Raw genomic sequence first — 144,179 nt, 5'->3', positions numbered from 1 at the left:
TATGCCTGTTCCTTTTAGTTAAAAAAAATGGCTTTTCCATGAGTTCTTTAGCATTCTCACTCTGTAATCATTAATAATATGTAGGCCCAAACACTCTGTTACAGACTGATATAGACAGTGCTATTGGGTGCTGATCATGTGGGAGTCCTCACAGGAAGAGACGTATGACACGTGGGATTCCACAAGATGAGAGGGACTTATTTTGCATTCAGCACGCAGTCAGGTTGCTTAATGTCCAGCAAGTGGCATCAAAGGAACATTTATGATCCCCGTTGGTACCAGGACCTTAAAACTGTTGAACTTTTTACCTTCCTCATCTTTCCTCCTTCCGATAATCTTCAGTCCTTTAATAAACAAATGCGGCATCATCTAACCACTACTTTCTGATTTGCCTTCTCTTGTCTCCTAAACATAAGCCACGTCTTGCAGCTATGTCCATCAGGACTCAGCCAGCTCGGTCAGTGATGGTACTCCTAACCCACTCTTGGTGGTGGACATTGAAGTGCCCCCACCCAAAGTACATTCTGCACCCTTACTTCCTCAACATGATGTTCAACATGGAGAAGTATCAATTTGCTACTTTGGGTGGGGGGGGGGGGGTAGCAGCTGCAGAAGGTGATGTTCAGCAGGAGGTTTCCTTGATCTTGTTTGATATGAAGCCATGAGACTTTCTGGGGCTCAGAGTCAATGTTGAGGATTCCCAGGACCACCCCCACCTGACTTTATACCACTGTGCTCCCACCTCTGCTGGGTGGGACAGGACATACATACCCAGGGATGGTGATGGAGGAGTCTGGGATGTTGACTGATAGGTATAATTCTGTGAACATGACTACATCAAGCTTGACTAGTCTGTGGAACAGCTCTCCCAACTTTGTCACCAGCCCCCAGATGTTAGTAATGAGGACTTTGCTGGGTCGATGAGGCTGGGATTGTCATAGTCTTAACCCTGGTAAGATGCCTGGGTCGCTGCCAATAGGTCCATCCAATTTTCTTATTATTATTGATCTTGGTAATGATTGTTTACAACTGGATGGCTTGCTTGGCCACTTTAGAGTGCATTAAGAGTCAGCCATGTAGTTTGGGATTGGAGACACATGTCAATGAGACTGAGAAGGGGTGGCAGGTTCCCTTCCCTGAAGGAAATTAGTGAAACAATTAGGTTTTTACGACAAACTGGTAAGTTCTATGGGTCACTCTTCTGGTGCTAGCTCACAAATTACCAGATTTATTCAATTAATTTTCACAACTTGCCATGGTGGCCTTTGAAGTCAGGACCTCTGGGGTGCTGGTCCAGTACCATAACGACCATCATTTCGATTAAATGGTTACAAGGAGTTACTGAGTTGAACAACTATAATAGAACTGCAGTCACTTCAACACAGATTCAATCACTGACTCTGTGCTTCAGTGGAGATCAATTCAGTACCCTCCTGCTGTTGGACTTGTAACTTGTTCCAGCCAATTTCAAATTATATCAAATATATTATATCACTTGCCAAACAACAGCAACCTCAGCTTCTGCACAAATCAAATAAAAATATTCTTATGAAAAAAAGGAAAGAAGAAACAAAAGATTCGCTCCACGCCACTTTTCTTCAGGTAACCCTGCTGCAGATGGTGACCAGACCTCATGATAGTCCTCTAGTATTTTTCCCCAGAGTGGTCACTCTTCATGTAGGAAATTGGTCAGTGAATGTCAGCTCTTTGACTGTGGGAACCATCACTCATACATTTCTTTACCCAGCATTCGCTATTCCATTGTTGACCCAGGGAGCTCGAGACTAGTTAAAGCAACTCTACCACTCTAGCTGAGATGAAGTAACTCAACACAATCCAGATATTAGACCAAGAATCTTCTTAGTCTGCAGAATTCAGTGCCACACTATGTGATGCATTTACCTGCTGTGCTATTAGGGGCTCTAATCCATAAAGTTAATTATAACTCCTTGTAACTATTCCAAGAGCAAGGCTCCACCTTTCAATACCGAGGCTTGGTTGTAAAGTTGGAATGAAGCAGAACAACATTTTGAAATAATATTGAAGAGAAAGTCACAAACATTTATAAATAAATTGTTGAAAACAACATTAATTATCATTAACTTTTTTTTCTTGAACAAATTTGTTGATAGTGAGTCCTGAAGTAAACAGGGACCTGGACGACAGGACGCCCTGAGCCACACTCTATGGGGGAGCTCAGTTAGCATGTACTATAGAAATGACCTGATTGTTGAAGCTCCCTGGGTTGATAATGATCATCTTCTACAAACTGTTGGGTTCAGTCATTATTCCCAGCAAATTTCCCTCAAGTTACAAATTTATAAAGAGAAAAAAACAAAGAGGTGAGCTTACACTTTACCAGCGGGCGGAAATGACCAGTAGTGGAACGGCTGCCCACTTTAGACACTGCCCAATTTTCCTTTTCATTGACTTCAATTGGGCAGGGTGTAAACCATCCGGACGGTCCACTACAACCCATTTCTCCACCATCCCCACCTCCCCCCCGTCCCTCAGTGGTAAAAGTGAAAATTCACCCCAAAGTGGGGTAAATTTTCATCTTCACCACAGGGGCGATAATTTGGCAGAGTGCATCTCCCGACCGTTATAGAACCCAGCTATAAGAATATGGTTTAAAACTAGGAACAGTCATGTATTCCATCTCGTATAACTCGCATAGCGTTCCAGACATTTAGCAAGAGGATGATGTTGAGGGGGCGCGAGGTTTAGCATCTCTGTGAAAACAAGTTCTGCTGTGTAAGCTGTCCATCAGGGAGGATGAGGCCAATATTCCATAGAATAGATAACAGTGATGTCAGAAGGTGGTCTACACCAAAACAAGTAACCAAGGACCTATGCATTCCTCAGAGGAACAAACAGCTTGTAAACAGAGATGAAGGTTGAGGTCATTAGTTACATTATCTTGAGTTGCTAACATGGCGTCAGCATGGTGGGATGACTTATGACTAGAAGATAAGGCCAGGGATGCTTACGTACAGAACATAGCAGCCAAATAATATAAAGATAGGCATGCTCCCTCCCAAAGGTTAGAGCTCTCGAGAGGACAGTTGGCAGTCCATAGCCAAAGGCAGCCTACACAGGCCAAGTCTGGTTGTCTTGGGTCTGCAGGAACCAGGTTATATTACTTGCTTGTCATTTAATGTAATTTAAAGACAGTTGTATTACAATTATAATACTGCTGTGAGTCAACCTACATTTAAGTTTGTTGTTTAATAACGCAACAGTAACGGAACAATCCAAGAACGCCATTGCCTCAATACCTCTTGGTTAGCCATCATTATTTTTAACTAGTTTTAAACAGAGTATCAATGGTGAAACTCACTCAAGCAAATGCCACAGTGCTTATGCTTTTGGATTGAAAAGGTAAATCCAGAGCACTACTGCAAGGTAAGACATGACAATGCAACTTAAGCTAAAACTGGTGAGAAATTAATTTAGAACTAAAGTCAAGAAGAACCTTTTCATGAAGAGTAATCAGCACTTTCAGATAGGGTAATGGATGTTTAACCTAATATTTGTACAAAACAAATTATATATCAGGTGGACTGAATGTTTTTTCCTTGATGGATGAGCTAAGATAGGCCAAATGACCTCTCATTTGTATTTATCTTGTGATTGTAATTGGCTTTGACTAAAATTGAAGAGAAGCCATTGTTTTTACAAGATTGCAGTCTATCTATTCCTGTTCAGATCAGTATTTCAGCAGCCATGTTCTTGGCTGTTGATGCTTTACCTCTCAGCCAGGAACTTACAAATTAAATAATTACGTTATCGCTAATACTATACTCCCTGTGATGGATTCATAAGCAATTACAATAATATAGTTTTAAACACTACAGGGATTAATGAGTGCAGAGTGGATAATTCAGGTCTTTTATTTGCTGGCTATTTATTCCAAGTTTTGCTGCAGACTCAGCTAGTGCCCAATGTGGAAACAAAAGATCTTCGGTTCAATCGCCAGTCTGTGCTGACTTTGCAGATCTTAGGCAGGGCAGTAGGAGGGATTGTCCAGTTAGCACCAGGGCCAGGAAAGGTGAAAAACATTCAGCTGGGATTCATGCTTTCCAATTGCAATCCAGCAACTCCTGCTGGAAAATTCACAAGTGTGGATCCTGGGTGAGAACAGGATTAGACTTGACTGTGAAGCTCCACTGAAAATAGCCCACTGACACTCATTGCAGAGGTTCACATATAAAGTATGGCTTCTTGATGAGGCATCAGAATGTATCATTACCCATGGAACTGTACCCAGCCTTTGGAGGGTGGGCAAATAGAAACATTACAACTGTGACTACACTTCAAAAGTACTTCAGTGGCTGTAAAACGCTTTGGGATGTCCTGAGGTTGTGAAAGGCGCTATATAAATACAATCTTTCTTTCTTTATAACAAATAAGCTTTGAAGGCAGTTTGAAAGTGTAAGACTAAAAGCACAAACTCCACCCCCCCCCCTTAATGCTGCTTTAGGAAATTTAGAGAGAGAGAGAGAGAGAGCTTGAAGGAAAGCTTGACCGTTAACAAAGTGCAGTAAAAGTACCATCAGGAGAACTGACTGAGAGGAGTTACTGAGCCACACTGTGTGTGAGAGCTGAATTAACATGTACTATAGAAATAACTAAGACTGCTGAAGCTCTCTGGGTTAATCACCATCTCCACTGATGATATAATGATCATCTCTTTCAAATTGCTGGGTTCTGTAACTCTTCCCAGTAGATTTCCCTCGATAATGTTATTAGTACTTATTGCTGAATATTTATGCTTCAAGAAATCAAAAATAAACTGAGAAGTAACAAATCATCTTTTGGTTGGCCATCATTCTTTTTAATTGTTTTTAAATGGGTACTAATGGTGAAACTCCGTCTTTAAGCAAGTTCAACAGGGATTGTAAATGGATTGATAAAATTGAACAAAACCCAAACTGCTGTACTCGGTCAGATGGTCTATAGGCCTCAGCCTGCTACATAACTGCAATACTTTGTCCCAAACAGTTTCAGTGCTACAAATGATAGGCTGGGCAAGTTCTTCACAATGGAACAAATCTCACATGGATACAAATCAAACATTTTATTAACTAGCATTATTGCAGGTATGTAAAATGTGTCTTTCTCACCTGTAAGTAGAGTTAGATTAATGGCTGTTGGTGAAGAGATAAAATGGGGGTCTTGTGATCATAACTCATGAGTGGCTCACAGATTTAAATTATTGTTGGTTGCATTGATGTAAATAGCAGAAATTCCAGTGAGCTGAATGTCTTGATTTTACCCAAAGTTCGTAGGAGCTGATCCTATAATTAATTTTCCTTTCTCTAACTTGAGGATGCTGGGACTAATTATACTGCTCCCACTATTATTGTCCTAATTGAAATTGGACAACTCAGCACAAATCAGTGCTCAAACCTGGGATCTCCTGGTCTGTATGGCTCAGTTACTCACTGGCTCAATCAGATGAGCATCAGGGAAGCTCAAAGATCTCTCGTTCTTGAGCTGAGCACTTTCTGCATGTAAAGCATGTGCTGTCTCTGTAAAACGGCAAGCTGGATTTCTGAAATTAGATTGTGACCCAATGCTTGTGTGCACCAGGTATAGAGATTACAGGAGAATTTGATACAATAATATTTAAATAATGGGCTAATAACATGAATGACCCAGTTGTGTGCCATTTGTGTCATTCTTCACTCTTCTTATGCTGTATTTTGAATACTTGCAATTATTTTTTAAAGTGTGTTTTGTTTTGTTTCGTTTCATGAGACGGGGTGTGTGAGGCACTTTGTTTTCTTGGAACCACGGCTACTGGTAGGACAATGATGGAAAACCTCTGGCAGGATATTGGCATTGTGCCTGCGCATTGCATTTAAAATGGCACCATGCCAATTCTTCCCTATATCAGGCACCGAAAATGGCAGCGTGCCCATGCTTCACTCAGGCAGATGCTGTAAATGGCATTATGCCCACTGACCACTCTGGCAGACACTGAAACTGGCACTGTGCATGCCCAAAGGTATATTGTATAGCTCCGCACATCAATGTTATCAAACCTGAATTAACCTGCATTGGCCCAAATTCATTTATTTGAAAGCAAATCTAAAATGATCCAAATCAAGTGCCTTCAAGTGTAAAATTCAATTTGGTTTCATCCATAGCAATAGAAAAGAAATGTCATGTTCATTGTCATTGCACAGGTTTTACTCAATCAATAGAACAAACTAGGAACAAAGGAATTAATGAACAAAACAGAAAACTGGTACAAAACAGTTGGGTTTAAAATTCAAATACTTAAAACCCGAGCTTTTTAGATGAAACTTTTAATGTTTGCATATACTCAAATGGTACTCTGACCTTAAAATGTTAATGATAATTAACATTTATCTTGTAGAGGGTACAGAGGAGATTTTTCTTGAATGGTCCCAAGGATGAGGGACTTCAGTTATGTGGAGAGACTGGAGAAGCTGGGATTGTTCTCCTTTGATCAGAGAAGGTTAAGGGGAGATTTAATAGAGGTGTTCAAAATTATGAGGGGTTTTGATAGAGTAAATAAGAAGAAATTGTTTCCAGTGGCAGAAGGGTCGGTAACCACAGTACACAGATTTAAGATAATTGTCAAAAGAACCAGAGGGACGATGAAGAGAATTTTTTTTTTTACGCAGCGAGTTGTTATGATCTGGAATGCTCCGCCTGAAAGGATGGTAGAATCTGTTATTAAGGACAGAGTGACTGAGCATTTGGACAAATGTGAGTTGATCAGAGAGAGCCAGCATGGATTTGTAAAGGGTAAATCATGTCTAACGAACCTAGTTGAATTTGTTTGAGGATCTATGGATGTTATTTATATGGACTTCCAGAAGGCATTCGACAAGGTTCCACAAATGATATTGTTAACAAAAATGAGAGCACATGAAATTGGAGCCAACCTATTGGCTCGGATAGGGAATTGGTTAAGAGGTAGGAGACGGAGATTAGGCATAATGGGGTATGTTTTAACCTCCAAGAACGGGTGGGTTGGGGGCAGGTGGGGAGTAAAAATACTCAGTTTTCAGAGCGGGACCACATCCCGGCTCCAACACACCTACTTCTGAGTTTAATCCAGGCAGGTTTGTCTACGTGTGGAGAGCAGACACCAGGAAGTCCCGCCCCCACTTAAAGCCGGCGGGCCGATACTTAAAAGGGCAATGTACCTCATTGAGACATTTGAGGTACTTAATATTTGTGTATTGAAATAATAAAATAAATTTAACCTTGCCTATTCGGATTTCCCATCGCTTTCCATTCACGTCAGGTGAAAGCAGGCAGAAAGGCTGGATCAATGAGGTGAGTGCCTTTATTGAATTGCTTCTGGGCCCAGAGGAGCAGGAGTGCTTCATCCAAGCCCAACAAGCTCGCCTGACAGACAGGATCCCTGTGATATCAGCCGACTCACCCACCCCTCATCAATGATGCCACCCTCTGCCCCCCCCCCCCCCCATAACAGACCCCCACCTACCTCCGACTCTTCATTCGACCTCCAACGTGACCTCTGATCTTCTTCTCAGCCCCCCGATCTCTTCCTCAGGCCCCGCCCCGATTTTCTCCCCGCCCCTCCAGCCCGATCTTCTCCCCGGCCTATTATCCCTCCCTCTGATCCTCGGCTGCGGCCTGCTACAGCAGGCCTTCCTGCCCAACTGCCAGCCAGCCTGTCAATCAGGCTGTTTGCTGGGTGCAAAACCCCAAAGTGCATTTGATGGGCCTCAATAAGGTCATGATCGGCGATTGTGACCCGCCCACTTACCTTCTGTGTTTCGCACCCGGAAATTGTCCCCCCCCTCCCCCCTGCTGCCTTCCGGGCTGGAATTAAAATTTACCCCAATGGGTATGTACTCAAATTGGCAGGGTGTGACTAGTGGTGTACCCCAGGGATCTATACTGGGGCCTCAGCTTTACACTATACTTATAAATGACTTGGATGAAGGAATAGAGAGCGGCATATCCAAATGTGCTAATGACACCAAGTTAGGTGGCACAGTAAATAGTGTAGATGGGAGTAGAAAATTGCAAAGGGACATTGCTAGATTAAGTGAGTGGGCAAAGATGGAGTTCAATGTGGGAAAGTGTGAGGTCATCCACGTTGGATCGAAGATAGGTCAGAGAATTTTTTAAATGGCAAGAAGTTAGGATATGTGGAGGAGCAGAGAGATTTAGGGATCCAAGTACAGAAACCTCTAAAAGCTAGTGGACAGGTACAAAAAAGAATTAAAAAGGCTAATGGAATGTTGGCCTTTATCTCAAGAGGGCTGGAATATGAAGGGTTGGAAGTTATGTTACAGCTGTACAGTTATGTTACAGCTCTGGTTAGACACCATCTGGAATATTGAACTCAGTTCTGGACACCACACCTCAGGAAGGATATATTGGCCTTGGAGGGAATGCAGTGCAGATTCACCAAAATGATACCGGGGCAAAAAGGGTTAAATTATGAGGACAGGTTGCATAGACTAGGCTTGTATTCCTTTGAATATAGAAGCTTAAGGGGTGATTTAAGATGATTAAAGGAGTTCATGGGGTAGATAGAGAGAAATTATTTCCTCTGGTGGGGGTGTCCAGAACAAGAGGGCATAATCTTAAAATTAGAGCTAGACCGTTCAAGGGTGATGTCAAAAAGCACTTCACACAAAGGGCAGTGGAAATCTGGAACTCTCTTCCCCCAAAAAGGCTGTTGAGGCTCGGTCAATTGAAAATTTCAAAACTGAGATTGATAGATCTTTGTTAGGCAAGGTTATTAAGGATTATAGAACCAAAGCGGGTAAATAGAGTTAAGATTCAGATCAGCCATGATCTAAATTGAATGGCAGAACAGGCTCGAGGAGCTGAAAGGCCTACTCCAGTTCCTATGTTCCTAGAAGCAGATTCAATAGTAACTTCAAAGGGGAAATGGGTATGTACTTGAAAAGGAAAATTGCAAGACCATGGGGAAAGAGCAGGTGGGTGAGACTATTTGGATAGCTCTTTCAAAGAGCTGGCACAGGCACCATGGGCTGAATGGGCTCCTTCAGTGCTGTATGATTCTATGATGATGCCTTGGGGACATTTACTACATAAATGCACGATAAAAATGCAAGTTGTTATTATAATATTCAATGTGTAACTGTATAGATCTCCTGTTTATTCAGCAGAATAGGATCTCACTTATTGAGCTATCTGAATAGTATGTGTGTTGATCCAGCAGGGTATGAGCTAAGAAGTCAATCACAGTGTTAGTTATATGCAGTGCATGGAATTCCTGTTTATTGAGCAGTGAACAAGGGATATTGTACATGCTTGTGGAGCACTGACAGTGCTGAAGAATGGAACATCTGCAGTCAGTCTAATACTGAACAGATTAAGATGCTCACTTCACAATGATAGAGTGCCATTTTACAGACCGCACTACTGAATCTGTAAGCCACACTTATCGGTTCTTTGCTAGCCTGCTGCTCCCTTCTCCAAAAGAGGATAAACCCAGCAACTATAGGCCAGTCAGTTGAACCTCAGCGGTGGGAAAACTTTTAGAAACGATAATCCGGGACAGAATTAACAGTCACTTGGATGAGTGTGGATTGATTAGAGAAAACCAGCATGGATTTGTTAAAGGCAAATCATGTTTAACTAACCTGATAGAGTTTTTTGATGAGGTAACAGAGAGGGTAGATGAAGGCAATGCAGTTTATGTGGTGTATATGGACTTTCAAAAGGCGTTTGATAAAGTGCCGTATGGTAGACTTATCATCAAGATTGTGGCCCATGGAATAAAGGGGGCAGTAGCAACATGGATACAGAATTGGCTAAGGGACAGGAAGCAGAGAGTAGTGGTGAACGGTTGTTTTTCGGACTGGAGGGAGGTATACAGTGGTGTTCCCCAGGGGTCGGTGCTGGGACCACTACTTTTCTTGATATATATTAATGACTCAGACTTGGGTGTACAGGGCACAATTTCAAAATTTGCAGATGATACAAAACTTGGAAGGGTAGTAAACAGTGAGAAGGATAGTGATAGACTGCAAGAGGATATAGATAGGTTGGTGGCATGGCGGATAATGTGGCAGATGAAATTTAATGCAGAAAAATGAGAAGTAATACATTTCGGTAGGAAGAACAAGGAGAGGCAATATAAACTAGAGGGCACAACTCTAAAAGGGGTACAGGAACAGACAGATCTGGGGGTATATGTGCACAAATCATTGAAGGTGGCAGGGCAGGTTGAGAAAGCAGTTAAATAAAGCATAAGGGATCCTGGACTTTATAAATAGAGGCATAGATTATAAAAGTATGGAAGTCATGATGAACCTTTATAAAACACTGCTTCGGCCACAACTGGAGTATTGTGTCCAATTCTGGGCACCACACTTCAGGAAAGATGTGAAGGCCTTAGAGAGGGTGCAGAAGAGATTTACTAGAATGATTCCAGGGATGAGAGACTTTAGTTACGTGGATAGACTGGAGAAGCTGTGATTGTTCTCCTTAGAACAGAGACGGTTGTGAGGAGATTTGATAGAGGTATTCAAAATCATGAAGGGTCTAGACAGAGTAGATAGAGAGAAACTCTTCCCATTGGCAGAAGGGACAAGAACCAGAGGACATAGATTTGAGGTAATTGGCAAAAGAACCAAAGGTGATATGAGGAAAAAAAATTTTTACACAGCGAGTGGTTAGGATCTGGAATGCACTGCCCGAGGGGGTGGTGGAGGCAGATTCAATCATGGCCTTCAAAAGGGAACTGGATAAGTACTTGAAAGGAAAAAATTTGCAGGGCTATGGGGATAGGGCGGGGAAGTGGGACTGGCTGGATTGCTCTTGCGTAAAGCCAGCACGGACTCGATGAGCCGAATGGCCTTCTTCTGTGCTGTAACCTTTCTATGATTCAAATGTTCAACAACATCTGGAGGTTCTCCTGAGGCACAGGGGAGGGAAATAGAGCTTTGTGCACTCACCAATCTACCTGCTGACCGAGTGACCCGAAGGATCTTTTTATATGTTGAGATGCTGCACTTTTGATTCCTGCAGGATGCTCCTACCTCACAGAAAGATCAAATTGAAAATGTTGAAGCGGGCAGAGGGCTGAGAAACGAAACTGAATTTAATAATCTAAGTTGTAAAAGTGCAATGCTCAATCATATTTGACTACATACAGCACAGAGCTAGAGGCTGTAGACACCATTCCCATGAAGTATTTATATCATTTGTCATCGTAACCTCACACTGGAAATGTTAGCCAGGAAGCCAATAATGCATTGGCCCAGAAATTGCTCCGAGTGGTGAACCAACAATGCTCCATAGATTTAGACTAACCCACCAACTTACTGCGTGCACTTCCTCCAATAGGAAGCGGAGAAGAGCCCAGCGGTAGATCCAGAGAAGCTAGGACCCATGTGAGAAGCGAGAGGATCACACTCTCCCCTCGACCAATCAGATTGCAGTATTTTTGACACGCTGCACACAGTTTCTGCGAGCTGGAACGTAAAATCCAGGAAGCGAAAGGCACAAAGTAATTTGTAAAAACAGTTATAGACAGCGAAGAAGAGAGGGTAAGAAATAATCAAATAAAAAAAGGCAGAAGGAAAAAGTAAAAAAAAATGTTTTTTAATATTTTAATTTTGAAAGAAAACATTTTTAATGACCAGAAACTATTAAAATAAGAAGTAATGAGACTCCGCATTTTTAAAAGTTAATTTTTAGTTGTTTGACAGTCATTAACGCTTACCGCGTTGTTAAAATTTAGTTTAGACCTGTTATTTTTAAGCGTACCTGTTTTGTGGCGTAATTGGCTACTTTCCAGCTGGGCAGAAGAGCAAGTTGGCGCTTGTCCATTGTTTCCACTGATTCCAGTCGGCAATATCCCTTTTAATTCGAGCTGTCATGTCGCCAGCGAACCAGGAGGAACATGTTCCGGATTTCCACATTTGACTGCACATGTGTGAACGCCGGAATTTGCTCCTCAATTTCGCCACTAACAATGCTGTTGAGCTCACCGTTACTTTTTGAGCAATTTCCAGCCCTTCGTGATTTCCACAAAGAAATCTTTACCAGGCACCAATTTGAATAAAGCACTATGCAAATTCTTCACGTACAGCAGCACTGATCAGAAACCACAGACAGCAGTTAACATTGTCCCCACTGGCTGGACCTCAGAGAGAGTATAGGATTGCAAACTGGTGTCCATATAGAGTAATTAGTGAATATCCCTCTCATTGCACCTTATTCAGAATAAAAGGGAATAGTATGGGATCAAGCTAAGTGAGTCGCTTCACTTCCTTCTGAAATACAGAACCCTACTATCATGAGAACTGAGGCAACTGAAATATGCTGCCATCTTGCTTGGAGGCAAGCACTCTTCTATCTGCCCAACTTGGTCACTTTAAAGCCATTTGGAATTCTATGGCCTACTTATTGCATATCCAACTAAAACAGGGTAGAAAGTTGGGAAAAAAAACTGGTCGTAATGGTTGAGGGATGAATTTTGGCCAGGACAATGGGAAAACTTCCTGCTCTTCTTTGAATGGGATTGGTGCCATGGGATCTTTTGTGTCCACCTGAACAGGTAAACAGGGCCATGATTTAATGTGGTTAGGTCGAAGAGTTTGTGTAGTGGAACTGCATACAGGGCATCAAGCCATGTACTGTACCAATGTGTTATTAGCACTTAATATGCCTGGAGAGTTCTTACATATGTTCTCAGAGTTGTTTCTTAAACCTGTTTTAACTGAAGTAACAGGATGAGTTTTTATGTAGTCTGTGCTGAATTCTCCATATAGTTACACTCTCTGCTGCAGCAGAGACTTCTGTAATATGGATTGATATTAATTTTGAACAGTGCTGCATGAAAACACATATCTATGCAGTGGAGTCATTATATCAACCAGCACACCATTGTGTCCTCCTCTGTGTATAAACGTGGCAAATTGCCTTCCTGTACTGCCCGTTTAAAGGAACATTCAGTTCTAGCCTAGTCTCCAGCTCACTTGCTTTGATCTTTGTCCCAGACATTCATCCGTTCCTAATGGCCTGACAATCTAAACTCAATCTCTAAAGGGCAATGCTAACTGTCATTTCCGGTGGCTATATTCCACAGGTCAGGCTGCCAAATTGGAGGCACGTTTGTGCACAGGATTTATGTTCCCTAAATTGAAGCTGCCAAAGGTTCCATACGGATAATATAAAGAGGCAAAAAGGCTTCAAAATATGGAGGGAGTATCATCCAAGTAGTTGCAATAAAGAAATTGTTTGAATTTTCTGATCCAAATCTTCAAAGCTCTGTTCAAAAGGTTTAGTTTTCTGAATGAAAATAAGCCCAGCAGTGCTTATTGTTTCATCAGTCTAAAATTTTGTAGCTTGTTCCTAATGTGACCTTATTTCTTCTGATGAATGATTCTACCCAAAATGTTAATTGATCTTTCTCTTTGAGACACCAACTAACCTGCTTTGTATTTCCAGAATTATCTGTTTGATCTATTTTAGATTTTCAGCATGCACCTTCTTTCTCTTTGGTCTTTCTTACTCTCTATAGGATTTCAGTCAAAGACTTAACGAGCATCTCCCTCTCCCTCTCTCCCTCTCTCTCTCTCTCTATCGTTCGCAGTCTAGAGCTGTAAAAGTCCCTGTCATGTTCATTAGCAGACAGTGGCTTAGGGAACTGTTGCCTTCTAGGTACAGGCTGACCTTTGTGGCTCAGCTGTCCCTTGTTATGCAAAGGAGGATAAAACAACTCGCATACCTTTTTAGCTATTCTATGGAAATTTAGGGACCCGCTGTCCAAAATTATAAAACATGGGCACTTAAACTACAAAAGGGCAATCTTATTGTCTGTGGTTTTCTGACGGCTTTTCTGACTTTTGTTTCAATACAAATCAAATTTTTTTTTGAAATATTCATTAATGAGTTTGGTCGAAGGATAAAACTTTAACCCACTTTGTTCTCTTTCAGGTGCTGGCTGACCTGCTGTGTATTTCCAGCATTTTCCACTTACAAAGAATTTTCATTATTGAGAATAAGGAACCAATGAATAATTGTGATAAGTATACAAAAATCTTTCATATTCTGGAAGAATTCTCAGCCTTTTATCGTTCAAATGTCAGTCTGTAACTTTTTTCCCCTTCAAAATATTTTTGGAAGCACAGTAGCTGTCCAATCAGCACAACAGAATGAAAAACACAAAGAATAAATACACAGCACACAAAAATAAAAACACTGAGGCTTTGAAATTATGCTGCAAATATTATTATACAAATGAAGTTTGAGTGCAATTACACTTTCCTTTTAATGGGGTGCAGACATTGATGCATTTATCTTAAATGGGTTAGTAATTTCATAAAAACAGTGGACATTCCATATCAAAGCATTAATCTTTGGTGCATGAATATTCACACAACATAATTTTAAGGCCCATGTGCTCACCACAGAATATTGTTACCTATCTGGATGATCCAGAGATTTATAAAAGTCAATTTTTCCACTTACTTTTGAATCTGATAACGTGGAAGCATTAATCATTGAAGTTCAAAAGGTTTTTTGATGATTTTGATCTCTAGACAAGCAATCAATAAAACTCAAATCATGATTCCACCGCCTGCTCAGTCCCTAATCGGGCTCTTCTATCCAAATGTAAAGTGGGCAAATGACGGTATTCTTACTGGTACTTCATTATAGTAAGTAGTTAATATAAAACAAAATCTTAAAGGACATGTCCACCAGTAGCTATGGCAACTAAAGCTGTCTAAGAAAAGATTGAATTTTCTTGTACATTTGATTCTTCTGAGGCACAGCAGATTTCCCTTCTTGTGACAATCTTCATGTTTAGTGAAGGTGCAAATAAATGATTTTCAACCTCAGGCTTGTCGTTTACTATAGTATAAATGGACTGATCTTTCAGCTAAACAAGCCAAAGCAACCAAAGTATTGGGAAATAAATTATTAGTGAAGTGAAGTATTCTTCAGTCATACCCATAATGTTGTGAGCACTGTTAAATTAATTTCTACATTTAGTTTTTGTAACATAAATCTGCTTCTGTGTTTCTTGGAGTAACTATCATAGTTATCATAGTATGTTACAGCACAAAAGGACGTCATTCAGCCCATCGTGCCTGTGCCGGCTCTTTGAAAGATCTATCCAGTTAGTCCCACTCCCGTGCTCTTTTCCCATAGGCCTGTAAATTTTTTCCCTTCATGTATTCGTCCAATTATCTTTTGAAAGTTACTATTGAATCTGCTTCCACCACCCTTTCAGGCAGTGCATTCCAGATCATAACAACTCACTGCATAAAGACATGTTTCCTCATGTCACCTCTGGTTCTTTTGCAGATTACCTTAAATCTGTGCCCTTTGGTTATTGACCCTTCTGCCACTGGAAATAGTTTCTCCTTATTTACTCTGTCAAAACCATTCATGATTTTGAACACCTCTATCAAATCTCCCCTTAACCTTCTCTGCTCTACGGCGAACAACCCCAGCTTCTCCAGTCTCTCCATATAACTGAAGTCCCTTATCCTTGGTACCATTATGATCAATGAATAGCTGAACAGGGCAGAAGGTCAAGGTGAATCTTTAGTCTGTGCTGAGTTAGTCAGGCTGTCAGCGGGGGTGCATAGACTCTAACTGTCAATGTTTTGAGCTAACACTCACTCCAGGTAATTTTAATTTTCGGCGATGGTGTAAAACGGGTGATATCGGATCAGTCGCCCGTTGTACAAGTGCCTAATTTTCCTTTTCATTGAAGTTTGGAGGCAATCTGCTCTGACCTCAGCAGCGTGAGGCCTGGGACATTTTAACTCTTGAGCCTCATCTGCATGCCCCCAGCCAGTTTCCCGCCCAAAACACGTATTCCTCTGACCCCCGTATGAAAAGTCAAAAAGCGTAAAGAGGCTTACCTCTTTGGGTGTCTTCTGGCTCGGACTCCTCTTCCCGCTAGGTGGACCTGGAGGGAGAACAACAACAACAACTTGCATTTATATAGCACCATTCATGTAGTAATGCATCTCAAGGCACTTCACAGGAGAGTTATCAGACAAAAATTGACACCGAACCAAAGAAGGAGATATTATAACAAGTAACTAAAAGCTTGGTCAAAGAGGTAAATTTTAAGGAGAGTCGTAGAGGAGGAGAAAGAGGTGGAGAGGCAGAGAGATTTAGGGAGGGAATTCCAGAGCTTAAGGCCTAGACAGCTGAAGGCACAGCCGCCCAATGGTGGGGCAAAGGAAGTGGTGGAAGCACAAGAGTTTGAGGAACTCAGACTTCTCGGAGAGTCGTAGTGCTGGAAGAGGTTACAGAGATAGGGAGGGCGAGGCCATGGAAGGATCTGAGCACAAGGATGAGAATTTTAAAATAGAGATGTTGGTGGACCAGGAGCCAATGTACAAGCACAGGAACGACTTCTCCGCTCAGGCCCACAGTTAAAACAGCAATCGGACCCCTATGACATCATCAGAGCCTGATCTACTTATTTAAAGAAGGACCCCGCCTGTTTCTGGCTGATATCTCTCTCACCTGCTCAGAAGAAGATTCAAATCGTAGCCTGCAGGGTTGGTGTGGGACGCCAGCGGGTGAGTCTCACGGGAGACTTTAATTGCCTGCCCACCTGGTTTCCGCCGAGCGGGCAGGGTTAAAATCATCCCTTGAGTATCTGCAGTTTAGTCAATCATGGGGACATCCTAGCGGAATTTGGTTATGTCCTCACCCAATATCCACACATGCACTTTCCAGCAGGAGTTACTGGATAGAGTCAGGAATGAGAATCCTCGCTGATTTTTATCTCTCCCTAGCCCAGGAGAATTGAAGGCAACTACAACATTCCAACTGATCCCCTGGCAGATATCAGCTATCTCAAATCCGATTGGGGATCGAACCTGGGACCTTCTGGTTTTTGTAGCTCACCAGTACAACAAGCAGTGATTTACCCATGACTAAGCCATTGTGGGAGCTAACTTATCTCTTTTTAAGTCTTTTAAATACTGGTAAGCTCCTTATACACTGACACAAGTTATAAGCAGATGTTTTACTGTTGTTACATCAAAGGTATGTCTAAGACAAGTAATTGCTTTTAGAGTGGTACAAGATGATAGGGCCATGTAACTTGGTGCTGCTTGTCCCTCACTCTAGTCAGGAGAAAGTAGAGCCATACTCAGAGATCTGCTGACCTGTGTGGGTCCTAAGGTGGATTTCCAATAGTGAACACAATAGTGTAAATGTTGTGAGGCCCCCCATTTTCCATGGCTTCTTATGATCTGTGCTGTCTGAATGCAGGACCCCATCGGTGACTTGAAGCCTCAAACAATTTACATGAATATTCCAAATGAGGTCTGATCCTGCACTCTTTATGACTTTAATAGTGTTTCTTTGCTTTTGTAATCTATACCTCGTGAGGAAGCCCAGCATCAAATTAGCCTTTTTGATCACTTTTTGCACTTGTGTGCTAGCTTTTAATGACTGAAATACTTGAAGCCCCTAAATCCCTTTGTTTACCTAACCCACCTCCCCATCTGTGTTTCCTCACTTAGGCCCAGCCATTGGGGGAGATTATCTCATTTCTGATATTAGAAATCTAAAGGTTGAGTTATTTAATTTTGAATTTGGCTTTACTCTGGGAACTGGTGGGGGACTGAAATGCTGTGTGACTGCCCCCCTGGAAGTGGTCCCACACCTGATGCCAAATGCTGAATTGAGATCAGCTCAGTTAAAATGCAATGCCTACATTGTTGTGAAGCAAAAGCCACTTACAGTGCCACAAAATGTGCAGCATTTACAGTAAATATTTTTTATGCCTCATCATTTTCTCTTTTCCGAAGTCTTTCTCCTCTTTGCTCTTGAGAAAACTTCAAACTGCACCAAACCATTAATGCTCTTCTGTGTGCTGACCAGCAGGAGGCATGTGGTAACTATAATAAAGTTTTAAATGGTGTAACATTACCAGTTCAACAACTATTGACTGAGTGGTGACTGTAATGTCATTGTCAATGGGCCAGAATTTGCTGTCAGAATAATGATGAGGCTAACGGTGCTCACCGTTATTTATGCATAAATGGCACAGCAACTTCAGGCGAGGAGCAGATACCTGGTTAAATACGAATATCTAAAAGTTGCTGTCCGAGTTGTGCCACTCCTCCATTAGCGTCACAGAAAAGGCATTTTGCTGTCTCCCTCACCATTGATACACGTCGAATGTCACGAAGTTGCTGTATTTGCGCGGTAGATACAAACTAAATCCGCCGCAGATATTTAGAGCCAGTAATTAGTAGCGCAAGTACTCTTTCAACGATGTGATCATTGTTAATTGCTACCAATCAACCTCTCTGACACTGAAAATTAACTATGACACGCATGGAGTCTCATTCCTTCACGTTTTGAATTTTTCGGTGAGATTTTAAAAATGTCAAATTTTCTATTTTAATTTTTCTTTTGCTTTTCATTTCTGTCTCTTAATCCAATCTCTCTTTCCCTCTTTTTGATTCTTTCTCTGTACCTGATTTGACATTGAATTCACCCCCTTTAATTCACCCTCCTTCTCAGTCCTTCCACTGTTTATTTCCCAATCCTTAAATCTCATTGGTTAAGGAGATACCATGTTGGCTGTTCTGTTCACTCAGCTCCCAGATGTCCTGTTACCCTCACTGCACCGATATCAGCTCACACTTTCAGCAACTTTGTGGACAAAAGATGTTTTGAGCTGAAGGGAGCCATGGCACATCTAACTAATGGCAGACACTGTTAGATGCCCTGCTATAGCAAAATCTGGCCCCTTGTTTTTAACTTTCTATCTTCTACCTCCTTTGAACTAAAAAATATGTTTTTGTTCCTTCTTTTCTTATTCTCATCAATTTTCTCTCCTCCAGAAGGTGTTGATTCTTTGCTGGTGTACAGTTCTGCAGACACCACTTGCCTTCTGGTCCTTCACCCAAGTGGGCATTACTCGTGTGTAACACTTGTCACTGTATCATCAGCCGATATCTACATTTCCAATAGCAGACTTCTGGACCCTCTCTCTCTCTCTCTCTCTCTCCCCCCACTTAGAATCATAGAATGGTTACAGCATGGAAGGAGGCCATTTGGCCCGTCGAGTCCATGCCCGATTTCTGCAAGAGCAATCCAACTAGTTCCACTCCCCCGCCTTATCCCCGTAACCTTGCAAATTTTTTCCCTTCAACTACTTATCCAATTCCCTTTTGAAAAGTTCTCTCATCTCCTGTGCCAGCTCTGGAACCGGAAAGATAGAATTCATTTTACCATTGTGACCTGTTGAATGTTCTCTTTCCATTTCCATATTCCACAGCCTTCCAGCCAAATTCAACCAGCCAAAAATGCATAGTTAAAATCATGATGATAAAATATATTTGTCATATAGTATATACATGAAGATAGCACTGTGCCAAATTATTAACATGAATCATTTCTAAAGCTGTGAATGTGATTATTTAAGACACTGCAGGCTTGGATCAGACTTGTCCCAACTATAGTAACTGAATAAATTAACCAAATAAGAAAGGGTAGGGTCATACTAATTTATTAGATAATTTGGCCTTAGAACTACACTGTGTTACTGTCCTGTGCCTACACCTTTAAGATAGAATATTCTGAGGATGGGTGTGTAGCTTACGAAAGCAAATATAAGGTGGCAGACAGTTTTTCTGGAGCAAACTGCTTTCCCTCCACCTAGCTAGAACAATGTTCAATTTTTTAGCATTTACTTTTATTGTACATTTTTACAAGGCAATTATTATACTTTTTTGTTATCAAGCCATTTTGCACTTTGTAAAATGTGTACTACTGGGATCTTATTGTTAAGAAAGTTACCGTGAGGTAGAATTCAAGTAGTTTCTATTTCTGTATTATCGTGACCCTTTGGGCCCAAGTGCATTTTCAGACCCTTTAATCTACTGTTGCTCAGAGAGGCAAAAAAGTAACAGCCGTGCGAGGATTAGCTTAACATGTTTGTGTGAAATTCTTTGTTATTTTAACAAGGGGTTAATGCCGCCATTAAAATAGCAAATCAAAGAATTTCATACAGGTGTATTGAATGTTCATACACGAATCTTCAACCAGCATAGTGTCAATGCCTTTTTGTATATCCTAACATTTTAGAAAGAATGAGATGTCATTCATACTACAGAGGCATCTTCCACAAGTGACTTTGTATATTCAAACTTTGGCCTGATGCAGTTAAAACTACCCCATTTGTAATGTTGGCGGGGACGGTATTACCACCAGGTGGCCGAGGCCTACCCTCTCTACCCCTTCCTCATACTGATAGTGTGGTTATTATTCTTCTCAGTACTGCTACCGTGCTGATTCAGCAACAGGAGAAATCAGGGAGGGAAAGCTTTTTACCATTTTAAATAAAAGAAAACTGTATGTGCTGTAACATATTGCATGGGGTGGATGGACCTCAGCTAGTATTACAACAACCACTTGCATTTGTATAGCATTCCTAATGTAAAATAAACTTCTCAGAGCATTTACCAAGACAGAAAGGTAAACATTGGCCAGGAAATTAAAAATAAATTAGGGAGAATACTGAAGGTATCAAAGGGAATGTATTTTTGTTTAAGGAGTCCTTTGAAGATAGGGAGAGAAATACAGGTGTAGTTGCTTTGGGAGAAAGTTTCTGATAGCACGAGGCATGGAACTGTAAGTGGACCAAATTGAAAATTACAGATCTGGGGGTGGACCCATCTGCACATTTAGTACTTTTAATACATGAATTTAAGCCTGCCTTTGCCCCACCTCTCTCCCGCTGCCAAAATCCTCATCTAAGTCTTCATCACCTCAAGGTTGGACTTCTTCAACACCCTCTTCGTTGGCTCTCCACCTGTCTACAAGGCTTTAACTCATCCAAAAAATCATAGCCTGTGCTAAGTCTCATGCTCCCATCAGCCAGTCCCCACCAAGCTACTGGCTCCCCATATCCCAGCATTTCGAGATCAGAATTCTTATTTTTGTTTCTGAATCTCTCCATGGCCTCAGCCCGCCATACCTTAGTGATCTCCTCCTGACTTGCACTCTGATACACGCACTCTGCCCCTCTAACAATGGACTTCTCCTCACCCCTCACTTCCACGGTCCCACCACTCTGATACACGCACTCTGCTCCTCTAACAATGGACTTCTCCTCACCCCTCACTTCCACGGTCCCACCACTCTGATACACACACTCTGCCCCTCTAACAATGGACTTCTCCTCACCCCTCACTTCCATGGTCCCACCACTCTGATACACACACTCTGCCCCTCTAACAATGGACTTCTCCTCACCCCTCACTTCCATGGTCCCACCACTCTGATACACGCACTCTGCCCCTCTAACAATGGACTTCTCCTCACCCCTCACTTCCACGGTCCCACCACTCTGATACACGCACTCTGCCCCTCTAACAATGGACTTCTCCTCACCCCTCACTTCCACGGTCCCACCACTCTGATACACGCACTCTGCTCCTCTAACAATGGACTTCTCCTCACCCCTCACTTCCACGGTCCCACCACTCTGATACACGCACTCTGCCCCTCTAACAATGGACTTCTCCTCACCCCTCACTTCCACGGTCCCACCACTCTGATACACACACTCTGCCCCTCTAACAATGGACTTCTCCTCACCCCTCACTTCCACGGTCCCACCACTCTGATACACGCACTCTGCTCCTCTAACAATGGACTTCTCCTCACCCCTCACTTCCACGGTCCCACCACTCTGATACACGCACTCTGCCCCTCTAACAATGGACTTCTCCTCACCCCTCACTTCCACGGTCCCACCACTCTGATACACACACTCTGCCCCTCTAACAATGGACTTCTCCTCACCCCTCACTTCCATGGTCCCACCACTCTGATACACACACTCTGCCCCTCTAACAATGGACTTCTCCTCACCCCTCACTTCCATGGTCCCACCACTCTGATACACGCACTCTGCCCCTCTAACAATGGACTTCTCCTCACCCCTCACTTCCATGGTCCCACCACTCTGATACACACACTCTGCCCCTCTAACAATGGACTTCTCCTCACCCCTCACTTCCATGGTCCCACCACTCTGATACACGCACTCTGCCCCTCTAACAATGGACTTCTCCTCACCCCTCACTTCCATGGTCCCACCACTTGTCCGGCCACTATGCTCCTGCACTCTGGGATTCTCCACCTTGCCAACTCCCCCGTGCTTTCAAAAACCTCCCCTTCAACTATGTCATCACATTCCTCACCCTAGCCTCTCCCCTTTTCCCCCTGATTGATGTCCACCAAACCCTTTTATTCCCTATTGTGAAGTACTCTGAGACATCTTCCTGCATGAGGAGTGCTATACAAATGTAAGTTGCTGATGGAGAAGCAGACTTTTACAGTCCATTTTTTAAACTACCCATACAAAAATTACTGGTTAACCACCACCAAATGCAAATGAGTGGCCATTCCTGCTTCAGCCAATCAGGCAGCATTGACCTTATTTTATAGCTACTGTTGCTACTAACTTTTGCTTCACATTTCCAGCTCTGATTTGAGTAAAGCTGCCAAAAAAAGGACTATTTAATTTGGTAAATCTAAAAATGATAAAGAATGTATTAATAGTGAAGATTGACTCTTGACAAGTTGCAGTAAACACACCAGCAGTGGCAGTGTTAAGACCACTGTCTGGTGTTCCATGTAAAAACTGACAAATTCTCTGTTACAACCTATAAATTAGTTGATTACACAAAGCCCCTCCAATAATCAAAACACTGGAATGGCAAGTGATGTAGTCAGGCCATTATTCACAAAGCATTCATTGATCTGTTTATTGAAGAACTAGCCATGCTGAAGGGGCCCAGAAGGCTGACACCAGAGGGTGAGCCAACCTTTTTGCACACAAGTGCCACTCTTTATTTAAAAGAAATACACTTTTTCTCTCCTATTAAGTTTCTGCCAGTATCACATGGGAATGGTCTGCTTTCTGATTTTACCTCTCCCTACCTGTATAGAGGTTATTTGACTGTCATTTCTGTATTACCCTTGATGTTCCAGACCAGACGGGAAGCCCACCACGTGGAGTACGTAGGTACAAGCACCCCACCGCACAGGGTGTTGCTACTTCTGGAACTCACTTCCGTGCCACATTTAAAAGTTGTTGTACTACTTTCAGAACACTGGTGGAGATTTCCAATGAAGCAGATCAGCAAAAGCTTTATGAAGAGAGGTCCTCAAACTTGCAAACAGCACTAGCGAGAGCATTGCTCTGCAGCTGTGCTACATGTGCCGTTAGTCTCCTGCTGGGGTGGGGGGTGGGGGGGTGCAAGCTTGCCTCCTGTAAGGAAGGAGATGTTCAGGTGTAGCTGTGATAGCAGCAGATCTTCCTCATGCCTCATACAATACAATATCTGCATTATGTCTTTTTAAAAATAGATCTTTAAGATAAATATGTGATTTAAAATTGATTGTAATTAACTGTATTCTTGAAATAAAATCTTGTAAGAACATAAGAAATAGGAGCAGGAGTAGGCCAGACAGCCCCCTGAGCCTGCTCTGCCCATTTAATCAGATCATGGCTGATCTTCGACCTCAACTCCACTTTCCCACCCGATCCCCATATCCCTGGATTCCCTTAGAGTCCAAAAATCTATCTATCTCAGCCTTGAATATACTCAATGACTCAGCATCCACAGGCCTCTAGGGTAGAGAATTCCAAAGATTCACAGCCCTCTGAGTGAAGAAATTCCTCCTCATCTCAGTCCTAAATGGCCTTATCCTGAGACTACGCTACCTAATTCTAGACTCTCTAGCCAGGGGAAACACCCTCACAGCATCTACCCTGTCAAGCCCTCTCAGAATCTTATATGTATCAATGAGATCACCTCTCATTCTTCTAAACTCCAGAGAGTATAGGCCCATTCTGCTCCATCTCTTCGCATAGGACAACCCTCTCATCCCAGGGATCAATTTAGTGAACCTTTGTTGCACCATCTCTAAGACAAGTATATCCTTCCTTATGTAAGGAGACCAAAACTGTACACAGTACTCCAGGTGTGGTCTCATCAAAGCCCTGTACAATTGTAGTAAGACTTCCTTACTCTTGTACTCCAACCCCCTTGCAATAAAGGCCAACATACCATTTCCTTCCTTATTGCTTGCTGTACCTGCATGTTTATTTTTTGTGTTTTATGTACGAGGACACCCAAATTTCTCTGACCACCAACATTTAATAGCTTCTCACCATTTAAAAAATATTCTGTTTTTCTATTCTTCCTACCAAAATGAATAACCTCACATTTCCCCACATCATACTGCATCTGCCACCTTCTTGCCCACTCACTTAAATTGTCCATATCCCTTTGCTGAATCTTTGTGTCCCCCTCACAGCTTACTTTCCCACCTAGCTTTGTATCATCAGCAAACTTGGATACATTACACTCGGTCCCTTCATCTAAGTCATTGATATAGATTGTAAATAGCTGAGGCCCAAGCACCGGACCCTGCAGCACCCCACTAGTACAGCCTATCAACCTGAAAATGACCCGTTTAGTCCTACTCTCTGTTTTCTGTCCGTTAACCAATCCTCTATCCATGCTAATATATTACCCTTAACCCCCATGAGCCCTAATCTTGTGTAACAACCTTATCAAATGCCTTTTGAAAATCCAAATATCCTACATCCACCTTACTTGAGTAGCAGTATTCCATTTGCTACCTTCCAATCCACTGGGACTGTTCTAGAATCTAAGGGATTTTGGAAAATCACAACCAATGCATCCACTATCTCTGCAGCCACCTCTTTTAAAACCCGAGGATGTAGGCCATCAGATCGAGGGGATTTGTTGGCTTTTAGTCCCATTAATTTCTCCAGTACTTTTTCTTTAATAATATTAATTATTTTATGTTCCGCACTATCTTATGTTTCGCCCTTGGATCCCCCCTATTTCTGGTATGTTTCTTGCGTCCCCTACTGTGAAGACAGATACAAAATATTTGTTTAATGTCGCTGCCATTTCCTTATTCCCCATTATAATTTCTCCTGTCTCTGCCTCTAAGGGACCCACATTTACTTTCACTACTCACTTCATTTTTACATACTTATAGAGGTTCTTACAATCTGTTTCTTTATTTCTTGCTAGTTTACTCTCATATTCTACTTTCTCCCTCTTTATCATTTTTTTGGTCATCTTTTGTAGGTTTCTAAAACATTCCGAATCCTCAGGCTTACTACTCATCTTGGCAACATTATAGGCCTCTTTTAATCTAATACTATCCTTAACTTCTTTAGTTAACCATGGATGGATCACCATGGAGTTTTTATTCCCCTATGGAATGTATATTCGTTGAGAATTATGAAATATTTCTTTAAAATGTTTGCCATTGCTTATCTACCATCACATCTTTTAATCTAATTTCCCAATCAACCTTAGCCATCTCGCCCCTCGTACATATGTATTTAACTCTAGTTTCAGTCTTAAGTACGTCATTCTCGAACTCAATGTGAAATTCTATCATATTATGATCACTGTTTCCCAGAGGATCCCTTACTATGAGATTACTAATTAACCCTGTCTCATAACACAAGACAAAATCTAAAATAGCCTAAAATGGTGAGCTTTATGAGGCAGTAAGTTGGTGCACAAATCCAACTAGAGATAGCTATTGGCTTCAGGTGAAAGTTGCAAGGCAGTTTCCCATAGTATTGATTTCCTATACCTAAAGTTAATTGTCTAACAACTATCTTAGGTCTTTGTAGACTCTGTTGGACACTTTAAGGCTCTTCAACCTGACAAAATTGATTAATAACATAATTGCCTAGTGGGCAAAAACTCCTTTGATCTTATATTTGGTATATCTGGGTCCTTGGAGACCCAAAGGAATGGTATAAGTGTTGGTTCATCAGTTCAGTCACTGTTGACTCTAAATTGACTTCTGAACTCAGTGTGAGGAGTAGGGATATCACCTAACCCATTTACAAATATCTTTATTTGCAAAAGTCCAGTTTCTCCATAAATCATGCCGATTATGGGACTGTTTAGGAAAAACATTCTGAAGAAGATATTTAAACTCTTACGGACTGATTCAACATTTATTGTTTTCTAAACATTTGTACTGTTAAGTCTCTCACTACCTTCTTTCGTTTCTTGTGTAATTATAATTTCTTATTAATAAATGAGTACTGTTTAAGTCAGGGTTACTAACCAAGCCACATATTAATTGGCAAAGGGATAAGTAGATCAGGAAGGTGAATGCGTGACTGAAAGAGTGGTGGGGGAAGGAAGGGTTCCATTTCATGGGACACTGGCACCAGTACTGGGACAGGAAGGAGCTGAACTGCTGGGATGCACTCCACCTAAACCAGAGTGGGATCGGAGTCACCGGTGGAAAGGCAAAATAGGATGGTGGATAAGGCTTTAAACTAGCAAGATGGGGGGAGGGATCTGGTAGCAATAACAAGAGCCTAAAGATAAAAGATACAGGAGATGAGAGTAAAGGTCAGACCAGGGCAAGGAATAAAGATAACATAAACAGTCAAGGAACAAATACAGTTATAAAACAGAAGTATAAAAGGACTGTTAAAAATAAAGTAAAGGGAACAACTATTAAAGTCAAAATAAACTGCCTGTACAGCAATGAACACAGCGTCCAAAATAAAATGGGGAAACTTGAGGCAATAATCAGATATAATAGGAATAACTGAAACATGGCTAGATAAATAACCGGACTGGCAACTCAATATTGCAGGTTACAACTTAATCAGAAAGAATAGGGAAGGAAGAAGGGGGTGGAGTAGCTGTACTAATTAGAGATAACATAATGGCAGTGGAAAAAAGGGACATAACTATCAGAAGGATAGAAACAGAATCCATATGGATTGAAATAAAAGATAAGAAGGGATCGATCGCACTAGTTTTTCGGCTATGCCCCCTAGTCATAAACTCCCCAACCAGCGGAAATAGTTTCTCTCTATCTACCCTATCAGTTCCCCTTAATATCTTGAAAATGTTGATCAAATCACCCATTTAATCTTCTAAATTCTGGGGACTACAACCCTGGTTTGTGTAATATCTCCTCCTAATTTAACCCTTGGAGTCCAGGTACCATTCTAGTAAATCTACGCTGCACTCGCTCCAAGGCCTATATATCCCTCCGAAGGTGCGGTGCCCAGAACTGAACGCAACACTCCAGGTGTGGTCCAACCAGGGCTTTGTATAACTGTAACATAACTTCTATCCTCTTGTATTCTAGTCCTCCAGATACAAAGACCATTCCATTAGCCTTTTTGATTATTTTCTGTACCTGTCCATGACATTTTAATGATCTATGTACATGGACCCCTAAGTCTCTTTGGACCTCGACTATTTTGAGCTTTTCACCATTTGGAAAGTATTCTGATCTATCTTTTTTAAGTCCAAAGTGGATGACCGCACACTTGCCTACATTGAAATCTATTTGCCACAGTTTTGCCCATTCACTTAATCTATTAATATCTCTCTGTAATTTTATGCTTCCATCTACACTGCTTACGTGCTACCTATCTTTGTGTCATTGGCTAACTTGGATAGGTGGCTCTCTATCCTGCCATCTAAGCTATTAATAAATACAGTGAATTGTTGAGTCCCCAACACAGATCCCTGTGAGACACCACTAGTCACATGCTGCCAATTTGAGTACCTGCCTATTATCCCGACTCTCTGTCTCCTGCCGCTCAGCCAAATTCCTAACCAAGTCAATAATTTGCCCTCAATTCCATGAGCTTCAACTTTAGCTAACAGTCTCTTATGAGGGACTTTATCGAATGCCTTCTGAAAGTCCATATAAACAACACACATAGACATTCCCCTGTCCACTACTTTAGTCACCTCTTCAAAAAATTCAATCCGGTTTGTCAGGCATGATCTATTTTATACAAATCCAATGCTGGCTCTCTCTGGTCAGCTGAAAATTTTCAAGGTGTTCAGTCACTCTAGCCTTAACTATAGACTCTAGTAATTTCCCGACAACAGATCTTAGAATGACAAAAGGGAATACGAAAAGATTAGGAAAGATGTAAAAAAAATTTAGGAAGGCAGAGAGAAACAACAAAATTAAATTATTAAGAAATATAAAAAGAGATTGTAAAGTATTCTACAGACACATAAATAACAAAAGAAAAATCAGAATAGGGATAGGGATATGGATAGGGATAGGATATACATGATAAACCCACAGGTAATGACAGCGAAATGGCAGAAATATTAAATAATTACTTTGGCTCAGTATTTACTTGGGAGACTAACATGGTGGGCATGACTTTAGAAGAGGAGATCAAAAAAGATATAAAGACATTTAAAATAGAAAGGGGGGAGATAATTGATAAACTAATCAAACTTAGAGAAGATGGATTACGTCCACGCATATTAAAAGAAGTTAGGCAAAAGATAGCAGAGGCACTATTACATATATATAAATATTAATTAGAAAAGGGAATAGTGCCAGGAGAATGGCAGACAGCTAATGTGATTCCTATATTTAAAAAAGGAGCTAGAACAAGTCCAGGGAACTATAGACCAATTGGCTTAACGTCAGTGGTAGGAAAGATAATGGAATCCTTACTCAAAGATGTAATAGAAAAACATCTGGAAACCAAAAACATGATAAGGAATAGTCAGCACGGATTTCAAAAGGGAAGGTCATGATTGACCAACCTTATTGAATTCTTTGAAGTAGTAACAGAAAGGGTGGACGAGGATAATGTAGTAGATGTAATATAGTCGGATTTTCAAAAGGCCTTCGATAAGGTACCGCATTGTAGACTCATGACTAAGGTCAGAGCATGTACAGTCAGGGGACTGGTAGCGGATTGGATAGCAAGCTGGTTACAAAACAGAAAACACAGAGTAGGGGTTAAAGGTAGCTACTCAGACTGGCAAAAGTTGGGAAGTGGTGTTCCACAAGGATCGGTGCTGGGACAACTGTTGTTCAAAATTTACTTAAACGATTTGGACTCGGGAACTGGAAGTGCAATTTCAAAATTTGCGGTCGACACCAAAGTGGGGGGTATAGTTAATACCGAGGAGGATTGTGACAAAATATAGGAAGATATTAATAAACTTGCAGAACGGGTGTGTAATTAGCAAATGAATTTCAATATAGACAAGTGTGAGATGGTACATTTTGGTAGGAAAAATAAGGAGGCCACGTACTGCTTGGAAAATAAGAATCTAAATGGGTACAGGAGCAGGGGGATCTGGGAATACAGACACACAATGCACTAAAAGTAGCGATGGAGGTTAATAAGGCCATAAAAAAAAGCATTGGGGTTCATTTCTAGAGGGACAGAATTGAAAAGCAGAGAAATCATGCTAAACTTGTATAGAACCTTGATTAGACCACACTTGGAAGACTGTGAACAGTCCTGGTCTCCAAATTATAAAAAGGATGTGGAGGCACTGGAGAAGGTGTGAAAAAGATTTACTAGGATGATACCAGAGCTGAGAGGTTATACCCATCAGGAAAGATTGAAAAGACTGGGGCTCTTTTCTCTGGAAAGAGAAGACTGGGGTGGTGGGGAGGGGTGGGGGATGACCTGATAGAGATCTTTAAGATTATGAAATGTTTTGATAGGGTAGACATAGAGAAGATGTTTTCACTTGCAGGGGAGACCAGATCTAGGGGCCATAAATATAAGATAGTCACTAATAAATCCAATAGGGAATTCAGGAGAAACTTCTTTACCCAGAGAGTGGCTGGAATGTGGAACTCGCTACCACAAGGAATAGTTGAGGTGAATAGCATTTAAGGGGAAGCTAGATAAACCCATGAGGCAGAAAGGAATAGTAGGATATTTTGATGGGGTTAGATGAAGAAGGGTGGGAGGAGGCTCATGTGGACCATAAACGCCGGACCTGTTGGGCCAAATGGCCTGTTTCTGTGCTGTACATTCTATGTAATTCTATATAAGTCTGAACAAAACAATCTGACAGTATCGTATTTTCCATCTTTTGGAGTGGGGGGAGGGTGTGGTTTGAAATCTAGGTGGTTTCCTGGCATTTAACATGGTGGAAAAAAAAGGACAACAACCATTCCCAGCGTGCACAAAGGAGTACATTTAGATTATAACACAGAGCTGCTTAAGAAACTATCTTATGCTGTGAACATGAGAGTTGGGAAAGAGATTGAATTGTAACAGTAACTTTTGACCCTCATAAATATGCCATGTTTCATTTTCAAACATTTACATGCCAAGCAACGAGTTTGGTGCAATCCAGCCAACTGAACCCTGAGAGTTATGGTTTAATAAATTTACCTGCTTCTGCTGATGAGGCCATTGATCTTTCAAAGTATATTCATCCTCTTGTCAGCATCAAGACTCAAACTGACTGTTGGTGCAGTATAAAGCAGCAGCGTTGAACTGAAAGTTCTTTTTGTTGTATGTGTACATCCAGCATGATTAAAAATATAAAAAATGTATGTCTTTCCAATTTGAATATTCAGCCTCTGCATACCCCAGTGTTGGATGTGCTGGAAGCATGAATCAATTCATGTGGGATGTTGCTTCCAGCTGTCCTGATGTTCTTCAATACTTCATTTAAACTGATAACTGATTTGTATAGATGTGCCTGTCCTTCACTTAGGCTTTTAATTAAGCTTCATTATTGATTTTCATTTGTTTTCACTCTCTCCAATATCCCAGCCCTGCCTTTTTCACAGTAGTGTGAAAATGTTTCATGCCAAATTAGCTCCTTTTCAATCTCGATCTAAACAGTTCCCATTGCAGAACCTCTGATCCCTTGTGGTCTGGTGGAGATATCTGATTCCTGGTAGTCTAATGGAGATTTTTGATCTCTGGTGTCTCAGAAGTATCCATCTAATGGCCTCTTTATCATTTTATAAGTTGTAATCTGCATTCTATTTTTGAACTTGATCTTTTAGCTGCAGTCGTCTGGTTGACGGGTGTTTTTTATGGGTCCAAGTGTTCTTTCATGTACAGAGGAGTGGGGAGGTGTTGCATTCCTGGTTGTTAATGGGATCGGGTTTCACTTTGCAAGTAACTCAATTTTATTGGATAAATACTTGAAGGGAAAAAATTACAGGGCTATGGGGAAAGAGCAGGGGAATGGGACTAATTGGAGCTCTTTCAAAGAGCTGGCACAGGTACAATGGGCCAAATGGCCTTCTCCTGTGCTGTACATACTATGATACTATAACAGTTACCAGTTATTTTAATTAATGCCCAAGAAGAGCCAACATCTTTGTCCATGCCTTTGTGCTGCTCAAAGGTATTTCTGGTATTGTGCCACTGATGTAAAATGTTAGTGTTTCACTGTATGTGACTTTGTGTTGTGTTATTTTAGGTAATAAGTTCGTAGAGTTCCAGAGAGCTGCTCATTGCCATTTTAAGAGTTCTATTCCCAAGATTGCCCTCCATCACTTTGATGAGACACACTAAAGGAAAATAAATGCTTTCATGGGAAATGATGAAATTCATTGAGTCCAAAGTGTGACTTGAAAAAGCAAGAGGTAGCACACACACTTTGTAATTGCTATCAATTGCCTGTGTGTGTTTAATGTCTTGCAGCTGGAGTTTCAAAAGCAAAGCATATCAACATCCTTTTAATCGCATTTAGCAATCTTGGTCATCAGAACACTGGTGTATCTGGGTCATATTAATATCTAATGTTATATACGGATAAAAATAATAAAGTGGTTTGTATACTTTTGGGGTACTGACTGCTGCAGTGGGTTAAAACAGTGTCCTTTCATCTCTGGGACTTGAGTTTGAATTCCGTCCAGCCTGGTAGCATGCTGGCTATAGGAAATTCAGTGCAGTTCACAATACGCGTTGGTTCATAGCACGAAATTCATCGCTAATTCGTGAATTGATGAATGATAACTGTCAACAAACCAATGTTAACAATATTTTTTATCAAGGCACCTAGGTGAAGAACAAAGGCGCATAGTGTTGAATACCACCGAGATTACAAAGAGTAGGGAGAAGAAGAGATAAATCAAGTAGTAATAAGGTGACGCCAAGCTTGGAATTTAAAAGCCCGCAAATAGTAGAAGAAGCCCCAAGGGACTCACAGATTTCAGAAGGGTTATTAGGACGATAAATGCATGGTCACACACACAGAGTAAAGTTATCTCACCCTTCATTTGGTGGCACTCATTACACATTATTCTTTGCACATGAACAACCAGCACCAGTGGCAGAGGTCTTAGGGTTCAGGAGATCATGATGCTCCAATCATTTTGAGGTCAGCCAATGCAGCATTGGAGGACTCCCTCTGTTTCGTTCCCAGGAATCTTTGTCGCTTGTCGTCCGCCTCCAGGTTCGGCCTGCAAGTCTGTGTGGTTCCTGGCTGGGCTTTCAGGTTACGTGAATCAGCATTCCCCAGTCCTCAGCTCGGTCGCCTTCCTGCAGCACACCCTGCTGGGCACTCAGTCTCCTGGTGCTCCACGCCTTGTCTCTGGCCCTTAGCACTAGTGAGTTATATCCCCTTAGAAACAGAGGCACGGTTATGTTGGGGTGAGGAGGCACCGCTTATAGGCTAAGTTGGCCAAATCTGGAGGGGCAAATCGGCCATATCTGGAGTTCAACCCCCCCCAATCCTTCATTCCCAGATCTGCCATTGCCCATCATAGACACAGAGGCATGTAAACATCAAACCTGTTCTATAAACATCAAAGGATAACAGTACATGCTCACATTGATGAGTTACAGGTAATATGCAGGGCAACAGTGGTCTAGCATATAGATGCTAAAACAAGACAAATATCCCTGTGCAGGTGCATGAGTTGTGCAGAGTTACAGTTGAACATATAAACTCATATCTCCAAGCAGCCATTCCCTTTAAAGAGTTCAGTGACACTGGATTACCATCAGATGTATGATTACTTCCAGAGAAATGGACAATAACATGCATTTGGAATTGCAGGTGCTGCTCCATACCAAAATCAATTTGCTGATGGGTGTAGATCAACATTAGTCACTATGGCTCTAGAACCTTACCTCTTTGATGTCCCCTGTTGGTCCTGGAAGCTACCATTGGCATAAAAATTGAGAGCAACCATTACCTTAACTGCCACATGAGGCACAATGGCAATTGAAGACTGTCCTTCCAGCACATCATTCTTGAAGTGACACAGGTCAGTAATCAACTCTCTAGACAGCCCCATGCACTGCCCCTTGTACTTCTTCTATGAAACCTTTGTCCTTGTTTTCTCCTCTGTCTTCTGTGGTGATGCAACACAGTAAATATTGCAGCTGTAATGCACACCAACATGTTAACCCATCTCGGAGATATAACAAATTTCTAGTCAGTTTAACCCCAAAACGGGGTGAAAACACACAGTGATTGGGGTGGAGAACCCTCATACCAGTTTTTTACCCATTTAACCCATGCAAGCTTCCACCACCAATTCCCTCTGGTGTGGTGGCTCCTGCCACTTTGAAGTTGATATTGAAATGATGACTTTTTGTAGCAGGATTATACAACTGAGTGGCTTGCTAGGCCATTTCAGAGGGCAGTTAAAAATCAATCACATTGCTGTGGGGTCTGGAGTTATATATTGGCCAGACTGGGTTAGAACAGCAGGTTTCCTTCCATAAAGGGCATTAGTGAATCAGATGGGTTTTTACAACAATCCAGTAGTTTCATGGTTACCATTACTGATACTAGCTTTTATTCAATTAACTGAATTTAAATTCCCTAGCTACTGTGGTGGAATTTGAACTCATGACTCTGGATTACTAGTCCAGTAACATAACCACAATGCTAGCATACTGATCCACCTATTTACACAGTTAAATTTGTGTCTAGGGTTGTTAGGGCCTGAGTTTTTGACAGAAGTGTTTTTACATTTCCCTGCCTGAAAATTGCAATGAGAATTTCCTCCTCACTTGTTAACTTTTCTTGTTTCTTTTTTGTTTGCACTTGTCACTTAACTGTTGGGCTACTGCCATTTTATGTCCCAGCCTCATTAATAGTCCCACAATGGGTTTCTCCATGGGAATCCCCCTGTACTTGTGTTTTTTGTGGGGGAAGACAAGGCTGGTCAGACTGCATCAGAGGCTCTGTGCGTTCACTATTACCCTCACAGGCCCATCAACAAACCAAGGCCTACATACCTCGATGTTTCAGAAGAGCTATCCTTGCACAGACTACAAATCACAAGGGAGGCTGTGATGAATTTGTGTTACATTCTGAAAAGTGACCCTACAACGACACTGCCAATGGCTGTGGAGAAAATAACAGCCTTTAAATTTTATGCTTCCAGATGATTCCAATGTACCACTGGCGATATCAAACATGTTACTCAATCCACTACAACATAAAGCAAATGACAGATGTCTTGTTTGCTTGAACAATTTCAAATGCTTCTCCATGGACAACCAGCAACCAGCAGCAGCAAGAGAGGGACGTACAATTTTACACATTGGTAGGGCTTGAATGTCCAGCGGATATAGATTTCACTTATGTAGCCCTACAAGCTCCATTGCGCCATGGCACCTCCTACATGAATTCCACTCCTTGAAGGTTCAGCCCATTTACAATGATAGAATAGAATCATAGAATCATAGAAAAGTTACAACACGGAAGGAGACCATTTGGCCCATCGAGTCCATGCTGGCTCTATGCAAGAGCAATCCAGTTAGTCCCACTCCCCGTAGCACTGCAAATTTTTTCCTTTCAACTACTTATCCAGTTCCCTTTTGAAGGCCATGATTGAATCTGCCTCCACCACCCCCTCGGGCAGTGCATTCCTGATTCTAACCACTCGCTGTGTAAAAAAATGTTTCCTCATGTCACCTTTGGTTCTCTTGCCGATCACCTTAAATCTATACCCTCTGGTTCTTGACCCTTCCACCAATGGGATCAGTTTCACTCTATCTACTCTGTCTAGACCCTTCATGATTTTGAATACCTCGATCAAATCTCGTCACAACCTTTTCTGTTCCAAGAGGAACAACCCCAGCTTCTCCAGTCTACCCACATAACTAAAATACCTCATCCATGGAATCATTCTAGTAAATCTCTTCTGCACCCTCTCTAAGGCCTTCACATCTTTCCTAAAGTGCGGTGCCCAGAACTGGACACAATACTCCAGTTGTGGTTGAACCAGTGTTTTATAAAAGTTCATCATGACTTCCTTGCCTTTGTACACTATGCCTCTATTTATAAAGCCCAGGATTCCGTATGCTTTTCTAACCACTTTCTCAACCTGCCCTGCCACCTTCGACGATTTGTGCATATATACCCCCAGATCCCTCTGTTCCTGTACCCCTTTTAGAGTTGTGCCCTATAGTTTATATTGCCTCTCCTCGTTCTTCCTGCCGAAATGTATCACTTCTCATTTTTCTCCGTTAAATTTCACCTGCCACGTGTCCGCCCATGCCACCAGCCTGTCTATATCCTCTTGAAGTCTATCACTATCCTCCTCACTGTTTACTACCCTTCCAAGTTTTGTGTCATCTGCAAATTATGAAATTGTGCCCTGTACATCCAAGACCAAGTCATTAATATATATCAAGAAAAGCAGTGGCCCCAGCACCGACCCCTGGGGAACACCACTGTACACCTCCCTCCAGTCCGAAAAACAACCGTTCACCACTACTCTCTGTTTCCTGTCCCTTAGCCAATTCTGTATCCATGTTGTTACTGCCCCCTTTATTCCATGGGCTGCAATATTGATGATAAGCCTACCAGGCAGAACTTTAATCAAACTCCTTTTGAAAGTCCATATACACCACATCAACTGCATTGCCCTCATCTACCTTCTCTGTTACCTCATCAAAAAACTCTATCAAGTTAGTTAAACATGATTTGCCTTTAACAAATCCATGCTGGCTTTCCCTAATCAATTCACATTCGTCCAAGTGACTGATACTTCTGTCCCGGATTATCGTTTCTAAAAGTTTCCCCACCACTGAGGTTAAACTGACTGGCCTATAGTTGCTGGGTTTATCCTTACACCCTTTTTTGAACAAGGGTGTAATATTATAATTCTCCAGTCCTCTGGCACCATCCCCGTACCTACGGATGTTTGGAAGATTATGGCCTGTACCTCCGAAATTCCCACCCTTACTTCCCTCAATAACCTAGGATGCATTCCATCCAGACCGGGTAACTGGTCTACTTTAAGTACAGCTAGCCATTCCAGTACCTCTTCTTTACCAATTTTTAGCTTATCCAGTATCTTAACTATATCTTCCTTTACTGAGACTCTGGCAGCATCTTCTTCCTTATTAAAGACAGATGCAAAGTATTCATTTAGTACCTCGGCCAGCCCCTCTGCCTCCATGAGTAGATCTCCTTTATGGTCCCTAATCAGCCCCACACCTCCTCTTACTACTCGTTTACCGTTTACATGCCTGTAGAAGACTTTTGAATTCCCTTTTATGTTGTCTTCCAGTCTATTCTCAGACTCTCTCTTTGCCCCTCTAATTTCCTTTTTCACTTCCCCTCTGAGCTTTTTATATTCTGCCTGGTTCTCACTTGTGTTATCAACCTGACATCTGTCATAGGCCTCTTTTTTCCGTTTCATCTTACTCACTATCTCTTTTGTCATCCAGGGAGCTCTGGCTTTAGCACATAACCATTATCACATGATTGTACAAGTTAATGCTTGCTTCCCAGGCAGCTGTCACAATGCATTTATTTTAAGGCAATCTGATGTCTCAGCAATATTTGACCCACAAAGAGGGTAAGGGTGGCCCTTGGGTGATCAAGGCCAACCTCTGCAATCATGGCTCATGACATCTTTGTAGCAGCCAAGAACAGAAGCTGAAAACAGATATATGAGGTGCATGCTTCTACCAGAATAATCATAGAGCCACCACTGATATGTTGAAGTAGTGTTTCAAGTACGTAGACCGTCAGCAAAAGTGTCAAGGATTGTGGTAATGGGCCTCATGCTGGACAACTTCACTCTGCAAAAAAGCATCATCATGGAAGCACTGGAGGAGAAAGACACCCCACTGCAGCAAGGGGACCAGCCGAAGGAGCAGAAGGCTGAAGAGGCTGCGAAAGGAACATATGTCTTCATAAACCTACTCTGGTTTTTAATCTAAGTACTACCTCAAGGCAGGAGCATGTAAGGATGTTGGCTGCTGTATGTGCATAAGAAACATTGTTGATTGAGATGGTCCTTGACCCATGGTAGCTCTGAGATGGATTATATTCTCTACTTTGTTACTGCATGGATGGCCTGGCTTTGCACCCTTTTGAAGTCATGCCAGGGTAATAATCAGCCAGCAAAGCCTACCATAATGCCGTCAGCCATACTAGCAGGCATTGTCTCACCTACGTGAGAACAATTGTAGGAACTATATTCCGAGGGTCTTCAGAATTGAGTTTGTGGGAGGATCTGGATGTGCTGCCATTCCGAGAGATAATACCATCATCTATATTCTCCCTCACTACTACCACTGATCAGTGTGATAGCAGAACCTAATTGTAACAATGAGATTACTAAGGCCCTGCCTTATGATTCTCTCTGAGTGATCACCAGCCGTACTGACCAGGAGCACTTTGGAGCCCCAGGCTTCTATTACAGGATAACAGGGCAGCGCAGCACCCACTGTTTGAGGGCTGCTGAAGTACAAGTGGTGCCGCATGAGGTGGCTGCAAGGATTGTGGTCCTCTGTGTTACTCCATGGCACCACCCCCATAGGTCAGCATTTCAGACTGCCTGAAAGGAGATGGATTCAAGCCCTATGCTTCATGGTACCTGCAGGTATCCTTACAGCATATGTAATGACTCTGTATCTGCCTCTGCTGTCCTAGACCCTCGGAATACAGTTCCTACAATTGTTCTCACGTAGGTGAGACAATGCCTGCTGGTATGGCTGATGGCATCTTGGTAGGCTTTGCTGGCTGATAATTACCCTGGCATGACTTCTTTCATGTAGTACACATAGAGCATGACATGCTGTGATTAGGGTGCTTCTGAAGAACCATACAGCATACCAGTTAGCCTTTTGCACATAACTGTGCCATCATTACTGTACTGTCATTACTACCCTCAGAGATGCAGTCCCCACATATAATAATCATCTGTCAAAGTGTGATATATTCACCTTGGTCTGTGCAGAGGCTGGCAGATGGGCACAGACCATCTCTCATGCAGCCTGACCTGCCTGCCATTCTCTCATTGGTTCTTCTCTTCTTCCATATACCTCAGATAGTGGGATCCCTCTGGGGAAACACATTGATGGCAGTAATGGTGCTGGTGGCAAAAAAAATGAAATCAATTGGCACAAATGCTCCCGAGAAGCTAAGTACCCACCCAAAAAACAAAAACTGAAGTTAAGAAAATGGGGCGTAAATGGCCTCAGAACTATCAACCAAATCTTCTTACTGGTTCTTTAAACTGTCTTTGATAACCTCAGTGCCAAACAACCCTGGATGCCCATTTATAGAACTGGTAATTAGAAGTGGCAGCATGCAGTATAAAGCTACAAAAATGACATGGAAGCCATATTGCATCACTTTGGTTGTCATTATCTTATCATTTGCCTGGTTCCATTCTTATCTATCCAGTCATAGCCAGTGAATCACCTGCAATGGCTTCTCTTCCCGCTCCCGCACCGTTACCTCTGGAGTCCCCCATGGATCTATCCTTGGACCACTCCTATTTCTCATCTACATGCTGCCCCTCGGCAACATCATCCAAAAACATGTCAGATTCCATATGTACGCTGATGACACCCAGATCTACCTTACAACTATCTCCCTCGACCTCTCTGTGGTCTCTCATTTGTCCGACTGGATGGGCAAAAATTTCCTCCAACTAAATATTGGAAAGACCGCAGCCATTGTCTTTGGTCCCCGCTGCAAACTCCGTTCCCTAGCCACCGACTCCATCCCTCTCCCTGGCCACTGTCTGAGGCTGAACCAGACCATTCGCAACCTTGGCGTCCTATTTGAACCTGAGATAAGCTCGCGACCACATATCTGCTCCATCACCAAGACCGGCTACTTCCATCTCCATAACATCACCCGTCTCCGCCCCGCCTCAGCTCATCTGCTGCTGAAACCCTCATCCATGCCTTTGTTACCTCCAGACTGGACTATTGCAATGGTGTCCTGGCTGGCCTCCCATCTTCCACCCTCCATAAACTTGAGCTCATCCAAAACTTTGCTGCCCTTATCCTAACTCGCACCAAGTCGTGTTCTCCCATCACCTCTATTCTCGTTGACCTACATTGGCTCTCGGTCTGGCCATGCCTCGATTTTAAAATTCTTATCCTTGTTTTCGAATCCCTTCCTTGCCCCTCCCTATCTCTGCAACCTCCTCCAGCCCTACAACCCTCTGAGATTTCTGCACTCCTCCGATTCTTGCCTCTTGCACATCCCCAATTTTAATCACTCCACCATTGGTGGCCGCACCTTCAGCTGCCTAGGCCCTAAGCTCTGGAACTCCCTCCCTAAACCTCTCTGCCTCTCTACCTCTCTCTCCTCCTTTAAGGTGCTCCTTAAAACTTACCTCTTTGGCCAAGCTTTTGATCATCTGTCCTAATACATCCTTATCTGGTTCAGTGTGAAATTTTGTTTGATAACGCTCTTGTGAAGCACCTTGTTAAAGGCGCTATATAAATGCAAGTTGTTGTTGTTATTGCCTGTGTCAGGTAGGATTTCCTATATTCGTCATTTGCCTGTTGGACAGACACAAAACAAGAACAAGCACTCAAGCATTTCTTTGCCCTTGCCTTTACACTCCAAGAATTGGTGCACCAGAGTGGTAATGTCAAGAAAAATCAGCCCCTGTGTCTTCAAGAGAGGAGGGGAGAAAACTGAAAAATAAACAAAAAAATAATGGTTCACACTTGAATGTGAACAACTGTTAGAGAGCTGACTCTCGGGGGTCGATATTGAGCGCCCTCGCCAGGCGTTAGCGGGGCGTTAATGGCCTCAAGATGGGGTTGGTAGCCTGAACCCCGTTAACACCGGTGATGCGGCCGGTTCCATTTTGAAAGGGGCCTGCCGCCGGGTGTCCAGAGTGCTCGCCTGTGTCAAATGATAGGCCCCTTTTAGGTAGGAACTGGTCAAACCTGCGCAGTGCACAGGTGATGGAATCAAAGAGGCCTTCCTCCACCCCACCCCCACCCACACTGCAATGCGACTTACCTTGCCACCCCTTAGTGTATCAGTGGCATTTGCACTAATTTTCATGTCTGTGAATTAATGTACAAAACCAACAAAACGCTAGAGGTGAAAGGTCACTATCTAACCCCGTCCCTCCAGTACAATGTTCTTACAGTGCGGGAACATATTTCCTGAAGCCCAGAATTGCCAAGCAGCATTTGAAGATAACACCAAACCAGCAGGTTCTTTGAATCCTTGCCAACATTATTTTACTGTCCCCTGCCATTTGCACTCCCCTCTGCTAGCACAAACACGCTGCACATATTTATAAACTGATTTGTATGTGATTTGCACAGAAATGCTGTAATATCAAATCGCTCCTGCCTCTGCCATCAAAAATCAGACTTGATATGGATTTCATCCAAGTCCATCTGTATTGGGAATTGATTCAGATTGCAAACTGGATTCATCCCTTTTAGTAACATGAGGCACAAGGGCAGTTAGGTTATTGTTTATTGTTAATAGAATACATTCCCTCAGCTTCGCATGATATATTCACATCTGTGTCTAGAACATAGAAATTATTTTAACAGCATTTTTCCTATCTTTTAATAGGATTTGCCAAGTAAAGGTAGTCTGTGTGAACTGAAGAGGAAAATTGCCACCTGTTTCCATTCAGCTGTCTGGCTCTGAGATCTTAGAAAGTTCTTTGTTAGCGTAGCACATCATAATCAGTTTGGCTTAATCTCTACATCGTTCTCAGTTCCCTAGCTGTAAAAAAAAACATGCAGCTCTATCAAATTCTGCATGTCGTTTTTACAACATACAATGTCTTTTTTGTGTTCTGTTTACAAAAGAACCCCACCTTGGGACATTTTTTTGTTGTTGAACTGTGTAGTATTAAAACGTACGCAATTCCCCTACAAGATACAATAACGCACAAGCTGACATCACTGAAATTCAGAGTACGATATCAATGCAGTTCCAACTGCATGATTTGATCGCTGGTGTCAACCATCTGTCGCTGTCTGCCATGACACCTGCTGTCGACCAGAAATGTACAGTCTGAAAATAGAACACAACTAGTTCCACAAACCCCTGTTTGCATTATACAGAGTAACAGGCTGCAGTGCGTTTCAAGGACAGAGCCTATCTCAAAGATGATTTTGATAAACCACTTCAGTTATGTTATTCTGATTTATGATGCTATCTGGACCTCTAAATGTGTTTCACTCCAGCACTTCAGCTTGTGGTGTTATCTTGTATGAAATACACTCCAGTTTTACATTATCCTGTATGAAATATGTTCCAGTCTATATGCTATACAGTATGTAACATGTTCCAGTCTATTTAGTTTACTGTATATAACACATTCCAGTCTATATGGTGTACTGTATGTAACACATTCCAGTCTATATAGTATACTGTTTGTAACATGTTCCAGTCTATATGTTATATGGTATGTAGCATGTTCCAATCTATGTGTTATACTGTATGTAACACATGTGTTATTGCTACAATTTCAGGGATTTACCCTAGAAAATATTCCGATTTGTCTTTCTTGGATCCAAAGTGACCTCACACTTCCCCACATTGAACTCCATTTGCCACAGTTTTGCAGACTCACTTTGCCTGTTTATGTCCCTTTGTAACTTCCTGCTACCATCCACACAACTTACTGTTCCCCCTAACTTAGTGTCATCTGCAAACTTGGTTGCAGAACTCTCTATTCCTTCATCTAAGTCATTAATATATATAGTGAAAAGCGAAGGCCCCAATATGGATCCCTGGGGAACACCACTTGTCACATCCTGCCAATTAGAGTACACTCCCTTTATCCGTACTATCTGACTCCTACCTCCCAACTAAATATCAACCCATTTCACAAGGTTACCTCCAATTCCGTTCAGTTTCTTGTGCGGTACTTTTTCGAATGCCTTCTGGAAGTCGATATAGACAGTCCCCTGTCCTGCTTATTAGTGACCTCCTCAAAAATGGCAACTGGATTCATCAGACATGATCTACCCTTCTCAAATCCATCGCATACTTGTTCAAGTGCTCAGTCACACTGTCCCTGATAATAAATTCCAGTAACTTCCCTACAACTGATGTTAAACTGACAGGTCTGCCATTTCCTGGTTTCTCCCTCCCTCCTTTCTTAAATATTTTAACAATGAAAAGGTACAATTCCTTAATCTAGACAACTTTGGAAAATTATGACTAACACATCTGCAATTTCCCCACTTGTTTATTTTAATATCATCAGGTGGAAACCATCAGGTCCTGGAGATTTGTCTAGCTTAAGTCCCATTATTTTCTCGATTACCATTGTTTTACCGACATTAAATCCACTTAGTTCCTCCACTTGACTTATTTTTAGGTTCTCTTGTACCACTGGTATTTTGTCCTCTTCTTCTACTGTGAAAACAGATACAAAATATTCATCAAGTCTGCCATTTCCTTATTATCCTTTATAGTCTCGCTTGCATCCAGGCTTTAATGGGCCCACATTGCCCTTTACCACTATCTTTCTATTAATATATTTATAAAAACTTTTACTATTAGGTTTGATGAGGGTTAAATTCAATAACCCCCGAATCCGGGTGCGGGGGTCACGGTGCACGATTAACTCGTGCCCGGTAATTGCGATGCAGGCAGCTCGTGAAATTTGTGCTGCCTGGCTGTGCTGTTGAGTGGCTTCTCACCAGTACGGGGACCCGATATCGCATGAGTGGCTTGCACCTCTTAAAGGCAGCCTGCATCTCTTAAAGGCAGCCTGCACCTCTTATTTGAAAATACAAGATACAGGTCCGCACAGAGTCTGAACGGAGATCAGACATCGCACACGTAAAACACAGATGCAGGTCCCGTCCTTACATTTACAAACTTTTGAGTTATGTTAAAACATTGAATAAAGGTTGCGCACTACTAAATCCCACATCCTCCAATCTGCACACCAGACCTCACCAATCTGCCGATCTGAGTTTGTAGCAGGCCTACAAGAGAGAGCATGCACCAAGGTTCTCAGCTGATGCACTGGAGGCCTTGGTGCAAGAGGTGGACAGAAGGAGGGGCATCCTATATCCGCAGGGGGGCAAGAGGCCCTCCGGACATATGCTCAAGAGGCAGTGGGAGGCAGTAGGGCATTAAGTCAATGCCAGGCCAACAGCACCACGAAGTTGGATGCAGTGCAGGAAGAAGTTCAACGCTTTGACACGAGTGGTCAAGCTGAGTGAGGTCAACTGTCAAGTGGTGCCTCCTACCACCTGCACCACAAGCCGCATCCACTGCTCCACACACTACACCCTCCATCACCCACATACTATCAAATTCTTTTAATCAGTACTCAACTCTTCCAATCAGATGCAAGCCGCACACCCATGTCATGTTTGAATAGTTGCCAGTGTGTGTGACCTGTGGATTGTGAGTGTTGGTGCATTTGTACCTGTTTTGAAGGTCTCCTATACTTGAATACTAGGACTAGGGGGTCTGAGCTACAAAAAGAGAGTATGAAAAGAAACTCGCAAGGGATATCAAAACCAATACGAAGAACTTTTATAGTTATATTAGGAAAAAGAGGGTGGTCAGGAGCAGTGTTGGCCCCTTAAAAACTGAAAGTGGGGATATTGTCATTGACAATGGGGAAATGGCGGACATGTTGAACAATTACTTTACGTCATTCTTTACTGTCGATAAAGAGGATAGCATGCCGGAAATCCCAAGAAAACTAATATTGAATCAGGGACAGGGAATCGATAAAATTAACATAAGTAAAGCAACAGTAATGAAGAAAATAATAGCACTAAAGAGTGACAAATCCCCAGGACCAGATGGTTTCCAACACAGGGTTTTAAAGGAAGTAAGTGAGCACATTGTGGATGCCCTAACTATAATCTTTCAAAGTTCTCTAGCTTCAGAAACAGTCCCTCTAGATTGGAAAATTGCACATGTCACTCCGCTTTTTAAGAAAGGAGAGAGAGGGAAACCGGGGAATTATAGACCAGTTAGCCTAACATCTGTTGTGGGGAAAATGCTGGAGTCTATAATTAAGGATAGGGTGACGGAACACCTCGAGAATTTTCAGTTAATCAGAGAGAGCCAGCATGGATTTGTGAAAGGTAGGTCGTGCCTGACAAACCTGATGGAATTTTTTGAAGAGGTGACTAAAGTAGTGGACAGGGGAATGTCAATGGATGTTATTTATATGGACTTCCAGAAGGCATTTGATAAGGTCCCACATAAGAGACTGTTGGCTAAGGTAGAAGCCCATGGAATCGAGGGAAATGTACGGACTTGGTTAGGAAGTTGGCTGAGCAAAAGGCGACAGAGAGTAGGGATAATGGGTAGGTACTCACATTGGCAGGATGTGACTAGTGGAGTCCCGCAGGGATCTGTCTTGGGGCCTCAATTATTCACAATATTTATTAACAACTTAGATGAAGGCATAGAAAGTCTCATATCTAAGTTTGCCGATGACACAAAGATTGGTGGCATTGTAAGCAGTGTAGATGAAAACATAAAATTACAAAGCAATATTGATAGATTAGGTGAATGGGCAAAACTGTGGCAAATGGAATTCAATGTAGACAAATGTGAGATCATCCACTTTGAATCAAAAAAGGATAGAACAGGGTACTTTCTAAATGGTAAAAAGTTAAAAACAGTGGATGTCCAAAGGGACTTAGGGGTTCAGGTACATAGATCATTGAAGCGTCATGAACAGGTGCAGAAAATAATCAAGAAGGCAAATGGAATGCTGGCCTTTATATCTAGAGGACTAGAGTACAAAGGGGCAGAAGTTATGCTGCAGCTATACAAAACCCTGGTTAGACTGCACCTGGAGTACTTTGAGCAGTTCTGGGCACCGCACCTTCGGAAGGACATATTGGCCTTGGAGGGAGTGCAGCGTAGGTTTACTAGAATGATACCCGGACTTCAAGGGTTAAGTTACGAGGAGAGATTGGGGTTGTATTCTCGAGAGTTTTGAAGGTTAAGGGGTGATCTGATCGAAGTTTATAAGATATTAAGGGGAACAGATAGGGTGGATAGACAGAAACTATTTCCGCTGGTTGGGGATTTTAGGAGTAGGGGGCACAGTCTAAAAATTAGAGCCAGATCTTTCAGGAGCGAGATTAGAAAACATTTCGACACACAAAGGGTTGTAGAAGTTTGGAACTCTCTTCCGCAAACGGCAATTGATACCAGCTCAATTGCTAAATTTAAATCTGAGATAGATAGCTTTTTGGCAACCAAAGGTATTAAGAGATACGGGCCAAAGGCGGGTATATGGAGTTAGATCACAGATCAGCCATGATCTTATCAAATGGCGGAGCAGGCACGAGGGGCTGAATGGCCTACTCCTGTTCCTAAGTTCCGATGTTCCTGTAGCCCAAAAATTAGAGCTGGGACTTGCAGAAGTGAAGTTAGGAAACGCTTCTATACTCAAAGAATGGTAGAAGTTTGGAATGCTCTTCTGCAAACGGCAGTTGATGCTAGTTCAATTGTTAATTTTAAATCTGAGATTGATAGATTTTTGTTAACCAAAGGTATTAAGGGATATGGGGCTAAGGCGGATGTATGGAATTAGGTTATGGAATATATGGAGTTAGGTCACAGCTTTTGACTTTTTGTACGTACTGGTTTTCTATTGCATCAAAAACTTATTTGAATTGGATGGCCCGACTAGAGAGGGGGCAAAACTTGACCTCCTCTTGGGAAATAAGGAAGGGCAGGTGACAGAAGTGTTAGTGAGGGATCACTTTGGGACCAGTGATCATAATTCCATTAGTTTTTAGATAGCTATGGAGAAGGATAGGTCTGGCCCAAAAGTTAAAATTCTAAATTGGGGAAAGGCCAATTTTGATGGTATTAGACAGGAACTTTCAGAAGTTGATTGGGAGAGTCTGTTGGCAGGCAAAGGGACGTCTGGTAAGTGGGAGTCCTTCAAAAATGTGTTAACCAGGGTTCAGGGTAAGCACATTCCTTATAAAGTAAAGGGCAAGGCTGGTAGAAGTAGGGAACCTTGGATGACTCGGGAGATTGAGGCCCTAGTCAGAAAGAAGAAGGAGGCATATGACATGCATAGGCAGCTGCGATCAAGTGGATCCCTTGAAGAGTATAGAGATTGCCGGAGTAGAGTTAAGAGAGAAATCAGGAGGGCAAAAAGGGGACATGAGATTGCTTTGGCAGATAAGGCAAAGGTGAATCCAAAGAGCTTCTACAAATACATAAAGGGCAAAAGAGTAACTAGGGAGAAAGTAGGGCCTCTGAAGGATCAACAAGGTCATCTATGTGCGGAACCACAAGAGATGGGTGAGATCCTAAATGAATATTTCGCATCGGTATTTACGGTTGAGAAAGGCATGGATGTTAGGGAACTTGGGGAAATAAATAGTGATGTCTTGAGGAGTGTACATATTACAGAGAGGGAGGTGCTGGAAGTCTTAAAGCGCATCAAGGTAGATAAATCTCCGGGACCTGATGAAATGTATCCCAGGACGTTATGGGAGGTTAGGGAGGAAATTGCGGGTCCCCTAGCAGAGATATTTGAATCATCCACCGCTACAGGTGAGGTGCCTGAAGATTGGAGGGTAGCAAATGTTGTGCCTTTGTTTAAGACGGGCGGCAGGGAAAAGCCTGGGAACTACAGACCAGTGAGCCTGACATCTGTAGTGGGTAAGTTGTTAGAGGGTATTCTGAGAGACAGGATCTACGGGCATTTGGAGAGGCAGGGACTGATTAGGAACAGTCAGCATGGTTTTGTGAGAGGAAAATCATGTCTCACGAATTTGATTGAGTTTTTTGAAGGGGTAACCAAGAAGATAGATGAGGGCTGTGCAGTAGACGTGGTCTACATGGACTTTAGCAAAGCCTTTGACAAGGTACCGCATGGTAGGTTGTTACATAAGGTTAAATCTCACGGGATCCAAGGTGAGGTAGCCAATTGGATACAACATTGGCTTGACGACAGAAGACAGAGGGTGGGTGTAGAGGGTTGTTTTTCAAATTGGAGATCTGTGACCAGCGGTGTGCCTCAGGGATCGGTGCTGGGTCCGCTGTTATTTGTTATTTATATTAATGATTTGGATGAGAATTTAGGAGGCATGGTTAGTAAGTTTGCAGATGACACCAAGATTGTGGCATCGTGGACAGTGAAGAAGGTTATCTAGGATTGCAACGGGATCTTGATAAATTGGGCCAGTGGGCCGATGAATGGCAGATGGAGTTTAATTTAGATAAATGTGAGGTGATGCATTTTGGGAGATCGAATCGGGCCAGGACCTACTCCGTTAATGGTAGGGCATTGGGGAGAGTTATAGAACAAAGAGATCTAGGAGTACAGGTTCATAGATCCTTGAAAGTGGAGTCACAGGTGGATAGGGTGGTGAAGAAGGCATTCAGCTTGCTTGGTTTCATTGGTCAGAACATTGAATACAGGAGTTGGGATGTCTTGTTGAAGTTGTACAAGATATTAGTTAGGCCACACTTGGAATACTGTGTACAGTTCTGGTCACCCTATTATAGAAAGGATATTATTAAACTAGAAAGAGTGCAGAAAAGATTTACTAGGATGCTGCCGGGACTTGATGGTTTGACTTATAGGGAGAGGTTAGATAGACTGGGACTTTTTTCCCTGGAGAGTAGGAGGTTGAGGGGTGATCTTATAGAAGTCTATAAAATAATGAGGGGCATAGATAAGGTAGATAGTCAAAATCTTTTCCCAAAGGTAGGGGAGTCCATAACGAGGGGACATAGATTTAAGGTGAGAGGGGAGAGATAGAAAAGGGTCCAGAGGGGCAATTTTTTCACTCAAAGGGTGGTGAGTGTCTGGAACGAGCTGCCAGAGGCAGTAGTAGAGGCGGGTACAATTTTGTCTTTTAAAAAGCATTTGGACAGTTACATGGGTAAGATGGGTATAGAGGGATATGGGCCAAGTGCAGGCAATTGGGACTAGCTTAGTGGTATAAACTGGGTGACATGGACATGTTGGGCCGAAGGGCCTGTTTCCATGTTGTAAACTTCTATGATTCTATGATTCTATGAATACTCCTGTCGGTTTATCCATTAATAACTCGGACCAGTTTACTGTGGTCAATTTATTTCTCATCCCTTTGAAGTTTGCCATAAATTTAAAAGCTTGGTTTGTGGCTCTCTCTAAACAGCTAATATTGATTAATTTAAATCCTGTGTGTGCTGTGACCATCAAGAAGAATTGCAAGGAATAATCCATCAGACAAAATGCTTCATTTTTTTCACAGTTATCCTGTATGTAACACACTCCAGCTTGTGTGTTAATCCAGGGTACGTGTTAAATCATACACACAGGTATGTGTATGTGGATATAGGTCTCCAAAAGTAATGAAGCGCAGAGCCGAAATTAGCACAGGGACTAGCAGCCTGTGGGAAACAGTTAAAAAATACCTGATACAGAGGCAGCGGTAATTAAAGCTGAATTAGTTTGCTCTATATAAAGCTTGTACAGTGATGCGAGCAGCATATCAAAATAAAACAAAAGCACCAAGTATTTCTCATATAATTACAAAAACGATTCGTAAAATGATTCATAGTGAGGTTATTTCAACAGTTTATACTTATCTTAATGAGTATGTTAGTTATCACGCTCTACATTTAATTAAAGTTGGAATAATTACAGGAACATTTTTAATATTACTTTATAATACATCCAGGTATTTCATGGTCTAAATAACTTACTAATATTTCAGATCCTAGATGACAAAACTGGTGTCTCTTGAGATCCAGAGTGATGAAATACCATTGAAAATACAGCTGCTGTTATGAACTCATTTAACAGCAATCAGAAGACACAAACACACACTGCAAAGGCAAGAAAATGTATTTTACTTTGTGCTCAGTTAGCTGATCTCAGTCAATGTAGCAGATTGAGTGCTGCAATTGTTATCAGAGTCCTTGGACTTGGGAATGGAAAAATTAGTCAGGGTTTCTTCTCTTGATCATTGTCAAGTGAATACTGCTGGAAAGTGCAACTGTGTGGACTTCTGGTGAGGGCAGGATTGGGCTCGGCTGTGATACACCCCCTCCCCCCCCACCAACTAGTCAAAATGCCCCGTAGTGCTCACTGTCCACCAGAAAACTTCCAGTACCCATGGAACTATACCCTAGCTTAAGTGGTGGGTGGCATGGAGGTTGACTGAAAAGGGGAAGAGGAAGAAGTGAGATGGGGATGGGAGGAGAAAAGACAGGGAAACTACCTCAGTGGGCAAGGAATGTAGAAAACTCTCAGTGGGGATGGGAGAAATTTGCCATTGGTCCTACTGGTCTCCTGATCATGCAGCTTCTATGTGCTGGTGGGGCCCACATATACCTTTGTGGAGGCTGGTACACCTCCACTCACTCAGTGTACCAGCTACAACTATTATGCCAGGCCTGAGTAGTGGCAACTCCCGATTTAGGAATTCCCGCCCTGGCCATCATTTGCCTTGTGCTGCCCCTTAGAAGCCAAAGTAGAAACTCTTGGGAACAGCGGAGACCCAATAAAACTGGATCTTCACTGTTTTCATGGAGGCTCTGCTCATCTCCCACCAGAGTTACGGTTGTAAACAATTTTACAACACCAAGTTATAGTCCAGCAATTTTATTTTAAATTCACAAGCTTTCGGAGGCTACCTCCTTCCTCAGGTGAACGATGCACCTGAGGAAGGAGGTAGCCTCCGAAAGCTTGTGAATTTAAAATAAAATTGCTGGACTATAACTTGGTGTTGTAAAATTGTTTACAATTGTCAACCCCAGTCCATCACCGGCATCTCCACATCAGAGTTACGGTGTGAGACTGGTGGAACTCCCAAAGAATTTTGGCCCTTGTGTGAATCAAAAAGTGCTGAAGTCGCGGAAAATAATGGTTTACAATAGCAGGCAGCGTGACAAGTCTTGGTATCAACAAAATGAGGATGCGGGGAGGAGGAAGAGTGTGTAAGACATCATATTTGGAACTTTGGAGGAACAAAAGAGTAAAGTTCAGATGAGCATTAATCATTGTCATAACAATACAGTAGAAAAACAAAACAGATTCTGATGGAGACTAACTATGAGCAGGATCACCTATTAGGTAATTAGCTTTTTCTTGCAACCTGTCCAGGAGTGTGAGAGAGATGTTACAGGAGCTTCCCCAGGTATAGGGGCAGCATTTAAGTATTGGACGGACTTGGGCTTTTGCAAGAATTAAGAGTTGTTTAAGGGAAAGAAGTGTTTAACTAAAGAGGAAACCAAACTTTTTGACGAGAGATTTACAATAAACAATAGTTATTCTTGCATCTATATAGCACCTTTTCATGTTGAAATGACTCAATGTGCTGTACACTATTAATTATGCGATGAGAAGATGTGTTCACTCATTCTAAGGGATGTGTGGAGTAACAAGCAGAAGGAAGTCACTGTAGGCCTCTACTGGGGTCAGCACAGACCAGAGACAGCCTTCCTGTGCATGCATTCTCTTCAATGATATTTTTACAAATTGTTAACAAAGTGGTCACTGGGAATTAGCATCATCTTTTTAAGAAATAAAATGTGAATTTTTTGGAGACAACTGAAAAGCATGTTATTAAATTTCTGTTCTACAGTCAACCTTTTGTTGGAGCATAATGGAGACCCTTTCCCTTTAATTAACTTGAATTGATTTATGTGGGATAATTACTTGAACGTACACTATCAAACACGGCCAACTCCAATTAATTATGTATAATTATGCTGACATACAAATGATTATTTAAAAAAAGACTTGACATAAACTAAAATTTGACACCAGCAAATATGTACTGATGTGAGAGTTCAGGGCGACCTTCCCCTGTTCACATGTTAATGCGAGCATTTGTTTTGTTTCATTCTCGACACAATATGACAGCTCCTTAAACTGACAGCTGGCCTGCCTTTGCTCTTGATTGATTCTGTCACGATGTGATCAGCTGCTTTCACCTTCCCCCAGCTGTTTCATACACCCAGTTCCATCTACTCCTAAGATTAACGTCTGAGGCACTGTGCTGTGTGATACCATTGGCTTGTCATTTTGAAAAAAAGTGGTCCCTATACTGATGTATAAACCTTAATCTAAGTATAGAACAAACCCTTTCCCATTGCTTCTTAGTATACAGGGTTTCAATAGGACAAACCACTTCTTATTCACTCACATTGTATGAATACCAATCTCCCCAAACCCATTGCAACTCATTCCCATTGTATAAACCATTCTCATTCACTACCATTATATAGACTTCTAAGAACAACTAGTTCTTGGTGGCTCATTAATTAAACTAGATATACTGATTATTGTGTTATTGAGTACAGATCAAGAAGGCCCCAGGTTCCATCCTTGATATAGACTGCATTAGGTAGCCTTAATCAGGATGATGTAAATATACCACAATCAGCCTCAGTATCCAGGAGTTAGAAAAAGATTTGCATTTATATGGCGCCATTCACGACCTCAGGATGTCCCAAAACACTTTACAGCCAATTACGTACTTTTGAAGTGCAATAAAGTACAATGAGTTATGATGTGGAGATGCCGGTGATGGACTGGGGTTGACAATTGTAAACAATTTTACAACACCAAGTTATAGTCCAGCAATTTTATTTTAAATTCACAAGCTTTCGGAGGCTTCCTCCTTCGTCAGGTGAACGATGTGAAAATGAAATCCTCGAAATGAAATCGCATTTATAATTCACAGAACAATGCTTGGTGATTACAGACAGTTTTTTCAACTGCCCGTTGCCAAGGCAATCAGTGTGCAGACAGACAGGTGTTACCTGCCAGGTCTCACAGAATATACAAATCACCAAAAAAAAACAACAAACAAAAAAATAACAGAGATAGAGAGGTAGAAACATAGAAAAGACAGCAACTGACCCGTTATATTAAAAACAGATAACATTTGTTCGCTGGTGGGGTAACGTGTAGCGTGACATGAACCCAAGATCCCGGTTGAGGCCGTCCTCATGGGTGCGGAACTTGGCTATCAATTTCTGCTCGACGATTTTGCGTTGTCGTGTGTCTCGAAGGCCGCCTTGGAGTACGCTTACCCGAAGGTCGGTGGATGAATGTCCATGACTGCTGAAGTGTTCCCCGACTGGGAGGGAACCCTCCTGTTTGGCGATTGTTGCGCGGTGTCCGTTCATCCATTGTCGCAGCGTCTGCATGGTCTCGCCAATGTACCATGCTCTGGGGCATCCTTTCCTGCAACGTATGAGGTAGACAACGTTGGCCGAGTCACAGGAGTATGAACCATGCACCTGGTGGGTGGTGTCCTCTCGTGTGATGGTGGTATCTGTGTCGATGATCTGGCATGTCTTGCAGAGGTTACCGTGGCAGGGTTGTGTGGTTTCGTAGACGCTGTTCTCTTGAAAGCTAGGTAATTTGCTGCGAACGATGGTCTGTTTGAGGTTGGGTGGCTGTTTAAAGGCGAGTAGTGGAGGTGTGGGGATGGCCATAGCGAGGTGTTTGTCCTCATTGATGACATGTTGAAGGCTGCGGAGAACATGGCGTAGTTTCTCCGCTCCGGGGAAGTACTGGACGACAAAGGGTGCTCTGTTGGTTGCGTCCCGTGTTAGTCTCCTGAGGAGGTCTATGCGATTTTTTGCTGTGGCCCGTCGGAACTGTCGATCGATGAGTCGAGCGTCATATCCTGTTCTTACTAGGGCGTCTTTCAGCGTCTGTAGGTGTCCATCGCGTTCCTCCTCGTCTGAGCAGACCCTGTGTATTCGCAGGGCCTGTCCTGAGTTAGGGAGAGTGATGTTCCTGTTCTAAAATTGGTTAGACCACACTTGGAGTATTGTGCACAGATCTGGCCTCCGTATTATAGAACGGATAAAGAGGCATTGGAGAGGGTGCAAAAAAGATTCACAAGGATGATACTAAAACTGAGAGGATACCAGCAAAGCCTGAATGGGCTTGGACTTTTTTCTCTAGAAAAGAGAAGGCCGAGGGGGTGACCTGGTGGGGGTCTTTAAGATAATGATAGAGTTTGATAGGGTAGACGTGGAGAAATAAAAACAGAACAAAGGGTCTTCAACCTGAAACGTTAACTCTGTTTCTTTCTCCCCAGATGCTGCCTCACTTGCTGAGCTTTTCCAGCATTTTCTGTTTTTATTTCAGATTTCCAGCATCCACAGTGTTTTGCTTTAGACATAGAGAAAATGTTCCCACTTGTGGGAGAGTCCAAAACTAGAGGTCCTAAATATAAAATAGTCGCAAATAAATACAATATGGAATTCAGGAGAAACTTCTTTACCTAAAGAGTGGTAAGAATATGGAAAGCACTACCACAACGAATAGTTGAGACAAATAGCACAGATGAATTTAAGGGAAAGCTAGATAAACACATGAGGGAGAAAGGAATAGAAGGGTATCCTGATAGGGTTAGATGAAGTAGGGAGGGAGGAGCTCATATGGAGCATAAACGCCAGCATAGACCAGTTGGGCCGAATGGCTTGTTTCTGTGCTGTAGTTTCGATGTAACTCGATGAACTTGTTTTAGGGTTTCTCTAATTCAAGATTGAATGAAAAGGAGTAACTATATGAAGATTTTGCTCAATATGATATTGGAGATTCAGGAACTCTTAGTTGTTGCTAACAACCTACATGTATAGTCTTTCTGTCTGGTTCAGAATGCTTTAAACTTAATTAATACATTAATAACTCAAACTGATATGGATATTTACTCAAGTTTCTGTGACTGACGCGCATCAGAGAACGGCCTGGCGTAGGTTTCCAAATTATCATTTCAATTGGAGCCACACACTTCCAATTTGGACTAGCCGTCTGGAGGGCTGTTTGTAGATGTTATGGTGGCTTGGGGCATTGGGCTACCATCCTGCTGGCCTGAAACAAAGCAGGACCCCTATTGAAGTAACAAGCACCTATCAAATGATCATACTATATTAACAGCCTGTGTGCCAGCTGTTGTTCAAGGCCTTCGATAAGGTACCACATTGTAGACTTATGGCTAAGATCAGAGCATGTGGAGTCAGGGGACAGTTAGCAGAATGGATAGCAAGTTGGCTACAAAACAGAAAACAGAGAGTAGGAGTTAAGGGCTACTCAGACTGGCAAAAGGTGAGAAATGGTATTCTACAGGGATCGGTGCTGGACCACTGTTGTTTACAATTTACATTAACGATTTGGATTCGGGAATCAGAAATACAATTTCAAAATCTGCGGGCGACACCAAATTGGGGGGAGTAGTTAATATCTACTGGCCAACCATATACAGGGAGAATCAGAGGTTAGCTGCTAACTTCCTGTCTGGCTAGAGGACAAAAGAGCAGGGCAACACATGTATAGTTCATTTTGATGTGCGATCTGGTAAGGGAGACCAAGAGTGATCAGATTCTCCTATTTAAGATACAGTCGGTTAGATGCAGAGAAATGGGGTTGGCTGGAAAAAGGGATAGCGCAGCATATTTTATTAGTCTATTTGTCATGAGGAGAGATACAGAATCAAATCATGGTGTGTTAAGGTTTGCTATAAATGTTTCTCTGTTCACATAACAATTGCAAATTAAACTAATTTATTGATTTGCATTCAGCTTCGACCCCATAAAGTGTGAATCAGTCCACTTTTCGGAAAATTGGAGAAGTACACTTGTGGCATGAGTGAGTGTACAGTCTCCAGCTCACGTAACAAGGGGGTGTCATTGTTAGCTCCCCCAGGTCATGGTATTATATGACTAGATATAGGACAGTAGAAATAAACTTCTGATTTTAGTGGACATGGGATCTTCCTACAGAATAGACTAGTGATGCTGAACCCAAGAGAATATCTAAAGCAGAGCTGAAATTTGTAACAGAAATAGTATGTAGGCCAGTAACACAATGTTGTAGGTCTCAAGAATCAAACTGACAATAAAAGCAGCATGATTTCAGATGGGCTAAGACCTTGATTAAGAATGGATGGCCTCAACTGCCTATAGGGAGTTAAGAAGGATAAACTGTAGAGTCAGGCAGAGACTGCATTAGCTGACAAATAACTCATATAAAGGAAGACTGCAACATCTACAATAGTTTGCATTCATGCCTTTCAAGTCGATGCCCTCAGTGAAAAGTTAAGTCAAGTGCCAGATCTATAAGGTGGACATGATCTTCAGATTGATTTTCTTGGTTACTGTAAAAAGAACAGGTCCAATACCGCACTAATTGCTTACCACTAGATATGGCTAATACTTTGAAAACAGAATGCTGCAGACTATAGTACAGACAGCGTTACCTAGACATATGTTGTGGCTTCCTGGGATGAGCTGCTCAATATTTGTGAAAGGGGTATGGGGAGAGAGCAGGAATATGGTATTGAGATAGAGGATCAGCCATGATCATATTGAATGGCGGAGCAGGCTCGAAGGGCCGAATGGCCTACTCCTGCTCTTATTTTTCTATGTTTCTATGAAAGAAGAATACATACATTTGAATGCAAGTATTACCAGATTGAAATTATATTCTAATATTTCCATTTTAGATTAGATGTGATTTTATAAGGCCAAATATTAATAATTTGATACATTTGGAAGGCTGATCTCAATCTGAAGTTGATAACATTGACTTTATTAGGACTTGCATAATACTCTTTGTTAATTTTTTAAACCATCCTTCTGAATTCTTCTTCCTTTTTTCCTCTGCTTTGCTCTTCCCAAGCATTTGTTTCTTGATGTTATTCCAATAACTGCACAGTCGCTGATAAACTAAAACTAAGTGGAAAAAGGTACACGGTGGTTACAGAAAAGATCCAGACTTCAGATTCATATGTACCAGCATCATAATACATTTAAGGCTTCCCGCGTTTTAGTCCTCTTCATTTTATGGTGTTTTATTAAAATAAATGATTTGTTACGCTGATTCACCAGAAAAAAAATTGCTCCAAGCATAATATAATGGTCCCATTATTGGGATCAACTTAAGAGATGTTAATTACCTGGGCTTTCAGGGTTACTGACGTCACTTCATTTTCTTGGGCTTTGCGGTTATTAAACTATATTTTGCTGTAAAACTCCAGGTGAAGTCCTTGTTTCAATTCAGTTTCCTTCATTTAATCACATTCCTCTTCTCAGTTAACCTGAGGCACTTTCATATTATTTGTGTAGCCAGTGGTAGTTATGTGGATCTCCCTCCGTTGGCTACACCCCATGGTAAGAAAACCCCGATCTGTATGGAACTAACAGCATCATAAACCCAGGTATGAATTGGGTTAAGGGAGCCAGTTTCAATAAACTAAATGTGGGATCTGGTTCCTAAGTCTGCACTATATATAGCAATTGGGTCTTTGCATTACATTATGGAGCCCACTGTAAACTGCACTCAACTGCAAACTAAAAGGGGGAGAGCAACATATAGAGGTCACTATCCCTCGGCAGGAACAGGGAAGTGCAAAAGCACCTTTAGACCTGTCAACATTGAGGTGAGCAATAGTTTACTTCTCTAAAAATTGCTTTTGACCCTTTAGTTATCCAAGAGAGCCACTGTGATTGCATGTAGGTAGCTCAGCCAGTTAATGACCACTTCCAACCACAACAAGTTGAGCCACGGAGCTGTCACTTGATCTCGGGAAGTTGTAGGCCGATAAATTTAGCTGCGGAGCGGCAATTCTTCAGGCGCTAACTGGCCTACTAAGCCCCCAATATGGCGGGCAGGAGGTGTGCCGCACACCATGTTGGGAAAGGAGGTTGGGCTGGCGGCAGACGCGCAGGACGGCAACATTGAAAGTGAAGAGTCATTGATATAAATTATGATCGGCAGTTCTTGCAGGACTCATTGCAGATTTTCGACTGCCCCAGCATATCACTCGCCACCTGCTGAACTCGTACAGCACATCATGGCACCAACCGGCAGGAAGGCCCCCATACTTACCTGAATGTGGAGCCAGGAGGTGCAGGCGTGCTCCTCCCGACCCCACATTAACAGAACATGGGTCACTCGCTTCCCGCCCCCTGCCCAAGGCCACCGATCCCCCTGACCCGACTACCAATCGTCACTGCACACCCCCACCCCCCCCCACCCCGCCCCGGCCACTATTCCCACCGACACAGCCAACAATCACACAGCCCCTCCCCCGGCCATCCGATTGCCCCCTCCCCTCCCCATTCACTGTTCACCCACTCCCCTTCCCCGGCCACTCGATTGCCGCCCCCCACTCCCCCAGACACTCGATTTCCCCCCCCACTCCCCCGGCCATTCGATTGCCCCCCCCACTCCCCCAGCCACTCGATTGCCCCCCCCACTCCCCCAGCCACCTGATTTCCCCCTCTCCTGGCCACTCGATTGCCCCCCCCACTCCCCCAGCCACTCGATTGCCCCCTCCACTCCCCCAGCCACTCGATTGCCCCCCCCACTCCCCCAGCAACTCGATTGCCCCCCCCACTCCCCCAGCCACTCGATTGCCCCCCCCACTCCCCCAGCCACCTGATTTCCCCCTCTCCTGGCCACTCAATTGCCCCCCCCCATTCCCCCAGCCACTCGATTGCCCCCCCACTCCCCCAGCCACCTGATTGCCCCCTCCCCTGGCCACTCGATTGCCCCCCCCACTCCCCTGGCCACTCGATTTCCCCCCCCACTCCCCCAGCCACCTGATTGCCCCCTCCCCTGGCCACTCGATTGCCCCCCCCACTCCCCTGGCCACTTGATTGCCCCGTCCCCTGGCCACTCGATTGCCCCCCCCACACTCCCCCGGCCACCCGATTGCCCACCCTTCCTCAGTTACCTCAGGCTCACTATGATGCCAGCAGCAGCCCGATCTTCATTGACGATCCACTGGCAGCTCGCCGGCTCCATTGAAATGCAGCCCGAGGCCCAATATCGGGGGTGCCTCAGATATTTGAAATAAAAACAGAAAATGCAGGTCAGTCGACCTCTGTTATTTCAAATTTCCAACATTTGCAGTAAAGAGAAAAGACAGGTTATGATGTTTTGGGTGTGCACCCTTCATCAGACATTAACCGGTGCAGGTCCCATTCTGAGCCGAGTGAGGGCCCCATGAGTGCTCAATATAATGACAATCGATCACTGTCGAACATTGGCCATCCCAGTCCAATGACAGGTTTCTAAATATTTAAATTCAACTCATTCTTTGATCCAATCTGGGCCTCCGAGGTCTGCTGCATCCATGGGTCAGGTGCCTCTCTTGCACTCTATCGCTGGGATGTGATGTTAAGGCCAGTGGCAGGTCAAACAGCGGGTGGAAGTTTCCCCCCATCACACTTCTGCAGGAATAACGGCACCACGGAATTGGTATGTTGGGGTGCTTTACTTCATTTTATTACAGAGAGGTGTATAAACAATGTGTTGTGTATCAAAGAGTGTTATAGTGAGGGATGTGTGTGCTTACATGATTTTCCTATTCGAGAGGGAGTCCCATGGGGCTTGTTGTGTTTGACCCCCAACTAAAATGGCTATTAGCAGGTAGCAGCCCTGCTGATTGACCTGACTGAACCCCACAGACCAAGAACAAATTCCTTCAACTTTCAAGCTGACATTGCTCCCTGTGAAAGCACAGCCATGCCAAGAAACTTTAATGCATCAATGAGAGCCATGGCTCAGGGATGGCACTCTCACCTCTGAATCAGAAGGTTGAGGGTATAAGTCCCACTCCAGAGAACTGAGCACATAATCTAGACTGATACTTCAGTGCTGCACTACTTCAAAGAGCAGGGGAGTTTTCCCTGGTGTCCTGGCCAATATTTATTCCTCAACAAAAAAACTTATTTTCTGGTCATTATCACATTACTGTTTGGGGGACCTTGCTATGCCAAAATTGTCTGTCGCATTTCCTACATTACAACAGTGACTATACTTCAAAAGAACTTAATTAGCTGTAAATCACTGTCGAACATTGGCCATCCCAGTCCAATGATAGGTTTTTAAATATTTAAGTTCAACTCATTCTTTGATCCAATCTGGGCCTTCAAGGTCTTCTGCCTCTCTTGCACTCTATTGCTGGGATGTAATGTTAAGGCCAGTGGCAGGTCAAACAGTGGGTGGAAGATCCCACCCCCCTCACACTGTGCATGGCTGTGCTTTCACAGGGAGCAATGTCAGTTTGAAAGTTGAAGGAATTTGTTCTTGGTCTGTGGGGTTCAGTCAGGTCAGTCAGCAGGCCATTTTAGTTGGGAGTCAAAGACAACAAACCCCAGGGGTCTCCCTCTCTAATAGGAAAATCATGTAAGCACATCCCTCACTATAACACTCTTTGATAAACGACTGTAGGGGGTGGTGGTGTGTGTCAGCTTCACCTCTGACTTCTGAGCGGTTCGAATCGCTCCCACTCCCTTGGTTCTAGACCTTGGACTTATTTGGGGGTTGTGACAAAAGTGCAGCAGACAACTGGTTTTGGTACAAGAAACTTTGATTTTTATTCAAGAGAGAAAATACAACACAACAATCTTAACACTAATAAAATGGGGAACACTTCGGTACACAAGGGAAATTACAGTAGAAAGATACCTCACCCCTCCCAATCCCACTTTACTAGCTAAGTTGGGCTCTAAAGGACTAGAGATAATGCTCACCAAATGAATCCTTGACAGTTGGGCTGGTTCGTGATTTCAGGGTTCGCTGTATGTGTTGGTTGGTGTCTGCTGTACCCCGGACGCGGTAGAGGACTTCAACTGCGTAGCTGGTCAGTCTTCGCGAGTCCGCCGATACGGTAGGGTGCGTCTTGGATCTATCGGGTGAGCACCCACTTTTCTTCGTAAAGTGATAGAATTTAGAGTCTTTTGAGTAGAAAACTCACGCAGGGGTAAGTCAGGAATAGATTGTCGAGTGGAAACTTTGCGAATCTTTGGTTTTCTCCCGAGTTGGTTTTCTTTGGTCGCGGTGGCTCAATATTACCCAGTTGGTTGGTGGTAATATTCGTTTGGTTGTTTCGTAAGGCCCTTGTTGCCACGAGGTGTCCGATGCTCACTAGGGCTGCTGCTCTGGTTTCTTCTTGTGTGTCGGCCTGCTTCTAGAGCTGCTGACCTTCTCTGTTGAACTTCTTTCTGTTGCCCCCTCGCCTTGTTGAACTGTTGTCTCCCGAGCTGTCGAACTCCTGGCTGAACTGAACTTCTTGAGAAAATGGGCCTTCAATTATACTAATTGAAGCCTCCTTATCTGCGCGCCAAATCTGACCCGGTTTATTGTAAGATTTTGGCGGGCTCGTTAAGAGTAACTTGTTTATGAAATGTGTGAAGTGGTTTCGGGATGGTTTCATGAGTTGTTGAGCTCTTGCTTGATTGTAGTCATTATGCTCAGGTTTCGAGTTTCCTGACTGGGCCTGAGATTTCTATGGAGTGGGCTGATTGGATTTGTTTTATGCATGTTTTGGATGGCTCCTGTAATTTGGGTGGGGACTGCTCTGCCGTGGGTCTATTGTCTGAATGTAAATGTCTGGTAGGGGCTGAGTGAGGTCACGCAGTTCCCCAGACAGTTTGATTAACTCCAATACTCAAACCGTCTATTACAGAGGTTGATCCCAACTCCTGTTGAAGCCTTTTGTTTTTCCCTTTACAAGCCCAAACATGTCTTTTTAAAATAAAATCTTGGTTTTTGACCTTGAATCACCCTCTGTTGGGCTCAATATTTCATCACCCTGAAATGGTTAGAAAAGAGTCCAAAGTCCTTTTCTTTAGGGTTTTTCTCCGAGTTTTGGGGATCTGTGAATTTTGAGAATCTTACACAACACATTGTTCATTATTGGGACCGTGTAAGCAAAATGTACGACAGGTGCATAAAACGTGTACCTGAACATAAGGCCTTGAAAATTCAACGTGAAAGGATGTAGCCCACCAGAAATCACAGTATATCAGACAGCGTCACAGTGTCCATTGCCCATATTATAAACATGCAATATTCCTTTGTAGATGAACACTCAGGCAGACTACCAACTATAGAGTTATAAATGCAACACTCACATGATTGGGTCATGGGATTAAACCTCAAGATTGACTGATATTATCCTGAAACCTCATGTTTAATAAGGATCTTTGATTCTCGAAGTGTGGTGGGTGGTAGGGACACCAGATAGAGCTGCGATATGGCAACAGAATGTTTCACCTGGGGAAGAGGTAAGAATGGGAAGAGGGGAAGAGAAAAAGAAGCAAACAGCATCTCAAACCAGTAATTAACACACCTCAGGCTGGTGGGTCCTGAAGTTACAGTACCATTGAATTCATGGAGAAGGCTGGAGATCACTTCTGCATCCTAATCTTTTGTCACAAACTCCAGAAGCATATGAATCCAGAAATTACAGTGTGCGATATAAATGCTTAAAGGGGGTGAAATTGATCAACTCTAATAACGCAAAACGAATTCAATGGTAAAGGAAATTGGGCGCAGTTTAAAACGAGCTGCCAATTCGCTATCAGCCCGTTTTGCCCTGCTGACATTTCACCCCCAGTATGTTTCTCTGACAGTACTTTGTCCACTAAATTCATGGAGGTGTTTACCCGTTTATTTTAAATGGGTCAGCGGGGGAAAAAAAACGAATTCTTTCGGAGCTGTCAGATACGAGTGAGAGTGACTTAGTCTAAATGATAATGAGTGTATCTTGATAATCATTTGTGTGTGAAGAGTAATAAGAGGAACTGAAAGTGCTGGAATTCGCAAATTGGAGTGGCAGCCTGCTGACCCTACAATGAAAAGGGGGGAAAAAAGAACACTCAGAAATGTCATTACTCTGTCATTGTGAAGCAAGCTAAAAGCAGTTAAAAAAATTAGACTGGGACCAGATTGTAAATGTGGCACAGCTGCAATCCAGCTGTTGAAGTGAAGCTTAAATAAGTGCACAGGTCGTTAGCTGGTGAAAAAAAAGCCTGTGTCATCCTATTCCTTTATTGAAGCAGTGGTCTCACTTGCTATGGGTCTAAACAGAACATTTTGCACACAGAGTTCTTGCCACTGATTGCTAAACAAACCTTTACTCTGTGTTATCTATCCATAGATATTTTCCAACTCCTTTCCTAACAGGACTCTGGGAGAGCCGTCACCACTCGGACTGCAGCGGTTCAAGAAGGCGGCTCACCACCACCTTCTCAAGGGCAATTAGGGATGGGCAATAAATGCCGGCCTCGCCAGCGACGCCCACATCCCGTGAACGAATAAAAAAAAAACTTATTGTCATTCTCACCTCTAAACCAAATCTGTCTCCTCCAGCACTTATTCTGACAGATATTACAGTTATAGGCTCAATGATTGCATTAAATGTAGAGAACCATCAACTATTGATAGACGGAGCTGGAATATCGGAAGCATAGTTACATTAATGAGGCAATGTGTACTCTCAGCCTGTCCATAGCCCCATAATGCACAGAATGTGGCCGTCAGACCCTGATTCTGACCACGGGCCTGAACGATATCAGTTTCAGGACACAGCCTACGAGTCTGTTCAGCGTTGGTCCAGGACAAGGATCAGTTCAATCTTCAAACCGGATTTTTAACTCACCTCTTTGGTTGCCACTCGAAAGCTCCATTGGCTTCCACGCGAGCTCTGTTCAGCAACAGCAACGGACCTCTTTAAACCCTGAGAGACCCACGAGTGGTAGGTTGCTCTTCAGGTGGTGTTTAGAAGTCATGGCTGAATTTTTATCTGCATTAAAGAGCTTCCATGCCATAAAATAGCATGTTATACTTGAGACTGAGTTTTGTAAGAACACTGGAAAGCAAGTAATGAAAAAAAAAGGTGATTTGGCCCATCAAACTGCTATTTCCACAAGCCAAGTGCAATCTACCACTATCCCATCCAGTCTCCTCAGAGAATGTTCTGCATAAATATTTTCAGTTCTTCAATGGCTATTGAGAAGAAAAATAGGGAAACTTATCCTGGGCCAGCACATGGTATTAAAAGAAAATAGGATTCATGATAAATGGGTAATAAAGATTTCATAAACTGTAATTACATCTTTAATCTAAAGGCACAATTTCTGCTTCAGCTTGAAGAGATTACATTTATGAATATAAATATTGAGGGAGTAGAGCAGTCAATGTTCCTGGCCCAGATTATTAGCATGGCCTGGGCACCCTCCTGGTGCAGGCCTGTCCCCCGACAGGGCCTTTCACTGAGAGTTGGAAAGGTGGAACGAGGAATGTCTCAGCAGATGTGATCTTGGCTGCCTCAAGGCCTTCTCGCTGCTGCTGGGATAAAACAGCCGGAATCCCCCAAGACCCGAAGAATGTCCTGCAAACAGAAAAAGAGGTGTGGAAAAAATTTCACTTCCTGCCAAGCTCAGTCAATGTGGTGCACCTGGTTCTTCTGCAGGCTCTGTGGTCTGAGGAGAGTCCTGGCACAAGTCTCAGTGCCAGCTTTTTGGGGTGCCTTACGTTTTGGTGTCCCGCAGCAAGGCATTTTGGAAAGTGAGGCTGAAGGATTGAGAATGCCTTTTCACTTCACTTGCATCATGTGTTAAAGATGGAATGAAATCTAGTCCCAGTGAGATTTTGCTGCACCTGTCTATGGACCTCCCAAGGACTTGAGCACATACCTGCTATTGGAGCAGCTGAGTTTGGGCACATCGCCCATTCATGAACTGAATATGTTCTGAATTCCCTCTCTTTGCAGGAAACTAATTGGACCTGTAACCTTCTCCCATTCTCCCCATTAGACCAGTACAGGTTTGATGCATACTTCTTTCTCCTGAGACCAGTAGGGATTAGAAGCATACTCTATCTTTTCCCCAAGACCAGCAGCAATTAGACACTTTCATTCTTCCTCCCATTCCCATTAGACCAACAGAAATGCAGTAACTGAGAACTGGCCCAATACAAACACTGAGTAGCATTTTGTTCTGCTGCCTACGTAAGCTCAATTTTTATAAGGACCAGTTTCAAATTTGAAACATCAGATTTTGACAGTTTTACTTTTAAAATAAATCATAACCAGGCTGATGCCACTTTTGATTCTGCATTGGAGTGCAGCATTTGTCCCTAAGCATTGTTAATTCTATCCATATAATAAAAGTGCTGTGTCTGTATGAACGTAGAGTTCCTGTCAGGTTGCAAGATGAAAAACTGAACGCAGCCATAACAGTTACCAATCTATGCACCAGTAGGACACCACTTCCAAAGCATACTAACAATGACACAGGGTAAATAGCCTGACCTGACCTGGGAATGGAGCAGGAATCAGGATGCGTATGCTGAGCCTGTCCTTCCAGTGACACAGTGACAAACATGGCAAGCATAAAAAACCAACAACTCTTTCTCTCTACTTGCTGTGTGTTTTGTAGTGGCGTCTTTGCCCTCGGCCCTGTCAGTCACTGACCCATACTCGGCCTGTATGCACCATGCCCATTCTACCTATTGGCAAGATGATCTCGTGGCAGATCAACTATATTTCTTAAAATGCAAAGTGACAGTTTTCAATTATTCCTTATGAGCTGATGAAGAAAAATGGAATCCTTTGCCTGCAGCATATTTAATCTGCAAATTCACATTCCGAAGTTCATTAAGAAACAAATTTTACCTTCTGCATGTCCTATTGAGCCTGTAGTTCAAAACTGTCAGAAATCTAATTCTGTTAATATCTATTATTAATGCCCTCTAACCTTTTCAAAGTTTCACGCTGTTCTTGAGGAATTAGTACAATGGAAGCTGTGAGGCTCTCACAGGGTCTTCAGTAAAGACTGACTTGCATTTGTCTAGTGACTTTCATGACCTCAGGACAACCCAAAGTGCTTTACAGCCAATGAAGTAGTTTTGAGCTGTAGTCACTGTTGCAATGTAGGAAAGCTATTCTTTTCCATACTGTTGTGAATTTCCATGAGATCTATGCCATGGATTTCGATATATCTCCTATGCCTTTTATTGCTATGCAATACCTGATTGGTTATGAGAAAGATAATGCATGTTATATATTAACATGTGGTTATGGGATCGGCAGTTACGAGTTTAGATTTGGCAAGTTTCGAGGTGGATCAGAAATTAGGAGATTTATGTTTGAGCGAATACATTTAGGAGATTTTTTTGACCCCCACAGTGCAGTGAATCCATTCCCAGCAAAAGCAATGGACTCACAGCAAAAAGAAACAGATTCTGCTTGGCAGAAATGGTTCTGCTGGCAGAAAGTGGGCATGCGGGGTCCGGAACATTGGGATTTATCGATCTTGTCAAGTCCTCAATCACAACGCACACTTTGCTATCTTCTCCTATGCATTTCCCACTGCTGTTGTTTCAGTATATGTAGAAAAGGCACACAATTAAGGGCACTGTGATGCAGTCTGCAGATTTCCATGTTTCAGATCGATTTCCCACCCAGAGTTAAGCCCATCCATTGACAGTGTACAATAGAGACCAGCAACATTATCACCTGTCAAGAAAGGAGCTTTCATAAGCCATTTTTAAACTATCATATTTCAAAAGAGTCCTTATCACAGGTTTTCATGCTTGAGAACAAAGAAAACACAAGAGATAGATCTGACAGCATCTAAATTGCTGCATGTGCTACAAACCATGACTGTGGGCCTTTGCACATCTACCTGGCATGGGTAATGATCTTTACAAGTTCCAGGTTACCAGGAAGACCATTACAGAACTGTTCAATCTGTTGCGAGGAGACCTGTAGCTAACACTGCCAGTGGCAGTCAAAGTAGCTTCCTCCTTCAACTTTTCTGCTTCCATTTGCTTCCAGGCTTCGAATCATCAGCTAATTTTCTGCCCACAGTTGATGTGTTGTTCAGTATAGCTAGCATTTTCATTTCCTTCTCCACTAAGAGCAACACCAGCAAGTCTCAGCTATCCCTTTCACTGCACCATTTCATAAAGTGCAAGGGTCCTTAGTGGCAGCCATATGGCCATCCCACAGCACATCCTATATGTTATTAAAGGAGTTTAGAGACTCATATTACTTCTCATCAGTGGAGAGTCTCTAAAAGCTCACATAATGTATTTGCAGATTATGTCTTGTGATGCTGATGCATGAATTGAATTCAAAGCAAGCAGTTTCAGATCAAGTCTGATGTAAAAGTAACTTGTTCTGATTGGCTCAGCAATCACAAAGGCCAAATTACAGCCTAAAGTTAGACTAAGGAAATCTTATTTTTAGTTCTACTCTGTCCCGTTTCTTGCTGCCATATGCACCATTCCTTGATCAAGAGAGCAAGTAGGTAATCTGCTTTTAAACCTTAGTCACTATATTGTTTGAATCAATTTTTAGGTGTAACACACCAGTGATTCAACGATGACTCATAGTCGCTGCCCCCTTCTGCCCCCATGAGAAGTGCTAATCCTCTCTTTGGCATTTTCCTCAGGCAGCATGACCAAGTTTGGGAGTCCGCTCTGTGGGGAATTATAAATATGAACCCACATCTTTGGTAAACCAGGAATGATATGGAGGATCTTCTAGCATGATTAAGAATATGTGTTACATTAGTAAATTGCCTGTGGTATTGGCCATGATCAATTGATGAAAATGACCATGAACTTCCTCAGGGGTTCTGCTGAATTTTCACTGTAGCTTCAGTGGGAGTCTAATGGAACCCAATGGAATACAGCTGGGATCTGGATGTGCCCGGAGGGGGAAGACCAGCAGAACTCCTGAGGAATTTCAGGTCTTTCAATTCAACTTACTGAAAAGTGTGAGAGGCGCTCCACTGCCTCAGTTGCCTGGTAGAGTCAGTGGTACCTCAAGAGACGTGACATGTTTTCAAATTGTTAATACTAAATAAACACTTACGTGAAAAATTGTGTGAAAAAGGCAACAACCTGAATAAGAATAATGCAGCTGGCATAATCTCTGCTCATTGTGGGCACACCTGTTCCTTTAAACAGCTCATTTGGTACACGTCAGTTGCGAATCCAGCTTGCACACCCATCTGCTGGTTCACAGCAGTTGGAAGAGCAACTTGCAGAGATCTCTGTGATCTTGTGGCAGAACAACATTTAAACGTGTCGCAAATCCTGAAGTCATTCTGTTAGGACAAGCAGCTGATCAGCAACTCTTGACAAATGCATTACTCCATCTGAACTAAAGGTCAAGCAGAAACCCTGCAGGGATTTCAGCCGGTAAACCAATATACGTGGGTGATGACAAGTTTTGAATGTCAGAGGTCACCCTCTGTCTGAAAAGGATATGGTACAAGCTTTAACCTGCAAAAACAAACACAATTTCTACGTTAATCGCACAGTGACTGGCACTTTAACTCCTATCCCGTTGAGCAAGCAGGACCTCCATACAATTAGCATGATAAATATTATGATGGTGCCTTATCTTCAAACAAGCTTAATTAAACTTTGAATATAGTGTGTTCTGTTTCTTTAAATCAACAGACAGTAAAAGGAAGTAGATAAATCTGTTTGTTTCCCAGTAATTAAACCACATAACAAGAAATGGACTTTTTTGTATTTCCAGGAGATTACAGACAATCAGAAATTTGGAAGTAGCTGTCTGTAAAATGAGGAATGTGAGTAGCTGAAGAGCATAGAGCAGGACAAAGAAAGGCTATTTTGGCCATTGAAGCTATTTCTTCCACGGACCCTGTATATCGCACTCAATCGTAAACTCTACTGTTTGTCAGCTTGGATCAGTCGGTAGTCTTCTGACCTCTGGGTCAGAAAGTTGTGGAACTGAGCCTAGTTTCAGCTCATAGTCTAAGATGACACACCCATGCAATACTAAGGGAGCTCCATGTTGTTAAAAGTGCCACCCTTCAAATTAATCCTTATAGCAAAGCTGTGTCTGCTTGTTCCGGTGGTTCAGGTGAATGTTAAAGATCACTATTTCAAGACACACACAGGGGTAAATTTTAACCCCCAAGAACAGGTGGGTTGGGGATGGGTGGTAGGTTAAAATAACAGGTTTTTGGAGCGGGACCACATTCCGGCTCCAACTCGCCCACTTCGGGGTTTAATCGGGGCAGGTTTGTCTGCGTGTGGAGAGCAGACACCAGGAAGTCCCTCCCCCACTTAAAGCAGGCGGGCCGATAGTTAAAAGGGCGATGTACCTCATTGAGATGCTTGAGGTACTAAATATTTTGTGTGTTGGAACATTAAAATGAATTTAACCTTACCTGTTCGGGATTCCCAATACTTCCGAATCTCATCAGGCGACAGCAGGCGGGAAGGGCTGGATCAATGAGGTGAGTGCTTTTATTGCACTGCTTGTGAGTCCAGAAGAGCAGGAGTGCTTCATCCAGAATAAAACCGGACGGACCACCCGGCATCGGACCACTAGGCACCGGACACGACAACGGCAAAAAAACACCAAGCCCAGTCAACCCTGCAAGGTCCTCCTTACTAACATCTGGGGACTTGTGCCAAAATTGGGAGAGCTGTCCCACAGACTAGTCAAGCAACAGCCTGACATAGCCATACTCACAGAATCATATCTTTCAGCCAACGTCTCAGACTCTTCCATCACCATCCCTGGGTATGTCCTGTCCCACCGGCAGGACAGACCCACCAGAGGTGGCGGTACAGTGATATACAGTCAGGAGGGAGTGGCCCTGGGAGTCCTCAACATTGACTCTGGACCCCATGAAATCTCATGGCATCAGGTCAAACATGGGCAAGGAAACCTCCTGCTGATTACCACCTACCGTCCTCCCTCAGCTGATGAATCAGTCCTCCTCCATGTTGAACACCACTTGGAGGAAGCACTGAGGGTAGCAAGGGCACAAAATGTACTCTGGGTGGGGGACTTCAATGTCCATCACCAAGAGTGGCTCGGTAGCACCACTACTGACCGAGCTGGCCGAGTCCTGAAGGACATAACTGCTAGACTGGGCCTGCGGCAGGTGGTGAGCGAACCAACACGAGGGAAAAACTTACTTGACCTCGTCCTCACCAATCTACCTGTCGCAAATGCATCTGTCCATGACAGTATTGGTAGGAGTGACCACCGCACAGTCCTCGTGGAGATGAAATCCCGTCTTCGCACTGAGGACACCATCCAACGTGTTGTGTGGCACTACCACCGTGCTAAATGGGATAGATTCAGAACAGATCTAGCAGCTCAAAACTGGGCATCCATGAGGCGCTGTGGGCCATCAGCAGCAGCAGAATTGTATTCCAGCACAATCTGTAACCTCATGGCCCGGCATATTCCTCACTCTACCATTACCAACAAGCCAGGGGATCAACCCTGGTTCAATGAGGAGTGTAGAAGAGCATGCCAGGAGCAGCACCAGGCGTACCTAAAAATGAGGTGCCAACCTGGTGCAGCTACAACTCAGGACTACATGCATGCTAAACAGCGGAAGCAACATGCTATAGCCAGAGCTAAGCGATTCCACAACCAACGGATCAGATCAAAGCTCTGCAGTCCTGCCACATCCAGTCGTGAATGGTGGTGGATAATTAAACAACTAACGGGAGGAGGAGGCTCTGCAAACATCCCCATTCTCAATGATGGCGGAGTCCAGCACGTGAGTGCAAAAGACAAGGCTGAAGCGTTTGCAACCATCTTCAGCCAGAAGTGCCGAGTGGATAATCCATCTCAGCCTCCTCCCGATATCCCCACCATCACGGAAGCCAGTCTTCAGCCAATTCGATTCACTCCACGTGATATCAAGAAACGGCTGAGTGCACTGGATACAGCAAAGGCTATGGGCCCTGACAACATCCCAGCTGTAGTGCTGAAGACTTGTGCTCCAGAACTAGCTGCGCCTCTAGCCAAGCTGTTCCAGTACAGCTACAACACTGGCATCCACCCGACAATGTGGAAAATTGCCCAGGTATGTCCTGTCCACAAAAAGCAGGACAAATCCAATCCGGCCAATTACCGCCCCATCAGTCTACTCTCAATCATCAGCAAAGTGATGGAAGGTGTCGTTGACAGTGCTATCAAGCGGCACTTACTCACCAATAACCTGCTCACCGATGCTCAGTTTGGGTTCGGCCAGGACCACTCGGCTCCAGACCTCATTGCAGCCTTGGTCCAAACATGGACAAAAGAGCTGAATTCCAGAGGTGAGGTGAGAGTGACTGCCCTTGACATCAAGGCAGCATTTGACCGAGTGTGGCACCAAGGAGCCCTAGTAAAATTGAAGTCAATGGGAATCAGGGGGAAAACTCTCCAGTGGCTGGAGTCATACCTAGCACAAAGGAAGATGGTAGTGGTTGTTTGAGGCCAATCATCTCAGCCCCAGGGCATTGCTGCAGGAGTTCCTCAGGGCAGTGTCCTAGGCCCAACTATCTTCAGCTGCTTCATCAATGACCTTCCCTCCATCATATGGTCATAAATGGGGATGTTCGCTGATGACTGCACAGTGTTCAGTTCCATTCGCAACCCCTCAGATAATGAAGCAGTCCGAGCCTGCATGCAGCAAGACCTGGACAACATCCAGGCTTGGGCTGATAAGTGGCAAGTAACATTCGCGCCAGATAAGTGCCAGGCAATGACCATCTCCAACAAGAGAGAGTCTAACCACCTCCCCTTGACATTCAATGGCATTACCATCGCCGAATCCCCCACCATCAACATCCTGGGGGTCACCATTGACCAGAAACTTAACTGGACCAGCCATATAAATACTGTGGCTACGAGAGCAGGTCAGAGGCTGGGTATTCTGCGGCGAGTGACTCACCTCCTGACTCCCCAAAGCCTTTCCACCATCTACAAGGCACAAGTCAGGAGTGTGATGGAATACTCTCCACTTGCCTGGATGAGTGCAGCTCCAACAACACTCAAGAAGCTCGACACCATCCAAGATAAAGCAGCCCGCTTGATTGGCACCCCATCCACCACCCTAAACATTCACTCCCTTCACCACCGGCGCACTGTGGCTGCAGTGTGCACCATCCACAGGATGCACTGCAGCAACTCGCCAAGGCTTCTTCGACAGCACCTCCCAAACCCGCGACCTCTACCACCTAGAAGGACAAGGGCAGCAGGCGCATGGGAACAACACCACCTGCACGTTCCCCTCCAAGTCACACACCATCCCGACTTGGAAATATATCGCCGTTCTTTCATTGTCGCTGGGTCAAAATCCTGGAACTCCCTTCCTAACAGCACTGTGGGAGAACCGTCACCACACGGACTGCAACGGTTCAAGAAGGCGGCTCACCACCACCTTCTCGAGGGCAATTAGGGATGGGCAATAAATGCCGGCCTTGCCAGCGACGCCCACATCCCGTGAACGAATAAAAAAAAAAGGACCAACAAGCTCACCTGGCTGACAGGTACTCCACGATTTGTCAACCACCACCCCCCCCACCCTGATGGTATCCCTCCCGATGCTGGACCCTCCCTCCAATGTTGGACCCTGCCCCCAATGCTGGACCCCCCCCAACCCTGATCGCCATTGTTGGCTCGACCGCCCCGATGTCATCGCTGGCTGAACCTCCCCGCAACCGATCTCCGTTGCTGGCTGACCCCCACCCCACCCCTGACGTCCACGTTCCCCCCCAATTCTGATTTTTTTCCAAGCCCGATGGTCTCTCTCTCTCCGCCCCACCCCACTCTCTGATTTGCAGCTCCTTTCACTGCCGACAGGCAGCCATCGATTTGGCTGCCTGGACTTGGAAAGCCCGCAAGCTCAAATACTTACCTTCAGTTGAGTTGCGATCGTAGAATGCGACGCACTCAATTCGCTTCCGAGTTCCCCACGCGAAAAGCTGCGGACGTGTGGGGTACCGGGCTCAGAGTAAAAATCATCCCCAGAGAGTTCTCCTGTTGTCCTGGCCAACATTGCGTCTTCCACCAAGACCACAAATTAGCTGGTCATTCATCTCATTGCTCTTTGTGTGATGTTGCTGATACAGAATGCCTGCCATGCATACCTACAATACAATCACATCACATGAAAAGAAATTCATGGTGGAAACATTTTGATATGATATGGCGCTATATAAATATAAGGATTTTTATTATTACTCAACCCATTTACACTCGAGGAAAAGTTCTTCCTGCCCTCACAAGTAAATCAAGCTAACCACATGTCCTCCATTATTCATCCTTGACCAGTTGTTTTCCTTCACATGACATTCCCACGACCCATTAGCTCAGAAGCCACTATGTATCACATTGTATTTACTCACCTCCATTTGCGCATATTCTTACAACAATCAATTTTGTTCCTGCTAAATTCTCATCAAACACTTTCTCAAAGGTGATGACACACTAACATACTTATCACTCTGTGGGGAAAAAAATTCTTCCAATAACCAATCTTGCCAGGGCTTGGTTAATTTTATTTGGGGTGTGTCCTTCAATTCTATGCTAACAGTTAAGTTAATTAATCTGATTGGTTCTATACTCTGCATTCTTCAGTTTTAGAAAACTGCACAGTGTGACATATAACATATAAGCTTTGCCATGCAAGTGTTCTGAACAATCAAATTTAAAATTATTCCTGGCTGTTGTTTATCCTTTGAAAAGCCTATAGCTTTTAAGATCCTTGCTGTGCTGAAAAACGGGAGCTCTGTTCAGTTAGTCAGTAAGTAACCATTACCCTGCTAAAAGTGGCTGTGGGGGTGGGCAATTTTCCTGACCCCTGACCCTTACCCCTGGAAAAACCCATTCCCCAAGCAGGAAGGTAAGGAAAAGGTGGCAGACACCCGTTATGCCAGGTCGTCACCACCTTTACATTGCCCCAGGATCTCGAGGGCTTCCTGTGGGGAGGGGGGCAGAGCAGGGCCTACACCTCATCTTCCCAATCCTGCGGCTATAGGGTGATAAGACATAGGGGCATGGCATGAAGCTAGCTTTGGAAGTTTGAACGGGATCCTCCTTGATTCGTAGGGCTTGAGGTAGCCAAGCAGCAAACTGAAGAGGAACCCCTAAATAAGTTTTATTTTTTTTCACTGTCCCTGTTGATCTTTAGGCCTGGGGCCTTCTAGCTGCTGGTCTCCATGATAATGTGTTGGAACAGGAAATTAAGGCGCCCCTGGGCCAGGATAGGTGCAGCACACTTTGTGTGCACTGTTCATATTCAGCACCAGGGCAAAGGAAGGGTCAGGAATATTGACCCCAGTGTCTCTACATGAACGACCCTTACTCTGCTAAATAAATAGAAACATACAGTTAAAGAGTATGTGATCCATACTATGCTGATTAAACAAGAACTCTATACAGTCGGACTAATAGCTGCTGTGTTAATCACTCAAAAGGTTTAAGTACTTACACAGTCAACCAGCCCATTCAATTTAACTGTAGCATAGCCTTTTTGGATTATTTTCTGCCAGTCAGTGTCACATGACAACAACACACAATGTGTTCCATGAAACAGATGTTAAAACAACGGTTCGCTTTAGAAAAGTGAACTATTCACAAACTTAATTCACGTTCTTTCATTGTGAGGCTGGATTCTGAAACGTCTCGGCCATTATTACTTCATGTAATTAGTTAATCTGAATCATACCCTCTGAACCATCCTTTAAACTTCCAGATATAATGTTGCAATAGCGCTTTTCAATTAATGTAATTGGGCGGTTGGTTATTCATGAAGCCCATAAAATATATGCTGAATAGCTCTGCAAAAATTGCAAGAAAATTGGGTTGGCTAGAATAATGAAAAAGAGATCCTAAAATAACTATATTAATAGTTTCTCTGAAAGCCTTTTCCAGAATTTGAAACTGGTTGTGCGATTTATGGAGTGCATGGGATGTCACCTGTAGTGTTCTGTGCATGCTTGATTTTAATGTCAAATACAAGACCACGGCCCTGATATTTACAGGGAGGTGGGGAGGGTGTGGGCGAAGTGGAAAACAGCCAAAGAACCTGCAGAGGTCCCGCCAAACTTAACGGCAGGACCTCATTAACATTTTGTAGCCCCGTCTTCTGCCCGGCAGCCGGTCAAGTTGATAGCCTGGCCTGCGGGTGGGAGAAATCATCTGCGGCAGGAGGCTGCAGCCGGGGACCCTTGGGGAGAGTCCCTGGTAATCGGGAAGGGGGAGGTCAGCAATCGGGCCTGGGGGGTTGGTCGGTAATCAGGCCTGGGGGGGTGGTCGGTAATCAGGCCTGGGGGGAGGTCGGTAATCAGGTCTTGGGGGAGGTTGGCGATCAGGCCTGGGGGGAGGTCGGTAATCAGGCCTTGGGGGAGGTTGGCGATCAGGCCTGGGGGGAGGTCGGTAATCAGGCCTTGGGGGAGGTTGGCGATCAGGCCTGGGGGGAGGTCGGTAATCAGGCCTTGGGGGAGGTTGGCGATCAGGCCTGGGGGAACTCAGCAATCCGGCCTGGAAGGGGTGGTTGGTGATCAGGCCTGGGGGGAGGTCAATGATCGGACCTGGGGGGAGGTCAGCAATCTGGCCTGGGGGGGTGGTCGGTGATCAGGCCTGGGGGGAGGTCAATGATCAGGCTGGGGGGAGGTCGGTAATCGGGCCTGAGGGGAGGTCGTTAATCAGGCCTGGGGGGAGGTCGTTAATCAGGCCTGGGGGGAGGTCGGTAATCGGGCCTGGGGGGAGGTCAGTAATCAGGCCTTGGGGGAGGCCGGTAATCAGGCCTGGGGGGAGGTCGGTAATCAGGCCTGGGGGGAGGTCGGTAATCGGGCCTCGGGGGAGGTCGGTAATCAGGCCTGGGGGGAGGTCGGTAATCGGGCCTCGGGGGAGGTCGGCCATCGGGCCTTGGGGGGAGGTCGGTAATCAGGGTTTGTGAGGGGGAGGCTGGTGATCGGGGCTGGGGGAGGCCAAGGGCTTCCTTGAGAAGCCTGTGGGGAGCACTTCTGCTCCTGCTGGCCCAAAATGAGTGCTGAAAGAGGCACTCACCTTGGGGAGCCGGCAGTTCTGCCCAGGAATTCTTTCCCATCCAGCATAAGTTTCAGACTCCAACCCGGAGTGGTGGATGTGTCTTCTCCCTGTCCCAACTCTATCCCGGCAGTGGTTTGAAATTATGATTGAGGGGTTGTCCCAGGATCACCTGGGAACTCGGTGCATTGAGCCCCTCTTCCACCCAATGGTTTCCACAGCAACTGTGAGCAAGCATGGTTTCTGTTGTGCGCTTATAAACGTCTGAAGATGGATTGAACCTTCGAATACCTGGGGAAATGTTCCCTGCGGGAAATTAAAAGCAAAGAACATATTGCAAGCTTTGGCCGATGAGGGGCTAAGGAGCCCCCTCTTGGAGCGGCTGGATGCCATTCGAGATTCCAGCAGCATGGTGTGTCTTTACAGGTGTGGGTCACCCACTCTGATTATTCTAATGATCCTATCCCCACGATTTGGGGTCACGCCAAGGTGAAAGCACCAGGCCAAACTTCCGAACCTGTCGCACCTCTGCACCCTCAAGAGTCTTTGCAGGATTTTCAAGCTATTAGTCCTGAAATTTCATGGGGGTTCTCCCGATCATCTGTCATTTTCAACCATTTGCACTGTTTCTTTGGGAGTTCTGCTGATCTCCCTCTAAGTTACAAGATCAGGAGAACTCCATTATCTCCAATGGCTGGCCCACTGAAAATAATGTTATTGTCTAAATGTTGACTGGGTGTACATTCTGTTTGCATTAGCAATTAATGGGTAATGCAGACACGGGGTGGGGGGAATTTTAACCCCCAAGAACGGGTGGGTTGGGGACGAGTGGGTAGTGAAAATCCCTAGTTTTTGTAGTGCGACCTCAACCCGGCTCCAACATGTCCACATGGTTTAACGTGGGTGCGTTTAGATGCTCATACGCAGCTGAAACCCGGAAGTCACATCCCCAATTATTGCCGGCGGGCGTATCGTTAGTGGGGCAATTTGCCTACTTGAAATATTTGAGGTAGGCATTTTTTAATTGTTTCTTAAACAGAAACAAATTTTACTTCATCTACACGGGTTTCCCATGGCTTCTGAATCTCGCCAGTGAGGTTTCCCATGGCTTCTGAATCTCGCCAGTGAGGTTTCCCATGGCTTCTGAATCTCGCCAGTGAGGTTTCCCATGGCTTCTGAATCTCGCCAGTGAGGTTTCCCATGGCTTCTGAATCTCGCCAGTGAGGTTTCCTACGGATTCTGAATCTCGCCAGTGAAACAGAGGCGAGATTCATGCGAAAGTTGATTTGGCCCTTTAAAACTGTGATTGATACATCTCAATAAAAGCTCAGGCACAGCAGCTGGTCCCTCTGTTCTCTCAGGCAAACATTTGGCTGAGAGTTCTTTGTGTTGAGGTGGGTGTTTTAATAACATGTTGTCGTTCTTGAATATTCACCACATTCTCAAGTTCCTGGTGTGCTGTGAATGAGTTGAGAGGCACTAATGTTGCTGGTAAAGGCACCAACATGCTGTGCTCTCGCATCAATCAGCGTTCCATTACGAGGAATGTGCAGGTTACCTTCTATTTCATTGAACCAGTCATTCCAGTCATAAACAAATGGCTAAATTAACAAAATGAACTGGCAAGGCTGATCTACTTTACATTCCAGACAATTTTTCTTTAATGATCATTCATCGCAGACCCACAAGCATACCACGAGTGAACTATTTGATGCATTTGATTTGTTCAGTGTTTCTCCCCGTCTCTGTTCAGAATCCAGATGCTATTTCCCTCACTGGTTCCATGGCATCAGAATGTCTGCCATGTGACTTTCAGTTCAACTGTTCCTGGCACTGCTGAAATCTCACTCTCAGAAATGAGCTCCATCTCACACCTCTTTTTGAATCCGGGTTTGTGCTGCTCATCTTTTATGCCAACAGCCGTACTACATATCACACAACACATCACAAATGCAGTGCTGTCACACCAGACATAATCAGGTTTGTATTCCACACAATTCTGTGTCTCATGTCACTTTCAACTGATGAAGATTAGGAATAGAAGGATATGTTGATGGGGTTAGATGAAGAAGGGTGGGAGGAGGCTCAGGTGGAGCGTAAACGCCGGAATGGACCTGTGGGGTCGAATGGCCTGATACTGTGCTGTACATTCTTTGTAATTCTTTGTAAGATGATGGTCTGGAGCAGGGTCCATTTTTTTTCCTCTTTTGTTACTGGATTCAAAATCATCAGCCATTGTTACTGCAGGACTACAGACACAACATAGATTTCATGACATAAAAACAACTGCATGGTTCAGCAGCTCAAGATGGCTGGGTCTGGAGGTTTCGATGAGCCAGTTCATAACTTTAGTGAGAATTCAATACCAATGTTGGTTTTGATGAAAACAAACAAAACCTACTGAAGTACGAAGGATATAGCCTCAACTTTAATGTCTGTCCCATCAGAATTACCAAAACCTCTTTGCAAAATTATAATTTGATTATTAATACCTTTTCAATTTTCTCCCACCATCTCTCGTACGGGTTCCATGGGTCCCTGCACTCTTTGCTACCTTGTTCAAGTGGCCATTCTTCACGGGTGAGCTTAGAAAGCTATTTAAGCATGGGAGGCATCATAGCAATGCCCAATCCAATTCTCAATTGATGTAAACACGTGCTCACTTTCCAGCAGGGGTCACTTTATAACATACAGGAGCAATAACCACTGGTTGTTTTTACCCTCCTCAGACCAGGCATTGGTGCTAACTTAAGAGGAGCACGGGAGTAACTGATCCCCAGTGATAATACTGGGGATAGGTATCTACAGTTATATCTGCAGATTCAAATTTCCCACACTCCAGGAGGGTACACTATCATTCACAGCAAGAAGTTTGAACCTGCTGACAACTTTCTCACTGATCATGCACAGAACATTTCAGTTCTTTTCCCTTAACATTTCATACACGTCATTGCCTATGAAGTGAGGGACATTCACACCAACTGTAGAACCTCTACCGCCACCCCCAGCTTTGATTATCTAACTCAAGATAAATCAGGGATCGATGCTGAATGGTGCATTTGAGCCCAGGAGAACAAAACATTACTTCTGACTGTTGAATAGTTATTGCATTCATTTGAAGAGCAGCAATCAGTCCAGGTTCCTCTTTCCTCACTATCAGCCATACATGTCACCAAATATACAGGATAAAAGATCTGTGGGTGTTACAAGCTGTACTTTTTGATAAATGCAAATATGTTCTTTCTTTAACACAACTAAGTTGCCACAAATTCATAGGTGGTGATTTTTGTCCTTACCACTTGAGCAGTAAATCGGCGGGACAGATCAGCTGCCCATTATAGAAACTGCCTGATTTACATTTCCAATGGAAATAAATATCGGGCAGTTTCAATGGGTGGGCAATATACCCTGCTGGTTTACCGGCCAAGTGATGAAGACGAAAATCACGCCCATAGGCCTGAGTAGCTTTATAAAGTAATAAGATTCTGCCATTTGCTATGACACAATTCCACAAATATCACTGATAACTGAATAATCACTTCAACAACAAACATCAAAATGTCTTACCCTGAAACTATTATGGCTTAGATTTTTCGATCAGCGAGCTGTATTCTATTTATTTTAGATGGGTTAGCACTGGCATTAAAATAAAGCTGATCAGAAATTCTAAGCCATGTATCCTGGTGCTACCTATTGAATCCACTATTGTATATCTGTGACCATCATGTTGATGCAGTGACACAGTGACATCAGAAGATTGACATGGGTAAGGAAGGTTATTTGGTCCATCCTCCTCCCAGCCCGCGATCTTCTCCACGGCCTCCCCCTCCCCACCCCAATGTCCTCCACAGGTCACAATCTCTCCCTCCCTCCCTCCCCTCCGATCTCCAGCTGCTTTCCCTCGCGACAGGCAGCCAGCCTGTCAATCTGGCTGGTCGTCGCGCGGGAAACCCAGATCAAGAATAATTGCCTTCCCTTGAGTTGAGATCGCAGATTCTGATGCACTCACTTCACTTCTGCGTTTCCCATGCGAAAATCTACATTAAAAATAGCCATCTGGATGAGTTACCTTTGGGACTGTACCCCAGCAAAAGTCAGTACCTTTAGGAGAGGAGAAAAGGAGAGAAAATTGAAAAAAAGAGTTTCAGTGAAAATAAAAATGGTGAATGGCTTACAAATATCCCGAATTATTAGCTTACTGAGAGCAGTGCTAATGCAGTGGAGTGTTTCTACATAATGATTGTGCTTTACCCACTGACTGCATTTCTGTTTCTGTGTTTCAGGGGTTATTTCCTTATATCTCCTCAGATACAGATCCAACTGACATTGCATGAAGGAAAGCCGGGAAATAAACTGAGAAAAACATCATGGAAACCCGAGGAGTAAAGCACTGTATAGTGGAAAATTAAACTGTTCACACAAATTAGAACTTGATTTTCTCCCCCTCTCTTTGATTCTCAATTTCCCCTCAAATTTATCTTCTTTGTGTGGGTATTGTTCTTTTTATTTCTTTTTGGCCAAGAAGGTTTTGCTTTCTTCTTACTTCCCTTCATCTTTTTTGCTGTTTCCTCTCACTCTTTCTTCGGTGTACTGCTGTGCTCCAGTCATCGTTCACGTTATGTTGAGTTAGACTCTTGGTTGACACTTTAGAGAGCAGTAGAAGGACAATGATCATTACTTCAAGGTGGCCAACAAGAATCTTGGTCGCCATTTTGAAATTGGACAGTCAATGCAGCAGCTCAAACCCAGAAGATCATTGCACTTTGCTATTTGCCTTTCAATATTTGGATTTGAATGGAGGCGTTTACCATTAAATACAATAATCCCCATTTTGAAAAGCCTTAGGATTCAACACTGGAACATTTAATTGTCTGTGAACTCTGTCCTGACAACTACCCTGGTAGCTCCCTTACATGAGCTATACAGACAGGAAAGGTCCTAGATTTGATCCTTGGTCCATGCTGCATTAGGTGATCTCTGTTGGTGTGACAGTGTGGGCATTATAGCTGACCTCAGTGTCCTGGTTTAGGATAAAGTTTTTAAGAAGTCAAGGGTTTTCGTTCCTAATCACTATCACTACTGCAAAGCGTATGTGTGTGCCTGCCAGGTGACGACAGAATTAGGCTTGTCTGTAATGCCCCCCATGGTCAAATAGCCTGCTAATGCTCACTGTCTGGGCTTTCACGCAGAGAATGATCACTTTACTGAAAAAGCAAATGACTGATAATCCCATCGAATTGTAGCCCATGAGTCAGCATCTTCAAGGCAGGAAGGGGAAAAGTGATGGTGGTGGTTGGTTGGGAGGGGCAAAAGCAAAGCAACACTTCAAACACTGCTACACAGGCTCTGTAATGTTAATAAAGGAAATATTTAGTGATGTAGTCACTTTATGTTGGACTGTAAATGTCTGAACAGCTATTTTAGGGGAATTGTGTTCAATAAGGGAGGAAATGACCTTCGAGCTCATCCCTCTCTGTGTAGTTCTGTAAAGCTGTCCTTTGGGAATGTAATAATACCTGATCAGATAAAAGACCTTTCAGAATTTCAGAGACCAGCATTTAACACAGCAAATAAATTATGGGCCTCTGTGACATTATTGTATGCATCAAATCCATTTCTTCCTTCCAGATTTAGATTATATCAGAGATAATTGCACCAGTACTAATTTTATCAAAAGGTGATTGATTTCTGGTAAGATATTGTGATTTTTTTTCCAAATCTGGCTGAACTATTTTTAGATTACATGATCAATTTTCCTTTCAAGAGAAGCACTATGTCTTCCGCCCAGCTTCTGAAACAAGTGAGAGCTTTGAACCATTTGTACACACATACAAAAGCAAAAGGAGACATATAATGATCATCAGAGGTATGAAAAGCTGCATGATGAGTATCAACAATACATTTATATAACACTCCTCACATACAGAACATGTCAGGCTTTACAATATTCAGGATACCGAACATGGGGAAAGGGGAAGGCAATGGAGGAGTTGGATAATAAACTAAAGGCACAGCCAAAGAAGGGGATTTTGAGGAGGTTCGAGAAAGCAGGGAGGTGGCAAGGAGGAGGGTAAGAAAATTCCAGATGGCAGGCACGTAGTGACTGAATGAGTGGCCAACATTGGGAGGGGGTTTTGAGAAAGTGTCTTGTGTTACACAGAAACATAGAAACACAGAAAATAGGAACGAGAGTAGGCCATTCGGCCCTTCGGACCTGCTCCGCCATTCAAAATGATGATGGCTGATCGTCTAACTCAGTACCCTGTTCCAGCTTTTTCCCCATATCCCTTGATCCCTTTAGCATTAAGAAATATATCTATCTCCTTCTTGAATACATCTAATGACTTGGCCTCCACTGCCTTCTGTGGTAGAGAATTCCACAGGTTCACCACCCTCTGAGTGAAGAAATTTCTCCTCATCTCGGTTCTAAATGGCATACCCCGTATCCTGAGACTGTGACCCCTGGTTCTGGACTCCCCAGCTATCGGGAACATCCTCCCTGCATCTAGTCTGTCTAGTCCTGTTGGAATTTTATATGTTTTGATGAGATCACTTCTCATTCTTCTAAACTCTAGTGAATATAGGCCTAGTCGACCCAATCTCTCCTCATACGTGTGTTAGTAGAGCAAAGAGTACATGCAGGAACATAAGGCAGGCGGGGATCAGTGGGCAGAAATCAGGATGTGGGTTGAAGCCATGGAGAGATTTGAAAGCAAGAACGGGAATTTTGAAATCGACATGTTGGGACGGGGAGAGCCAGTAAAGCTTGGAGGGATGCGGGTAATGGAAATCTGGGACATAATGCGGGCGAGGATTTTTTTTTACAATGTTTTGGATGAATTGAAACTGGTGAAGGGTGGATGCCGGGAGGCCAAACAGAAAGCTCTGAGGGGATGAGAGGATGAAGCCATGGATTTGGGCTCCGGGAGTAGAAGGGAGGAGTCAGGGACTGAGGTGGGCAGTGTTGTAGAAGAGAAAGAACGGGGTCGATTTTCAGCAGCGTGTACATCGAGCAGGCGGTGCAAAGGATGACAGCTCCGCCTGCCAGACGCAGTCGGTGGGAGGCCTGAGCCATTTCCGTGGTCGGGGCCTCATTAACATGTAACCAACAAGCTGCCAGCATTACTAACGCTCTGTATAGGCAGCTCGCCGATTGGGAGTGAGGGAAATACTGCAGGACAGTGGCTATTTAAAGGCAGCCTGCAGCCCCTTAAAGGGGAGGGGCAACTTTTAATGGTGATTAATGGAAGCAGCAGGCAACGTGGCTTCATCCAGAGCTCCCAGATTCTCTGATGCAGCTGTGGGTGGAGGTGCTCAATCAGCAAGTGAGCAGCAGAAGAAGATTCTCCTCCTCATCCTCTAGCCAGAGTGGAATTGCCAGAAGGACCCCTATGAACAAAACAGTGTGTTGCTAGAAGCCCCTTAAGACCTTTTGAACAGCCATTACAAGCACCTTGAAACGGTCTAAATAGTCAAAGAGTACAATGTAATACAGGCAAAATATCTCCCAAAACTTTTCAGCGTTTTATCTTAGAGCAGCTAAAGATCCCCTGAAACATCATTGGAACTGGTCACCTCCCAACTTGTTTTTGGGCAGGCTGAGAAACTGGCGACAGAGACAAAAATGGTGTTGGTGGTCCTGACAAGGGTCTTTTGATCCCAATTTGCATATATTCATCAGGCCCCTGCCTGCGTCCAGTGGGAGCTCTGGCCACATAAATCGAGGTCAGTGGGCAGAGATCAGGATGTGGGTTGAAGCCATGGAGAATGGGCAGACAGCAAGCAGGAAGTCAGCGCTTCTGTTCCCCATTTCGGCTCACTACCTCCCTGTTTGTAGGCATAACCGGGGCAGTAGCCAATCGAAAATTGCGTCCAAAGTGGTTCCGATAATGCAGGAGATGTGAAGGAGGAAACTGAACCCAAGGTTGAGCAGGAGGCCAAGAATATACAATTCCTGACTCAGCCTGAGAGGTAGCAGCAGGGGAGGTTGAGGGAATCGAGGCCAGAAGCACGGAGGTGATGGGAGCCAAAGAGATGGCCCTGGTCTTGCCAACGTTCAGCTGAAGTAATTTTGGCTCATCAGGTCTTGATATCCGACAGGCAATTTGAGAGTGTGGCAACAGTACTTTGGGCCAATGGAGCAAGCAGCGAGGTAGAGCTGAGTGTCATCAGCATGCCTGTGGAAGCTGACCTGATGAGAGGAGGGATGAAAGTGAAACTAAGATACAGGTTGAGAGAGGATATGAGGAAGGTGGGAAGTGAAGAGTAATCGGAGGCACAAGCATCAACAGAGGAGGATAACTGGCACGGAGCAACTGGGAGGGAAAAATAAGTGAGGTAATACCATTATGTATTGTTTTTCTTTTCTCAATCAATAAAATCCTAGGGTCCAAAACCTGCTTCCCATTACTGAGCTTATGCGGAGTGCAAGGAGACTTTGAATTTGATTAAATGTTCCCTCCTTGTTATCAATTCTTTCTATGATGCAGCTTGATTAGATTACACAAACTCAAAGTGATAGGTGGACTGGAGCTTCCCACATCCACTCCTGTGTGTTACTGGCACATTCAGACGAGAGCTGTGCTGCACAGGCACTGACTGGAATGCCAAGTAGAAATGGAATTAGACAAACTCTATAAGCTGAGGACTGTACTTTATTCATGTCCCTCTTCATTGACTCAATAGATATCCTTGTTAAATCTTCCTGCAAAGTTCAATGCTTTACTGTTATTCACCAAGGACAAATTTCATCTGCAGGCAGAAAAAAAAACATTTTGGTAAAAGATTAAATATTTTTTGTTGATATTTTTCCCCTTATTTCATTCGCTTACAGAGTAATACTCATTACAATGCAAAACAATAGAATATCAATACTATCAGCCATTATTCAGAGTCAGATTCAGACTGAGTAATTTTCCCAATATCTGGTTTTCATCATTTTCCTATGCTTGTTTGTTCGTATCCGGAAATGCAATTAGCAAAGCTTCATGGTACGTGCTTCAAACATACAAACTGTTTCCTATCACAAACAATTAAATAAAATAACCTACATCAGTTGTGCTCCATTTTTATTGGTATGCCTTGACACTGTTTACCAGACAAACAATATCTAGATCAGAGTAAAAAATATGGCTACTTCCACTGAAGCATTTATTAGCATTTGAAAACAGCACATGGAACTTATCATTGAAAGCCAGGACAGCTTGTGTTTAGCTGACACAGAGCCACAATCCATCTGATCTTTATTTTTAAAAGGTTACAATCAAAATCATGCATTTGTAACAAATGCATACATCCTGAGAAGGGAAAATTGGGCCCCCTACTGCATCACATTGTGGAGGGCAGGATGGTGTCATTACAGTAACAGCATTCAGCAGCCAAATCGATTGTCATAACTGTAGCCAGCAGGAGATGTTGCACTAAAATCAAAGATAATGGCAAAAATGTCAGGTCCCCCACAGTCTTTGCAATAGCAATGTTTAGATATGCAAATTGCATTTATGAAACTTTTTGTATTTTGATTCACCTACAAGGAAATATCTTTTCAAGCCAAATCTTGAGTTAATCGGTGGTATTACAGACACAGTGATACATGAGCTGGATGGACTCACGCACTTCTTTCGGAGTGAGAATTTGATTTGACTTGGAATATAGTTGTGAAGTTCCACAGTTCATATAGTTACAAAGCTGGATCCCAATGATCAGTGGAGTGCCTGGTTTGACAGCATCTGGGGCTTGCACCCTGCTACAACACTGGCATAAAAAATGGATACATCTATCTAATACTAGTCAGAAGATATATCCTCTGCCACTTCAGTACCGTTCGTCAGACTGTCCTCTCCCATCACTTGACCACCGGGCAATAATGGAGTCTCCATCTACAGGCAGCAGATAAAGAGCCATCTGCTGTCATTCAGCATGACAGCAAAAACAGTAGTGAACCAAGATAAGTGGAGGATTTTGACCCTGTGCGCTGACACATGAAATTATCCATTCAATGCTTGTTGGTCAATGTGTCCTGGGCTTGTATTTGTGCTGCCAGCTTTGATGATATGAGAAAAGGTTAAAGCTGAACTTTTTTTCTTTGGACTTTTAAGGTTTTCAAGATCCTCAAGGCGACTGAAAAAAATCGATCCAGGCAAATAATTCACTATGTGAAACGTTCAAATGCCAGCAGACACTAGCTAAAAAATGAGGGAACTGGGAGTAAGAAAATAATTCAGAAGGAACTTATCATAAAATGGTTAATAGAGTCATGGAATGAGTTACTTGGGAACATCCAATATAAATAGAGACAATTAGATGTGTTTTTGGAGAATGCAGAGATTGAGGAAAATGGCGAGAAGGTGGGTAGGTGGGGTTGTGCCATCAAAATGGATGGACTTGTTGTTCCTAGTGGACTTTTTCCTATTCCCACAAGTGGTTTCTTTCAGTCCTGTAAGTCGCTTTATGATGTAATTGAAAGAAAATAACAATATATGGAGAATAAACTAGTGCCCAATGTCCACTAACTGACTACACTTGAAGCATTCAGTTCAGACTGCCCTGAACTGAACATAATCACACATGCTGCCTCTGACCACCTACGCTCCCAACTTGAAACAATTCAAGTACTAGGCAGAACCAAATTACCTGTTTGGTGAATATGTTTTGAGTCTCCTAGGGCAGCAAGGAACTAGGAAGCTGACCCAACAAAGCTTTACATCGGTCTTATTTTTAGACATTGGAACTGTGTCAGCACAACATATCCATGTAACTTTACCCAATAAAAAACTCTTCAACCTACATCATTAATATAAATCCCTTCTGTCTGGGAAAATGCATATGAATTTTGGAGAATTGTGAACTTCTAGGATTTGCCTCTGGCTATTTACACCTGTCTGACTTAAATCAGTTACCTCCACAGCCAGTTTAAAAGAGGCATTGGGACATGGGAGTGTTAACTCCGAACTCAGATTGGAATAAATAATGTTATAGTTTACACAAGGGATTTTACTGACATTCAGCTGTAAATTCACAACTAATGTGAGTTTATAGCTGCAGCATTAAACAAGCTCTCTGCGATATTAACCAGATGCTCAGCCCAGCCTCTCAAACACCTGGGAAACAAACCATTGAGCAGTGCTTAAAAAGCAAAGAATAATTTCTCTGTGTGAAAAATTCTTGTGAAAATCTCATAAGTCACTTTACCATCCCGAATACTAAGACATCTATTTACACCAGTGTACTAATTTTAGTGAAGAAGTAGGACTGAATATAAAATGGTCTTCCCTGCCTTATACTCACATCTACTTTTTCACCACATAGCAAATGGAGTAAAATATAGCCTCAAATGCCCTCACTTTAGTTTTCCTACTTTACACCAGGAGCCCAATTTTTTTAAGGTTGGCAAAACTTAGATGAAGGACTGAAAACAATAACAATGACTTGCATTTCTGTACCACAATTTTAATGTAAAATGGCTCAAGGTGTTTCACAAATAAAATTAGGGGAATATTGGAAGAATTGATTAAGAGGGGCAATTGAAGGCGCGGTTGAAAATAGGAATTTTGAGAAGGTTTTTCAAAGTGCAAAGGGAAGTAGAGAGGCAAAGGGGTTAATGGAAGAAGCTTCAGAGAGCAGCACCGGGGCGGCTGAAGGCTCTGCCACCAATAGGGGGGCAAAGGGAGGAGGTGATTAACAAAAGGCCAGAATCGGAGGATCGAAGGATGAGGGAGAAGATACAAAGGTGGAGGAGGCTGCATAGATTGGATGAGGCTGTGCAGGGATTTACAGCCGAAGACAACAATTTTCAATTGAAGGCGTTGGAAGACGGTGTAGATTAGCGAGGACATGTGTGATAGGCGAGCAGGAGTGTGTGCAGGAAAGGATATGGTTAGCTGAGTTTTGGACAACTCAGAGGTTATGGAGGGCAGGGCATGGAAGACTGGCAAGAAGGTCATTGGAATAATGGGGTCTGGTGATGACAAACGCAAAGATAAGGTTTTCAGCAGTGGAGGGGCTAAGGTAGGGCAACATTGCAGAGATGGAATTAAGTGGTGTTGGTGATGGATAGAATGTGGGGTTTGAAACTCAACTCTAGAAACTGCCCCAAGGAAACGGACAAGCAATTAAAATCAGCCCGGGCCTTACTCATTGAAGTCTCGTTCTCTTCCTGCAATTTTCAATTTGAGCCTGCTCTTCAGAACAGGCAGGAGGAAGGACACCCGCTGGAAACAGACAGGGCCCTTCTTTAAATATGAAGATTGGGTCCTGATTATGTCATCGGGGCCCGATTGTTAATTTAACCATGGGCCTGAGTGGGAAAGCTGTTGTGCCTTTCCTGCCAGGTCAATCTAGTGAGAAGAGGAGCCAGAATAGGCCCCAAAAGGTAGGTCTTTTTAGCTTTTTGTTTTACCTTCCTTGTCGGGCCAGGAGGGGCAAGAAAGTTTAGGCCACCCTTTATTGCGAGGCCCTCCCGAAACCCTCTCTCGGCGACTTGCATGAGTGCCGAGGACCATTCCTTCAGTCCCTGGAATGGGTCTCCTGCCGCCTGACATTGCACTCCCCCACCCATTGGCCAGCTGCTACTTCAAGCTGATTTTGAGTGGGAAACTGACCGGGGACATGCAGATGAGGCCCAGCCAGTAAAATCGGCCAGGCTTCGCACTGCCGAGGTCAGGTAAGATATAGGCGGGAGGGTGGGGGTTGGGGTAAGAGTGGGAGTGTCTGGCATAACAGTGCCCCAAATGTTCTTTGTGGGGCTTGGAGGAGCACTTCTGCTCCCCTTGCCCCACAATTCTGTCAGTTTCTAGGCTTGTGTGTGTGTCTGTGTCTGTCATCTCTGCCTTACTGTCAATGGCAATATAAACTAAAGGGCACAATTCTAAAAGAGGTACAGGAACAGAGAGATCTGGGGGTATATGTGCACAAATCATTGAAGGTGGCAGGGTGGAGAAAGCAGTTAAAAAAGCATGCGGGATCCTGGGCTTTATAAATAGAGGCATAGAGTACAAAAGCAAGGAAGTCATAATGAACCTTTATAAAACACTGTTTTGGCCACAGCTGGAGTATTGTGTCCAGTTCTGGGCACCGCACTTTAGGAAAGATGTGAAGGCCTCAGAGAGGGTGCAGAAGAGATTTACTGGAATGATTCCAGGGAAGAGGGACTTTAGTTACGTGGATAGACTGAAGAAGCTGGGGTTGTTCTCCTTGGAACAGAGAAGGTTGCGAGGAGATTTGATAGAGGTATTCAAAATCATGAAGGGTCTAGACAGAGAAGATAGAGAGAAACTGTTCCCATTGGTGGAAGGGTCAAGAACCAGAGAATGTAGATTTAAGGTGATTGGCAAAAGAACCAAAGGTGATATGAGGAAAAACTTTTTTACGCAGAGTGGTTATGAACTGGAATGCACTACCTGAGGGGGTGGTGGAGGCAGATTCAATCATGGCCTTCAAAAGGGAACTGGATAAATACTTGAAAGGAAAAAATTTGCAGGGCTACAGGGATAAGGCAGGGAAATGGAGCTAGCTGGATTGCTGTTGCATCGATCTGGCACAGACACGATGGACCGAATGACCTCCTTTCTATGATTCTATCATTCTATGATTCTGATCTTTGTTCTGCTATTTAATCTGTTCCTCCTGGCTCACAAGAAGTGCTCCAAAAAGCAGTAACCTGCTGGGGCAGGCAGCTTTCACCTCCATTTTGCTGCCGGGTTTCCCCCGCTGGGAACCCCCCCACCCCCCAGACCCTCTCCCGCCTGTCTATGGAGGGTTAAAATCAACCCCACTATGTCTGTAGCGAATGGTCCACTCAATAGACTGTTAAAATTGTATCGGTGTCCTACCGAAGTGAATTCTCCAAGTGTCCTGTCAACCAACACCATCAAAAACAGACTCATTGACCATTTATCTCATTGTTTGCGGCCCATTGATGGCACTGAATAGATGTCATTTTTACCTGTATAAAAATAGGCTCTGTACTCCAGAAGTCATTTATCTTGTGAAATACTTTGACACCTTTTGATGACGTGATACTATACAAAGGCAAGTTTTTTTTTGCTTATATTGTTTTTTCAGGTTGTTTTTAAACTTAAAATTAAATCACAGATTTATGGATATAGTTCAACAGCTCCAATTTTGATATCTTAACAAATATTTTGTAAGATGCATTTATTCAATATTTAGTAGTTGATACAATATTTCAAGTTTGACTGAGCAATCTTATCTGGCCCAAAATAACTCCATCTAACATTCACTGCTGAGTGTCCTTGGGCTAATCTTGGTTGACCAGCAACCCCTTTTTTTCTGCAAAAACTTACTGTTGACATGCTCTTGTCAAATTACTTTGATGCCAAAAGAGAAATGGCCTTTTAAATATCTCCTGTACAGTTTCAGGGTTCAAACTCCTATATCCCTGCCAGGGCACAAAATAAATAAAGACACTCCCAAAACAGCAACCAGTAACAACACTGTATTTTACAATGATGTCAAGTGGGAAGTGCATTTGAGGACTGGTTTGTACAATAGTTTGGACAATGGCCCCAATATTAGCGGGGAGTCAGGATGGCAGTGGGGGGTGATTGGGCGGTAACCTGCCCAATAAAATCTGTCCGTTCCCCACGCGATCGCGGGACAATTGGAGCCACTTAACGTGGCTTCCGAGTTTGCCGTCCGAAAGCTGCACAGCGGGTGGACTGCACACCCGCATTACAGGTTGTCAGCTGGAGGAGCTCGACTTAAAGGGGCAGTCCTCCAAAGGCTGCTCCAGGATCAAACACCCACACAGCACAATGGAGCAGCAGAGGGGAAAGGCTGCTCCTAGATTTAGTGATGCCTCACTCCAGGTGCTAGGGGATGGGGTGAGGAGGAGGAGAGATATCTTCTACCTGGTGGACAGGAGGAAGTGGCCTGCCTCTGCCACCAAGAAGGCCTGGCTTGAGATAGCAGAGGAGGTCACCAGCAGCAGCAACATCTCCAGTACCTGGAACCAGTGCAAGAAGCGCTTCAATGACCGAACTAGGTCAGCAAAAGTGAATACACTTATTCATTCTCCTACATTCCGTCTTCCACATCACCGCCTCCACCCCACAACTCATTCTGCACTGCCAACACCACTCTATCACATCAACATCACTCCTCACACCTACTCAAAGCTCATCCTCAAATTACCTGCACTTCCTCACCTCCCCATTACTCACCCCACCACTACCATTCAACCCAATCCTCATACAATGTCATGGCTCTGTCTCATCCTCATCCTCTGATGCATCTCTTTCAAGGTCATTCGCACCCAAACCAATGCATTCATCAGTTGGCCATGTCACCATCACTCACTCATGCGTCTGTACTTTCTCCCCTTATAGGAAAAGAGAGCTCAGAATGGACGGGAGAGGGCAAGGACCGGAGGGGGGCCACAACAAAACGTCGTCCTCACAGACGCGGAGCAGGAGGCGCTGGAGCTGAGCCGAACCCTCGAGTGCCTGTCCGTCGGGGACACCGAGACTGGCACCCGACAAACGTCTGGTGACATAACTTTAACGTTCATCACACACAATATGAATTGATGTTAACAATGCCTTGCCGTCTTCAGCACCTCAGTATGCTCATCGCAACATGACATATCTGTGATCATGCTTAATATTGCCTTCTGTTCTCTTACAGGGCCTTCAGCGACTGCTGTGACGGCAGAGGGCAATTCATCAGAGGACCTGCCGACCTCTGAGGTTGCACCATCACATCTTAGTGAGCCATCCACCAGTGCAGATACACACACCTCGGTGGGTCCCATTCCTCACTTAGTTGGGGTGGCACATGGTGAGTCACCACACACGTGAGCACGAGCAGACACTGGTGGCAGGGGCAGCTGTGGAGAGTCCGCGTGGGTGGGAGCACTCTTCTCCAGGCTCTGCTCAGCTGGACACTGATGCTAAACCCTGGGGGCCATCCTTTAAAAGGAGAATGATCGAGGGGCAGCGGCACATTTGCGAGGTACTGGAACAGGTGCCACGCGCACTCTCCACAATAGTACAGAGGATGGAGGAGTCCAACTCCTGCTTGAGTGGAATGGTGGCACAGTTCTGGGAGGGAATCTCTGAGATACTGTCACAGGGACGTGAGCAACTCTCTGAGATAGTGTCCCAGGTAAGTGTGGAAATGTCTGCGATGGAGGGGAGGCTAACCTCCGTGGAGCTTCAAGCATGGCTCACAAATGAGTCCATTCAGGCCCTGACAACGGCCGTTCCGACTCAGGGTGAACAACATTCTGCTGCCTTAAACAGGCAGGCAGATACTCTAGCACTGGCATTAAAAGGCTTCACACGTGTCCTCCAAACAGTCATCCAGCAGAGTGGTAGGAGTGGTGTGGGCCTGGTTGAGGAGAGGGATGATGGTGAAAGGGGACATGGGAGTGGGGACACCACTCAAAGCGCCCCCCCCCCACGTCTCACCCGCTGCCCCCCTCTCAACCAGTACCCACAATGCTGCCTCCTCTCCAAGTGGCCGAGTCTGCCCCTGCACAGGTGCAGGTGGAGTAGTCTTTGGAAGGCCCCTCACGGGCACCAAAACCCAGAGGGTGTAGGCCCAAAGCACCTAATCGGTCAGGGCATGAACATGAGCAACCTGCTACTATCTCTGCTGCAGCCACAGGGGATGCACCACAGAAGTAGTCGGAAGCAAAAGGCGAAGGATTTGTAAGCACGAGGGGGATGCATTACGGTGTTTGACGGTTGGTCATGATTTTTATTTATGTTTGCTTTTTGTTAAACTCACATTAAATATTATTATTGTCGCCACTACTGCCACGTCTTGGCCATGGTTGACTGGCTTCTCCAACAAGGCCCTTTCATGAGGTTCATCATGAACACCCACACTTGATGCCACCCATTGGGTCACTCTACAGTGGCTGTATATGTAGTTGCAGGACTGTTTTGTGCAGGGAGGGGAGGGTGCTGGTGTGGGCGCTGCTCTATCCAAGTGGTGAGAACTGGACTGTTCACACTTTCTGATGTTAAGAGAACCGTTCACATATCGATGACTCCCTGGCCTCACGTGCAGCCAGGTAAGTTGCTGTTCTGCCCATTGGTTGCTCCTGCTCCTCCTCCTCCTCCTCCTCTGCCTCCTCCTCCTCCTCCTCTGCCTCCTCTTCCTCAATGTGGGTGGCAAATGTGGATGGGGCCTCCTCAAACGGCACCCCTCTCTGTTGTGCCCTGTTGTGCAGGACACAACACACGATTATAATGCATCCCACACTGTCTGGTGCATATTGAAGCGCTCCCCAAGAATGATCAAGGCACCAGAAGTGCGTCTTGAGCAGCCCTATAGCCTGCTCAATTGTCGACCTGGTAGCGATGTGGCTGTCATTATATCAACGCTGTGGCTCGGTGATTGGGTTCCTCAGAGGTATCATGAGCCACATGTGCAGGGGGTATCCCTTGTCCCCAAGGAGCCAGCCCTTACAGGTGTTCGGTGCGTGGAAGAGGGGCAGGATGTTGGATTCCCGGAGGATGAAGGAATCGTGGCAGGTGCCAGAGATGTGAAGGAATCTCTTGCAGTGGTCACAATCGGGCTGAGTGTTGATGGAGTGATAGCCCTTCCTGTTGATGAACAGTCCTGGCTCGTGTGGAGGTGCTCATATTGCTATATGGGTGAAATCGATTACACCCTGCACCCGTGGGAAGCCAGCCACATCATGGAATCCCACTGCCCTCTCCGTCTGGCTGAGGTCGTCCATGGGGAAATTGACGTAGTACGAGGCCCTGTGAAACAAGCCGTCGGTGACCTGCCTTATGCACTTGTGTGCAGACGACAGACACCCTGGCGATGTCCCCGGTGGCACCCTGGAATGATCCGGAGGCAAAGAAGTTGAGGGCAGTGGTGACTTTGACAATGACAGGTGAGGAGATGCTGCTCGGCCCAGACCGGAGCAGCTCGGCATGAAGGAGGCTGCAGATGCCTGCGACTACCTGGCGACTGACTCTGAGCCTCCATATGCACTGCTCCTCAGAGAGGTCCAGGAAGCTGAGCCTCGGTCTGTAGACCCTGTTGTGAGGGTAATGCCTCCTGCGACGTCACTCTCTCTGTTATTGCCTTCCGTGCTCTTGTGCAGGTGCCTGTGGCACAGCACTGTGTTGTGCAGCTCCACGTGGCGGAGGTGGACGCCATGCCTGGCGAGGCTGGTGATGTTGCTCGTCCTCGGATGAAGTGGTGAATGCAGCCATGGCATCCCCCATCCTGACCGTGTGAGTTTGAGGGGGTCCGCAAAGTAGGTAAATATGTTTGAACAGCAGAGTTTTGGGCGGAAAGTAAGAACTTTGAGTGAAAACACAAAGGTCATAGAGTCATAGAGTCATAGAGTCATACAGCACGGATAGAGGCCCTTCGGCCCATCGTGTCCGCGCCGGCCATCAGCCCTGTCTACTCTAATCCCATATTCCAGCATTTGGTCCGTAGCCTTGTATGCTATGGCATTTCAAGTGCTCATCCAAATGCTTCTTGAATGTTGTGAGGGTTCCTGCCTCCACAACCCTTTCAGGCAGTGAGTTCCAGACTCCAACCACCCTCTGGGTGAAAAAGTTCTTTCTCAAATCCCCTCTAAACCTCCCGCCTTTTACCTTGAATCTATGTCCCCTTGTTATAGAACCCTCAACGAAGGGAAAAAGCTCCTTAGTATCCATCCTATCTGTGCCCCTCATAATTTTGTACACCTCAATCATGTCCCCCCTCAGCCTCCTCTGCTCCAAGGAAAACAAACCCAATCTTCCCAGTCTCTCTTCATAGCTGAAGCGCTCCAGCCCTGGTAACATCCTGGTGAATCTCCTCTGCACCCTCTCCAAAGCGATCACATCCTTCCTGTAGTGTGGCGACCAGAACTGCACACAGTACTCCAGCTGTGGCCTAACCAGTGTTTTATACAGCTCCATCATAACCTCCTTGCTCTTATATTCTATGCCTCGGCTAATAAAGGCAAGTATCCCATATGCCTTCTTTACCACCTTATCTACCTGTTCCGCCGCCTTCAGGGATCTGTGAACTTGCACACCAAGATCCCTCTGACCCTCTGTCTTGCCTAGGGTCCTCCCATTCATTGTGTATTCCCTTGCCTTGTTAGTCCCTCCAAAGTGCATCACCTCGCACTTTTCCGGGTTAAATTCCATTTGCCACTGTTCCGCCCATCCGACCAACCCATCTATATCGTCCTGCAGACTGAGGCTATCCTCCTCGCTATTTACCACCCTACCAATCTTTGTATCATCAGCGAACTTACTGATCATACCTTTTACATTCATATCCAAGTCTTGCAGCCAAAACTTTGTCTGAAGTGACAGAGTGCCCTGCTGCAATAAATGAGGTTTTCTCCCCACCTGACAAATTAGCATTTGCATCTCCCACTGGCTGCTGGCTGAAACACGTCTGTTGCAACAGGGAGAGTTTCCCACAGCACGGGAAACAAACTGAGGATCCTTCAAAATCGCAGCCCTGCCAAAATGTCTAGTCAATCAAGTAGTTCAAATACCTCAACTATCGGAGAAACTATGCAAATTATCAAAGTGCCGGCTTCAATTACCGGTGGGACGCCCACATTCAGGAGCGCCCGCGCACCCAGACGGGTCACTGGTGAACCCGGAGGTCAGTGGTTTGGAGCCGGGCTCCGAACCCACTTGGGACTTTAGCAATTTTCGGAGCTCTCCCCCCCTTCCCCCCTGCACCCACTCCGTCACCCGAAAATTGGCCCCAATGTTTTTTCAAACTTGGGGCCTGGATTCAGCTTCCGATCTGGATGACAGGATGAAATTCTCCGTTAAATGTGAAGGTCTTTAGTGAAATGAGTATCGGGGAAGACTCAAGGCATATAGCACAAAACACCCTATAATTTGGCACTAATTGGCACTAGATTGTCAGTCTCACTCGGAGAGTTCACTAGGATGATTGGTGTGGGAAATAGAAATGTCACACTTGAACAGTAAGAAATGACCTCCTGAGGGTGGGATTGTTAGATCAGTGTAGATGGAATTTACTCAGTGTCTGCTGATTTCTGTCAGCTTCTAGGCTTGTGTGTGTGTCTGTGTCTCTCATCTCTGTCTTCTGATCTTTTTTCTGCTGTATATATAATCTGTTGCTGCCATTTCCATCTCTTGATCTCTCTGTTTGGCTTTTTTTAAAATGATTTTTATGTGTGTTTGTGCGTGAAGCTCCGATTCTGTGATTTGTGATGTCTGCATACTGATGTCTCTGTGTCTGTTTAATGATCTCTCTGTGTGTATCATGAGCTCTATCTTTATGTGTCCTGATTGCTGTGCCTCTGGCTGCCACGAAGCGTCCTGGATCTGTTGTGCATGCCCTGAGTAATTGTGGAGCGGCGGTTTACTGTAGGTAAAGTCGTGAAGATTAGGTAGTTGAAGGTTGGGGGTTGGAGGCAGGAATGCTGGGAGTGGGAGACGGAATTGGGGCATGGCTAACGTTACAAAGATTAGACAGTGGGAGGTTGCAGGTTTTGTGGGAGCACTAGCAGCCTTTCTTTTTATTTGACATTGTGATCTGGCTGATGTTGGCAAGGTCGTATTTATTGCCCATCCCTAGTTGCCCTGAGAAGGTGGCAATGGACCTTCCCCTTGAACAGCTGCAGTCCTTGTGATGATGGTACCCCCATGATGGTTTTCGGTAGCAAATTCCAGGATATTGACTCAGCAATGGTGAAGGAATGGTGATATGTGTCCAAGTCAGGATGATGTTTGACTTAAAGGGGAACTTGTTCGTTATCATGACACTGCTGCTCTGGTCCTTCTCAGTGCTAGAGGTCGCAGAGGAGGCAGCTTCTTTTGAAGTAACCTGGGAAAGTTGCTGCAGTGCATCCTGCAGGTAGTACTTACTGTAACCACCGGGCACTGGTGGTGGAGTGGAAGGATATTGAGTCCAGTGGTAGGGCACTCATCAAGCTGTCCTGGATGGTGTCAAGCTTCTCGAGTGTTGTTGTGGCTGTACCCATCCAGGTGAGTGGTGAGTATTCCATCACACTCCTGACTTGAGCCTTGTAAATGGTGGAGATGCTTTGAGGGGTCAGGAGGTAAGTCAGTCACTGCTGAGCACCCAGACTTTGTCCTGCTCCTGTAGCTATGGTGTTGATATGGTGGGTCTAGTTAAGTTTCTGGTCAAGGGTGACCCCAGTGATTTAGATGGTGGGGGTACTCGGCAATGGTGGTGCCTTTGAAGGTCAGGAGGAGATGGCTGGGCTTTTCCTTGTGATAGTCATTACCTGGCACAAGTGTTCCCTGACACTTAGCCCAAACCTGGATGCTTTCCTGATCCTCCTATAGGTTGCCACAGTTTATTCATTATCAAAAGAGTTGTGAAAGGAGCTGAACACTGTAGAATTGTCAGTGAACAGCCCCACTCCTGATCTTATGATGGAGGAAGATCATTGAAGAAGCAGCTGAAGATAATTGGGATATGGACATTTCCTGAGGAATTCCTGAAGCAATGTCCTAGGGCTGCGATGATTGGCCTCCAACAACTTCAGCCATCTTCCTTTGTATCAGGTAACACTCCAGCCGCGATGAGGGAGTTTTCCCTTTGACCTCAGTTTTGCGAGGGCTCCTTTGTGCCATACTCGATCAAATGCTACCTTGATGTCGAAGGCAGCTACTCTCACTTCTCCTCTAACGGTGCAGCTAAAGGCGCAAAGATTAGGAGCAGGGGAGGGGGTGTTGGGGTCTGGCAGTGGGAGGTGAGGGAGTGCGAAGTGGTCCTTTAATGTGGTTAAGTCCTCAAACATTAGGCACAAAGTAGGAGGAAGGCTTGAGAAGTGGCCAGGGACTAATGCTGCTGCAGGAGAGAACAGGACAAGGTGGCAAATGGCAGAGATTATGAAGATTGTAAAGTAGACTTGGGTGAAAGAAGGAAGGCTGGGGCCCAGTGATGGAACACCTCAACAGGCAGGCTAGGAATGAGGAAGTAGGCGGAGGGCGGGTGGGTGACCGAACATGGGAGCGAGGCATGGAAAGGGGCATTTAGTTTTAAAAATACACGAAAAAAAAGTATATAGTGTGTTTTTTTAATATATATATAAATAAAAACACACTTGTCAATCTCCTGTGGAGATGCACATGGGAAGTCCATAACGAGTGTAGTTTTTAGGTCAGAAGGGTTTACCGGGGATACACTGGCGGAGAAGAGAGCAAGTAAGAGGGAATAGAAAGGGAATAGTGAGGGAGTGAGGAGGAGGAAAGGAAGAGCAGGCATAGTAAAGGAAAGGAGGGAAGGGGGTATAAGGGGGACAGGACGAGAGGAGGAAGTGGGAGAAAGGAGAGGGAGGGGGATAGCAGAGAGGAGGAGGAGGAGAGAAATAAGAGTGGGGTGAGGAGAGACCAAACAAATGCTCAGTGGGGGGGTAAGGAGGGCAGAATGTTCCTCATTGGGTGGGAGAGGGGCAAAGAGATGCTCTCCAGTGGGGAAGGGGGTAAATGTGGAGGGGCAAACTCCGGAATCTTGTTTAGTGTGAAGGGGAACGGGGGTGGCCGAATGTTCTTCATCTGAGCCGGGGAGTGGGATTTCATGGTATTTTATTCTATTTTGGTTGCAATAAATATTTGCTGAGTGGAGAGGAGTCACTCCACCGCTACACTGGCAAGAAGAGAAGAATCCCATCCTTCATCTCATCCCATATTACAAAAAGGACATGGACGACTGGAGAAGGTGCAAATAAGATTTACAAGGATGATTCCACAATTGAGAGGTTAAAACTATCAGGAAAGACTGAACAGGCTGGGGATCTAGTCTCTAGAAAAGAGAAGGCTGAGGGGTGACAATGTTTCCACTTACGTGGGTGTCCAAAACTAGAGGCCATAAATATAAGATGGTCACTACTAAATCCAGCATAGTGGTTATGTTACTGGACTAGTAATCTAGAGCCATGAGTTCAAATCCTGCCATGGTAACTGGGGAATTTAAACTTAATTAAATTAAATTGTAAAAAAACTAATATCAGTGATGGTGGCCATGAAACCCATCTGGTTCACCAATGTGCAGGAAACCTGCCGTCCTTACCCGGTCTAGCCTATATGTGACTCCAGACCCACAGCAATGTGGTTGATTCTTAATCGCCCTCTGAAATGGCCGAGCAAGTCACTCAGTTGTACAATCTCGCTACAGAAAGTTACAATAAGAATAAAACTGGAGGGACCACCCGGCATTGGACCATAGGCACCGAACACGACAAAGGCAAACCAAGCCCAGTTGACCCTGCAAAGTCCTCCTCACTAACGTCTGGGGACTTGTGCCAAAATTGGGAGGTCAGGAGGGAGTGGCCCTGGAATCTCATGGCATCAGGTCAAACATAGGCAAAGAAACCTCCTGCTGATTATCTCCCTCAGCTGATGAATCAGTCCTCCTCCATGTTGAGCACCACTTGGAGGAAGCACTAAGGATAGGAAGGGCACAGAATGGGTGAGGGACTTCAATGTCCATCACCAAGAATGGCTCAGTAGCACCACTGCTGGCTGATTCCTGAAGAACATAGCTGCCAGACTGGGCCTGCGGCAGGTGGTGAGCGAACCAACATGAGGGAAAAACCTACTTGACCTCGTTATCACCAATTTACCTGTCGCAGATGCATCTGTCCATGACAGTATTGGTAGGAGTGACCACCGCACAGTCTTTGTGGAGACGAAGTCCCGTCCTCGAACTGAGGACACCATCCAACATGTTGTGTGGCACTATCACCGTGCTAAATAGGATAGATTCAGAACAGATCTAGCAGGTCAAAACTGGGTATCCATGAGGCGCTGTCGGCCATCAGCAGCAGCAGAATTGTATTCCACCACAATCTGTAACCTCATGGCCCGGCATATTCCTCACTCTACCATTACCAACAAGCCAGGGGATCAACCCTGTTTCAATGAGGAGTGTAGAAGAGCATGCCAGGAGCAGCACCAGGCGTACCTAAAAATGAGGCTACAATACAGGACTACATGCGTGCTAAACAGCGGAAGCAACATGCTATTCACAGAGCTAAGCAATTCCACAACCAACGGATCAGATCAAAGCTCTGCAGTTCTGCCACATCCAGTCGTGAATGGTGGTGGACAATTAAACAACCAACGGGAGGAGGAAGCTCCGTGAACATTCCCATCCTCAATGATGGCAGAGTCCAGCACGTGAGTGCAAAAGACGAGGCTGAAGCGTTTGCAACCATCTTCAGCCAGAAGTGCCGAGTGCATGATCCATCTCGGCCTCCTCCCGATATCCCCACCATCACAGAAGCTAGTCTTCAGCCAATTCGATTCACTCCATGTGATATCAAGAAACGGCTGAGTGCACTGGATACAACAAAGGCTATGGGCCCCGACAACATCCCGGCTGTAGTGCTGAAGACTTGTGCTCCAGAACTAGTCGCGCCTCCAGCCAAACTGTTCCAGTACAGCTACAACACTGGCATCTACCCGAGTATGGCACCAAGGAGCCCTAGTAAATTTGAAGTAACTGGGAATCAGGGGGAAAACTCTCCAGTGGCTGGAATCATACCTAGCACAAAGGAAGATAGTAGTGGTTGTTGGAGGCCAATCATCTCAGCCCCAGGACATTGCTGCAGGAGTTCCTCAGGGCATTGTCCTAGGTCCAACCATCTTCAGCTGCTTCATCAATGACCTTCCCTCCATCATAAGGTCAGAAATGGGGAGGTTTGCTGATGATTGCACAGTGTTCAGTTCCATTCGCAACCCCTCAGATAATGAAGCAGTCCATGCCCGCATGCAGCAAGACCTGGACAACATCCAGGCAAGTAACATTCGCGCCCGACTAGTGTCAGGCAATGACCATCTCCAACAAGAGAGAGTCTAACCACCTCCCCTTGACATTCAATGGGATTACCATCGCCGAATCCCCCACCATCAACATCCTGGGGGTCACAACCGGACCAGCTATATAAATACTGTGGCTACAAGAGCAGGTCACAGGCTGGGCATTCTGCGGTGAGTGACTCACCTCCTGACTTCCCAAAGCCTTTCCACCATCTACAAGGCCCAAGTCAGGAGTGTGATGGAATACTCTCCACTAGCCTGGATGAGTGCAGCTCCAACAACACTCAAGAAGCTCAACACCTTCCAGGACAAAGCAGCCCGCTTGATTGGTACCCCATCCACCACCCTAAACATTCACTCCCTTCACCACCGCTGCACCGTGGCTGCAGTGTGTACCATCCACAGGATGCACTGCAGCAACTCGCCAAGGCTTCTTCAACAGCACTTCCCAAACCCGTGACCTCTACCACCTTGAAGGATAAGGGCAGCAGGTACATGAGAATAACACCACCTGCACGCTCCCCTCCAAGTTGCACACCATCCCAACTTGTAAATATATCGCGTTCCTTCATCATCGCTGGGTCAAAATCCTGGAGCTCCCTACCTAACAGCACTGTGGGAGAACCTTCACCACACGGACTGCAGTGGTTCAAGAAGGCGGCTCACCACCACCTTCTCAGGGGCAATTAGGGATGGGCAATAAATGCTGGCTTTGCCAGCGATGCCCACATCCCATGAACGAATAAAAAAAAAGGAATTCAGGAGAAACATCTTTACCCAGGGAGTGTTTAGAATGTGGAACTTGCGACCACAAGGAGTAGTTGAGGCAATTAGTACAGACGCATTTAAGGGTAAGCTAGATAAGTACCTGAGGGAGAACCAAATAGAAGGTTATGCTGATAGGGTGAGATGAAATAGGGTGGGAGGAGGCTCATGTAGAGCATAAACAATGACACAGACTAGTTGGGCCAGATGGCCTGTTTCAGTGCTGTAAATTCTATATAATTCCATGTAATCACAATGTGCTGGAATCAAACCCAGTTCCCAGTGGTGGAAAGATATTGCACCAACCCACTGACACACTCAACTTCTCAATCTCAAGTTGGTAATTAAAAAAAAATTAGCTGGTTATTTATACATGATTTTAAAGTTGCGTCTTACTCAATGAATTTGATGGCAGGATATTTTATTTGTAAGTTGAGGACAATCTATCATTGTCATAACTTTCTCAGTACGACAGAGTCCCCCTTTGGGTTAATGTTCCATGTATGCTTTTTCATATATACATTAAAGTGATCTAATTTCTTCATGTCTCACAAAGTCTTTAGGGGATAACAAAATACATTTTCTTTGTATTCTCAGTGAAAAAGTGACAGTTATAGATAGCCCCTTAGTGCTGTTGATGAAATTATTCTGACTATTTATCCCGAATTGTCATAGCAATAGAAAGGTTTTTATTTTTGGATCTGCCCCTTGTTGAAGGTGACAGTTGGGTAGATTTTCAACTTGCTGCCTGGGTTTTACAGATCAGCCACCCATTATAGAAATCAATGGAAATGAGAATGGAGCAGGCTCTATATCGGGCGGGCGATCTGCTCCACCAGGTTACTGCCCAGGTATTGAGGTGGAAAATTACCCCCAGTAACTCTAGGGTTGGACAACATACACATTTCAATGTTTTGCTAATGAACTCACTCGGAAACCTATATTTGTAAGGGATCTTCCTCACAGTCCTGGAGATGCATACTTGCTGCAGGCAGAACAACCACAAAAAACTTGCATTTATATAGCGCCTTTAACATAACAAAACATCCCAAGGTGCTTCACAGGACAATTTGACACCGAGCCACATAAGGAGATATTAGGACAGTTGACTAAAAGCTTGGTCAAAGAAGTAAGTTTTAAGGAGCGTCTTAAAGGAGGAGGGAGAGGTAGAGAGCGCAGAAAGGTTGAGGGAGTGAATTCCCGAGCTTAGGGCCTTGGCAGCTGAAGGCACGACCGCCAATGGTGGACTCAAGAGAATGTGCTCTAGCACTATCGGCCGAGAGAATCCTTTACCAAACTGTGGATCAGCAAATTTAGAACTGTTGTCAGGAGTTCTTTTTCAGATAAAATATGTTATGAGCAAACTTCTGTTATGAAGTCAAGGTGGGGTGGGGTCTGCAGGTTTTTCTAACTGAATAAGCCAAGAATGATTTTTCTCATCCATATTTATCTTATGATCAAGGAGGGTAAATGGAGTTGACCAGCCATGATCTAATTGGCTCGAGGGACTGAATGGCCTACTCCTGTTCCAATGTTCTTATGATCTTGTGGAGTATATGCTTACCCATTGGCCCTGCCACTGTGTTTCCAGATGAATTTGTCACAGCAATTCCTTTTATTGTTCAGTTCCAGCTATTCAAAAACAAATCTTTTTCTTTAGGTCACTGGCATTCTGAGAACATGATATATTTTATTATTATTCACTATTATTTAGTGCAATTACTTGAGAGTTAGTAAGATGGCACTAACGTTCTGGAGGTTGAATGGCTGACTGTGTTTATTTTTCGTGACTGTGGGGTTGATTTTAACTTCTGGCCCAAAACAGATGGTCGGTGGGCAGAGTACGGCCGCCGATTACCCATTGTTGCTGCCGTGAAGGCCCAGCCATTTTGATGCCTGGGCCTCATTCGCATTGATCCAGCATGCTGCGTGCACTGAACCTGCGCAGCTTGCCACCTGGGGAGGGCGGGAAACTGATGGGCTCCTATGCAGAGTCGGCTGACAATCCTGGTCTGGAGGGGGCAGAGGGAGGTGATCCCAGAGCGGGCCAGAGTAAATAAAGGTGAAAAAGGTTTCCGGCTGCTCAACACTTGGCACAAGTGGATGGAGTGTGCGTGGTGCCGCTCGGCCCGTTTGTATCTCAAGATTGTAATCGACGTCCTATGTGCGTCATAGGACCCTGATTCGCATGTTCAAAGTCACCTCCTGCCTGAAACAGACGGGCACTCCAATCGCCCATCTAAAGGCCGTGACCAAGGTGACAGTGGCCAGAGTGCCAGCGTAAATGGGACAAGAAGTGAGCCAGCACCATTTTCAGACTGCGCCCTTCCTGTTTACGTTGGGTGGCCACATTTAAAATTGACCCCTGTGCGTCTGTTTTCTTTCTCTCTCTGCTATCCTGTCTGCGTCTGTTATGCCAGCTGGTTTTTGCCATTCTGTCTTTTAAATGCAGTGATGTGATCCGCCTCTGCTTTGTTCTTTTGAACGTTCTATTGGCTGCATTGCACCCTCCCAGCATACTGAGATTCCACTGATTTAAAACGGCATCTCAAAGATTTGCAGCTATTCTCCCATCATTTAAAATGAAATATCAAAAATGTTACCTATTTAAAAAAGCTATAAATTTAGCATGTCTGTGCTTGAGCGTGACGCCTTTTGTTGTGTATTTTGTACCTTCTGCAGTAATTTTAATGAACTGTCTGAAACGAAAGGGACTTTTTGTGGAAATTAGGTCATTGGTCTTGATGTGTGGAGGTTGCTTGGTCCAAATTTCACAACAGTCTCACTGAAATTAATCCTCTATTCCTGACAACGAATATTGAATACACAACAGCAAATCCTACAAGCCCTGCACCAATCTGTACCAGTGTCTGCCAGGTGGCTATTAAAGAGTTATCCTTTCAAATCAATGAATTAAATTCAGAAACATACAGAAAATGAAATATTAATTCAAGAAAGCAGAACCAAAATACACTGCTGCTGCTTCTATTGTTGACTTGCTTCATACCAATCCACATTTGATTAAAACCTTGCATAGAGCACGTACTTCTTGTCCATAAACCTTACTTCCTATTGCCAGGCCCAGCCCCCTCTGCCAGCATTTGCATGCAGAAAGCGTGGGAGGGGTGGTCGGTGACCATCCCGGCAGAGAAGCGGGGAGGGAAATAGAGGGAAGGCGGGAATGCGGTGGTAGGCCTCACTGCTTGACTTTGTTCCGTTTTTCCATCGCTATCTTGCCCAATTTTGGATAGCGGATGAAAATCCAGCTCGAAGTCTCTCTCCACTGACCGTAAGGTTATAATGTGAGATGAGTTGAGGGCAGTCTCAACTCAAAGCACAGAACAGCTCACATTTTTGCATAAATCAGCCACCTCACTCAGAGGCAGCACAAGGATGGCTGGATTGGAAAATGGAAAAATTCTCATTTGGTGCAGTAAAGGATGCCCTTCTGGTTAAGTTGTATTGTTGAGGCAACATAGAGGGACCTGAGTCCTATATTTGGCTCACGCTATACCTAATCTGGGAGTGCTTCATACTGACACTGTGTACTCTAAATGGTAAAAAGTGTTCTATCACCCAGCACTAACATTTCTCAACTCAAACAGAAAAAACGTTAAGTATTTTCAGTGTCTTACTCACCACACCATCCTCCTCAACTTTGTGTTTAGAAGAAAGAGTTTACATTTATATAGCACCTTTCATGACCTTAGGACATCCTAAATTGCTTCATAGCTAATAAAATATTTTTGAAACGTAACCACTGTTGTAATGGAGGGAAACATGGCAGGCAGTTTTCACACAGCAAGATCCCACAAACAGCAAACAAGATAAACGACCAGATAATCTGTTTTTGGTGATTTTGGCAGAGGGATAAATATTGGCCAGGACACTGGGAGAACTCTTCTGCCCTGATACCCTCTCTGTAGCACTCTAGTCTCAGTCTCCTTGTTGATTGAATATTTTCTCAAAACATGGAATCGAATGGAATGGAGCCAATGATATGACAAGACCACTCTGTGCTTGTAAGTAAATTAATTTATTTTTACTTTTCAACAGAAACGACTGTCACTCAATAAATACGCAGTGCTCAGCTTTACCATCACCAAGAAGCTGAAGGCTGGTTCCTTTCAATGTGAATTTTTTGATAAATTGTTATTAAAATCAATCTTTATGTTACTTTCCAATTCTGGCTGCTTCAAACTTTCAAAATAATTTTTGCACTTAAATGAGGAAAATATTGCCGCTATTGATTTTTATTGTCATTCTATATTTAGCTCTTTTTTATATCATTCATTGTCATTATCTTTTGCAGTGTGATAACTGTAGGTTTATGGTAATAGAACAGTCACATTTTCAATCACAACACTTTGTTTTATTTTAATCAATTTATTTGCTGATTCAGCAGCACATATTTCATACCTATATTACAAAAAAGTGTTGTATCATTGTGTACAACCATTTTGATTCACCAAACCAGCAGTCCAACAATATCCCCTTAATATGGACTCCTTTCATGTATTTCAAAATCAAGAATTCTGATAAAATGAAACAGCAGATTTCTGTTCAGAAAACTTGGAAAAACAGCTCAGCATCCACTGAGAAACAGCCACATGGCCCAAGAAGCCCACTCCACTTACTGACCATGTACAACCAGCCTTAGCATAGACTTTACCCCACCATTTAATCTCCTACATAAATACCCCCTCATCCCCAAAAGCAAATAAGTAAACTCCATAATATATGTCCGTTCCCACATGTCAACTATTCAATTCTGCACAGACCATACTCCTCCTCCCCCTGGGCTCATCAGCACAGGGACCATCTCAGTCTATATTTATCCCTGTAATTTTCAATATGGATCCCAATTAGATACACAGCTTTTTTTTAAAAAGTTAATCCACCAGCAGTAACTGCTGTGTGTGGGGAAGTCCAAAACTAGGGGTCGCAAATATAAGATAGTCACTAATAAACCCAATAAGGAATTCAGGAGAAACGTCTTTACTCAGAGAGTGGTGATAATGTGTAATTCACTACCACATGGAGTGGTTGAGGTGATTAGCATAGATCCATTTAAGGGGAAGCTCGATAATTACATGAAGGAGAAAGGAATAGAAGGACATGTTGTTAGGTTTAGGTGAAGTAAGGCTCAAGTGGAGCATAAATACTGGCATAGACCTGTTGGGCAGAATGGCCGTTTCTGTGCTGTAAAATTCTATGTATTGCTTCTGTTGGGAGTCTGGTCTACAGACCACATTTCTATGGGAAGAAAGATTTGTTCTAATCTCAAGTTCACTTGAGGCTTGTTGACATCCACATGACAAACCTCACAGACCGTAGCATTATCATTATAATACCATTCAGCTGGTTCACATACACTATGAAATAAATCAAATTTGAGACATTAAACAGCTTTTCGATAGCTATCACATTCCAGATTAATGGAAGTTTCCAGCTCAAGGTGACCATACTCAGTTATATGTTCCAGTAAAGCTCCCCATTTTGAGTTGAACAAAAACAGCAAGTATTGTTCTGCGCTCCTACTACTCCCCCATGTAAGCTGACATTGTTGACAGCTGCCTTTCCTCAGACATAGTCTCTCTCCCTTTCAAAACTGTCATTATCAGTCTACTTCTCAAAAAAAAATTCTTGATCCATCCATCCTCTCCAACTACCAACCCATATCTAACTTCTTTTAACTCTTTAAGATCTTCACAAACATCATTGACTCCCAACTCCAGGTCCATTTCTTTCAAAACACCCTGTTTGAATTCCTCCAGTCCAGCTTCTGCACGTCTCACAGCACAGAGAGATGTCTGGCCAAAGTTGTGAATGACATCCTGACTCTGAAATTCATTCAGGGTTCTTTCAGTCTCCTGCTCTGGTAGTAGATCATCGGAAACCCCACTGAAATTGTGCTCAATAGCTGAAAACTGGGCTCTGCTGGTCTCCCGCTAGAGTTACTATGTGAGCCAGAAAAATCCCTTCAGAATTTCAGGATCCTTTGACTGTGACCGTGAAAGTCTCCTCAACTGTCTCTCCTCTATGGTCCAGTTCCATGACACTGCCCTTGTGTGATTCCACTCCTACCTATCTGAATGCAGCCAATGTATCTCCAGCAAAGGCTTCTCTTCCTGCCCCATCACCACCATCTCTGGTGTCCCCCCATGGGTCTACATTTGGCCCCTTCCTCTTCCTCATCTACTTGCTGCCCCAAGGTAGCGTCATCCACCAGCAGAGGGTCAGTTTCCACATGTATGCTGATGATACCCGGCTTTCCCTCTCCATGACCTCATTCAACCCACATTCAGCTCCATGCGGTCACAACTTCCTCCAACTGAACATTGAAAAGACTGAAGCCATTAGTTTCACCATCCACCAGAACTACCATTGTTTGGATACTGACACCGTGCCACTCCCTAGCCCTTGGTCATATTAGCCCTACTCTCTGGAACTCCCTCTCTAAATCCATCCATCTCCCCATTTCTCTCTCTTCAAAAATAAACATTTTTTCAACTAAGCTTTTAGTCACCTTCTCCTAATCTCTCCCTCCATGGCTCGGGATCTGTCGGCTTATCTATTTATATTTGTGACGTGCCGATTTTTATGTTAATATAAATGCAAGGTCTTGTTGTTGTTGTATATATCAACTGGGTCTCGCTTGTGCTGTATGGACTCTGGTTAATTAACAATAAATGTTTAAGAGTAAAAATAATGTTTAAAAACATCTTCAACATTAATTATAATATATGTTAGCAAATCTCCCATGGCATTGCTCATGGGTGAGAATCCCTACGTGGTCAGTTTTTAGTAAAATATTAAGATGCCTATGTGGCAAAGAAGCAGAATGCAAAATGGTTAGAAAGGGTTAATTAGTTAGTAACTGAGATTGATACAAGTGGCCTGGCCCTCCTGCTGGGCCATATGTTTGCTTAGTCAGCAGGCCTGCATTGTCTTATCAATGATAGGTCTTTGATGTGAGTCAAGGACTGGTCTGAATGTCTCCATGTTTATGGCAGATCAATATAGGTAACGAGCTTAGCCAAAGTTGAAAGACATTCCAGGTTGGGAGATAAGGAACAGAAGGAACAGGGAAGAACATTCCAAGTTGGAAAGTGAGGAAGTTATCCCCTTTGATGTCTAACAGCAACATGGTCAGCACATGATTATTTATGATTGGCCGGAAATAATGTAACCTCGCATGGCAACCTATGCCCGGCTTATGATTGGTGTTGACCCTCGTTAAGTATGTTCCAACCCTATTGATTTGTATAAAAACGTGTGGATTTCTGTATGTTTCTTGTTCTTGCTCTGCCAGCATAGAGGGACTCTATCAGGAGTCCAAATCAATGCTGCAGACTAAGAACCCTGCTATTAAAGATGTGTTGAATTTTAAAATGTATTCGACTTCAGTTATTACTGAACCAGACTGAGGGGAAAGAATCCGGATCGTCATTGGGAGTCAGAGGTTTATAACAATAGAGGTATTATTACAAAGTGTGGTGAGCGAAGTGTTACTGGAAGTAAGTATGACATGCACAGGAAGTGCACACTATATACAAAGCTTTTAATATATCAAAAAGAAAAGAAAGACTTGCATTTATATAGCGCCATTCACAACCTCAGGACATCCCAAATTGGTTTACAGTCAATGAAGTATTTTTGAAGTGTAGTCACTGTTGTAATGTAGGGAAACACGGCAGCCAATTTGCACACAGCAAGATCCCACAAACAACAATGTGTTAATAACCAGGTACTCTGTTTTTTTTGTGATGTTGGTTGAGGGATAAATATTGGCCAGGGCACTGGGGAGAACTCCCCTGCTCTTTTTCGAATAGTGCCATTGGATCTTTTACATCCACCTGAGAGAGCATGGTTTAACGTCTCATCTGAAACATGGCACCTCCCGACAGTGCAGCACTGCACTGGAGTGTCGGCCTAGATTTTGTGCTCAAGTCTTTGGAGCGAGACTTGAACCCACACTCGGAGGCGAGAGTGCTACCTCTGAGCCACAGCTAATCAATGTTATATATTGATGGGATTATTTCCTGTACGCTCAAGTCCGTGTATGTCCTAATCGGCATGTGTAAGACACAAATCTGAGTGCAAGACAGTGAAAATTCAGGAATGAGAATTCAAGCAGTGGGATTTATTGTGGCAACTGGAGACTGGATTTTGACAAGTTTTGGAGCCAATTTAACCTCTATCTGCCCCTGTTACACTGCTATAAGCTTTTTATGCAGGTGCTGTTCAATTCATGAGGACAAAGGTGACCTTGCACTCTTCGGTAGTATAGCTGTACCATTAATTACCCATTAAGCAATGGCCTCAAAATGTTTATACAAGTCTGCCTGTGCAGATTAAGAATAATCATTTGTCATTTTACTTTGATAGCTCAGATAACTATTTCTCAAAAAACAAAGCTGGACTATCAAATAAGTTTTTTTTGATTCCTATAATTGTGTTTTTATATCTTTTGACTGAATATTTACATTTCCCCCAACACTCTTTTACATTTTATCCCCAGCCTTGTCCTCTCCTCGAGGCGCTGACTCTTGCTGGTGTACGGTCCCGCAATCAAGTGCAACCCGCCAGAACCTCGGTCAAGTCACCTGGGCGGGTCGGAGGGACATCACAGCAAAGCCCAATCCTGTCCTCGCCCAACACCTCACCCTGGCTGCTGTTGTCTTTAATCCAAGGGTTTTGTATTTTTTAAATTCCCCTCTTTTTAAAGTTGGCTGGAGTTTCCTCATGCTTCCCAGATATCAGTTTAATCAGAGCAGAATTGAATGAAATAGCACTAAAGATAGCGGCATTTTAAGCGTCAGTGAGCTGGGCCCACAACCACTTTAAGCTGGAGTATCTTTTATGCTGGTTCAAAAGTCCATTCGTCCGAAGCAGTCCCCGCCCACAAAATTGGCCACGCCCCCAGGTCGGAATAGCGAGTTTCCACCCATTGGATCCGTTCGGGGGTGTTCATCACATTGTGCTCAGAAACTCGAGTGCTCACATGAATCCAGTGTTAATCACCTGTACCTGCAATGACCAGCAGTCAATAGAAGCCTGGCCCAGGTCTGTTTCTTCTGCTGCTGCAATTACTTTAAATTGCTTTAAATTCAGTTTAAATGAATTTAAATTCAGTGAATTGATCTGTCCTCGGTGCATAAGACCTGTGACCAGCAGTCAATCGAAGCCACACAGGTCTGTCCTGCTCTGGTGAAGTAATTAGTTAATTGATGACAACAGTGACCAACAGTCAACTGAAGCCATGTAAAAAGTAAGACCAAGACCGTTAAATCCGTCAATTGATCTGCCCTGCTGCAGATCAATTAGTTTAAAAAGTTGAAGAATGGTTCATTTCCTGGCCAATCCCACTCCTCTGTGATGCTGGAGGATACCGCGTTCCAGTCACGAATCAATTATGATCAAAATACGTTGCTTCATCGCACTGATTCATGGGAGACGTTACGTTCAGGCTTATGCTAATGAGTTTGGGCGGAAACTCCGGCGTGACGTCATCTCGGCAAAACCGGCGCCCTGCTCAGAGCATCCTGGGGACATTTTGCCAATTGCGCCCCTAGCGGAAACTCCAGTTTTCTCCTTTGTAGGTTTTCATCCATCTCCACTCCAGGATCAGGAGCAAGAGTTTTCAGGCAGTTTAGTTCCTGGAACAGCTGGCCAAGTTGGCACCCATGGAAAATCCCCATCATGGTAAGTGCCGCTCCTGCCGCAGTCTACTTTGTATTATTGTAAACAATTTTACAACACCAAGTTATAGTCCAGCAATTTTATTTTAAATTCACAAGCTTTCGGAGATTTTCTCCTTCCTCAGGCAAATGAATTTAAATTCAGTGAATTGATCTGTCCTCGGTGCATAAGACCTGTGACCAGCAGTCAATCGAAGCCACACAGGTCTGTCCTGCTCTGGTGAAGTAATTAGTTAATTGATGACAACAGTGACCAACAGTCAACTGAAGCCATGTAAAAAGTAAGACCAAGACCGTTAAATCCGTCAATTGATCTGCCCTGCTGCAGATCAATTAGTTTAAAAAGTTGAAGAATGGTTCATTTCCTGGCCAATCCCACTCCTCTGTGATGCTGGAGGATACCGCGTTCCAGTCACGAATCAATTATGATCAAAATACGTTGCTTCATCGCACTGATTCATGGGAGACGTTACGTTCAGGCTTATGCTAATGAGTTTGGGCGGAAACTCCGGCGTGACGTCATCTCGGCAAAACCGGCGCCCTGCTCAGAGCATCCTGGGGAACATTTGCCTGAGGAAGGAGAAAATCTCCGAAAGCTTGTGAATTTAAAATAAAATTGCTGGACTATAACTTGGTGTTGTAAAATTGTTTACAATTGTCAACCCCAGTCCATCACCGGCATCTCCACATCATGACTACTTTGTATTAGGTTTCCCCAGTGGCTCAGCTGACTAAGGCAGTGAGTACAAGTAGGTAAACCACACAAGCCAAGAACATTGCTGGGCTATGCTGAGTAAGCTGAGTCAGCCGGGGCATGTTGAGGTGATCTCAACACTCCTGATTTAGGGAGGATAAAATTAATCAAAATACGTGCTCTTAAACACTATCCAGTAATCCACTTGGAAAAGGCATGAGTGTGGACATCAGATGAGAATTGCTTTGATGGCCTACACTGTTGACTAGCCTGTTAACACTCACTGTTAAGCCTCACACATGAAGAATAGCCCCTTGGGTGAGGTACAGAGAGGTGACTGCAACCCATGGAACCACAACCAACAAGGAATCTGTGCCTTCAAAGGAAGAACACTGAAGTGGAGAAAATTGGCAGCAAAAAGGAGGAAACAAATATTTTTGCATTTGGTTTCCTGTGAAACAGTTCTGCAAAGTTTCTCTTTGATTTCCACCCTTCCCCAAAACTAATCGAATGAATCTCCAAAATGTCAATCCATCCCTGTGTCTCCTATATTCAACTCTGGCTAATTGATTTCCAGATGATATTTCCTTGGTCACAATAGTACAGGAACTATCATATTTGTAGAGCTTCTGATTATTTCTCTATACATATCCCCCTGGCCTTTAATCCAGTTCCTAACCAGATATTTATCCAGTTTTATATTGCACTAACTGCTTTTGTTGGGACTTTTTTCCATATACCGACAGTTGATTGCAATAGTGCAATGCTTGTTGTGATGGAATCTTTGCAGTGCTAGTCATGTCTTGTGCTGCAGGCCATTAACTGAGTAGTGACAAAGTAAAAGGGAGTGTAACAAGATTTCACCATGCATATAGGAGTTAAGTACTTCTGTCTCACATTTATAAAGACAATATGGCCTAGAAATTCGATTGCGTCCAAAAATGGGCGCGGGGGGCATGGAACGCACTGCATGCGGCTGTTGGTGTTGTTCCAGGCAGCACGTAATATTCATGCTGCCTGCTCATTATCCCTTCTGCTGGGAACCCAAATGCTGACTTTGAGGGCCCAACCTACTGAAGAAGGCTGATGCGCAGATGCAAGGAAATGGTAGGTGCACTGGGCAGCGAGCCTTGTGCACAATGTCGCAGATCATGGAGGAATCCAGCTACAATTTGTGCCAATGCTTCACACAGAGCATGGACACTATCCTGTCTGACATGGACCAACAGTTAGCTACATCAATACGACAGTGGGACCCACCATCGTGAAGCCTCCCCTGACAGCTCTCACAGCTGCCATAGAAGCTCAGACGGCCACCATATTGACTTTGAGGGCCACTGTTTACAGGGACTTCTAGAGCATCACATCATTCCTGCACTCTTTCCTCTTGCAGAGCCAACACCAAATCCAGAATGCTGAGGCGCAGTACCAGGAGAGTGGCCTTGGCTCCATGGGAGAGGCACAATGCTGTCCTCTCTCAGGATGACAGTATGCCTGCTCACCCTACATCAACTCCGCCAGCGCCCTTGTTAGTGCCACACAGCCAGCTGCGCCAGACTGCTCCAGCCCATGCCTAGATACTGTAGTCTGCAGATGGGCCCTCTAGGCCCACAGCTGCTCGAGGTCACCCACCCCGACCATCTGAAGTGTCCTCAATGGAGGATTCAACAGCATTTCACCTCCCAAGCTGCAACTATTGGAGAAACACTCCGTAGGAGCACTAGGATTGGTAAACAAGCAAACTAGACTGGTACTAAGGGCTTGCACCAGGTTGATTCATAATTATTACTATTAACTGTTAGATACAGATAGAATTGAGTTGTTCGAAATATTTGCTTTTTGTTCTGGATTTGGTGTTGGCGTTTATATTTGTAGTGAAGGGAGGGCAAGACCCATGAGGCTGGACTGAAGGAAGGCAATTGGATGGTAGTAGTAAGAATGATGGTGATAAGGATTGTGGGACTATTGGTGCATTGGGGATGGGAGGGATGGTTTAAGTGAATCGCTCTTCAATGAGCTTCTCTCTCAGAGCTCTGGCAGCTTGGGGCACTTGCGGTCTATGCCCCTCCTGCCCTTCCTTCTCCTCTTGTTCCTCCTCCTTGTCCTGCTGCACATCTTGTTGCCCAGGTGGTGGCAAGGGCTGGTCCCTCATAGGGTTGCCAACTCCGGTTGGGTATATTCCTGGAGGTTTCATGACATGACCACCCGCCTCGAACCGCCTCGGAACATCTCGCCCCACAAACCTGCCATTGGTCCATCCTCCACGCGCGCTGCCTTCCCACGCCAAATGGAAGGGGAACAGACTCTAAAATTAGATTCGTCTTGACTGTTAGTGAAACAGGTCTTTTCCCCCTCTTCAATATTTTTATACCTAGTAAATGAAAGTGTTCAAAGAAAATGAAAAAAAAAACACAATTTTTTTTAATGTCCCTATGATTTTTCTCCTGGGTTGATTGTAGCAGTATCCTGGAGATTAATCTTCAATTCCTGGAGACTCCAGGACAATTCTGGAGGGTTGGCAACTCTAATCCCTCATTATTGCAAAGTTATGGAGCATGCAGCAGATCGCTCAGGGGTGTACCGCAAAGCTTCTCTAGGACAGGACTAGGCAGCGGAGGCATTGCTTGAGCACACCGATTGTTCAATCATATTGCTTGTGTGATCTCTGCTGTCATCCTTGCTGCTCCCCCTCCTCCTCCAGCTCCAAAGTCAGCCCACCAGACCATTCATGACTGCAATCAAACTGTTTATAAGGCAGTCAACAACAGTGCAACTCCAGCAAAATCCTTTTCTCAGCAGTCAAACTTAACTTTCCAGAGTCAGAAAACAGGCCAAAAAAGGCACAGAAGTTAACCTGCAGCTTGAAATGACAAACCAGTAACTAACCTGTAAGTACTGCATGATCCCTTTAAATTGCGCTGGTGAAGGGTCTTTCCTGCCTAGTAGCAGCACGGGTTGTTGGGTGTGTTTAGCACATGGCAGGTCAGGCGCTGGGGCATAGCAAAATCGCACTAAGAAGCGCAAAACCCTAATTTGAATAATCTATTTAATGTTTTCCATAATCTTGGTGTGCGCTCTGGATGCCTATGGAGAAGCTCGATCCAATATGGCGGGTGGCACACTCCCGGCTCAAAATGAATGTACGCTTCCTGCCCGCCACATTGGAGGTTTAGGCGCCCATTTCGCACCCAAAAAAATTGGCACGGCACAATTGAAAGTCTAGGCCTTCAAATCAGTAACTCGGAGAGAGGGTTAACTGGATTCAACTAGTCAAGCATTTTGCTAAGCTACCAAAGTATTTATGTTCCTTGTTCTTTGAAGTTCCTCCTCCCTCAGGTGGATTAAAGATTTCTGAGTCAACAGGTTAAATAAACGTTTATATTACCTATTAATATGTTTGCATTCTTCATCCTTGAAAAACCCCTTGTTCCAACTGACAGTCTGTTAGTGCCGTTGCTCGATACGGTAACAGCTGTGGCTGAGAAAGACTTGCAATTACAGGGCACCTTATTGTTTCTCTCAGAAATATGTCACAGTGCTACACGTACAATGAATTACACTGCAATGCAATAACTGCTCTTATATAGGCAAATAAAGTAGTAATTTTTAAGCATAGCAGGATCTCACAAACAGCAACAAGATGAATTACTAACTCATCTATGTTTGGTGGTTTGTTGCGAGAGGAATATTGGTCAGGACACCAGGAGAATTCCCTACTCTTCAAATAACGGAGTCTTCAATATCCAACTGAACCAACAGAGCAGTCAGATCGAACCTTGGTTTAATGTTGCATCCAAAGTAGTATACCTCTGACAATGCACCACTCTTTCATGACATGTGTTAAGAGTAGCATGCTTGGGAGGAAAAATATGACTCATAATCCAAAGCTCTCCACCATTGGGGTTTTTTCTTATGTCATTTCTTGGACTGATGTAGACTAATTGATAGAGATTGATTGCGATGATTAGTTAACAATTCCATTATCATTATGTCATGCGACTACCAGGATGGTAGAAGGACTTTAGTCTTTTTTCACCAGCAATTCCAGATTCCTATGTTCTTTTCAGTTCTGCAATGGAGTGTCAGCCCAGAAGAAATGCTCAAATTCAGGAAAGGGGCTTCATGAGCATCTTCTGATTCAGAAGCAAGAGTGCTATCAAAGGAACCAAGCTGACTCAGTGCTCTCTTAGGACTTCCCTACATTATATTACTTAATGTTATGTTGCCTGGAATTTCCACGGGGGTTCTCTGATAAGGGAATCAGCAAAACACCCGGAGAAGTGGTGTAAATGATGAAAGACAGCTGTTTATTTCACCAGGGGTTCCACTAATCTCCCATCAAAGTTGCAGGCAATCAGGAGAACCCAATGGAAATTCAGAACTTGTATCTTTATATATATTATTGCTCCTGGCTTTTTAGAAATTACTTTATTTAATTTATAGTTTTGGGTGAACAATTTTGCACTTTCAGATGAAAGCCTGTCAGTGCTGTGAAATGGAGACTTTCTGCACGATATCAGTACTAAGTGTTAATTGTATCCATGTGATTTATATTAATTAGTGTTAATTGTATTCAGGTGGTGTGTATTAATTGGGAACTTGTGTATCCATTTATAAGAGAGCTGATCTAGGGTGTGGTGTGAGTGTAATGTAGAGCTCTGTGAATAAAGGTGGGAAGCAACTGAAGATTAGGCTCTAGTAGTCTATCCTTCACCACCTGGGCTATCCAATTTTGTAACTCTAAGTACTCCTGAATTAGACATAGCACAGGTTAGATGCAGAGGAGACCTTTTTCTATTCTGAGCCAAGACTGTGCTGTAACTTTATTTTAAGAACCGTGCTCATGACTGCACCGCTATACTATATTTTCTAGTTGCAACTCCAGCTGCCTTTCTAGCATCTCTGAAGTGAGACTGCCATTCCGTGCCAAATTAAAGAAGGTTATGGGCCAACACTTCTTAGAAACTGAGTTAAGACTGTCCAAATTAATTTCATTAGGGGGTTGGCAACCAACCCACGTGTCCAGGCTGGATTTGAACCCATGTCCCAAGGATCAAAGGACTGCTTGCTAAGCTACTGTAGTGCACAATCGACGATGAATAATCTATAATGACGTATTATCCATAGTCCAGTGGGAGAAATAAATAACACTCACAAGTTTGTCAGATATTCTGGCAGCTTCAAATCTATATAGCCCAGTTTATCCAGCCCCTCAGCATCACTGAGGTTCAGGATATTACATGGCTCAGCAACCTGCAATAGGATAAGGCACTAACAAAGAGAGGAGGGGAGAATTTGAGGAGAAAGAAACATTGTATTTAAAATTTAAAAACTCAAATGGGACTAGCAACACATTCCCAACCCCAGCACGATCCCATCTGCCCAAAGACTAAACCCCTCCCCAGTAAGTATGTAGTGGTGTATAATTCTGGACTCTTGCGCCTATCCGATTTCCATTGCCTCACCATTGGCGGCCGTGCCTTCAGCTGCCTGGGCCCTAAATTCTGGAATTCCCTCCCTAAATCTCTCCACCTCTGTAGCTCTCTCTCCTCCTTTGAGATGCTCCTTAAAACCTACCTCTTTAACCAAGCTTTTGGTCACCTATCCTAATTTCTCCTTATGTGGCTCGGTGTCAAATTTTGTTTGATAACACTCCTGTGAGGTGTCTTGGGACGTTTTACGATGTTAAAAGCGCTATATAAATGCAAGTTGTTGTTGTTGTGTGACAGATTCATTCTCAATGTGTGTCATTGGCGGGAAGGAAGACTCGCCAGATACACTAGACCAAAACTGAATACAAAAACCACATATTTATTGAAAATATTAATAATTTAAGTAGATAATCACCTTTCAGAAATATAGGAGTACATAAAACTCTCATTTAAAAGAAATTAATGTGGAAAAATGTACCTGTTCTTTCAAGTTCATAAACCTTAGTGGCCTTTGTATCTTTGAGGGCAGCATAGTTTGAATCACTTCAGTGTTGGTCTTCTGTTACTCTCCTTCCAAGGACCCTGCTACCTGTGTTACTGCTACAAACAGAAAAAAAATATATAATTTGCACTTGTACTTGAAACCTTGATGTCTAAATTAATGCAATGTCCTTGTAAAACTAAGCAGTGAATTGTCATGGAAACGGACAGAGAGTTCAGCTCTGAACATATTGCTAACTGCCGTGTTAATCAAAGTCACTGACGTCAAACTTTCCCAGTTTGTGGTTGACTAGCTAGGTATGAATCAAGATAAATTAATCATTTACATGAGGGCTGAAGTACATTGACCCGAATGCTTCCTACTCTCCTCTATGGTGTATAACTGAAGGACCAAGTAGATTAACAAGTTCCAAGCACATCTCCTCTCACCCACTCTTTTTAAAAAATAATTCCCAGGACCATCTAAATATCCCAATTAAGAAGCCACTAGGAGAGGGTAGTACGTGATAGGGTGCACAGTTACAATGTTTCCACGCACATAGTTCTGAATGGATGAGTGTTTGAATGAATTCAGAAAGGTAGGTTGACCCCCTTACCCCATAAAGGCAACTGTGAAAATAGTCTTCTGTAGCTCAGCAGGAACATCCACTACCATCAGGTGCCAGGAACCCAGGAACATTCCCTGTTACATACCAGACTTTCAGAGCCCAGGAACATTCCCTGTTACTTACCAGACTCTCAGATCCCAGGAACATTCACTGTTACATACCAGACTCTCAGATCCCAGGAACATTCCCTGTTACTTACCAGACTCTCAGAGCCCAGGAACATTCCCTGTTACTTACCAGATTCTCAGATCCCAGGAACATTCCCTGTTACTTACCAGATTCTCAGATCCCAGGAACATTCACTGTTACATACCAGACTCCCAGAGCCCAGGAACATTCCCTGTTACTTACCAGACTCTCAGAGCCCAGGAACATTCCCTGTTACTTACCAGACTCTCAGATCCCAGGAACATTCCCTGTTACTTACCAGATTCTCAGATCCCAGGAGCATTCCCTGTTACTTACCAGACTCTCAGAGCCCAGGAACATTCCCTGTTACATACCAGATTCTCAGATCCCAGGAACATTCCCTGTTACTTACCAGACTCTCAGATCCCAGGAACATTCCCTGTTACTTACCAGACTTTCGGATCCCAGGAACATTCCCTGTTACTTACCAGACTTTCGGATCCCAGGAACATTCCCTGTTACTTACCAGACTCCCAGATCCCAGGAACATTCCCTGTTACTTACCAGACTCCCAGAGCCCAGGAACATTCCCTGTTACTTACCAGACTCTCAGAGCCCAGGAACATTCCCTGTTACTTACCAGACTCTCAGATCCCAGGAACATTCCCTGTTACTTACCAGATTCTCAGATCCCAGGAACATTCCCTGTTACTTACCAGACTCCCAGAGCCCAGGAACATTCCCTGTTACTTACCAGACTCTCAGATCCCAGGAACATTCCCTGTTACTTACCAGACTTTCGGATCCCAGGAACATTCCCTGTTACTTACCAGACTTTCGGATCCCAGGAACATTCCCTGTTACTTACCAGACTCTCAGATCCCAGGAACATTCCCTGTTACTTACCAGACTTTCGGATCCCAGGAACATTCCCTGTTACTTACCAGACTCCCAGATCCCAGGAACATTCCCTGTTACATACCAGACTCTCAGATCCCAGGAACATTCCCTGTTACTTACCAGACTCCCAGATCCCAGGAACATTCCCTGTTACATACCAGACTCCCAGATCCCAGGAACATTCCCTGTTACTTACCAGACTCTCAGATCCCAGGAACATTCCCTGTTACATACCAGACTCTCAGGGCCCAGGAACATTCCCTGTTACTTACCAGACTCTCAGATCCCAGGAACATTCCCTGTTACTTACCAGACTCCCAGATCCCAGGAACATTCCCTGTTACATACCAGACTCCCAGATCCCAGGAACATTCCCTGTTACTTACCAGACTCTCAGATCCCAGGAACATTCCCTGTTACATACCAGACTCCCAGATCCCAGGAACATTCCCTGTTACTTACCAGACTCTCAGATCCCAGGAACATTCCCTGTTACTTACCAGACTCTCAGATCCCAGGAACATTCCCTGTTACATACCAGACTCTCAGGGCCCAGGAACATTCCCTGTTACATACCAGACTCCCAGATCCCAGGAACATTCCCTGTTACTTACCAGACTCCCAGATCCCAGGAACATTCCCTGTTACTTACCAGACTCCCAGATCCCAGGAACATTCCCTGTTACTTACCAGACTCCCAGAGCCCAGGAACATTCCCTGTTACTTACCAGACTCTCAGGGCCCAGGAACATTCCCTGTTACTTACCAGACTCCCAGAGCCCAGGAACATTCCCTGTTACATACCAGACTCTCAGGGCCCAGGAACATTTCCTGTTACTTACCAGACTCTCAGATCCCAGGAACATTCCCTGTTACATACCAGACTCCCAGAGCCTAGCAACATTCCCTGTTACTTACCAGATTCTCAGATCCCAGGAACATTCCCTGTTACTTACCAGACTCTCAGATCCCAGGAACATTCCCTGTTACTTACCAGACTCTCAGATCCCAGGAACATTCCCTGTTACATACCAGACTTTCAGAGCCCAGGAACATTCCCTGTTACTTACCAGACTCCCAGAGCCCAGTAACATTCCCTGTTACTTACCAGACTCTCAGAGCCCAGGAACATTCCCTGTTACTTACCAGACTCTCAGATCCCAGGAACATTCCCTGTTACTTACCAGATTCTCAGATCCCAGGAACATTCCCTGTTACTTACCAGACTCCCAGAGCCCAGGAACATTCCCAGTTACATACCAGACTCTCAGATCCCAGGAACATTCCCTGTTACTTACCAGATTCTCAGATCCCAGGAACATTCCCTGTTACTTACCAGACTCTCAGATCCCAGGAACATTCCCTGTTACTTACCAGACTTTCGGATCCCAGGAACATTCCCTGTTACTTACCAGACTTTCGGATCCCAGGAACATTCCCTGTTACTTACCAGACTCCCAGATCCCAGGAACATTCCCTGTTACTTACCAGACTCCCAGAGCCCAGGAACATTCCCTGTTACTTACCAGACTCTCAGAGCCCAGGAACATTCCCTGTTACTTACCAGACTCTCAGATCCCAGGAACATTCCCTGTTACTTACCAGATTCTCAGATCCCAGGAACATTCCCTGTTACTTACCAGACTCCCAGAGCCCAGGAACATTCCCTGTTACTTACCAGACTCTCAGAGCCCAGGAACATTCCCTGTTACATACCAGATTCTCAGATCCCAGGAACATTCCCTGTTACTTACCAGACTCCCAGATCCCAGGAACATTCCCTGTTACATACCAGACTCTCAGATCCCAGGAACATTCCCTGTTACTTACCAGACTCCCAGATCCCAGGAACATTCCCTGTTACATACCAGACTCCCAGATCCCAGGAACATTCCCTGTTACTTACCAGACTCTCAGATCCCAGGAACATTCCCTGTTACATACCAGACTCTCAGGGCCCAGGAACATTCCCTGTTACTTACCAGACTCTCAGATCCCAGGAACATTCCCTGTTACTTACCAGACTCCCAGATCCCAGGAACATTCCCTGTTACATACCAGACTCCCAGATCCCAGGAACATTCCCTGTTACTTACCAGACTCTCAGATCCCAGGAACATTCCCTGTTACATACCAGACTCCCAGATCCCAGGAACATTCCCTGTTACTTACCAGACTCTCAGATCCCAGGAACATTCCCTGTTACTTACCAGACTCTCAGATCCCAGGAACATTCCCTGTTACATACCAGACTCCCAGATCCCAGGAACATTCCCTGTTACTTACCAGACTCCCAGATCCCAGGAACATTCCCTGTTACTTACCAGACTCCCAGATCCCAGGAACATTCCGTGTTACTTACCACACTCCCAGAGCCCAGGAACATTCGCTGTTACTTACCAGACTCTCAGGGCCCAGGAACATTCCCTGTTACTTACCAGACTCCCAGAGCCCAGGAACATTCCCTGTTACATACCAGACTCTCAGGGCCCAGGAACATTTCCTGTTACTTACCAGACTCTCAGATCCCAGGAACATTCCCTGTTACTTACCAGACTCTCAGATCCCAGGAACATTCCCTGTTACTTACCAGACTCCCAGAGCCTAGCAACATTCCCTGTTACTTACCAGACTCTCAGAACCCAGGAACATTCCCTGTTACATACCAGATTCTCAGATCCCAGGAACATTCCCTGTTACTTACCAGACTCTCAGATCCCAGGAACATTCCCTGTTACTTACCAGACTTTCGGATCCCAGGAACATTCCCTGTTACTTACCAGACTCTCAGATCCCAGGAACATTCCCTGTTACATACCAGACTCTCAGGCCCAGGAACATTCCCTGTTACATACCAGACTCTCAGAGCCCAGGAACATTCCCTGTTACTTACCAGACTCCCAGATCCCAGGAACATTCCCTGTTACATACCAGACTCCCAGATCCCAGGAACATTCCCTGTTACTTACCAGACTCCCAGATCCCAGGAACATTCCCTGTTACTTACCAGACTCCCAGATCCCAGGAACATTCCCTTTTATTTACCAGACTCCCAGAGCCGAGGAACATTCCCTGTTACATACCAGACTCTCAGGGCCCAGGAACATTCCCTGTTACTTACCAGACTCTCAGATCCCAGGAACATTCCCTGTTACTTACCAGATTCTCAGATCCCAGGAGCATTCCCTGTTACTTACCAGACTCTCAGAGCCCAGGAACATTCCCTGTTACATACCAGATTCTCAGATCCCAGGAACATTCCCTGTTACATACCAGACTCTCAGGGCCCAGGAACATTCCCTGTTACTTACCAGACTCTCAGATCCCAGGATCATTCCCTGTTACTTACCAGACTCCCAGATCCCAGGAACATTCCCTGTTACATACCAGACTCCCAGATCCCAGGAACATTCCCTGTTACTTACCAGACTCTCAGATCCCAGGAACATTCCCTGTTACATACCAGACTCCCAGATCCCAGGAACATTCCCTGTTACTTACCAGACTCTCAGATCCCAGGAACATTCCCTGTTACTTACCAGACTCTCAGATCTCAGGAACATTCCCTGTTACATACCAGACTCCCAGATCCCAGGAACATTCCCTGTTACTTACCAGACTCCCAGATCCCAGGAACATTCCCTGTTACTTACCAGACTCCCAGATCCCAGGAACATTCCCTGTTACTTACCAGACTCCCAGAGCCCAGGAACATTCCCTGTTACTTACCAGACTCTCAGGGCCCAGGAACATTCCCTGTTACTTACCAGACTCCCAGAGCCCAGGAACATTCCCTGTTACATACCAGACTCTCAGGGCCCAGGAACATTTCCTGTTACTTACCAGACTCTCAGATCCCAGGAACATTCCCTGTTACATACCAGACTCCCAGAGCCTAGCAACATTCCCTGTTACTTACCAGATTCTCAGATCCCAGGAACATTCCCTGTTACTTACCAGACTCCCAGAGCCCAGGAACATTCCCTGTTACTTACCAGACTCTCAGAACCCAGGAACATTCCCTGTTACATACCAGACTCTCAGATCCCAGTAACATTCCCTGTTACATACCAGACTCTCAGAACCCAGGAACATTCCCTGTTACATACCAGATTCTCAGATCCCAGGAACATTCCCTGTTACTTACCAGACTCTCAGATCCCAGGAACATTCCCTGTTACTTACCAGACTTTCGGATCCCAGGAACATTCCCTGTTACTTACCAGACTTTCGGATCCCAGGAACATTCCCTGTTACATACCAGACTCTCAGATCCCAGGAACATTCCCTGTTACATACCAGACTCTCAGGCCCAGGAACATTCCCTGTTACATACCAGACTCTCAGAGCCCAGGAACATTCCCTGTTACTTACCAGACTCCCAGATCCCAGGAACATTCCCTGTTACATACCAGACTCCCAGATCCCAGGAACATTCCCTGTTACTTACCAGACTCCCAGATCCCAGGAACATTCCCTGTTACTTACCAGACTCCCAGATCCCAGGAACATTCCCTTTTATTTACCAGACTCCCAGAGCCGAGGAACATTCCCTGTTACATACCAGACTCTCAGGGCCCAGGAACATTCCCTGTTACTTACCAGACTCTCAGATCCCAGGAACATTCCCTGTTACTTACCAGACTCCCAGAGGGCAGGAACATTCCCTGTTACTTACCAGACTCCCAGAGCCCAGGAATATTACCTTTTATTTACCAGATGTCAGGGAACAGGAACATTCCCTTTTATTTACCAGATGCCAGGACAGGGAACATCCCCTTTTATTTACCAGATGTCAGGTTTCATTTGACAGCTGACCATACAGAGCCAGCATAGATTATGTGCTCAAATTCTGGACTCGAGCTCAAACCTATAACCTACTGCCCCAAAGCCACAAGTGCTAACAACTAAGCCAGGGTGGCACTGCAAATGAACAAATATAATTCCCCCATTTCCCCCACCATCGAACCCCTTATCGATTGAGCACATTTCCAACAATGTCCATATGGTGTCAATTCAATATTTTTTAAAATGTTGACTGATGTAATATAAGATAACTGTTTAAACAATAAATGCACATTTATAACATATTAAAAATCTTATGTCTGCGCACACTGCTGTTAACTTTGTCTGTAATAAATTCCTATGTCCAGGTTTGTAATGGAAACTCCCTATGCAAACTTGTCACACTATAATTATACCCTGCCTCTGTGGAGTCCCTGCAGCACCATCACCAGCAGGAGGGTGTCATAGCAGCAAGACAAGTTTATACAGGCAATTTCCATTACAAATGTAGACATTGGAATTTATATAATTGAGATACTGTCCCCAACACTTACACTGTCCACACTTATCACACGCAGTCGCCTATATTGGGTGAATAGCGCTAATCATTTTCCAGTACCATCGGCTTCAATTGCAAAGGTACCGCTCAAAACATATTAAGCTCATCGGCTATTTCGGGCTGTTCAACCCCCAGAACTTACTGATATATGAACAAGCTCCCTGTTTTTCTTTGCATCACAGCAAAAAAGCCCTTTTACATTTTCTAAAATTACATTTACACGCGGATGTCATTCATTCAAAAATGCCCAGTCCATATCGGTATGTGATTGATCCACGTACTGAAGCTTGGTGCTGCTTTCATTTAATAGTGCGCGAGGCAGTGAACATGTAGGGGCTGAAACCAGAGCTTCACATTAAGCCACAGGTAGGCCACGGTTTTGCCTGTATAAGTAATAAAAACAGTGTGGGAGCCACAGCTGCCAGTATTCTGGATCTGGCAGCAAAGCTCTGCTGCACTGTTTTAGTGATTTAATCATTTAAAAATCCCCCCTGTGTACAAAACCCAGCCAACCATTTACACTCCAAATCCTCTGGAGGGTGTCAGGGGCTAAAGTTTCATTACTACAACCCATGATGGTTTAATTGTCCACACTTATTGCGGGTGAATCGCGTTAATGCCAACGCACCCACTGTGAGTGGTGGGAGCTGCATTATAATATGGACAGGATGTATCGCTGTGAATTTCCTCAGGGGTTTTCCTGATTGGGCACTGTAACTTTGGTGGAAGATCGGCGGAGACTGCATTTACGTGTGTATCGGTGTTTACGCCGATCTTCCATCGAAGTTACGGCAGCCGATCAGGAGATCCTTCGTGGAAATTCCCGGCGTGTAACTTTAAAATGGACACTGTGTGCCCCGGTGCAATTATTCCCCATCCTCTAACCCCATTTCATCTTGAAGAGTACATGTGCCCTTGGCTCCCCATGTACAATTGCAAGCGAGATTAACTAGTTATTGTTATTTATAATATGACTTTCTTTTAATTCATTCATGGGATGTGGACGTTGCTGGCATTTATTGCCCATCCCTAATTGCCCTTGAGAAGGTGGTGGTGAGCCGCCTTCTTGAACCGCTGCAGTCCGTGTGGTGAAGGTTCTCCCACAGTGCTGTTAGGTAGGGAGATCCAGGATTTTGACCCAGCGACGATGAAGGAACGGCGATATATTTCCGAGTCAGGATGGTGTGTGACTTGGAGGGGAACGTGCAGGTGGTGTTGTTCCCATGTGTCTGCTGCTCTTGTCTTTCTAGGTGGTAGAGGTCACGGGTTTGGGAGGTGCTGTTGAAGAAGCCTTGGCGAGTTGTTGCAGTGCATCCTGTGGATGGTGCACACTGCAGCCACGGTGCACCGGTGATGGAGGGAGTGAATTACTAAGGTGGTGGATGGGGTGCCAATCAAGCGGGCTGCTTTGTCCTGGATAGTGTTGAGCTTTTTGAGTGTTGTTGGAGCTGCACTCATCCAAGCAAGTGGAGAGTATTCCATCACACTCCTGACTTGTGCCTTGTAGGTGGTGGAAAGGCTTTGGGGAGTCAGGAGGTGAGTCACTCACCGCAGAATACCCAGCCTCTGACCTGATCTTGTAGCCACAATATTTACGTGGCTGGTCGGTTAAGTTTCTGATCAATGGTGACCCCCAGGATGTTGATGGTGGGGGATTCAGCGATGGTAATGTCGTTGAATGTCAAGGGGAGGTGGTTAGACTCTCTCTTGTTGGAGATGGTCATTGCATGGCACTTGTCTGACGCGAACGTCAATAGCATAAATAATGGTCGGATTCTGCTGTGAGCAGCGTACGAATGGCGGCAGCCGTTCGTTAGACTTGCACTTGTACTTGCCGAGAGACATTCCATGAGCTTCTGCACGACAAGTTCCTGGAAATCAGAGGTCCAAAAAGCATGGCGCCCCCTACAGGGCATCTGGGACTTGTGTAAACAGGGTAAGCAACCGTGTATCTCCTCAATCAATCAGATTGAAGTATTGTTAATGAGCAGAGCAGACTGAACTAGGAAGTGTAAGTTAGACTAGTGAATTCAATGTCAAATCAGGTACAGTAAGCGAAATAAAGAGAGGGAAAGAAATATTGAATAAAGAGGCAGTGATAAAAGAGACAGAAAGAAAAAGTTAAAAAATAAAATTATTTAATTTTTTTTTAATGTCCAACAATAATTAAAAATCTGAAGGAATGAGACTCCACACTTGTAAAAGTTAATTTTCAGTGCCAGAGAGGTTGTTTGGCAGTAATCAAAACTTCCCATGCCGTTAAAAGTGTACTTAGACTTATAATGACTTGACTTAATTTATTTTGTCGAGTTTAGTCTGTATCTATCAGGTAAGTAGAGGGTCTTCATGCCGTTTAATGCATTTGAATGGGGAGCCAGACAGCGAGATGCCATTTCTGCACTGCTTTTGGACGAGCATCACATCTTGTAGAGCAACTCCCGGATTTCCATGATTGACTGCGCTAGTGTGTCACTGGAAGTTACTGTCGAAGTTACTGTCCGATTTGCACATGAATAATGGTGAGCGCTGTTAGCCTCACCATTATTTTTACAGCAAAATCTGGCCGATTGTTTTCCTGCAATTTTATGTGGGCAATGTCTATTTTTCTTTCTCTTTGGAATAGAATAAACCTTCTCAGTGAGATTGATCACTTTCCACTGTCTACTACCTGATCACCATAGCCAGTGCTTCTTTACGGAAGTCGAGAGATTCATATTTGGTTGTAAAACTGGCAAATCGAATAATTTCAACTTACTTGCCTTTGGATAGTTTAATTTACTGATACTGGGAAATTAAGATGGAATGGATTGGAAAGTTCTACTTTTTTCTTGTTTTTTCAGCCCACTGCCAGTCAAAGCACCTTAATGCCCACCAAACTGAAAATGGGGGCCTGAAGTGTTACTGATTTAAAGAGCAGTCCATATAAATGACACAAAAATCGAAAGCAGCAGTTTAAGCCATCTGTGCATTGCTTTTATCCAATTCAGGGAACTTTTTTTTTACACTAACCAAGTGGTTTTCCTGGCTGCTCTGGCTCTTGCTGTGAATTTTCTCACTGCTCCAGCTGCCTCATCTTGATTTTCATCAGCGCACCAGGCATATGTTTTGTTTCAGCCTCTGAAATTCATCTAAGCTGAGGCCTACTTCCCTCACTTTGGGTTAACCTGGGGACAACCTCTCAGCATGGGAGAGCGGTGAAGTACATTTTGATCTAAAAAAGAAGCCTGGGCAATAATCTGACAGAGCGGATTTCCCACCCATTGTAAAACTCACCCGATCTTCATCCCGTTGTAATCAATCAAAGGGATATCTAGCGGCAGCAAAAAGCCCACGTGTGTGTGTGTGTGTGTGTGTTTGTGTTGGGGGGTGGGTGGTGGGGTTATGGGGATGGAGAAATAGTGTTGCTGCAGGATTTAGGCATGTACAGCAGTAGAGCATGGCTGGCTGCCTCTGGGTCAACTGAAGAAATGGTCAATTATTTTAAAAATTAAAAATTGTGCACTGGCCGAGTGCAGTCAATTTCCCTGTGGTTGACTGCATTTGGCTTGCAGCCATTTAAAACTCCCCGCCGCCACCCTAGCTATGCTGAAAGCGAGAATGCAGCGGCATTCCTAATGCCCAACTTTGCTATGGCATCAATCAAGGATAATATGTCAGACGCTATCTAAATTTGATCGGGTAAATTTAACATCTGCCGTCACTTCCAGAGGGAAATCCCAGAAGTGGTGGAGACTGGCAGAGAGCTGGCAGAACAGCTACCCAAGTTTTTTTTTATTCGTTCATGGGCTGTGGGTGTCGCTGGCGAGGACAGCATTTATTGCCCATCCCTAATTGCCCTCGAGAAGGTGGTGGTGAGCCGCCTTCTTGAACCGCTGCAGTCCGTGTGGTGACGGTTCTCCCACAGTGCTGTTAGGAAGGGAGTTCCAGGATTTTGACCCAGCGACAATGAAGGAACGGCGATATATTTCCAAGTCGGGATGGTGTGTGACTTGGAGGGGAACGTGAAGGTGGCGTAGTTCCCATGTGTCTGCTGCCCCTGTCCTTCTAGGTGGTAGAGGTCGCGGGTTTGGGAGGTGCTGTCAAAGAAGCCTTGGCGAGTTGCTGCAGTGCATCCTGTGGATGGTACACACTGCAGCCACAGTGCGCCGGTGGTGAAGGGAGTGAATGTTTAGTGTGGTGGATGGGGTGCCAATCAAGCGGGCTGCTTTATCTTGGATGGTGTCGAGCGTCTTGAGTGTTGTTGGAGCTGCACTCATCCAAGCAAGTGGAGAGTATTCCATCACACTCCTGACTTGTGCCTTGTAGATGGTGGAAAGGCTTTGGGGAGTCAGGAGGTGAGTCACACACCGCAGAATACCCAGCCTCTGACCTGCTCTCGTAGCCACAGTATTTATATGGCTGGTCCAGTTAAGTTTCTGGTCAATGGTGACCCCCAGGATGTTGATGGTGGGGGATTCGGTGATGGTAATGCCGTTGAATGTCAGGGGGAGGTGGTTAGACTCTCTCTTGTTGGAGATGGTCATTGCCTGGCACTTATCTGGCGCGAATGTTACTTGCCACTTATGAGCCCAAGCCTGGATATTGTCCAGGTCTTGCTGCATGCGGGCTCGGACTGCTTCATTATTTGAGGGGTTGCGAATGGAACTGAACACTGTGCAGTCATCAGCGAACATCCCCATTTCTGACCTTATGATGGAGGGAAGGTCATTGATGAAGCAGCTGAAGATGGTTGGGCCTAGGACACTGCCCTGAGGAACTCCTGCAGCAATGTCCTGGGGCTGAGATGATTGGCCTCCAACAACCACTACCATCTTCCTTTGTGCTAGGTATGTCCCCAGAAATCGTTCTGCTTCTCCATTGGTACTGGACAAAATCCAAAATATTCTGGGAAACATTGGAATTCCGAACTGTTAATTGAAGAGCCATTATCAGTCTTCACAACTTCTGTTACCAGCCCTCGAGAAATGAACATTTGGGCTGGACAATTGTGAAATTTAAGGGAGCCTATGAAATTAACATTGAATTTTATAATACTTTACATTAATTTAAAAGACACTGCTTAATATCACAGTATTCCTCACACCAAATGCAGCTGTAAAAACAGTGCAGCTATGAACAGGATCTTTCTGTCCCCACCCTCTGCGCCACAGTGTGGGACAACATTCCGACTCTGATACTCATCTTCACAAAAAAGGACGGCTTCATCTTTGATTTATACTGAAATAATTAATCTCAGTCAGACAGGAATTTGGCCTCCAGGATACCAGCTCTGAACAGGAAAGAAAAATCAGCCAGGGTGGTTACTTCTGATTACTGTCTAGTGACTCCTGCATGAAAATGACTATGGGTGGGGACGCAGTAAGGACCGGATTGGACTTGGCTGTAATACCACTGCTTGTTATCTCAAGCCCTCCTGCACGAGGTACTGGAAGGTTGCCAAAGACAGTGGAATGATCAGCCCAGCACCTGCAGAGGAGGAGAAGAAGAAAAAATGGTGGCATAAATCCAAACAGTAGTTGACACTGAAGATGTGAACTGACAGTTTGTGTGCTGCTGTTGTCATAATTTTGGTATTAACCCTATTCTAAAAGTAGCACACCAGCCTTCTGTGGCTTGAAGTGCTAACTGAGAAGTAGAGAAAGACCCAGAAGTAGATTGGGAATTTAAAAGAAACTGGAATTAGGCAGCCAGGGCTGATGGGGAAACATGCCACAAGAAACTAAGCTGTGGGCATAACCATGAAGGGATGAGACAGAGATGCGGTCTCTGTGATTATTTCTATCCAGGCCAGACAATTTACTTTGTCACAGTAATTGTCTTACTTCAGAGACTGAAGTAGCATGCTAAAGAATGAAGGGGCAGAGTAAGAAGAGAGATTACACAAACTAGGGTTGTATTTCCTGCAATTTAGAAGATTAAGGGGTCATTTGATCGAAGTTTTCAAGATATTAAGGGGAGCTGATAGGGTAGATAGAGAGAAACTATTTCCGCTGTTTGGGGAGTCTAGGACGAGGGGACATAGCCTAAAAATTAGAGCCAGGCCTTTCAGGAGTGAAGTTAGGAAACACTTCTACACACAAAGGGTGGTAGAAGTTTGGAACTCTCTTCTGCAAACGGCAGTTGATACTAACTCAATTGTTAATTTTAAATCTGAGATTGATAGATTTTTGTTAACCAAAGGTATTAAGGGATATGGGGCTAAGGCGGGTTTATGGAGTTAGGTCACAGGTCAACCATGATCTCACTGAATGGCGGAACAGGCTCGAGGGGCTGAATGGCCTAGTCCTGTTCCTATGTCCCTAAGAGAAGCAACAGACAAGAAATTTATAACACACAGAGGGTGCAAAGAAGGGCAACAAGAATGATTCCAAGAGTAAAGGGGATGGCACATGAGAGAAACATGAAAATGAGGCCTGGGAGTTAAAATCTCACCAGGCCGCACACGGCGCCATGTTGCGAGCTCATCGCTCACTCCGTCTCCGGCACATTGCACTCATGCTCTGAGTTAAAATTCATTCTGTCTTCTTTCAGGAAAGGAGCAAAAACAAGAAAGCCATATAGCAATATAACCTTACATTTAAATCAACAAATCCTGTATATACGTAAGTGAAAACACATGAAGGAAAGTATACAAACAGTTCCCCAGGCTTTTTGCAGTGCAGTCACCTTGTGTTACAGCAAATAGAATAAAAATACAAAAGAAAAAATGTAATGTACAGGAAAATTGTATCCAGACTATGGCAGTATGAATTTAGAAGAAGCAAGATTGTATGCTTTCCTAATCCTCATCTACATGCTGCCCCAACGGCAACATCATCCGAAAACAAGACAGTTTCCACATGTATGCTGACAACACCCAGCTCTACCTCACCACCGTCTCTCGTGACGCTCCACTGCCTTTGATTTGTCATGCTGCTTGTCCGACATCCAGTGTTGGATAAGCAGAGATTTCCTCCAATTAAATATTGGGAAGAGTGAAGCCATTGCCTTTGGTCCCCATCACAAATTCCGTTCCCTAGCCAACGGCTCTATCCCCCTCCCTGGCCCCTGTCTGAGGCTGAACCAGCCTGTTCGCAATCTTGGCATCCTTTTCGAATCTCAGCTGAGCTTCCAACCCCGTATCCTCTCCATCATCAAGACAGCCTACTTCCACCTCTGTAACATTGCCCGTCTCCGCCCCTGCCTCAGCTTATCTGCTGCTCAAACCCTCATCCATGTCTTTGTTATCTCTAGACATTAGTATTCCAATGCTCTCCTGGCCAGATCCCACCTTGCACCCTCCGTAAACTTGAGTTCATCCAAAACTCTGCTGCCCATATCCTAACTTGTACCATGTCCCGTTCACTCTTCACCCCTCTGCTCGCTGACCTACATTGGCTCCCGATCTGGCAAAGCCTCGATTTTAAAATTCCCATCCTTGTTTTCAAATCCTTCCATGGCCTCGCCCCTCCTTGTCTCTAACCTCCACCAGCCCTACAACCCTACGACATCTCTGCACCCCTTCAATTCTTGCCTCTTGCGTATCCCCGATTTTCATCGCTCCATCATTTGAGTGCCTTCAGCTGTCTAGGCCCTAAGCTCTGGAATTCCTCCCTAAGCTTCTCCACCTCTTTCTCCTCCTTTAAGACGCTCCTCTTATTATCGATCTGGGGCGGAGTGGAACTTCTGTTCACCTGCTGACAATGTCCCTGACCCCAGCTAAAGTTCCTGGGTTATTTAAATTTATATATATCGGTGGGTGTTGGGTGGATAACCTTGGGGAGTATTTGCTAAACATGAGTAATAATAGGACATTCTGATTTAAATCTTTAAACCAATGAAGGCAATTGACAGTGTAGGTAGGGAATGACTTTTCCCTCTATTAGCGGAATTCAGGTCAAGGCAAAGTAACCTTAGAATTCAAGCTAAGATGATTAAAAGTATATCCGGGAAAAATCTTCTTCATATGAAGGGTTGTGAGAAGGTCACAGCTGCAAATTCAATTGATATTTTTGAAAGGGAGAGATACACTTACTTGGAAAGCAAGTGCATTAATGAATATAGAGGAAAGGCAGAGAGTTGGAATTAAAAAGATAAAGCTAGCATGATTAACAAAATGGTCAAAGCAAAGCAGCCTCAATGGCTGACTGTTGTTCTTATGTTTCTATAAGAAAGAAAGAACTTGCATTTCTATAGCACCTTTCACGACCTCAGGACGTCCCAAAGCACTTTACAGACAATGAAGTATTTTTGAAGTGTAATCACTGTTGTAACTTAGGAAACGTGACAGCCAATTTGCACACATCAAGGTCCCACAAACCGCAATGTGATAATGATCAGATCATCTGTTTTTAGTTGAGGGATAAATATTAGCCAAGGCATCAGGGAGAACTCCTGTGCTCTTCTTCGAATTAGTGCCATGGGATCTTTTACATCCACCTGAGAAAGCAGACAGGTTCTCAGTTTAGTTTCTCATCTGAAAGACGGCACCTCCGACAGTGCAGCATTCCCTTAGTCCTGCACTGGAGTGTCAGCCTAGATTTTGTGCTCAGGAGTGAGACTTAAACCCACAACCTTCTGATTCAGAGACGAGTGTGCTACCAACTGAGCACTCCTGTTGATCCCCTCCACACAACCCCACACCCCCCCACCCCACTTTTAATATTCTCTTGTTCAGTGACCATAGTCCAAGATTTTATGTTTTTCATCATAAATGTAATCATGTTCAAAGCAGAGCAGAGAGTTCTTCTGGTCAACATTCCTCTCTTAACCAACACCAGCAAAAATCAGATTAACTGGTCATAATAAGAGTGATTGCACTCCAAAACATTTGAAATGCTTTAGGGCTTTTCAATGGTGTGATCAGGTGTTACATAGATAACACTTTTTATTTTTCACAAAATGGTCCTTTTACTTGTTTGGTTCATGACAGAACCCAACCTTTGGGCGAATTAGTTAAGATGCTTCAGAGTACTCTACCAATAATCATTGGTTCTTCTCTTTATTGCTCAACTCATTTAATATATTTATTTGGGACCTTTGCAGATATTTTGTGAATTAAAAATTGTCACCACTAAATTGTACCATCCTATCCTTGCCATCTTTGGTCAGATGGAAATGCTTTTGAAGCAAATGGGCTGTGTGAACAAATAGTACAATTTTTAACCTTTGATATATATCCCAGATCTGAGGCTGTGTGATGCAGGATGTGATCCTGTCTTTTATTCAGGATCTTTACCCAGTAAAACATGACTTAAACTTCCTGATGCAGATTGTCAGTTCCAGCAACAACCTCGTAATCACAGGTTTTAAAGGCAGCTGTCGACAGTCAGTCATTTCCCTTCTTGCTGCTAAGAGGTGAGCAACTATGACCGAAGTTGACTTGTCCTCTTACCTCTGATTTTACTTCTCTTTCTGTGGAGAAGCACATTTATTTCACCTCTCATCCCTCCCCCACACATTTTACTGACTGAGATTAGGGACTTTCTCTATGGAGTGATACGTGTACAAACACACCTCTTACCATTCTGTCCTTATGTATTAGTGCAGTGCGTTGGTATAATTGTGTACTAGCTGGCCCCTTTCATTTAATATAATAAGCCACTTTTCTTTATATATTATATATATATGTTTAGAACGACTGAACTAAGAGATTATCAGATTATCTTTTAATCAACACCAGATTGTATAAAAGTGTAACTATTTGGAACTATTACTGAATAAGTCAGTCACCAACTAGTCCAGAGATAAGTTGGTGTGCCAGCCTTCAAAAACAAAGTTAGTCCGCTGTTTTCAAGTATCGGTATGCTTATCGTCCCATCTCCAGTCCTTCATCATTTCTTTGTTTACTTATTGTGCTCTTGCCCGCCTGACTCACTGACCAATGGCTCATCTGTGCTAAAAGATCACTTCATTTGTTTTTAGGATTCATTTCCATTGGTTAAAGTTAAAATAAAAGGTTTTGGTGAGTATGACGTCTGTAGAGAAGCTCGTAATACACTCAGAGTGCACCTCCACATAGAGACAATGAAGGTGATTACAAACAGTAAATGAACAAGCCTTTTGGCTACCCAAGTAAGTATAGAGCAGATTTTCCAATTGTCCTCCTAATCAGATGTTATTCAAGTGGTGCCTGTCTAGTTGTTAGTATCTGGCCCTACTGATTTTGCCTGGAGTTAGAGGCAGACCAGAGGAGGGCAAGTAACCTTCAGGAAACAGGCTTTTAAGGCATCATGGGTAAATTTAAAGTGATTGAGCCGCTGAGAGATAAAAGTATTGGCAACTCTTACAAAGGCCGCTAATATTTTTAATGTATATTTCAGGCTTTGCAAAGATTGTTTGGGGATAAAAAAAAAATACCCGACTAAACCAAATGGCTGGCACAATAAATGGAGAGGCAGGAAGATGAGTCTGTGGCCAAAGATGTAGCAGTGCAACATTCCAACCCCTTGTTCGATAGCTGGTAAAGTGGAGATAGTGCAGAAGAAAGTGTGCTGAGGAGGGTGGCCCTGCTTGCCACTACAGGAAAGCCGCCCTATTTGATGGCATTGTAGCAGGCCTGAAAGGAAGTGAAGATAGAAGGCCTTGAGGATGCAGCTGAGCATAACAGCCACTGGCAAGGCCAGCTCTATGGTACCTGATAGCTGTGGGTATCCTAGCAACAGATGGCACAGCTTTGAATCTGACTGTGTACTAATTCAGAGCCCGTGTAGCCAGCTCTGCAGGTCACTGTGAGTCGGTGGGTGCTGGGAGTGGCTATGGTCTACTTCTGGTGCCATCTAACCTTCCTGCTCCTCCTTTTCTTTCTCCAAAAAGTGAGAGTAAAGGGAATTCCCAATGGGAAACCCATTATCCTTAAAGTGCAAATGTACCAAACAACAATGATATTGTGAGCACAAAAGCTCCTGACCAACTAGTGGATGCAAGAAAAAAACAAAAAAAAGTATTGTTCTTAAATAATCTCACAGTTCTGCTATAAACATTACAATAGGGCTCTTTAAATACACTTCCATAAACAGTATGCCTTAGCAGCCATTTTATATGAAGGCGGGAGGTAGCTGACTAAGCACTATCTGGGCCTAAAGTCCTGGAAACTATGCAGACATTTAAATGATGTCAATGTGGCATAATTTTAATACAATTAACTACAAACCGGCAGCTGTTTCTGGTGCCAGTACAATGCCCAAATGGAAAGTTGGATGGGGTGCTAAATGGGTAGAAATCTCTGCTCCTTTTGCTGATCAATTATGTCCACTTAACCTTTGTTATTTGGGTGTAAACAATAGAAAAACCATGTATTGTGGACATTGATCTATTCATTATCTAGGGTGGTACATTTATTATGGATCTAAGTCCACCCATTGCCAGAAGCTATACTTGGAGTGTGGGTATAGATCCATCCTTAGCCAATAGTAATAAATGTAGAGTGGGCACAAATATAGAGCAGAATATTTATTGTCGACATAGATTTATCCCTTATCTGGGGTGACACAATTAATTTGGACAGAGAACTATCTATTGCTCAGAGCAGAACGTGTCATGTTGTCATTGATCCATCCATCATGCCAAGCAAGATTTTATTGTAGACACAACCTCATCCATTGCTAGAGCATAATGCTATTCTGGATAAAGTCACACTTCCTTTGTTTTCAATGTGAGATAGACATGAACATATTGCACGACCAGTTAGCCTGAGTGACAAAATAGCACAATTTTTTCACTTGTAAACATTGTTTATTTAATATGAAATATTGTATTATTTTATATGAAGGCGTAATTATTTGATGTAGAGGCAGGAATACACCAGCTGTGTTGTTAAAAATATCACCTTCTGCTGTGTTTCTGGGACCCCGGGCTGGTGGTAAGGTAAAGTGAGTGCCGAGTTCGATAATCTGTCGACAGTACCCAGAATGCCAAGTAAGGCAATATTCGTCTGAACGAACTACTGCACAAAAGCTCAGGCCTAGCCATTAATGGAAGATTACGAGCCCAATAATTCTTACAACAGCCAAACAACAGGTGTAACTAATAAAACTTTGCATTTGAAATTTTGCATTGCTTATTCAATTTGTAATATGTTTGGAGAAGTGGGGGTAATTGAATCTCTTTTATTTATGATATCTGTATGTATGCAAGAAAGAGCCGAAGAACAATAAAAGAAAAAGGGTCAACTTAAAGGAGGAAAAGATGATAAGACAGTACTACTATTCATGTAATGAAGGGGGTTCTGCATAAAAAGTCTTGAATTAAGACATGGTATATAAACAGGAGCTCTATGATTACAATAATTAGCATTATATAGCTGTTTGGTGAGGAACGAATAATATAAGTTAGGTTAATATTTTCAAAAGTTTTTAATTTTTGGTTCTCATCATAATGAGCCTTTAGCCTGAAGGAACAGTCTGTTTATTCAATAATTATGGTTAACGCTGAATTGATTTCTCACTCTGATAGATATTATAATTTGTATAAATTTTGTTCACAACTTTGTATTTTGTATCTTTAGTAATACAGGGAGCATGAAAGGAAATCCAAGACAGATTATTTAATATCCACAAATTTTGATTTTCTGAGAAAAAGCCTGTTTTCAAACAATCTGTTTATTTATTTGAAAATTACAGTGACATCTAATCTAGCTTAAATTACTTCTCCTGGTGAATTGTTGGTCTAGATTTTCTGCCTTTGCAGAATTTCGGAGTATCGTCAGTGGGCCGCCACAAGGTCACATCCCTGACTCCATCTGCATTTGTCAGGCAGAGTCCATGACCTCGACTGGAATGTCTGCATGGAGAAGGGTGTAGAATGATTGTGGCAGGACACCTAGTCCAATGGCTCCTGGGGAAAGCAAAGAGGAGGAGGGTTCGCATGCATGGGAATATGTAATAAAAGATTTAGAAAAATAATTATTTTAAAATTTTGGGTTTTAAAACAAAGTGTATCCACACAAATCTAGTTTAAAATAAAAGTAATTCAGATGAAAGGTGATTAAAATTCTAATTTTCCCTAAACACTCAACAATGAGCAGTTTTTACTTAATCTTGATAATAAACATCTCACACTCATTATGGATGCCTTTCCTTTTGGGGCTTAAGGGCTGATTTTAACCCTACCCAGCCAGCGAGAATGGGGCGGATGGGTGGTTAAATTTGCGGTTGAGTACTTCCTGATATTATCAGGAGGGCAGCTCGTCAGTTAGATTGAAATGAGGCCTGGGAGCACCTGGGCCTGATGCTGGCAACATCATGAGGCCTTCCCACTTGCTCTGCACCCCTACCAGGCCAGTTCACACTCCAAATTAAAATCAAGGCTTTAGACACATAGGAAGTCTTTCAGGTTTTTGAACAGAAGCTGCAAGGGCAAGCATTCGCCAAGCTCAGGAGGGTAATTAGGAGTTATATTGCTTAAGTTAAGCAACACAACCCACTGATGTGGGCAAGCATTATTTTGGTATTATTACACAAAGACAAGTTGCATTGATTGAACTAAGTGAGTCCGATGATAACTGTGCTCTATAGATTCATGTGCTGTGAAATAAAGCAGCTTAATGATTCATATCTGGCCGTATGGCACCTGTTGGTTTCTCAGTGCATCTTTGAAAAGACTGTAGAAGCACATGAGGACACATGTGAAAGATATGAATATCCAATTCAGATCATGAAGACGCATCAGATCTACTATTATACCCTGGGTCACGCAATTGCACATTTAGGTATTGGACAGTATGAACACACCCCTAAACGTAAGATTATATTGCCTCCAGGAGTGCCTAGCAATGCTGTACCGAGAGATTATCTAAGGCTAGACCCTAAACTTATAATGTAAAGGCAAAGTTCTCAGTCCGACTCTTAGGTCTCGGTAAATTTTCCTAGTTACTGGGCAAATAATTGGACACTTTGGTTCATAGGGGACGTGAGGTCTACGGGTGAGAAGGCTACATTATTCTGAATAGAAGAATAGTATACAACTGAAAAATATAACAATAATTTTCTTTTAGCTTTATAGTCTCACTGGCCCTGAGAGCTCTTCACTTTTTTTCTGGCTGGTAAGGAGCATCTCAGGGCTGGTGATGACCATAATGCTCCCTGTTGCTACATATGCATTCCTTTATGCAACCAACAGAATAAAACAGCCACGTGGTAATGGTAATTTATGAATAAAGAACAGAGGAAACAGACGTATCTCCATAAATATGACATCAGAATTAGCAGGGGGAAAAATTCAACTGAGCAAAGGGCAAAGACAGATTCAAACAGATTTTGCCATCCGTCAGCAATGAGCAAAGCTCCTGAAACTTACACGTACAGCCTGCTCAGTCAATCCTCGTGTATTAGGCAGCAGGCATCTCATGCTATCAGAGATGCCCTATGTGTTTAAATATTGTGTTAAATCGCAGAGGTTGGTCAGTTCTAGAAATATAAATGGCAGATGGAGAGCACTGCAGGAGAAGGATGACACCTCTTTGTCATTTCATTCATTGACCTTCAGGCAAGGACAAGATGCTCTTCCTAACATGGTCGGCAAAGGGGGAGAAAGCATTCACCTATGTGTCAAAATCCAGACCATAGGACCTCTGAGGATAGGAAACAGAAGTGGAATCCACCCAAGAATCTCCTTAACTAAATTAAAGTAATCATGTTACTCTTAAAGGGGTATTGTCCACAGGAAAGAAAGTGCTTTGGCAAACTAGTTTTTTTCCTTTGTTTCCAAAAATAAGAAGCAATGAGGTAAATCAACACAAGTACCACAATTTTGTCATGAAATTAATGCTCCTTTAGGAACAGTAACCAAATATATTGGGCAAGTAATGGTACCCACAGCTCACAAATCAAAGAAAGCTTTTCAATGTTCTTGCACAAAAGGGATAATTTTCTGAAAGGCAATCTTTTGATGCAAGGGCTTAAGGCTTCCACACCAAAACCCTGATTTTGCCATTCCACAAAAAAGGGTCATGTTTCCCCAAATTGCAAGCAAGCTATGCCTGTAACTCAGAGGGTGGGCTGCACTTAAATTTGCGATACAAAGCTAGGCTACAGGCAGAGGAAAAACTTGCGCATAGAGCTTGGCATGGAGCACAGTTGTCTGGGGCAGCAAAGTCCTGCACAGGCGCAGCGCTAAAAGGCTCCAGCTCTTCCTCACAGGTGGCAGAGAAATGAATTCATTGTTCTTAATGGCGCAGTGGAGAAATGTAGGCAATGCTGCTCCTTTGATGCTGAAGAGCTGGAGGTTCTGCTGCAGGGTGCACACCTTGGCAGTGGGGCAGTGGGATGTGGCTATTTGGGCATAAAAGGCCATTAAGAATAGAGTTGCCAGCTGCATAGAAGGAGGTCACTGCCAACGTCAATGCAGTTCTCTCCAACCTGGCTGCAAATGAGAAGGTGCAGAGGAAGGAGAGAGGCTAAAATGTGATTTGATGATCAGCCATACCACCACCATGGCGATTTGGATGGGAAAGGTGGTCCAAATTATCGCGAGGCGGGGAGGCATCAGTAAGAGGCAAGGTGTCACTAACCATGAGACAAGTTTCAGTCCAAAATAGGATGTCAATACAATCATCTACAGTAAGGTAGATGGCAAGGGCCTCGTTCATAAATGAACAAACATTCTGGAGGGACATGCAGGGAGGGATCGTGATTGTTAATCTGCTGGCTGAGTCCGAGGAGGCAGTGGTGGGTGTTAGTGGGATGTTAGTGAGTTGACCAGACTAGGATCCCCTTTGAATAAATCCACAGCTACCCTCAGTGCCTCTCTCTACATTCTCTGAAGGGTCCATCAACGCGCCTGTTGCTGCCTCTTTATGAGCAGCAACGCCAACGGCCCCGGCCTTTTCTCTTGCCGACCTTCCCATCCAGTGTAACCTCCTTCCCGTCCTGCTCATTCCACCCGCCACTGCCCCCTCGGACTCAGCCAGCAGATCAACAATCACGTACCTCCAGAATATTTGTTCATTTATGAACGAGGCCCTTGCCATCTACCTTACTGTAGATGATTGTATTGACATCCTGTTTTGGACTGAAACTTGTCTCATGGTTAGTGACACCTTGCCTCTTACTGAAGCCTCCCCGCCTCGCTGTAATTTGGACCACCTTTCCCACCCAAACCGCCATGGTGATGGTATGGCTGATCATCAAGTCACATCTTAGCCTCTCCCCTTCCTCTGCACATTCTCCTACTTCCAGCACCTGGATTGATAGGAGTACTTGCATCTAATAGGTGTGGGTAGCTGCCCCCTTTCCTCCCCCCCCCCCCATAACATTGTAAAATGTAGTTGGGACTCTTTAACCTTGGCTGCAGTCCACTTGAAAGAAGATAAAAACTTTGAGGCAAGCAACAGGCTCGTGAATCTCACGTGAGTCTTGAGTTAGGACCTGCCCTAGGGCACAACAAATGGACTCATATTCATGACCACCTTCTTGACCGCAGCATCCCCCATTGCCTCTCACTCCCGTGGTCTTGATAACTGACAAGATATCAGTGACAATTTCCATGCAACCTTTTGCTCCCTTCCAACCTCACTTCCTTTTGCACTTGCCCTGACAAAAATTCTTCCCCCAAGTTGCTTAAAGCAGCACTCTCAAACTTCCAACTGCCTAGCCTTTGGCCTGCCAATCACCCAATACCTCTACAGCTATTAATATGCTCAACCACTCCCTCACCCTAACGAATAATTGTACATTTGCTCTGGACGGAGAGGGCTTGATATTTGAATGTCCTTTTCTCAATCTGGATTTTCTTATGTTCTTAAAAATGGAATATAGTAAGATACACATATTTCATAGTGAGATACATGTACTTCCGAGTGCGGGCAGGCAGCGACTAATCTCACCAATCACTAGTGTGTATCAGAAAATCGTGGCTATCTATGGTTTTCCAATACACACTGGCAGTGGACAAAGTATTTGCTACCAGCCCAGACTCAGAAAATTTAGGGGCAGATATCGAAAGTCATATGCTATATTGTGACATGCATACACTATATCGGGGCACTCATAGTGTGGTCCTGGGACCACTTGAGGCCTGTGTCCCCTCACCTTTTAACCATTAAGTAACGTCTTGTTCCAAGACTTTTTTAGTCTGTGTTTTCGTGGGTAAGTTGGTTTGCTTTGAGAAATGGTAAAATCTGTCTGGTGATATTTGTTGCAAAACAGCTTGACTGACTCATCTGATACTCATGCTGTAATAAATCATTCCAAAAAAAACCGCACTGTGGAGAAAAAAAGATAATCTAAATCATTAGCAGTACAAGTATAATTAGAGTCTTTTGTAAAGGGCATTTTATTTTTGGTAGACATTGTGTGACCATCATTATCACTGGGAAGAGTGCCCATTTTGTACCAATGCAATGCCATCTGCCATGTGGCGAGGTTAGTTTAGCACCGTCTGGAGAATAGAGAGGCAGCAAATATTGCCGTATCTTGAGAAAATTATGATATGCAAATCTAATTATAGCACATATTACTAGTACTGAGGGAGTGAGCCCTTGGCTTAGTGGTTGAATTCCTGCTTCTGATTCACAACATGAAGGTTATGAGCCCCACTCCAGATGGCCCCCAGTAGTGGAGACTCGAATATGGTCTCTAAATACTGGCTTGACATCCAGTGGGGTACTTGCATCCAGATGGAGTGACTACTTGCTCAGTGGTGGTATTCCCGCCTCTGAGTCAGAAGAGTTGGGTTGGGCCACATTTCAGACAGCCCTGGTGAGCTAAGACCAGAGCACCTGCTCTGAATACTGGATTGATGTCCAGCGAGAGTTCTTGTATCCGATGGGTGTGGGTGGTTCCCCCACCATCCCAGAAAGGTAGGTGGCCTTGGTTGCAGCCCACTTCGGAGAAGTTAAGGACTAATACTATTGCTGCAGAAGTTTTCATAAACAATGAGACCACATATATTGTAATCTGTGGATATCAGGGCCTAAATTTTAACCCCACAAAAATTGTAAAAACCTAAAACCCGACCCCAACCCACCGCCAACCTGCCCACGTGGATTTAACGGAGGCGGGATGAGGGACGGGTGACCAACCTGCTCTTAGGAGGCGGGTCGGTCAGTGAAAGCTTTCAATGAGGCTGTGAGCCTCAATTTTTACAGCTTTTTTATTTTTAACACCTGGGGGCTGGGATTCTCGGACCCTCTGCTTTATGCCCAGAGGGAGCCTTCTGCTTCACGTGAGAGGAGGTGAGAACGCCCAAAAAACTAGGTAAGTGCCTTGATCGCACTGCTTGTAGGCCCGGAGGAGCAGAAGTGCTTCCCACAGGCCCAACAAGTCTACCTACAGCGACCCCCACCCCTCCCAACGATCTCTGACCCCACGATCTCTGACCCCCCTCAACAACGATCTCCAGTCTGTGCCCAGGTGCACTAGATTACTTAAAACATTTACAATCACCAGGGAAAGGGTTTTGAAAAAATTATTCAAATTAAAAGCTGACAAGTCCCCAGGTCCTGACAGATTTCATCCTAGGGTCTTAAAAGACGTGGCTGCAGAGATAGTAGATGCATTGGTATTAATTTTCCAAAATTCCCTAGATTCTGGAAGGGTCCCATCAGATTGGAAAATAGTGAATGTAACTCTTCTATTCAAGAAAGGAGGAAGACAGAAAGCAGGAAACTACAGGCCAGTTAGCTTAACATCTGTCATAGGGAAAATGCTAGAACCTATTATTAAGGAGGTTATAGCAGGGCACTTAGAAAATCTCAATGCAATCAGGCAGAGTCAACACAGCTTTGTAAAAGTGAAATCGTGTTTGACTAATTCATTAGAGTTCTTTGAGGAAGTAACAAGCAATGTGGATAAAGGGGATCCTGTGGATCTGGTGTACTTGGATTTCCAGAAGGCTTTTGACATGGTGCCACATCAAAGGTTACTACACAAAATAAGAGCTCATGGTGTAGGGGGTAACATATTAGCATGGATAAAGGATTGGTTAGCTGACAGGAAACAGAGAGTAGGCATAAATGGGTCATTTTCGGGTTGGCGAGATGTAACGAGTGGAGTGCCACAGGGATCAGTGCTTGGGCCTCAACTATTTACAATCTATATCAATGACTTGGATGATGGGACCGAATGTATGGTTGCTAAATTTGATGATGACACAAAGGTAGGTAGGAAAGTAAATTGTGAAGAGGACATAAGGGGCTCGATTTTACCGTCGGGTTTCCTGTGGGTTTCCAGCGGGGGGGCCCCGAAAATCCCGATATCCAGTCACGTGACCGGATCGCGCCACGATCCCGCCCACTTCCGGGTTCCCCGATGACATGCGGGGGTGCGTGCGTGGCCCCCGCTGGTGGGAATCCCGCAGGCAATTAAAGCCAGCGGGATGCCACTTGAGGTTATTTATTTCGCTTGTTCAGGTCATTAACTGACCTGATTAAGGGACCGTGTGTGATTTTGGGGAAACATGGGACTGTTTCACACACTGGGGGAAACAGTCCTAGTTTAACTGGACGTGTTGCAGCCGTCAGCCTGTGGCAGCTGCAAAGGTCCATTTGACAGGTGGGGTGGGGGGGAGACCCTCACTCATTGCAGGAGGCCGCTCTGTCACTTGGTACAAAGTTTGGCCTCCACCACCCTCCTCCTGACGGTCAAAGTCACCAACCTGCACACTCACCCCGGGGTCCGGGGACATGTGCCTACCTTGCGGACCCCCTCAGATGTACATATTGCGGATGGGGGCTGCCGTAGCTGCAGTCATGACCCCCTCGGAGGGCGAACAGCATCACCAGCCTCGCCATCCACGCCGTCCACCTCTGACACGTGGAGCTCCACAACAGAGTGCTGTAACACATCCACCTGCACAGCAGGAGGGAGGGCAACCGCAGAGAGAGATGCGTCGCAGAGGCCACTACCCTCGCCACAGGGTCCACAGACCGAGGTGCAGCTCCCCGGACCTCTCCGAGCAGCAGTGCATACGGAGGCGCAGATTCACTCGACATGTAGTCGTGGAGATCTGCAGGCTCTTTTATGCCGAGCTGCTCCTGGCTGGCCCCAGCACCATCTGCTTACCTGTCGCTGCCAAAGTCACCACTGCCCTCCACAACTTCTCCTCCGCATCCTTCCAGGGTGCAGCCGGGTACACCGCCGATGTCTCTCAGTCGTCTGCGCGGACGAGCCCTGCAAATACACCTACACCCACTCTGCAGTAACACAATGGGTGGCATCAGTGGTGGGTCCTCATAGTGATACCCAGGAGCGGGCATTATTGGACACAACAGACAGGATTCGTGGAGACATGGCAGTGGTGGTGCCAATATAATGTGTGATGTTTGTTGCTCTGAAATTCAATATAGGTAACACCCATGGCAAACCCTCAGACACCCTTGTGCATCCCCTTCATGCTCACGACACGTTTGCCGTACGCTGCCTACTGCACATATGTGATGCATGCCCTGTGGCTGCAGCACAGGTGGTGGCAGGTTGAGTGAGGCTGGCCGTGAGGGAGATGCACGAGAGGGTGAGTATGGGATAGAGCCATCAGATTATATGAGGATTGGGTTGCGTGTTAGTGGCGGGGTGAGTACTGGCGAGGTGAGTAGGTGCAGGTAAGATGAGGATGGGGTTTGAGTGGGTATGAGGGGTGATGTGACAGAGTAGTGTTGGCGGTGCCGAAGGAGATGTGGGGTGGGGGCAGTGTTGTGGCAGACGGAGTGTAGGGGAAAGACTAAGTGTTCTCACTGTGGCTGACCTACTGCGGTCATTGGAGCGCCTCCTGCACTGTATGCAGGTGGGCGAT

The sequence above is a fragment of the Heptranchias perlo genome, chromosome 12 (genome assembly GCF_035084215.1).
Source record: "Heptranchias perlo isolate sHepPer1 chromosome 12, sHepPer1.hap1, whole genome shotgun sequence".
Lineage (NCBI taxonomy): Eukaryota > Metazoa > Chordata > Chondrichthyes > Hexanchiformes > Hexanchidae > Heptranchias > Heptranchias perlo.
Note: the sequence above shows the minus strand (reverse complement) of the source record.